This window comes from Crotalus tigris, unplaced genomic scaffold (genome assembly GCF_016545835.1).
Source record: "Crotalus tigris isolate CLP2741 ecotype Arizona unplaced genomic scaffold, ASM1654583v1 scf7180000017871.4482833, whole genome shotgun sequence".
NCBI classification, from domain to species: Eukaryota; Metazoa; Chordata; class Lepidosauria; order Squamata; family Viperidae; genus Crotalus; species Crotalus tigris.
Window position 1 is genome coordinate 211,277 of NW_024096690.1, and position 121,896 is coordinate 333,172.

General features: G+C 39.6%; 1 protein-coding gene across 1 annotated transcript; it reads left to right on the top strand.

The window, feature by feature from the left end:
* Positions 1 to 26,268: 26,268 nt before the first annotated feature.
* On the top strand, positions 26,269 to 117,567 carry UBE2E2 (ubiquitin conjugating enzyme E2 E2). Its single transcript, XM_039343655.1, is given in 8 exon segments — positions 26,269 to 26,586; positions 34,806 to 34,989; positions 42,471 to 42,521; positions 108,568 to 108,700; positions 109,529 to 109,571; positions 109,574 to 109,675; positions 114,577 to 114,609; positions 114,612 to 117,567. Coding segments are annotated over 7 exon segments (597 nt in total). The 5' UTR covers positions 26,269 to 26,586; positions 34,806 to 34,813; the 3' UTR covers positions 114,671 to 117,567.
* The last annotated feature ends 4,329 nt before the right edge of the window (positions 117,568 to 121,896 follow it).

Consider the following 121,896-nt stretch of genomic DNA (forward strand, 5'->3'; position numbering starts at 1 on the left):
GCATGCCTGATCATATTAGCCTTCAAAAAGAACTGGAATTCTGCAGCTATAATTTGAGCCCCATTGTCTGATACTATCATGTCAGGTAACCCGTGTGTGGCAAAGATCCTGCGCAGTTCCTGGATGGTCCTGGCAATAGTCATAGTTGGGATAGTTGTGACCTCTAACCACTTAGATTGACTGTCCATCATGAAGAACAGCTGTCCCTAAAAATGTCCCACAAAATCGATGTGGATTCTTGACCACGGGGCTTGTGTGGTTTCCCATCGATGGATGGGGACTTGTGGCATTTCTGACCAGAATTGCTGGGAAATCTAGCAGCCTCAGTATCTTTATCTAACCCTGGCCACCACAGGTAGCTTCTCACAAGTGCCTTCATCCAGACTATTCCTGGATGTCCCTCATGCAGAGACTCTAGTACCCTGCGCCTTGAGAAGTGCGGGACTATGACCTGACGTACCCACAAAATGCAACCTTTGTGATCTGACAGCTGGTCCTTCCTCCTACTGAAGTTCTGAAAATTAGGCCCCGGACTAATTTCCAGCCATCCTGTGAGCACCCAGTTCAACATTTGACTCAGCGTTTTGTCCAAAACTGCCTCAGCAGCCACATCTCCCAAATTAAGGGGAGACTCCGGCAAATCCTGGCTAGCCAGAATGCGAGCCACTGGAGGGGGGCCTGGCTCTAAGTGTGTCAGGGGCAGCCTGCTAAGGCTGTCTGTGTGGCCCATTTTCCTACCCGGTTTGTGAATCAGCCTGTAATTATAAGCTGACAGAAAGATGGACCACCTCAGCATCCATGGAGAGAGAATCTGAGGTGTTTGTCCATTGTGAAAAAACCCAAGAGTGGCTTGTGGTCCGTGAAGACCATAAGACCCTCAAACTCTTTGAACTGTACTTTGAGTGTACCTTCTCCTTTAACCGCTACTCGTGAGTTTTGGAAATCCGTTAAGAGGAGATTCGACGGCTTGAGTTTAATTCATTTGCCGCTGCAACTGCAAATATGTTTAAAAGTTCCTTGGGAAATTATAGCTAGAGCTGACCCCATGTCTAGTTCCATGTGGCATGGAACTCCTTGAAGTTTGACTTTAAGTCTCAGCTTTTCCCTAATGGGGCGATGAGTACCTATTCTAAGCACGCTCCTTCTGCTGGCACAAAAGCCAACTCTGTGTTGCCCCGGGGCCTCGATACTTTTCTGGGAAATTCTTCCTGTGGAATGTCACTCTGGTGACCTTTACAGATGGCAGCAATGTGGCCTTGTTTGCCACATGCCCAGCACGTTGCTGTGTGGAACCTGCACTCCGAGCATCTATGTCGGCCTCCACAGCCCATACATCGAGTGAAGGGAACTTCCTTGTCAAGTGGCCACTGAACTCTTGCTGATGGCTTCTGCAGCAGATCAATTTCATGGTCCATGTTGGGGACCTTGTCTCTTTCCGCATCCTCGTGGTGGATGGTTTCTGGGCTGGGAGTGTTCTTGGAGGGCTGTAAGGCTTTTATGGCTCCCCCGGCAGCTTCTTCAGCCATAATTTCCTTTAGGGCGTCTTGGAACGACAAGATCTCCTTCACGAACAACTTCTGCTGGAGATCCCTGTTCTTCAACCCACAAAATAAATGGTCTCTCTTCGAAGTTTATGAAATTGCAGAGCCGGGATGCCTTTCATAGGTCAGCTATGAACTTGGCAGCAGACTCGCCTGGTTGTTGCTCCCTTTGTTTGAAGGTGTGTCTCTAGACTATGACAGAGAGCTTTGGCTCAAAATGTTCCTTGAGCATTTTCTTGACCTCGGAGTAGGCGACTGACTCAAGTGTAGCTGGAGCAATTAAGTTTTTGGCTATATCGAACGTCGCCTGGCCACACACGCATAGCAGCGTTGCGGCCTTTAAGTTGTCTTCACTAACTTGGTTCAATGGCAATTATTGTTTTATATTGTTGTCTACCTATAGTTACCATATTCTCACCATAATTATATTCAACTCAAGTGATAAAATAACATTTATGACAGCATATTACAAACCAAATTGAAGTAATTACAAAATAAAAGTTATCATTATTAAAACAAAAATGTAAACATTCAAATCTTTACATCATTAAGATGAAGCATCTCTACATTACAATTAAATATTAAAATATACCAGTGGTGGGATTCAAGTATGCGAACAACCGGTTCTCTGTGTGGATGCCACTTCTGGTAGTCCATTCTAGGCCTGGGCAACAAAAAATTAGCTACCAGTTCTGCCAAAGTGGTGCGAACAGGCTGAATCCCATCACTGAAATATACCATCCAATAATGCAGGAACATATTCCAAATATTATTTATCTATATGTTTTAATCATTTTTAAAATTTGTATTTTCTGAGCATCTTTAAGAATAGCAGCAGTATTCTTTATAAATTTCATCTTTCTAAACTGTAATGAAACAGATAGCTTTAAAACTCAATTAGATAATGCTAGAAGACTGGTGCCTGCTCTTCTAAGTCAGTTCTAGAATATATCATCACTGGCAGTGTCAAATCAGTTTGCCAAGAGTTGTAGTCATCAGTATAAGCAGCCAACATGTTCTTTACCTCTTTCTACCATCTGACAAAGGTGTGTAATCTCTCTTTTATCAAGGGAAGGATTTGTTCAGAAATAATTCATCACAGACTGTTGAACAAGTGGGCATAGTTATAGCTGAACGTGTGCCCAACACTATTTTAACTTGTCCTTTCTTTTTTCACCCCCTCCCCTTTCTAATTTTCTACATTTTGTTTTTTACATGTTTTGTTGTTGTTCTTGTTGTTTTCCAAACAGGAAACAATAGGATGAGGATATATGTCTTTCTCCGGAACAATGAACTGATAAAAGAAAACTTTTAAAGTTTAGAATGAGGGATGTACAAACGCATGCCATTACAATTACATGCTGCCTTAGGAATGCCGATTCCCTACTTCTACATTGTAACAATTAATTTCATTTTTTAATCTGTGTGAATAATTAACTCATCTATGAAACTGGCAATAGATTGGGGATTGTCAAAAGCAAGTAAACTCCAATAGAAAAGAGTTTAAGTTCTATCTAGGTTGGTAAACATATAGGAACTGCAGCAAAACTAATAGGCTAAACTCTTTGAACACATGATATAAAAGCCACGTGCTTTTATAGAATGCCGTCTGTCCTTATTTTATGATGTTACAATGAATCCAAACATAGAAAAAATTTGTTATTTGAAAGTGTTCATTTCAATACACTGCAAAAACCATTAGAAGGGAACTGTGCGAATGAGATTTAGAATTATTTTTCCATATATGCCCAACAGGCACAATTACAGAATGTTTACAGCTGAACCATGATCCCAGTGCGTTAACTTTGTAAATAGTGTTTATCCACATAAACTCTGTCAAGCAGACAATAGTTCATTGCCTAAAGACTTCAGATTATTGTTTTGACAACTATCATTGAATGTTGCTAACATGAGAGCACCAAAAGGCATTACTTTAATTACTCCAAGGGGCAAGAACTAAGACATACAATTGAGGAAGTGAATCAATATACTACATCACAGCTATGTTGTCACAAAACAAAATGCTTTGAAGTTGCTATTTAATTTGCATTATAGCAAGTTCTATGCTATACACAAGATTTTGAAGCCTCTAAATAAGGCATTGGCTACAATGTTTATAGTGAATTACATCTTAATAGAATCTGTTTTTATTAGACTTCTACTTCATCACCCTTTATTAAGCATACATACAAGATTGCAATACATATTGTGAGGTTGAGTTTCCATTTCTCCATCCTTATTTTTATCTTCCAATTAATTATGCTATCCAATCATAATTGGATTGTTTGGTTTTTCCCATAATTTGGGAATGAAGAGATTTTTATAGAAGCCCAATCATGGCTATAATACAATCTGTAATTGTTTCATTATTATCTAATGGACAATCTCCTTTCTATCTTTTGAGAATATTTAAAAATAGTCTTCCAATTTGGGAAATTTGAGAAGAGAGAAAATGGAATAATATGGTGCCTTCCAATAAAACATACAAGGAATAATTTAGAAAACTAGTTTTAGATAAAGTTTAATGGATTGAAAACTACGGATTCCAGTTCAGATGAATGAAAGTCTGCCATGGATAAACTGGAACAAACCTGTTTTTAGCTGTTCCAGAAAGCAGAAATAAAACCATCAGATAAAAATAGCAAGGAAGCAGTTTTTAGAAAAACATTAGGAAAAACCTCTAGAGGACTGGAAAATAATGGTTTTTTTCTGCAGTATTTAAACAAAAAATGTTTCAAGATGCACTGCAGATTCCACAATTCTTTATTAAAGATCCTGCAATGAGAGGCTGCAATGAAGGGTTTTACATTATCTCCATGGCCTGTAAAATGTTTTAATTTTTTACTTTTTATTTTCCTGGTTGCTTTATTCTATTCCACCAGATCATTCCTGGAGGATTCATTGTCCTCCTAGTTCAAACAGAACTGTGGAGAATATAGTAGTTTATAGTTATATAACTGCATGTATCCCTTCCCAGAATGACTTCTAAAAATCCAGATTTGAGATATAGTTGCTCTCCACAAGTCTCAACAGACTTGAACATTGGTCCTATCTAATAAAATGAAATTCAGTGCATAGAAAGGTAAGGTCTTAAACTTAGGCAAAAAAAAAAAAGTACAGATACAGATTGGGTGAAACCTTTCTCAGTATCAGTAACTGTGAGAGAGATCTTGAAGTCTTAGTGGACAATCACTTAAATATGAGCCAGTGGTGTGCAGCAATCCTAGGTTACATTAACAGAGGGATAGAATCAAGATTATATGAAGTACTAATACCAATTTATAAAATCTTAGTAAGACCACACTTAGAATGCTGTATCCGGTTTTGGTCAGCCCATTATAAAATAGATGTTAAGACTTTGGAAAGAGTGCAGAGAAGAACAACAATGATGATTCGGGATCTGGAGGCTAAAACATACCAAAGAATGGTTGTACTAAGTAGGTCTAGCCTAGAAAAAAGGACTAGGGGTAACATGATAGCATTGTTCTAATATCTAAGGGGCTGCCATAAAGAAGAGGGAGTCAATCTATTTTCTGAAGCATCTGAAGATAAGACAAAAAACAATAGATGAAAACTAATCAAGGAGAGATCCAACCTAGAACTAAGGAGAAATTTCCTGACAGTGAGAACAATCAACCAGTGGAATAACTTGTATTCAGAAGTTGGAGGTTTTTAAGAAGAGCTTGACAAATGCTTGTCTGGAATGGTATAGGCCACTGGTGGCGAACCTATGGCACGAATGCCAGAGGTGGCACTCAGAGCGCTCTCTGTGGGCACACACACTGTCTCCCCAGCCCCACCTCCTCCCACGGCCCCCTCACTAGCAACCACCCCAGAGAGAGTCACCCCTGGCATGGCCCATTCGAAGCAGCACAGCCAAGGACATGGTAGCCAGGCAGCGGGAACAAATCCACCCTTGTGCCCCGTTGCACGCAGATGATGCTGCGGGCTGCCTGGGTGATCTGTGGCAGGTCTTGGAGGTGGTGGATCGTCCAGTGGGCAGGGTAGAGTGGGGACAGGGGGAGCAGTTTTTGGGTTCACCATCACTGGTATAGGGTCTCCTGCATGAACAGGAGGTTGGACTAGAAGACCTGCAAGGTCCCTTCCAACTCTGTTATTCTGTTCCATTCTGCTCCTTAATCCATAAGAAATGCTGAAACCACACAATCCATAAGAAATGCTGAAACCACACAACTGCTATACTAGAAGCTTTCCTATTGACTTTTATTACTTGCAACTGTGCCACATGAGTAGCCAACAAGTCTTGGCATATCCAGCTCCCCCTGTCCCCACTCCACCCTGCACACTTTTGTTTCTATTATCCAGTCCCCGCCTTTACCAACAATTAAAAAAAAAAAACTGGTAGAATTGGACCTTGTTTAAGAGTGTAATTTGGTTCCAAAGGAATGTAAACAGGCTGGTCATAAATCATAGAGACACTTACTGATGTAACTGCTTGTCAAGTCATAAATCTCATTCCAGTCTTCCATCTTCATTGCTAAGGGCCAAACAATTGCAAGGTGCTGAGTTAAGCCAAGAGTCAGTGTGCAATTTAAGCAAAATGGTCAGATTCAAGTAGCAAGATGGTAGCTGATTTACAATACAATGAATGTCAAGTACACGTAAACAAGTTTAAGGCACTGACAGAAATTGTTTTTAATATTGAATGCCAAGTATATTTGAAACTGTACAGACCTGATTTACTAGAATCAGACACTGTAACGCCTCCTATTTATAACACATAAAACTAGAAACTAATCAATAAATAGTAACAAAGTATCAATAGCATCAGAATAAACTTGTATATTACTTTTGTTGCAGCTAGAAGCCAAGAAGAACTTACCCAAATGTAACAAATGGATTCTGATCGTTCAGAAGCCTTAGTATAAATCCTGTAATGACTTGCAAAGAGTCATTCCTTTGCTTTCCAGACTTCTGATTCTTCTGATGCTGCCTATATATATATAGCAATTGAAGGGCAAAGGGACCTGATTTCACCTTCAGGTACAAATCATCTATATCAGTGGCAAAGACAGTATTGAATCCACTCTCCACTTTCTCAACTAATATTGGACTTTCATTCCTTGGCTTCTGAAGCTCTTTTAATTCTTCTGTGTGATGACATACATAGTATTGTCTATAAAAAACAGACAGTATTTTCCAATCTTTAATGGGACACATCTGAACAGAAGACTAGTCTTAAAATACTCAGGGCCTAGTACTTGATAAAAAAACATTAAATCTGATCAATCAGATTCATTTAGTGATAGTACTATAAACAATGTTATGTGCACTGGACAACAAACTTATTACTGTACTTTTGCAATTAAAAGCAGCTCCAATCAAGAACAAAGACAATATCACATAGCAAAGATTCAAGTAACTAAGAAACAAGGTATTAATGGAGGAGTAATTCTTTTTAAACTGTATTTTTCCAGCTATAACCACACTGGTTATTACTTTTATGACTAATATTTAAGTTGCTCTGGGAAACATTTTCGCTTTAAGACCAATATTTGATTTCATCAAATGTAGTGACTAATACATATATGGTTATATGAACTACTAAGATGAACAATCCTCCACTCTGTTTGAAGTTTCAACAAATGGGAATTATGTTTCATTTTTAAGGCTTTCTAATATGTTACCATAGGCTGAATTTGAATTCTCCTTAATTGTATGTACTTTCTATCTACATTTTGACATTGTTCAACAACTCTTTTTATAGTAACTTGATCCAGGCAACACTAAGTTTTTAAATTAGAATTGAAGTTAAATATTATACTTGTCTTTATTGCTGAAATGAATAACTTTAGATAGACTGTACTCCTATATTTCAGACAGACTCTTATCACATACTAGATGAATCACTTCTATTGATATTTGGATATCGCTGCTTTATTACAAATACATTTTGCATTTTAAATCCACTCATCCAGAGCATTGCTCCAAAAACACTGAAAGCAGATTGACCAATGGATTTAAAAATAGGAACCAAGTTTAAAAAAGATTGCTTTTGATGAAGCCTTATCTAAAAGCACAGCTTAGTGTATCCCAATCAGAGCTATTCTTTCATATACCAAGCAGAATGGTCAGTCCTCTCACTAACCAATTTAGCTCAGACAGCAGGAAGCATCACTCCATAAAAAACAGGAGTTCCACCTTCGATTTCAAAGCATAATACTATTAACCTCTTCTAATGATTTTAATTATTTCTTTTTGTTTCTTGTGCAAATTTCAGACTTTTAAATCTGAGATCTAAAGTAACTAAAATCAGTATATTTCAATACATATATCCCACTAAGATATAAGTCTCAAAAAACTAAATTAGTTTTCTCAGGGTTTCCTTCCAGTAAATTATTCAGTCTCATGTAAAATTGCTAAACTATCAGCTTGTACAATTTCCCATGTGTTGTATTTTTTTAAAAAATAGAAAACTAATGTTAAAAGGCAAGCTTGGCTGCAGAAAGTGCTAATGAACCAGCATCTGGTTGAAAGAAGCAGAGCAGCAGGAACAGAGGCCAGAGGAGATAACGAAACCCTTAACAAGGGAGGCATCAAGTTGTAACACACACCAATGACTTCTTTGTTAATCTCAGCCAGTCTTTGCTGCAAGCAAAAATGTTATTGAAGAGGTTACTATCAGGTTGTTACAAACTTTAATCATACAACTAATAAACAGCACTGGGAAAATAAAGAAGGAAAATAGAAGCTCGCGCTAGTGTTGCAGATATATATGTAATACTGAAAAAACAAAAGTATTGGACAGTGTCGTTGCTTCACTCATAAATGTTGGGATTTTCATCTGCTATGAATTACAGATTGGCATTTCTATATTTTCAGTCACCATTATTGCTCACAAACTAATGACGTCAGATAAAATGCACCTATATACTTTAAAAAACAAAAAAAATTAAAAAGTGGTTTGTCTATATCTATTATTTCTCTATCATTATGTCTATTATCACTTACATTTAACTAATAAAAAACTTGCCTTTTTAAAAATGATAGCTTGAATAAAATTTGGAAGGATTACTAAGCCCCTATCTCAGTGATGGCGAACCTTTTAGAGACCTAGTGCCCAAACTTCAACCCAAAACCCACTTGTGTATCGTTGGGTGCTGGGTGGGTGTGGCCCTTTGGGTGGGCGTAGCTGCGGTGGTGATAGCAGACTGGGTGGGACTAAAAAGTTCACTCAATCAATTTTAACTTGCAAGATCTTTTTTTTCCCCACTAGAAGTTGAAATTGACTGATTGATTGAACCTTTTTTTTTGTACATGGTGGCAGAGGCCTAAAGTGAAAAGGTTTTATAAAACCCAGTGATGGTGCGCGTGCCCACAGAGAGGGCTCTGAGTGTCGCCTTTGGAACCCGTGCCATAGGTTCGCCACCACTGCCCTATCTAGTCCATATGGAAATATGTTTTAATAGTTATTACTTTTTCGAAGAAGGAATATTGTTAACTTTGTTCTGAATTGAGTTTTAGCTGAGCTAGACATCAGACAAAACACCTTTTTCTAGTGCTTGCTATTAAAAAAGACACTGAAATCAGACAACACTTGTGTTATCCTATCGCTTTCACAGTAATGCATGGTTTAATCTATGGTGCATCCTAAATTTTCCTGCATGTTCAACCATATATTGTTTTCATTATCTTTAACAAATAAACTTCCTGATATATTCAAAGTAACTTTTAACAGAATAACAGTGTTGGAAGTGACTTTGGAAATCTTTTAGTCCAAACTCCTGCTCTAGCAGGAGACCCTATATCCGTGGTGGCGAACCTATGGTACATGTGCCACAGGCAGATCCCTCTCTGTGGGCACATGCGCCATCACCCCATTTCTAGGCCCTCAGTCCCAACCATGAGGACCTGAATCAAAATCTCCCCAGGCAAGTGGCTTTTTAAAAAAATCTTTTAAAATCTTCTTTAAAATCTTTTAAAATCTTTCCGCTTTAGGCCACTGCCTCCATGTGCAAAAAAATTTCAATCAATCAATCAACTACAACTTCTCATGGGAAAAAGAAAGATCTCGCAAAGTTGGAATTGATTGATTGAACTTTATTTTTAGTTCCACACAGCGGAAGAGGAAGTGACATGTTAGAGCTGGAAAGATGCCGCGTGGGAGTGAGGGGGAAGAGCAGGGATGACAGTAGCAGAGTGCTCCATGTGGCAGGGGACGGTAGCAGGGCGCTCCATGCAGAGTGGTGGAGCTGAGCAGTGGGAACAAGGTGCTCCCTGCGAGGGGTGGGGCGGGGCCTGTGCATGGGGTAGAGAAGCAACATGGTGGCGCTAGCATGGTGGTAGATCAGTTGCTTCCCTCCTCCTGCCAGACACCTGCCAAAGCTGCGCAGGGTAAAGTTGCCATCCCACCCCCACCCAGATGCCCTCGCCTCCCCCAAGCAGTTTTTACTAACCTGCGTTTCAGCTGCATTCCGTTTCTCTGTTCGCTTCTTTTTTTAAAAACAAGTTTTATTAATTTTCCAATTTTACAAAAGTCCAAGTATTAAGGAAGCAACATGGTGATTTAATAATCCATAATCCAATAACAAGCTCTTTCATACATATGTCAGGTTACATCATCAAAAATTTCCTCTCTATTTCGATTATTATATTACATTCAAATTAATACATTGCTAGTTATAACTCAATCGGTTAAGACATTTATCAATATATTTTAACTTATACAGATCCATGTCCTGTTTTTAAATTTTACCTAATTCCAATTACAGTAATCCAGTTAGTTTAATATCCATAGTATATAGATTTCGGGTATCCCAAAGTTCCCTTAGTTAATTACAAAATAGTTGTCATATCTAAAATACAGTTATTATTTACTTGAATAAATTCTTACCTTATTTCATAAACATATTCTATTTCTCATCCTAGTACTTTATCACTTACTAATAAAATAACCTTTATTGTCTCAATCCAACTTCCATATTATAATTCAAAACTATTATTCTAGTGACTATTTTTTATTTCCCTTATAAGTCTAACTCCTAAATATTAAATCATAGTACTTTTTAAAATCTCCTTAGCCCATTAAATGAGATTTTAAGTTTTTCCATTATAGATGACATTAAAAAAATCCCATTTTTTAAGTCTAACTCTAGCTTTCTTTTTGTGCTAAGCAGGCTTCCATAGCAGTGCCTTTAAATCATCAGGTGGATCTCCTTTCATTCCTATATATGTCATTTGAATCAAGGGAGACCATCCAATTATCAATTTTTCAAGGGAACTGGCCCCTTCTTAATCATTGGGTTGTTGGCCTAATAATTCAAATCTCCATATTTGGCTTAGTATATTTGTTGTCAATTCAGTCTGGTTTTCTTCTTCTTCCGGATTTAGATGGTTTAAGTAAAAAGTCATGTTCAATGTTGTAATTGTTGTTTGGTTGTCTGGGTTGTCTAAATTCTCTTCAGTTTTTGTTGCTTTTTGAATTGCAGATTTTTTAGTTAAGATCAAGATTTGGTTATCAGGGTTCTCAGTAGGTTGTAGATGGTATTCTTTAAAGTCCACTTTGATGTTAATTTCTTCCTCTTCTGTTGCATTTTAGATTGTAAGTTCATCAGTTGAAATCTGGGCTGGTTTTTGTAACTTTAAAGTGGCATCTTTATCTTTCAGTCTGGAATTCATTAGCCTGGTAGCCTCAAGGATTTTTTTCAAGTATAAGTTTGTAGTTAAGTTGTGGGTAATATTCCTCCATTTCTATGGTGTTTACAGATAGTCCTTTAGTGGAGGCTATTTTTGATAAAAGTCAGTAAACGTCCACCTCCACTATAAAGAATTGTTTTTACCACCCAGCTGTTTCAAATTCTTATCTTTTTTTACAGTGCCAAGGGCAAATCTTAGTCTGACAGGTCCGTTCGCTTCTCAGCCTTCGCCGTGTGTTTGTGGGGCTATCGGTAAAAAAAACAAAAGTTCCATCAGACTTTCTAATTTCTCACGAGATCTCAAGAAGTTAGAAAGTCTGATGGAACTTTTTTTTTAACCGATAGTCCCACAGACACACGGCAAAGGCTGAGATCATGAAGTTGGAATTGATTGATTCCCTTTGGTGTCATAGCCACCTAGGTCCAGCAGAAATGGGCAGAGTCACGCAATCCTAGCTGGTACTGGGGGGGCATTGTATCAATGGGGATCCACCTTTCCCCACTTTGGGTGGCCTTTGGCTTGCTGGGCATGGCGTGCTCTACCACCTCTACTTGAGCTTGCTAGCCGGCAATTTCGCCTCCTTTGTGCGGGCAGGCTAGGTGCTCCAGGTGGCAGTGGTAGCCTAATGGATCTGCATGAGCTGCTGGCAGCAGCCCAAGTTGGGGCTAAGAGGCATTGGATGTGAGATGGGAACAGGCTCTACATGTGGGCCAAGAGCAAGATCTGCAAGGGGGCCAAGGAGATAACCAGCAGCGACCTGCTCTCCAACCACAAGCAAAAACAGATAGGACAGAGTAAGTCATGTCATGTGCCTCCCCCCTCCCCTACTCTGCCTGCTGCTGGAGGGCTGGCCCGGTATTTCCAGCAGGCTATGGAGCCCTAGAGTGTGCCGTTGAGTGGCCAGAAGACTGTGGCTGCTGATGGACACTGTTGGCCCCCATGCACTCACTGACCTCTGTTTGTGGGGGCCGATGGTGTTAGGCAGTAGCTGCCCTGGCCCCTGTGTCACATTGCCTTGCCCCTCACCCCACAGGACCAGCCTCCTGCCCCATCCACCAGAAACCACTTGGATCTCCCCCAATCCTGCCCAGCCCCAAGTGTTCCTCCCCACGAGCAACATTGAGGTGGCCAGGCCCACCCTGGCCATGCCCACCCAGTCTGCTATAACCACCGCAGCCATGCCCACCCAATGGGACATGCGCACCCAGCACCCAGTGATACATAAGTGGGTTTGGGGTTGCAGTTTTGGCACTCAGTCTCTAACAGGTTTGCCATCACTGCCCTATACCATTTCAGAAAAATGGTTGTCCAGTCTCTTCTTAAAAACTTCCAGTGTTGGAGCATTCACAACTTCTGGAGGCAGATTGTTCCACTGATTAATTGTTCTAACTGTCAGGAAATTTCTCCTTAGTTTTAGGTTGCTTCTCTCTTTGATTAGTTTCCATCCATTGCTTCTTGTCCTGCCTTCAGGTGCTTTGAAAAATAGCTTGACTCCATCTTCTTTGTGGCAATGCCTGAGATATTGGAACATTGCTTTCATGTCACCCCTAGTCCTTCTCTTCATTAAACTAGACATACCCAATTCCAGCAACCATTCTTTATATGTTTTAGCCTCCAGTCTCATAATCATCTTTGTTGTTCTCTGTACTTTTTCTAGAGTCTCAACATTTTTTTTACATCATGGTGATCAAAACTGGATGCAGTATTCCAAGTGTGGCCTTACCAAGGTGTTATAAAGTAGTATTAACACTTCACGTGATTTTGATTCTATCCCTCTGTTAATGCAGTCTAGCACTGTATTGACTTTTTTGGCAGCTGCAGCACACTGCTGGCTCATATTTAAGTGATTGTCCACTAGGACTCTGAGATCTCTCTCACAGTTACTACTACTGAGCCAGGTACCACCTATACTGTATCTGTGCATTTAGTTTTTCTTGCCCAATGTTCAAGTCTGTCAAGATCCTTCTGTATCTTAAGCCTATCCTCTATAGTGTTGGCTATTCCTGCTAGCTTGGTGTTTTCTGTAAATTTGATGAGTTCCCCATCTATCCCCTCATCCAAATCATTGATGAAGATGTTGAAGAGCACTGCGCCTAGAACAGAGCCCTATATATTAAAATATATAGTACAATATATGAAAATGTGAAATATCACTGAATATAATAATGTGTTTCCAGTCTTCCTTTTGCTCTCTAAATTCATCACTCCATTCTTTATAATATATTCACAGTTTTAAAAGCCTAGCCATACTGTGTGATAGAGTAAAAGGCGATATAAAAGATTTGAAATTGTAAGTGCTTTGTTTGTGAAATAATAGAGATAATACAGTTTTAATGTTCTGTCTTGGAGGAATGTTAATGCAACAAGGACAAAATTTTATACTTTAATGTGGTCTCGTGTGATAAATATGTATTAATAGACCCTTTTCACAATTTTGAAGGCGTAATTGATTTAGCATGTTGCATAGTTTTTCATATTGTCTTGGCTCATATAAGCATGGGAATAAAATATTTATGCATATTGAAATCCTCATAACTATGCCTAGAAAATGTAATTATTGTGAAAGTTTTAATTAGATTTTGCTTTAGACAAAATTTGGGGGCAGTATGGATTTTGTTTTGTAAATGGCTGTTATTGAGAGATGCAGCCCACTACTAGGCTATGAGTTGTTAGAAACCAGACTACAGAAGCAACGGGCAGCGGGAAAGTCTGCACATGCATCCCCACTTGTACAAGCATGGGTAAGTGCATGTGAACATGCTCCATTTGCCCACCCCTCAAATGGTGTTATGTATGCCATTTGTGCGGAACCATCCTCTCTCCTCGCCTTTATTGATCCACAAAGCCAGAGTGTGGGGTGCCTGGAGGGAGAGATCTGGGGAAACTTCTTTCAGGAGCTGAAAATCCTTGCTGAAATCCAAATAGGATTTCAGCCCTCATGTAAAGAGACCAGTGTGTGGCCTTTCCTCCTCCTGAGACACTCTGTACTTTTCCATACTGCATTGCTTCCCGTTTTAGGAGCCAAAATCTAAGCAGGAGTTTTCAGCCCTGAGCAAAGAGGCACTTTTGTACAGTCTGCACCAAGTCTCCCAGAGCTTCCCCCACCTTCCTGAGGCACCCCACACTCCTTACCTTATTACATTACCTCTCTGGTCTTTGCTAGGATTTCAGCTCTCTTTCATCTCTGCAGGCTGGTTGTCTCTTCTCAGTTCCATGGGAAATATTGGAAAATTATGAGACTAAGACTGGTTGGAAAAAAGTGAATAATTTTATATAACTAGTGGGACACTCTGTTTTCTTATAGTTATAGGGACTACTTTAAATATGTCTCTTTTAAATTTTAAATACAGGTAGTTCTCGACTTACAACCACAACTGAGCCCAAAATTTCTGTTGCTGAGTGAGACATTTGTTAAGTGAGTTTTGCTCCATTTTACAACATTTCATGCCACAGTTGTTAAGTGAAGCATTGCAAGTTAGTAACATAGTTGTTAAGTGAATCTGACTTCCCCATTGACTTTGCTTTTGCAAAAGGTGATTACATAACCCTGGGACATAAATGTCATAAATGTGGGTCAATTACCAAATTTCTGAATTTGAATCACATGACTATGGAGATGCTGCAACATAAGTGTGAAAAATGGTCATGTCACTTTTTTCAGAGCCATTGTAACTTTGAACGGTTACTAAACAGCCAAACTCATACTGGTAACTGTTAGTAAAAAGAAAAATGATTTTCCACCATACAGTAATTTATCTGAAACCAGAGCAAAGTTGGCTTTATTTTCAAAATACCTTTCAAAAAAGGAGCTTTTTATCTTTGGCAGAATTTCTAGCTTTTCCCTGAATATAGTATCTTTGATTCAAATAATTTTATTTAAGGCAATCATTTATAAAGCTCAAGCAGCCTAGTTGGCTAGCCTCCTGCTTAAGTAAAGGAGGAAACAGAAAACTCTTGTCAATTTCACACCTGCCTCTGTCATGGTAGTCTGGGTCACATATGAAAAAGGTTACAAAGATCTACAGACAAACAAAACATTGTGGATTAATTTGAACTCTATTTAAAGATGATTTCTTACAGTTCACCTGCATTATTTAGGAGTCATTCCAATATGATGCTCACTTCTGGAACAGAGCAACGTAGCCAGGGAACAGAGCAGCTTGCTCACCTTCCCCAACATGAACCCAGAGCTTTCAAGTGAGTGATTGGTGATGAGGAAGGTATATGGGCCCAGCGGGCTGAGATCTAGACCAAAGACCTTCAAGGTCCCTGGAAGGCAGGATGGGAGGGGGAGATGAGAAGGGCGCTGCCCTGTCCCTATGGTTGGCTGTAAAGAAGAAGACTGCATGGGCACTGCAGCAGTTGTAACTTCAAAACCAGATCATAAGTAGCTTTTGAAAGATCTGTTGTAACTTTGAATGATTGCTAAATGATCGGTCATATGTTAAGCATTACTTGTATATCAGCTGTCAGAAACTGGTTTGCCTGCTATCTACTTTTTACATTTTCCTACAGTACATTTAGCCATATAAAATGTTATAGATAGCAATAGCATTTAGATTTATCTACTACTTCATAGAGCTTAGCAGCCCTCTCTAAGTGGTTTACAGAGTTAGCATATTTCCCCCAACAATCTAGGTCCTCATTTTACCAATCTCGGAAGGATGGAAGACTGAGTCAGCCTTGAATGATGATGCTGGTGTTAAATTAAGGTAAAATGAAATGGTGAAACTTGGGCAAAGATCCCATTGGTTAGTGGTGTACTGTCACTGTATAAGATGTCTTTGCTCAGTTTTCAGAGATTTCCATCCTTTTTTTCCTTATCCCTGCCAAACTATTTCTCTGGCATGGGCCTCAGCTTTAAGTAATATTTTGGGACAGTTGGAAGGTTGCCATAGGAAAGAAGAAATGAATCTGAATATATATTATATTTGACTCATTCTATTGGATACCAGCCTATTTCCAAGTGCCTCTGTCTGAATCCAATTCTATATCATCACTAGGGACAATAGCTATTAATTAATCAGTTAAATACTGATTAATAAAGCTCTTAGACAAAATTGTCTGCCAGCTGCAATAGTTCTGTTTGCCTCCAGCAAAGCAATGTGAAAAAAGAGAAGCGAATCAAATCTAATGTATATATATATATATATATATATATATATATATATATATATATATATATATATATATTGTTGGATAGAAAAATATTTTTGTCACTTTAATCCCATGAAAATCTTCAACATTGTTTTTTATTCCATCCAACAGCAATGAAATTAACTATAATATTAAAATTGTAAAGGAATAAAAGATGAGCACTTATGTTTGCCATGGTTGATGCTGACAGTGTCAGCAAATTGTTCCCTTGAGAACAAGGAATAATCATAAGCAACTAACCTTTATTTTACCATTCTTTTGTACGAAATAAGATGATAATAGAATTTAATGTTAACAAAATATTAATGTTTACACACATTTCCCATTTGTCTGTGGTACTAAAAATATATTGGACGTGTGCTAATTTGACTACTCTTCTGAATCTAATTGGCAATTCCCTTTAAAGTTGCTTGCATCATTAAGAAACAGAACATAAGAGGAGGTACTCCTGCTGAGTTTTCAACTCCACTTAACATTTTTAATCTTCAACTAATTACTTTTTAATAAATTTGGAAAAGGAATGCCATAGCACATTCTGAAAGTATACATCTGATGAAAATTTAACTGACATTATATTTTTCACAATACAGAATAAGTAAATTCTCAAACTTCAATTTTAATGCTGGTAATTCTTTAAAATGAACTTTTAAACATTGGATTATTACATGGTTTCTTAAGCAAATAGACCCATACCTTTCTAGAGTCCATAGACATACATTTAGAAAACCTATTGCACTTGTTTTTTTTCTTTATTATTATAAGCAGCTTTTAAACTGACTGTGTCAACTTGCAACTTCTACTCTTTACTCCTAATTATAGCTTAGCTTAATTACAGCTATAATTACATTTGCTGGCACAATGCATAATACTTTCATGTCTTGCTGGTGGCAGATATTGGTAAGAAAAAAACGGTCTCTTGTCTACTGAAAATCCTGAAATTGGTTGATAGTTCCTTGCTTATTTGAGCAGTAAGTTGGTTGCCCTGGTCTGACTAAAATTAGGATAAGGTAAGAAAATGGGACCTAAATAAAATAATAAATACCAATAGTCAGGCTATCCCATAATTTGAACACAGACAAGAAACAGCTTAATGTAGTGCAGACATGTCAAACACAAGACTCGCAGGCTGGATCCGGCTTGGGGAGGGCCCAGATTTGGCCCCAGGCTGTCCCAGAAATGGCATGGGACCGGCCCCAACTGCCCTAGTCCTGGCCCACCCCAACCCAACTGAGTGCCCTGGCGCATGCACAGGAAACGGTGAGCGCTCAGGAGCTGATGGTGTGCAGCAGCAGCTGCAGCTCATCAGCCCACCTCACCCCTCCCAGCTTAACCGCCATGTGCACTTTGCCAGGCTTCTCATGTGGCTCTGCTTTGCCACACTGCGCTACGCCTTTCCTCGCTTGGGCCATGGCGTTCTGCAAGCCTAGCACCCCAGGGCATGCCCAGTCTGTGGGATGAAAGGCACAGAGATGTCAGCACGCAGTGGCAAAAGCGAGCATCAGCTGGCTCCCAGTTGCCCTCTCCACCATGTGGTAGGGCCGGAGAGGGGAACACAGCAGTCGTGCAGAGCTGCAGCCTGGAACTGCCTGTGGCTGGCAACATGAAACTCTATGGTGGCTGGAGAGAAAAGGTGAGAAGAAGGAGAAAGCAGGAAGGGTTCTCTCTCTCTCTCTCTCTGTGTGTGTGTGTGTGTGTGTGTGTGTGTGTGTGTGTGTATGAGAGAGAGAGACAGAGAGACAGAGAGAGCCAGGAGGAGGAGGAAACCAAGGTGTTACAAAAATTCCACCCCTTTTCTTTTCTTTTTTAACCTCCTCCCGCTCTGTTCAGATCAGCTGGAGGAAAAGGACGAGAAAGCAGGAAGGGTTTCTCCCCCCCCCCATGTGTGTGTGTGTGTATGTGTGTGTGTGTGTGTGTGTGTGTGTGTGTGTGTGAGAGAGAGAGAGAGAGAGAGAGAGAGAGAGAGAGAGAGAGAGAGGTTGAGCCAGCAGGGAAGCAAAAGGGTGGAGAACGGGGAGCGTTGCAGAGTAAGCAAACTTACAAAAAAAAGGGGGTTCGCTCTCTGTCTCTCAAACACATAAACACATGTGCTACGTGGGGAAGGTGGTATGCAGACAGGCAAGAGAGCAAACTCACAGATTGGCTTTGTGGTTATTCTTGCCTCCTCCCCTCCCTAAAATCCAGGCAATAATGGAACTTTTTGGATTGAATGAGAAGTCAACTCCCCCCCCCAATTATTTTGTCGGAGACGTGGAAAGTGTTTCTTGCTCCTACTTCCCCTCATCTGCTCTTTTATAATTTAATCCAGCCTTACTCAAACTAATATTTCTTGGGTATCATGGACCACAGTTCCCATCATCCTGTGGCTATGCTGGCTAGAAATGCGATGCCTTATTTTCTCTGTAATATGTGCCTAAGAGGCAGTAGGTCTGTGGGATTTAGATGTATGTATGTAAACATTTGTTTCTTCTGCCTAATTTATTAAATCAACATCTAATTTGAAATTAAAAGTTTCTGAGAAATCCAGGGTGGTTTACAAGAAAACTCTCAAAGACAACTATTGTAAAGCATCACTAGCACTGTTTAAAACAATATTAAAAGTGTGTATTTTAAGAAAGAAAAATATAATTTACTTAGTGCTGTTTGACCATAAATTGTGTTATTATTTTACAAATGCCTGGCTGAACAGTGTGTTTGGAGTTGCCTCTAAAAGGGTGAGGGATGCACTGTTCATATTTTCCTTAGGAGAAAGTTCTATAATTGGGGTACTGTCTCTGAGAAGGCTGCTCGTGGTCACTGTTCTATAAACCAAACCAGGGGGACCATCTGGTCTAAATGGATGGTAAACATAGATGATTAGGGGACAGGACGCTAAAACATATGACAAATGTTTGTGGGTATGTTTAGTTTAGGGAAAAGGACTAGGGGTTGTGTCATGATAGCAGTGTTCTAATATTTGATGGGCTGCCACAGAGAAGAACCTATTTTCCAAAGCATCAGAAGGCAATAGTAGATGGAAACTAATCAAGAAGAAAACTAGCCTAGAACTAAGGACTTGTGAAAACAACTAACCAATGAAAAGGCTTGCCTTCAGAAGTTGTGCATGCACCATCACTGGAGGCTTTTAAGTAGAGATTGGATATTCCATTGTCTGGAAAGGTATATGTCCCCTGCTTGAGGGAAGTCCTGCCTTAGCACTTGGCCACCAGCAGCCCTGTTGCCCTTTCACCATCCCCTGGTGGTCTCCCATCCTATTGCTGAGGATGCTTTAGGTACAAAGCCAGGTGTCTTTGCATGGAGAGGGAGTGGGCCTCCCTTTGACCCATGCACTTTGTCCTCCTGCACCCATCATGAGCAACCTGGCCAAGGAGAGGGAGCACAGCAGCAGCCTTGAGGAGGTAAGCACAGGTGAGCGCCCCCTTGGAGAAGTGCGGCTAGGCTGGGCAGGGCTGTGGGGTCCTGATGCCATGGAAGCTCAAGGGCCGGGCTGGGTGCTTGACCTTCACTGCCCAGGGCTCTGGGCAGTCTGTGCCACCGTCCGGGGCCCCATGCACAGCTGAGGCTCAGTGAGCTCCTCCAGTGGACCATGCCCTGGTGCTCGCCCCGGTCCCACCCCACCTTCCACCGGAGACCCTCGGATCCACCCCAGTCCTGCCCAGGTGTCCCCGACGTGAGTGACGTCTAGCTGGCCAAGCCCCACCTAGTAAGCCATGCCAGCCACGCCACCCAGCCCCCCAATGGCAACCACAATGCTGATGCGGCCCTCAATGAAATTGACTTTGACACCCCTGGTATAGTGGTTAAGTTGCTGGTCTAGTACAGTGCTTTTCAATCTTTTCACAGATTATACCACTTTTAAGATATGGCAATATTCGAGTACCACTAGTCACCTAACAAGGTGTTGAAAACTTGATGACCAAAAAAGAAAAGGAAAAAAGTGATAAAGTACAGGTGGCTTATTGACTGTTTGAAGCTATAATGGAACTGAAAAAAAGTGATTTATGACATTTTTCACACTTATGACCATTGCAGCATTCCCCCGGGCACATGATCTACATTCGGATGCTTGGCAACTAATTCATATTTTTGATAGTTTCAGTGTTTCAGGGTCATGTGATCCCTTTTGCATCCTTCTGACAAGTAAAGTCAATGGAAAAACCAGATTCACTTAACAAGGTTGTTAACTAATTTAATAACTGCAGTGATTCACTTAACAAATGTGGCAAGAAAAGTCATAAAATGGGACAAACTCATTTAACAAATTTCTCACTTACCAACATAAATTTTGGGCTCAATTCTGGTCGTAGGTTGAGGACTATTGTACACCCACATACCACACTTTTAATGGGAAACTTGTGCCTGTTTCTCTGACATTAATCTTTGCATTGTTCTATCCCCTTCTCTCCCTTTGCTTTTCTCAAAGAAGCCTCTCCTCTTCTCCATCTCTCTTTCTCTGTCATCTTTTTTTTCTCCCTTTCCCACCAAAACCTCCTCCTTTTATATCTTCTCCTCTCTTCCCTCCTCATTCTCCTTTTCTCTTTGATGCGGCTCCAGCTGAGTCCTCTTCCCTACGCTGCACTTTGCTCTGTCTTTCTTTCTCCATCCCCTTCTCTTTCACTGTTGTCTTTTTTTCTCTCCCTTTCCCACCAAAACCTCCTCCTTTTATATCCTCTCCTCTCTCCAACCTCCTCCTCCTTTTCTCTTCTGGTGTGCCCGAAGTAACAATCAGCATGTAGCCGCGTATGCCAATCCTGCAGCTTCTGCAGAACCCCGACAGCTGTGCACTGCAGCTGACTTTCCCTCAGACTTGTGCGATACTGCCACTGCTTCAGCTCATTCCCCTCCCCCACTACACTTGTCTCGGATAGTCGCATACCACCTGCCAGGTGCCAAAGTACCATCAGTGGTACTCATACCATTGGTTGAAAAGCCCCAGTCTAGAAACCAGGAGACTGAGTTCTAGTCCTGCCTTAGGCATGAAAGCCAACTGGTTGATCTTGGGCCAGTGATTTTTTGTCAGCCCAAATAACCATGCAGGGTTATTGTGAGCAAAACAGGAAGAGGAAAGACTATTAAGTATGTTCATCACTTTAAAGTATTTTTAAGAACAATAAAGAAAAAACCAGTAAGCAAACATAATTAAATCCCACCATTGTAACCCATTCTAACTTACATCTAAATTTCCTATTTGTAACAGCTGTTCTTTATGTAAAATATAGCTCAGAGTGCAAAGATCTCAGATGCTGGTAGGAGTATCTGAGGAAGGAATTGAAAAAAAGTATTTTAAAACTAGGGGTGACATGATAGCAGTGTTCCAATATTTGAGCAGCTGCCATAAAGAAGAGAGATCAACTTATTTTCCAAAACAACCAAAGACAGGACAAGAAACAATGGATGAAAACTAATCAAAGAGAGAAGCAACCTGGAATTAAAGAGAAATTATCTAACAATGAGAACAATTAACTAATAGAATAGCTTTTGCCTTCAGAAGTTGTTGGTGCTCCATCACTGGAGGTTTTTAAGCAAAGCCTGGGTAGCCGCTTGTCTAAAATGGTATAGTGTGAGCAGAGAGGATTGGAATAGAAGACGTCCAAGATCACTTACAGCTCTATTTTGAGTACATTAAACTATGTATATATTAGAGGTATAATACACTTTTTGAATTTAAAATTGAATATTTTAAGCTTGAAACAGGTGTTTTGCATTCAAAATGATTTTATTTATTTTGGAATTGTTTCAAGTTTAAAACAGGGTGATTCAGAGCTGTTGAAAGCTTGAATGATTTCTGCAGTGATCTAAACAATATGTGTGTCTGTGTCTGTGTCAGAGAGGGGGGGGGAATGCCTCTGCAGCATTGGGGCTCTCTTTGCTGTTGCATGCTGTATTTTTGAAGGTGCACATGCCACTGATTTCTGTGCTGCAGTTCATAGCAAAGTCATCTTGTTCCATTTTTACCCACAATTGCTGTTTCCAGATTTTTTTAAAAAAATCTGAATAAGGTATATTTATTTTTCTATATTCACTAGCTTAATTTTGTGAATTAGACAAAGTAATGGAGCATAAGTCTAATAGTCATATTAGCTCAATGGTTAAGCTAACCTCCATATTCAGTTCTAGCATATCTGAATATTAGCCTGGTGCTATATTTTGCTGGGAAGCTTTACAGAAATATCTTGCAAAATTGCATTGGAGCTAGGAAGCTGAGTTAGACAGCTTAGAATGAGCCACAAGAATTCCTGCCCATATGCTATTAATGAAGGGTATCAAACAGAATCAGAAAATTTATGCAGGCTGAGGCAAGGTTAATTATGCAATTAAACTAAGGCAGAGAAAGCTACTTGATTAATCTAGGCCAGTGATGGTGAACCTTTTAGAGACCGAGTGCCCAAACTGCAACCCAAAACTTACTTATGTATCGTCAGGTGCCGGGTGGGCATGGCCCATTGGGTGGATGTGGCCCATTGGGTGGGTGTGGCCAATTGGATGGGCATGACCCATTGGGTGGGCATGGCTGCGTTGGTAACAGTAGACTGGGTGGGACTAAAAAGTTCAATCAATCAATTCCAACTTTGTGAGACCTTTTTTTTTCCCGCGAGAAGTTGAAATTGATTGATTGAACCTTTTTTTTTCCACACGATGAAGGAGGTCTAAAGTGAAAAGGTTTTATAAAACCCAGCTGAAGGCCTAGGATTGGGGTGACGGCGTGCGTGTCCATAGGTTCGCCACAACAGATCTAGGCAATGGACTCTTTAAATGTCTTGTTCATGTTAGATTCTTTGAGCAACTATTGTGTTTGGCTTTGCAGAAGAGAGTATATGAACAATCAGGATTCTGGCTGGGAAGTAAGAGCTAAAGGAAAACAGTCCTATGTAGGAGAAATTGGATTGCTTTAAAACAGAGGTCCCCAGCCTTTTGGGCACCAGGGACCGGTTCTGTGGAGAGAGATTTTTCTGTGGACCAGAGGGTGCGTGATTTTGTGTGCTGCCTGTATCCTGTGGATGGGGCTTTGCTTGTTTGTGCAGACCAGTTGCTGGCATGCCGCGGCTATGTATTGGTCCACGGACTGGGGATTGGGGACCCCTGCTTTAAAACATCAATAAGTATTAAATGCATCTTGAAAAATTAAAAAATGCTAGTTTTATAGTTGTCTCTTCACTGCTATTCCTGTTTATGAATACAGAAAACACTGCCTCTGAGATAACACTACAATCATTACAGTATAAATAAAATAGTTTTGCTGGTACCTGATAGATCTTTTGGCTTAGAATAATGAAAGTATTTTCCAACACAGCTGTAGGTGATCAATTTTGAGAGCACACTTATGGGTTGATATACAGCTAATTCCCAAGTTACGAACATTCACTTAACGCTCATTCGAAGTTACGTAATCAGCACCCCCTAGTGTTTACGAGCAGGTCTCAAAATTATGAATATTGCAGAACCACGGAAGTCATTCGCTGCAATGGCTCTGCAACGTTCACCATATTCCCCCCAATCCCCACAACTGGGTGGGCGTGGCCCATTGGATGGGCATGGCCCATTGGGTGCGCATGGCTGCAATGGTCATCGCAGATGGTGGGCATGGCCACCTCAATGTTGCTCCTGGGGAGGAACTATTTGCCAGCTTCTCCATAAAGTCATTGGGGAGTGCCCTGCTACCGCTGCTCTCCTCCACCCCCACATGGCACCTTTCCAGCTCCGATGTGTCACTTCCTCTGCCACTGTGTGGGACTAAAAATAAAGTTCAATCAATTAATTCCAATTTTGCGAGATCTTTTTTTTTTCCTGCGAGAAGTTGAAATTGATTGACTGAACTTTTTTTTTCTTTGCACACAGCAGCGGAGGCCTAAAGCAAAAAGGTTTTCTAAAACCCAGCTTAAAAGCCACTTGCCCAGGGAGATTTTGATGCAGGTTGGTCATGGACAGGACTGAAGGACTAGAACTGGGGTGATGGCACGCATGCTCACAGGGAGGGCTCTGTGTGCCACCAGTGGCACATATGCCATAGGTTCGCCACCATGGGTATAGGGATTGCTGCTGCTGATGATGATGATGTTTGAGTAATATATAAATCACTAGTGAGGAATTTCCTGCAGACTATAATAAGAAGTGAGAATCTGCCAGAAACTAGATGACATGGCTGCTTTTAACATGAACAGTAACCTCTGCCTGCATAATTCCCCAACTGATAGTGATGTTAATTAGATCACTATAAATTCGACATAACCCCCTTTTTAGAAATTAAAGCCATTAGTTTTATTACAAAAATAACTACTATAGTTTAATCCGATGATCCCTAAAACTATAATAAAGTATACCAATGCTATCCCAATGATAAACTGCATTCTTCATAAATAAGTCCAGTGAGTAAAGCTATCATTACAGGACAAATTTAAAAAATGATTGGTAAATCTCCTGGCCCCATTTTCTCTTCCAGAAAGCAACCCCTGCCTGCAGGAAAGCAGCCCCAATCATTTACCTTCATAAATGATGCATATACTGGTGCCTCAAAAAGCAGGTTTAGTCCCCTCTGACGTTGCCTAAAAAATTACAGATGATGACCTGCTTTTCACCAATGATTTATAAGCTAGGCTCTTTTCTGAACACAAGTTCAGCACTGTTTTGAAACTGTACTAAATTGACTGGTTGCTGGATCAAATGACAGGTATATGATTAAGTGGGAGGGAGGAGTATTGAGAAAACTTCCACCCATTTTATTCAAACATTTCTTCCACGTTTGCATCCAGCTATGTAGTGGGAAAATTGACAATGAGCAATTGTCAATGAGCAGCTAAGGCCAGAAGTATCCTATTAAAAAGTAAGGGCACATTAGCGAAAACAGTGAAGCATTTGCAATATACTTTTTGGTGATTGTATCAGCAACATCTTATTGGCCAAATCCAATTCTCTCATTTTAAATTAAAAAACAGATCAATGCTTTTCTTTAAAAAAAAAAAAAAAGAATTCTAAAGCTATCTGTAGAGGACCCTGTCAAGACTTGGCAAGCATTTTGGAAAGCTCTGATCAGGCACCGCATGGAAGTCGTCTCTATAGAAGCCAGATGCCGAGTCTCTCTGACAGACCAAATCAAAATGGTTATGAAAGGAAGAGCCCAGTGATTTAAAGAGAGAAGCCTCAAGCTGCTTATAGGCCTTGACAGATCCCCTGTTCATTTCATCAGCCACACCATGGGCGACACCATAGTCCAGAGGAAAACACATTATACGGGAGAAATGGAAAATACTGAACAACTAAATATGACTTCAAGCTTTCTCAGCTGTGAGTTGAGATGAAACAACAGCATATAGTGGAGATAATATCATATAAAAATAGTTCTGGAAACCACGCTTATGCTGTGGATCTGGGAATGATCAAAGTATAATATGCAATTTTTGTAACTTTGGAAGACTCCTCCCCATTTCTCCATTTCTTTTATTGTGTTGAACTCTAGATTTCTGGCTTCACTTTAACGTTCTTAGGGCACGAAAAAATTCGCAGATTAGAGATCAGCCTCATAAGACCCAATTCCATTTCTGCCCTTTTTGCGTGGACTAAGTGATCTTCTCCCTCTCATACTATCGAGAATTAGCCGTACTATTTCTCCGACTCCTAAACTTGGACTCTTCTTCGCCGTTAGCCCAAAGCAGCGTTCAGAGTTTACAGAAATAAGACTCTCCTTCAAAAACCACACAGGCTTCACCCTTCTCTTACCATCTGCTTCCCCTTTCTTTTGACCTCAGTTTCACCCAAACAAGAGAACCCACCTCCCCTTCCCTGCGCTACGCACTTCGCCCTAAACTAAGCCAACCTCCTCTCAACCTCACTTTCCCTTTAAATCGTACTTTTGTCTCCGCCCTCCCGCCGCCTCATCTTCCTCGCGGGCGCGCGGGCGCGAGTACTCGTTCCCAATTCTTCAGCTACTTTTCCTCGCGCCGTCATTCTGCCCAGGCCGCGTGCTCAGGCGCGCCCCCGCCTGGTCCTTCCCTTACCCCCTCTCCACAACCTAACTCTTGGTTTAATTGGGCCTTTCGGGAACGCGCTTCGCGCAGCGGGTTTACTTTTCTTCAGGTGGCGGTGGCGAAAAAGTAGCTAAAGAAGGGTGGATGGGAAGAGTGGTGGGCGCGTTATGTTTCCGTGACTGGCCGTTAAGGTGTCCCTTCCCTTGGATAAGGATTGGCACGCAGAGCATCGAAGCTGGAGAGCGAGAGACTTGCGCCTGCCCCTTCTCCCACAGGTAAAAGCCTCGTTTTCCCCCTTTTCCACTCCTGAAAATGCCCCCTTCCTCAAATACAGTCGCTCTCCCCACTATTAAAACTGCCCTCGCCTACCGGGCAAGCAGTGCTAACCCCCTCTTCTCTATGATGTTGATTATCCACGAGGCGGGACCCCCCACCTCCTTCCCAACTTGGAGATGTTTCCTTCAATCTAAAACGTCCTTCAGTTCCCGGTTAATCTTTTCTACATCCCTCTCTGTAATCGGGGCTCCAATACTAGTCGAAGGCAAAGAGTTCCAGTTCCATTGCGGTACCGCCCGCCTCCATTTCTTCTGCCCAATCTACATCAGCTATTTACCTCCTGCCCCCCACCCCGTCATTCTTTTCTCCCCCATTCTTTCTTACTCCTTCGTCTCTCACACAAGCATCATCAACTGCTCTATACCCTAGTGGCATCCCTTTAATTGCAGGTGATCTGCCAACACTACGCAAGACCATACTACAAATACCCTTTCATTACCCTTCTATACCCACAAAAGAGAAAGTTGGATTTGGTTTTCTCATTCCTTTTATGCACATTGAAGTGGAAATTCTGATTCTTATTATAATATGCTGTTGGGCATCACGGATCATTAAGGTATGTAGAATGTGTAAAGCAAAAAGTAAAAAATAGTGCTTCTTGGATAGATTTGTGCACATCAAATATGCAATCCTTTTCATGATCTTTCTACTCCAATCAAACAATGCTGCTGTGGCCTGCTAACTGCTAAAATACTGATAATGTTACCTAGGGGGTAAGAAAATGTTTACAAGCAAACATCCAAGCTCAAGGAACACCAAAGTCTTCACTCCTAAAACAGTTTTTGCTCCCAAGCAGTAGCTTATCACTTTTTATTTATTTTTTTAAAAAACTATTTTTAAAGTATTTATTCATTTATTATCTCTTAATTCTGTCATATAAAAAATAGATCTTAGCAAATCTTAAAACATCCTCTAAAAATGCAACCTTTTCTAGAGCAACTCTGTCATTGATCCAGTTATTCTAACTGATATTTCTAACACAGAATTCCTTCCTAAACTCAAAGTCAATCCATTGCCTTCTTTATAACATTATCTTCCAAAGGTCATTATATACCATCACAAAGAAATATTCTTATACCAAATCACTCTAATTTCTGATATAGTCACATACAATTTCTTGTGATCTATTGTTTTAGGGTAGCTATCTATCTAGTATTATTATAATAACAGTGCAACCCAAACAGATTTAAAAAGTAAACAACAGGTTCACTTCAAAGTAAGTAATACAGTAATTGAACCAAAGGATTACTTTTCATTTTATTAGTTTTCCATGTGAACTATTTATTTACAAAAAGTACCTGTGTATTGCCCTTTGTAACTGTTTATCCACATGAGAACTTTGTTATGTTATGAAATGATAGACACTCAGGTATTGTTTTCAATTGACATTCTTCTGTGTGCACCTTTTTACACAGAAGTGGTATTGATATAGAAAATTCATTCTGAATAACTAAGGATTCAATTAACACTTCCTGAGACAATCCTTCAGTCTGTATAATCTATTGTCCGTTAATCTGACATCACTGAATTATTCCTGCATTCTTATATTCTCAGTGGATCATATTTCATCAATACCACCACTATTCCAGTAGCTTTTTCATTATATCTTTTTAAGTAATTCAGTCAGGCTAACAATTTTCCATCTTAAGGAGATTTTTTCATTTGAGTTTTTCATTCTTATTTTCTCACTTTAATGTTGACTGCTAATATGAAAACATTTCATGATTCCTCAATATTCTATTACCTTAGCATGTACCTTAGATTGATTTATCTACGAAAATTATTTTTCCCATGGTAACCTATGATTGCTATCATCCTGTTTAGTGTTTAACCTTTATTATCTTACTACTTGTTAAATATCAAGTAGTACCTTTTATCTTCATATGTACAAAATAAATCTTTTCTTCATTTCTAATTAAATGAAACAAGTATTTTAGAAAGAAATAGTGTGTGAAACAGGCTTTCTGTGATAGATATTTCAGTTCTCAAACAGAAGAAAAGGTTAAGCAACTTTCCCTTCTCCCTTTTAAAAGAGGGAAATGTGACAGCAAATAGTTTTCTATAATAGCATTTTGTGATGGGAATTTTCTAAGATTGCCTCCTACCACCACTTTACTTATGTCATTTCTTGAATGTCCATAAATGTATTTCAGGTAGACTACAGCCTCTTAATCTCATTACCTGCCATCCTCCATTTCTACATATTTCTTTATCCCTTGTTAGTAGTTTTAATACAAATTTCGTTTTACCTCATTGTTTTTTTGTGCCTTTCTAAAAGAAGTCTTGAAAATGGAAAACATCACATTTAAAGTTTGCATTTAAATCCCATTGCCATTGTCAGTACTACATAATTATGTCTGACATGTGGTTCCTCATCCCCTTTAGGAAAACAGAAAAATAGGGCGGCTTGTACAAATCTATTCCCAGTGTCTGCTTATTAGTATAAGTGTCTCTGCTTTACTCTTTTCTCTTCCACTTCCAGAATCTCAAAACTTAGCTTATTTTAGCATAAACTAAGGTCCCCTGTTCTTCCCCATCCTAAATGCCAGTGTTTCTACATTCTTATCTTTTAGGCTGGCTCCTAATAAAGGAGTGGATGGGACTGGCTGCTAATCTATAAGAACCTGGAATATTTTTTCTTTCTAGCTTTTTTCTGCAAGTGCAGAGTCTATGTAGGTTGAGAGAAAGTGCCTGGTCCAAAGTCATCCAGCCAGCTTTCATGCCTAAGGCAAGATTAGAACTCATATTATCTTGATTTCTAACCTAATGTCTTAACCACTAGAGCAGATATGAATTTGCAGTAAATGTTCAATTCATTTTTGCTTCCTTGAAATTAAAGATGCTTTAGGACAGTGGTTCTCAACCTTTTTAATGCCGCGACTCCCCAACCGGTCGTAAGTCGAGGACTGCTCAACCAGTCGTAAGTCAAGGACTACTCAACTGGTGCAGCACCGTTTGCAGAATGGGACTTTTGGCGGGCTCAGCAGGGCAGAGATAGCCTGGACAATTCCTATTGGCTTTTGAAAGCCAATAGAATTAGACTCTATTCAAGAGAGTCTATTCTATTGCTTTCAAAAGCCAATAGAATAAAAGGGAGTAGCACAGCTAAGGAAAAGGGGGAAAAAATGGCGGACTGCATTGTTTGGCGACCCCCGTGAAATGGTCGTTCGACCCCAAATGGGGTCCCGACCCACAGGTTGAGAACCACTGCTTTAGAAAGACATTACTATCGTCTATTGTCATTAAATCACAGTTGCATGTTTCTCAAATTCTGTTCATTCTTTTCTGGATAGTGTTAAAAGGACAGGCTGGGGAAGGGGGAAAGGAAGGATGAGGTCTCCAATTATTTATTAAATTTTATACAAACCCCAGATTCTGTAATCCCCAAGTTTGATTCATTTTCTTGTTTTCTTAACTTTCTAATCATGTTACATCTCTGCCTAAGCCCTTTCCTTGCATGTAGAGCAATTTAATAAAAGGAATTTAAACTTGGTCTTTGCCTTGTGACTTAATCTTGAAGTTACTTGTTTGTAAAAATGCTAATAGTAGCAATAAAATGTTTTCCGAATGCATCATTCTCCTTGGTTGACTGTTTTTTGTTTTTTTTTCAACACATGTAAAAGATTGAACTTCACATGTTTTTATATTGAAAATATTTGTTTCAACATTTTTATTTAATTACAAACGTCTTAAAATGTAGCTTGATGTTCATTTCAGATGGCTACAAGAAGTTTGTGTTACTGGCTTCCCAACTCCAGTGAGCAGTGTACAAAAAATAAAAAAAAATAGCTTGATATGTTAAATCACATAGCACAGACTAAAATGATCTAATAAACAACAAAATAAACAAAATAAAACAAGTCTTAGACAAATAATAAACATTGCCCCAGACCTGGTACCAAAGCCAAATTTGAGGGGAAAAAATATTGCAAGCATGATTGAATAGTGGCATTGAAGTAAATTAATTTTTAATGATTTAAACATTGTTTTACTATCTTTGTAATTTTCTTTGGAAAATGAATTGATTTTGCATCTGGAAACTCATTTACCAAATTATGATTTAATTCTAATTCAATAGTTTTTTTACCTGAAAAAGTCTAATACTTTTTATATTGCTTTTTATTAAATATTGCTTTTTATTAAATAGCTAAAAATAGCTAAAAATTGAGTTATCTCTACCTTTTCATCAGTTTTATTCTATTATCCTAAACCTCTAAACCAGTTTTAATTATAATAGGGGCTAACCAGAAGGAAAGATAAGAAGGGATCTCTTTACTCACTTTAGGAAAAAAAGAAGGGAGGGAAGCCTGTGGGTGCTACTCTTAGATTATTTTCATCTTACTGGCCACAGCTTAGAGGTAATTACTGAGACAGCTCAGTAGTAATTACCTCCAGATTTCTGTTTGTATTTTGCATCATGTTTGCCTTGAGAATAGAATACAAGGCCATAGGACTGAGAAGTACTTGCTACAGCAATAGAATCAAAGGGGGCTATTCTATGAGATCTTTTGTTTTTGAAGCAATGGGCTTTGTAAGAAGCAAGATTTCATTTCTCATTTCATAAGAATTTTAATAGACCTGTTTCTAGCATTACTGCGAATGATGTTATATATACCCCTTTGATAACATTGCTCATTTTATATTGTTACTATCTAATTTATTTAAAATTCCTATATCGACCTACAACTGAAACATATAAGAACTTACATTGTGCAGGACCTTGAAGACTTGGCTCATTGCCCAAGCTTTTGGCCAGGATGGTTGAAACCTTCAAGTAATATGTGTGTGTTTTAATAAATTTATTTATTTATAGTCTTAAGCTTCTACAAATATTGATCAGTGTTAAGTACTGGCTTAATTGATGAGAATTGCTTGGTTTTGTTTCAGATTTTTTCCATCCTCTAATCCAGTGGTTCTCAACCTGTGGGTCGGGACCCCATTTGGGGTCGAACGACCATTTCATGGGGGTCGCCAAACAAGGCTGTCTGTCATTTTTTTCCCCTTTTCTTTCGCCACGCCCCTGGCACCCGGTGATGTATAAGTGGTTGGGGGTCACCACAACATGGGGAACTGTATTATGGGGTCGTGGCATTAGAAAGGTTGAGAACCACTGCTCTAATCAGTTTTATCAAAAATTCTCAAATTTTCCTCAGTTAAAGCAACATGTTAAAATATCATAAAATAAGTATCAGTGATCAAAAATAATGACTTTCAAGAGTCACATTGCTTTGTTAATTCTAGTATTTTTAACATGATATTTTGATCAGGAATAAATCATTTTGGATTGCTTGTAAATTTTGGGAATTGAAGCTACTGTACTGAAGTCATTGTGATCCAAACCCCAATCAGTATGGGAAACTTGGTTCCCTCCATATATTTTCAATTACAGTTCCTACAATCTTTTGCTATAGACTGTGATGATTCAGTTTCACTTAGAGACAAACATGAGTTTATTTAAAATAGATGTTGATTCATATTTTGAAATAGATTAGAAAAACACAACATTTGGTTTAATGTGTTTTGTATTGATTAGCACTATAATTTTTTTTCAAATGTATTGTTTTACAAAATAGTATTATATTTTCAGACATAGTAGTCCTGAATGATTGAAATATGCATATTTGCATAAAAATATATGCCATATTTTTGCAACTCTTTTTAGCTCTTTTTTGGGTAATGTTAAATTGTATTTGTAGATATGGTTGTCTATAATTGGGTATAAAAACTACTCAGTTCCAGACATTACATTGACATGTTTGTGGAAGGGAAGGCGGTACTATTAGAACTGTTCAATCAAGAAGAGTTTCCAAAAACTTTCTAGTTCATGTTTTTGACTGAATTTCAGCTGTTAAAGGAAATATTCTTGCTTGAGCACAATTTGTTTCCTAGTTTGACTTTTGTATTATTCACATGTTTTCTTATACTTCACCTTAGCCACAAGGTGCAGAAATAATTGTAAAATCCTCTATTTTAACTTCCAAAAGGGAAGAAAAATCAATAAGCATTATAGCATGTACAGTTTTGTTTGCTTGTCTTATATGTAACTTTTACTGCTAAATTTTGTATTGATTATTAGATTTATATGTCATCTTTATTTTATAGAATTTAAAGTGGTATACAACATTTTCCGCACTCTTGTGTTTTCTGCTGCAACAATCCTTTGAGGTGTTTTGGAAAGAGTTTGGCTGCCCAAAGTTAGCCAGTTAGCTTTCATGACATGGCTTTCAACAAGGAGTAAAATTCACCAGTTTCTAGTGCAACGCTTTAGCCACTATACCAGACAGGCTGTCACTTAAAACATAGAGACATAAGTGAGATACGTGGCATACAATTATGAAGAATGAAGGCTAAAAAGCTAAATAATTCAAAATACCAGTTTCCTATTTTTCATTCACTTTTTCATCATATTTGCTTCACTATAATTTTCAGTAACTATACCAACATAAAAATGGGACAGTAATGGAGAAAATAAGTACATTTACAAGTTGGAAGAGAATCTCTACATCAGTGGTTCTCAACCTGTGGTCGGGACCCCATTTGGGGTCGAACGACCATTTCACGGGGGTCGCCAAACAATGCAGTCCGCCATTTTTTTCCCCTTTTCCTTAGCTGTGCTACTCCCTTTTATTCTATTGGCTTTTGAAAGCCAATAGAATAGACTCTCTTGAATAGAGTCTAATTCTATTGGCTTTCAAAAGCCAATAGGAATTGTCCAGGCTGTCTCTGCCCTGCTGAGCCTGCCAAAAGTCCCATTCTGCAAACGGTGCTGCACCAATTGAGTAGTCCTCGACTTACAACCGGTTGAGTAGTCCTTGACTTACGACCGGTTGGGGATTGTGGCATTAAAAAGGTTGAGAACCACTGCTCTACATGGTACAGATTTTATAGAATCTGCCTTGCCACTTTTTAAAATTTTCTCATCGGAAGCTTCCCACTTTAGTAAGCTTTGCATAGCATTTCTATTGTTTTGGCCCTCACTGTTCTTTGTCACAATTTTAAGACAGTTGACTTCATCTATAGTCTTTTGTTACAAGAACTTTGAAAATGCTATACTTGTTCATTTTTTCTTACAGTCTTCTAAAACTGTCTTCTTGTTGATATTTGTTTTATCAGATTTTCTCACAATAATTTCAGATAGGTTTCTTACTGCCGTTCCAGTTATCATTTTCCAGGTTTATAACTTTTCTATCCAGCTATTGGAGTCTACTGACTCAGGCTCGCTCTTATTATTCACATCCATTGTTAAGCATGTTTTTCTAAGATTCTCTAAAATCTCCACTCATTTCCTGTTCACTGACTGATCAATGCTTTTGGTTATAGCTAAACCAAATTTGTGCTAAAAATCAATTTACACAATATAGAACAAAGGAATTTATCAGCTGGATCTAGAAGCAGATATGTTTTTTTTTTATGAAAAGGAATCTCTTGGGTGTCCTTATGGAGCAGTTACTAAGCAAAAAGATAGCCTGTTGATATTTAATACTATTGTTATTACCTTTGGGAAATATTGGATAGAATCCTGTAGTTAGAAATAAAAAGAATGGAGTTTCATATGTTGAAGGCATAATTATAAGCATTCCAATGAGCAAGAAAAGTAGAAACCTCTCAACTTATAGAGGAATTTAGAGAAAGATTATGGAGTATAAAACATACATTTCAGTTCAATATGATATTCTACTTTTGCTTAAAATAGAAGAAAGAATGCACAAAGTAAAATGTTTATGAGCATTATTGAAAAATGTTTATTGGAACCAGGCACTGAGGCAATATTTCTACAATTCACTTATGATTAGTTCTTCTATATTCTGAAAAAAATAATATAAGATTCTTATAATTTTCTCATGAGATTGTTGTGTGAATTAATGTTCTCTTTGTAATAGTTCACCAAGACAGGAACAGAATTTTATATTTTAATTTAACTCTTACTATTTTGGAACTGAGTCTCATTGGGTGAGAAAGATGAGAAAGTATGAGAAAGATTGCATTCTAGTAGTTGGATTCTTTGAGTCAAATAGTCTAAACCCTCAAATATATTTAGAAATAATATGTGAAAATATTCAAATACATATGATTTAATTGGGTATATGTTATTTAGTATCTTCAAAGCACTCAGCAGTATTCATTCTTCTATTTTTAATTTTTATTACTTTTCATTTAGAATATAAGATGTCGACTGAAGGGCAGAGAGTTGATGGTAGTCCAAGTACCAGTGGAGGCAGCTCTGATGGAGATCAGCGAGAAAGTATTCAACAGGATCAAGAAAGAGAACAAATTCAACCCAAGAAAAAAGAGGGCAAAATCTCTAGCAAAACAGCAGCTAAACTTTCAACCAGTGCTAAAAGGTATGTGCTCCTTGGGTTAATTTTCAGTCTCTTTTCTTTTAATAATTATAATTGATAGTCTTATCATATTTATATGCTAATGGACTGATTGACAATTCTGCAGAATGTGCAATAACAGTTGCTTGTTTAATAACTATACTCATCTCATTGTTATTAAAATTGGACCATTTTATAAGTCATGTATGTATGTGTACATGAGTAAGAAACAAATTAATATTCATATTTGTCAATGAATCTTATAGTTAATTAGTCTTAAACATTTCAGATAGAATAACACAGTAATTCTTACTGCTGTAAAATTCACATTTCTCCTCCCCCCCCCCCCAATTGGGTAGATAGCATAATGCTTTACAGCCTTCTCTGAGAGGTTTACAGAGGTAGCATATTGGCCCCAATAGTCTGGGTCTTTTTACCTTTATATTACCCTCAAAAGGATGGAAGACTGAGTCAACCTTAAGCTGGTCAGGATCAAACTCCTGGCTGTGAGCAGAGTTAGCAATACTGCATTCTAACAACTGCACCATAAATATATACAATAAAATATATAAGTGTCACTTTTAATTTTTTAATAAAAGTTTCACAAAAAACAAAACTAGCACAAATTAATAAATAATAAAAGAAGAAAAGAAAGAAGAAAAGTACAGAAAAAATATGAGAAATAGAAAGAACCTTTCAATTTTAGCAAATATAATTACAAAATTATCCTTTAGTCTATGATTTAAAAAATCATTTTTTCTCTATCCAATTTTTTTTCTAATCAAAACTGAAAATCATGTGCATTTTTCTCCTTTCGAGCAAGAGTCTATAAGGGATTTGAAGTCGACCTAAAATGTAAATATTTTTTTTCTCAGACTAAAGAAGTTAATTTAGCTATCTCTGCAAATTTCATTATCTGTGCTCACTGTTCTTCCATTGTGGGTAATGTTGAACCAGTGTGACTTTTAATTTTATAACGCTGAATGATAGAATATCTTAGTATTTTGGCTTTCTTTCTTACCTAAGTGGTAAGCAAAATCTAGAGAACACTCAAAGATTTTTAAAGTCATGATTATTGTATTTAGTTTTGGTATAGATAGAGCTTGGATTAATAGGTTTTTCCAAAGCACATGACTTTAAAAATCTAAACATTTCTTGCTTTTCCAGTATTATTGAATTGTACACATTCTGACAACACCATTTTGACATACTGCAATTCCATTCTTCTCTGTTCCGTTTAGGTAGTTCACTGACTTTGCAAATTTATTATTTGTAGGTACTGTTAATTTGTTAATGATTTTGAGATGATCTGCGTATCCAAATATTTGAACATTTCATAATCTAAAAGAGAGCTTCTGAATTCAAAGTAAAAAATGCAGTCCAGGTTGTAATTTCAGAGGTTTATCATCAATAGCTTCATCACGATTATCAAGAAATTATCATTAAGAAAATAGAGTTAACTTTTTAAAAGGAGAATATAGCTTTAATTAACTTTTAAAGAGAAAAAAACTTTTCTGGTGTACTCCTGTTATTAACTTACAGTTTACCTTATACAGTATATTAAACTAGAAGTTTCATTCCATGAACTAAGGACAAGTCCATTTTTTGAAAGATTGTATAGGTAGATCTGGGTATAAGCCCCAGAGAAATAATATTAATACACAGTTAGCATTACATGAGATTACAGGTAGTCCTCAACTTACAACTAGACATTTAAAAACTGTTCATAGTCACAATGGCCCTGGAATGGGTGGTTTATGATCCATACATGTTTCACCAGCCTATCCTGCTCACATGACTGTATTTCGGGCACTTGACAACCTGTTTATATTTAAGACAAGTTGCCAACTGCCTTGCAATCATGGGAACTCTATTTGCAATCTTTTCTGCCAGCTTCCTCAGAAAATCAATGGGAAAGACATCAGGAAAAATTTCAGGTGGAGGGGACATTAGCACTTCATACAGTGAGAGTAAATCCTCTCATTTCTTTGAGGAATGAACCTCCAAACTGGCAAAAATAATAGAAACGTAAATATTTTGAGCCTTTTAGAACATTAGCACTGTAGGGAAGAATACTAGTGAATGCCAGCATCACTATCCCTTTGAAAGAGAAAATACTAACAAATGCCAGCCTTTTGAGCTTTTAGAACTCTGGTATTGATTACTGTTCTCCAGCATAATGAGTGTAGCATCCACCGCTGGGTAATATCAGCCTTCCTGCTCAGTTGAGACTAAGTCAGAACTTTAGCCACGCTTCCCTTAGGCGGTTCCCTCCCAGTTTTTGACTTAGTCTCAGCTCAGTAGGATGCAATTTATTTGGCTTCTCAGTTAGGCTAGATAAATTAGATATAATTCAGGTTTATTGCAAGTAAATTGGATTTAGGATTTAGGCTTTGACTTCTGTAGATTGCTAAAATTCAGTTAGGTTTAATTTAGGGGATCCAAGAACAACTTGGGTGTCCTCTGAGTCCCAAGGGCCTTACAGGCCTTTTGCGGAATGAATTTCAAGCCGCGCCGGATCGCCGAGGGATTTAGCCACGAATCAGCTGTTTAGCACTGTAATCGGAGGCTTGTTCATCGGAGGTTCCCGGGAGCGCGGCTCGATCAGGCGACCTCAATTTTCCAACCTCGTGGCCGTTGTACACAGTGATCCAGATCGCAGTGGAGGCTGCGCAACCTAAACACGAGTTGTCTGGCCTTATAGCAAAAAAGGGAGGAAAAGCATTAGTGAACTAATTCCCTCTCACCTTTCTCAGTCCAAACGGTCTGTGCAGATTGGGATTTCTCCCTGGAGCGTCACCATTTTGGGAGATGAGGAGGTTCATGGCCGCCATTTTGAGTTGCAAAACAGGCGTGGTCACCATTTTGAGGGCCCTTGTGTGCTATAGTAGTACCATCGGGCCTGATCCCAGCTAAATTTGGCCTGCTGTGCCAGACTTTCAAGGGGGATTTCCAGCACTCCGTTGCTCATTTCTTTCCTATTCAAGGAAATTACAGAAAAAAATTACAGAAAAAAATCCGCCATTTTGGATTTCACTAGTGATCACACTTATACATCACAAATACTGTTCTTTCTGTATTACCCTCTGAGAGGGAATTGATTTAGAATCCACCTGTTCTTATTAGTTCGCGTCACTGTGCCAGCAGGGCCTAGACAGGCAGTTCTAGTGAACTGTCTGGCTGTTTGCCATCGCGGTTCATCAGAGCGCGAGAACCTCCCTCTCTGATAACCAGATCTGCGTGTTGTTTTCCCCCATTCCTGGACATCTCCTACTCGAATATCCAGTGTGCGATGGCAGGCAATGCAACGCCTCAGGCATTGCAGGGCACTGACGTTCCCCCCGCACAAAAAAAGTGCAGATCTACTGATTTGGAAGCGGGGGGAAAGAAAAAGGCCAAGACAAAACACATAGAGCCCTCCAAAGCAGCTGAGCAAGAGGCCTCGAGGAGACATCAGGCACTGGAGAAGGAGTTCTCCAGAGCTCAAAGGCTCAGGTCCAGTGAAGCTGAAGTGGTTCCTCCCGTTTCACTGGACCCATCCCCATTCGGGCCTCAATTCGCGCCTTCTCACGATGCTCCTAGGGCATGGTCTCCTCAGGGGGAAACTGAACAGGTTGGTCCCTCCTGCTCCTTTTTCCATCACACAACAAGCTCCTGAAACCGCATACACTCCCACTGCAGCGGGAATTCGTTATACAGACCAACAGGAGGCATGGTCAGAGCATTTCCAGGCATTCATGCATCATGCCTTTGGGCAATTTATGGCCTCATCCATGGGTCAAAAGTCTCCACAGGTACCACCACCTCCGCCCATACCTTTACCTCAAATGGGGCGTGCCCTGTTAACCGGCTCTGGTGATTCTGAGACATCTTCTCAGGGGAAGAGGAGTCCGTGGACCTGGAGACGGCAGAAATGCCTATGTCAGAGGATGAGGAGGCAACGCCGGATCCGACCCCGACATCGGGTCTTTTCGATCCTTACCTGTTCAGGTCATTGCTTATGAAGGCCTGTACCGTGGCCAAATTGGCTGCTGAACAGGAACCTAAACCATCTACCTCCACTGAACAAGAGTCTAATCCTTTGTTTGCAGAGAAAGTAGTGGAAGAGAAACAAATTCCTTGCCCAAGTGTTTTCTGCGCCACTGTGGAGAAACAGTGGGCCTCATTGGCTACTCTGCCTTCTCCCGATAGTACGGAAAAGAAACTCTTTAATGTTTCCTCTTCATTTGCTTCTTTTATAGAGGTGCCTACTGTAGATTCTCCTCTCACTTCATTGTTCTCCACATCCACTATTCCAAGAGATATGGCTGAAGCCCTGAAGGGGGAGGACAAGAGTTTGAGTTTTCTCTCCTCAGAGCTCACCAGGCCTCAGCATGGGCGGTCAAGACGGCAAAAGGAGACCATTCCCTTTTTCTCCAGGGCATCCATTATGTGGCTTCATGAACTGCAGGCCCTGATTTCTCCTGACCAGGTGCATGCACACCAGACGTTGGGAAAATTACTTGCCGCATTGGAATATATGGCAGACACATCTCTCCACTCTGCCAGGTACTCTGCCAGATCTATTGAGGCCACTGTCTCATCCTGCAGGCTGCTGTGGTTGAAACAGTGGAGGGCAGATTTAAAATCCAAGTGGCGCCTATCAACAGACACGTACAGCGGTACAAAGTTATTCGGCCCTGTTCTTGAACTATACCTTATAGAGGGGAAGGACAAGCGCAAGGTTCTTGCACACCCCTCTAAGAGGCCGGATAGAAGGCCCAGCAGGAATTCCTCAGGCAGTCCTTTCATGCAGGAGGTTCCTGGGAGTGGAGGCAGCCCTTTCGGACTGGGCAGTCCTGGGAATGGTACAGAGGTTCTCAATCCTTTTCCCCCCAGATAGGACAGCAGGACCGCCAAAATCCTGGAACCAAGAGCCAATTCCAGTCCAAGTGACCCTTTTGAGGGTCCGGGAGCTGCCCTTACAGGTGGTCCAAGTGACGCGAAGATGGACCCTCCCATAGGCGATCGCTTAGCGCTGTTTGCCAATATTTGGGAGGTCACCACAAGCGACTCTTGCGTAAGGGAGACCATAAGATACGGTATCGCCCTGGAATTTATATCCATTCCTCCAGACCGCTTCATTTAGGGTCCCACCTCAAGGAACACAAACAAGGTCGAGTTAATTGTTCTGTCAGGAAATTTCTCCTTAGTTCTAGGTTGCTTCTCTCCTTGATTAGTTTCAATCCATTGCTTCTTGTCCTGCCTTCAGGCACTTTGGAAAATAGCTTGACTCCCTCTTCTTTGTAGCAACCCTGAGATATTGGAATACTGCTATCATGTCATCCCTAGTCCTTCTTTTCATTAAACTAGACATACCCAATTCCAGCAACCATTCCTTATATGTTTTAGCCTCTGGTCCCCTAATCATCTTTGTTGCTCTTCTCTGTACTCTTTCTAGAGTCTCAACATCTTTTTTACATCGTGGTGACTAAAACTGGATATACTATTCCAAATGTAGCCTTACCAAGGCATTGTAAATTGATACTAATACTTTACATGATCTTGATCTTGATGCAGCCTAGCACTGTGTTGGCTTTTTTGGCAGCTGTAGCACACTGCTAGCTCATATTTAAGTGATTGTCCACTAGGACTCCAAGATTCCTCTCACAGTTACTATTGAGCAAAGTACCACCTATACTATACCTGTGCATTTGGTTTTCTTCCCTAAATGTAGAACCTTGCTTTTTTCACCACTGAACTTCATTTTGTTAGATAGTGCCCAGTGTTCAAATCTGTCTAGATCCTCTTGTGTCTTAAGCCTATGTTCTGGAGTATTGGCTATTCCTGCCAGCTTAATGTCTTCTGTAAATTTGATGAGTTCCTCATCTATCCTCTCATCCAAATCTTTGATGAAGATGTTGAAGAGCATTGGGCCTAGAACAGAGCCCTGGGGCACCTTACTACACACTTGCCTCCTTGTCGATGCAGTTCCATTGAGGATTACATGCTGAGTACAGCCAGTCAGCCAACTATGAATCCATCTGGTGGTGATGCTGTCTAACCCACATTTTGCTATCTTATCAAGTAGTAGGTTGTGATCTACAGCATATCTCAGTGGTTCTGAGATCACATCTGCCAGTTCCTTGAGAACCTTGGGTATAATCCATCTGGTCCCAGCCACCTCTGGAAACCTCAACCAGACAAGCCCAGCAGTGCAGCCAAAGCCTCAGCACTGCCCTCTAAGAACCCTGACATCCTACACACAGGCAATCTTCTACTGCCACAGTTTTCATCATCTTGCTCAGAGGGCATACTTGCAATGGCCTTTCATGAGATACCATGTTTCCCCGAAAGTAAGACCCAGCCAAAAAGTAAGCCCTAGCTTGATTTTTGGGAGTGGGCCTATTCCCAAAATAAGCCTTAGTTTTGGCGCAAAAATCAAGCTGGGAGGAATGGGGGGGGTTGAAGCTGCCTCACACGCCCTGTACCTGCTTACCTTGCCAATAGGACTGCCGCAGTCAGGCCTCCCATGCCACACTTGTCAATCCGCATTGCTCGTCACCAGTGCTCCCACTCCCAGCAGAAGGTTGCACAGAGCTTCGGGCCATTGCTGCTACTCGCAGCAAGACACTGCATGGTGCTTTGTGCCATTTCTACTGCTTGTGGCAAGAAGCCACACGGTGTTTCGGGCTGTTTCCTCTGATTAAAGCAGCATACCACATGGTACTTTGCGCTGTTTTCACTCCTCCCAGCAGGACGCTGCATGGTGCTTTGGACTGTTTCTGCTGCTTGCAGCAAGAAGCCGTGTGGCGCTTTGGGCCGTTTCTGCCAGCAGAAACGGCCCGAAGAACCATGCAATGTCCTGCCATGAGCAGCAGAAACGGCCTGTAGCACTGTGTGGCTTTTTACCACAAGCAGCAGAAATGGCCCGAAGAGTTATGTGGAGTCCTGCGAGCAGCAGAAATGGCCCAAAGTACCATGCAGCGTCCTGCTGCGAGCAGCAGAAACAGCCCAAAAAGCCATGTGGCGTCCTGCCAGGAGGAGCAGAAACGGTGCAATGCACCACATGGCGTCTGGCTACAAGTGGGGGTAAGCAGCCACAGAAGAAGTCAAACAGTGGCGCAACAGGTGTTGGGGTGTGGGAGGCCTGGCTGTAGTGGTCCTAAGGTAAGACATTCTCTGAAATTAAGACCTTGTGCCTCTTTTGGAGGCAAAAAAAATATAAGACCGGGTCTTAATTTCAGGGAAACATAGTAGTTGCTGGCCACACAAGGCCTACCTTCCCATAGTAGTTGCTGGCCACACAAGGCCTACCTTCCCAAATTACTGCACATGATCTCGGGAAGAAAAACTCAGATGGCTAGCAGCTGTCTCATGAAAGGCCAGGCCAGACTAAATTGATCAGCATTGTCTTTTAATTTGTAATTAAAATCCTAGTTTTATTCCTGGTGATTAACCACCTTCAATAAAACTGTTTTTTAAAATACTTCTACTATTTTAATTTGTATTTCTTTTCTTTTGAGGATTCAGAAGGAGCTTGCAGAAATTACATTAGACCCTCCTCCAAACTGTAGGTGAGTTTTGAAGTTTATTTATCTGTAATACCATGTGATATTTCATCTAGCATAAACGTTTGCATAAACGTTTCTTCAGTTTCATTAGACATACGATGAAAAGGTCTGGAAATATTTGAAATATTTACAGGAAAGGCTATAGTGTCACATGTTTTCCAGGGAACTTACTTCAAAATATGTTTGTGTGAATCTGCCTCTTGCTGATACAACTCTGGTTGAGAAATTATTTGGAGATGTAGGATCATTTGAATCCTTCTAATATCTCTTCACATCCTACTCTGCATTTTAAGATGCTTTGGTTAAAAAAAGGTATACTATAAATCAGAGAATATTAAAAGGGGTTATTTAACTTTTATTTAAAGGGGTGCCTGTCACTGTTTCTGGGGCTGTCCTGTGGATCTAAGGCTGAGCACGTTCTGGCTTTGATGGTTGGCACCAGGTTATAGATCAGTGTCCGGTTGGCCTGGGCTGGGCTGAGGTGCAATGGGCTGGTCCTTTGCTATTTCCAAAGCAGGTCCCTGGGCCAGCAGAACCGCCCCACAGGCCTTGTGTTTGACATGTCTGATTTAAACAGTCTAATGTTATTATTGATTATATTTCATCAAGGAGCTGTAAACTTCTAACAACCAGACAGATTTTTAAAAACAATCCAAATATTACAGAAAGATCTTTAAATTTCCCCCCAATCCTATGTGGTTTAATAACTGTTAGATTCTTTATTGGAAAATATTACCCAACATTAGTCTCAATTCAGATCATTTACGTAATATAATTGTAGCAGCACTGGATAGTGGATATATGGGGAATTATATGGGAAACATTAACATAAAAGAGGAAAGAAGAGAAAAGCTTGTATTGTTCTTCTTCTCCACATTATTTCTATTCCAAGTTCAATATACTCTCAAGCTGAAGGAAAAGATACAGCAAAAGCAAAAAAAAAAAAAAAAAGATTATTGTGTACTGAGATTATAGTTCAGCCCAACTATGCTATGAACAACGTTAATATAACAAGAAAAACTAGATGTGTACAATCCATGAAATCGGGGAGTCAGTTTTTCACTGTCACTTTATACAGCATTATCTTAATCTTTTATCTGCATAAGAAACATTTTGGCCTTTTTTGTTTCCATATATTATGCACTAATTCATCATGCTCATAACTTGAGGGAAAGAAGGAGGGAGTATTTCAGATTCTCACCTTATTTCCTTACCGCTGTTGTTGCATAAATAATTCCAAAGAACATGAATGTGTGTAATAATTATTATACTGTATATACTTCATGTAATAGATGCTGATGTAGACAGTAAATTTCAAATGAATGACAGTTTTTGGAATGTTTCCAGATTATAATTTATACAATGATATATTATTTTACATACTTATTTTTTGCATAAACAAAGTTTATTTTACAGAAACACTGTGCAGAACAATTTGTAAGACTAATCTATAAACTGGGTGTATTAAAATTGACTTTTTCCTTGCATGTTAATTGCTCTCATGGTTATTTTTTATAAACTTAAACTTAAAATTCTTAAAATGTTCTTACATGCATTAACTAAGAAATATACATAGGAAGGCTGTATCATTATTTACTGTTCCTTTAAGCAAAGAACTGCAGTTTTCTAAATTATGCAGAAAATTATGTGCTTGTGTCATACAGGGCTGTACTAAAAGCATCAGTCTTATTTAATCAGTCAAGTTTAATGATGACTTTAGGCACAAATCAGTATTTATTCATACTTTACTGAGAGGTGTGATTGTGTACTATTTCAGTAGATATTGTATTAAGTCTAAATTTTATAATTGTATTAAGTCTAGATTTTATATCTGTATTGCAATTATCCATTAATGAATGGCTGTAATAAATTATTATTGAAAGAAACTTAACTGAAGACTTATTTTTCCTTAGGGAATTAAAATATTTTGCCTTTTGAAACTGAATCTCATCCACATTCAATAAACATAGCATGTAAAAAGAAAGTTAACAATCAATTCAATTTCCATGAGATACCATGCACATAACATTTGCCATGTTACTAAGTAAATCTCCTTTGCGTCTTATCAATACCCTTCAAGTATTGAAACATAGTTTAATTCTCTAGCAAAAGAAGCAATAGATGATATGTTTGGGCAAAATAAAATGATAGTAAAAACTCCTAATTTGTCGTTAATTGGATGTAGACAATAGAAGTCAAGCACCTGGAGAACTGTTTCTGCCTGAATGTGGACAATAGAAGTCAAGCACCTGGGGAACTTTTTCTGCCCAGGTGTATAGAAGAAATAGTAAAACAAACACATATTAAAAGAAAGTGAAGCAAGTAATTAGAAGACTTAGTGCAATGGGAATTTATAGTATCTGCCATTAGTCTTTAAGTTAGCAAATTTGAGGGCTAGGAAAGCATATTACGTTGTATTGATTGTTCTCTTGGTTCAAGGAATAATACTATTAAAGGAAATTTAAAAACTACTATGGCTCACTGGCCAGTTATAAAATTATAGAAATATAAAACAAAATGCCAGTCTCTTCTTGGTATGCCAGATAATTCAGTGTAGACAAATCCAGCAATGGGAAGAAAAGTTGTTAGAGATGACTGGGAAGACAAGTTTAAAAAGGGTAACATCTAAAATTCAACCTTACTGACGACCTCTGATGGGATGGACTTATTTCGTTATTGTTGCTATTGTTTTAATCTAGTTTGGGCAGACTGGTAGAGCCTTTTTCAGTATTTTAAGAGTGAAATTGCAGCAGACAGCATGCCACTTCAATGCCCTGTAGAGACCAAATAGTATGCTCCAAATAGCAATGTTAAAGTGCAGTTCTTGCTACCGTGTTTCCTCAAAAATAAGACTGGGTCTTATTATTACTATTTTTGCCTCCAAAAGAGGCACCGGGTCTTATTTTCAGGGTAGGCCTTACCTTACCTCCGGCACTGACAGCCCCAACCAGTTGGTCCACTTCTTCTGGGGCTGAAGTTCTGCAGCTGCATTTGAGCTTGCCTTTTGCAGTCAGGCCTTTCCAGAAGGCCTAAGCAGCCGAGTATCAAGTTATGGATCCAATCCATAGTTTGGTGCTCAACTGTTGAGTTCTTGCAGAACCGAGCTATGAATCCATAGCTCAGTTCTTGGCTGTACAGACCTTCTGGAAAGCCCTGTGACTGAGAAATGCAGGCCTGGCTGCAGAAGAGGCCTCAGAAGAAAAAGTGAGCCGACAAGGAAAGGTCTGGCTGCAAGATAAGTGGGTGCAGGGTGAATGGGGCAGCTCCACACCCCCACCCCCTCCCTAGCTTGATTTTTAGGTGTGTGCCTCGCCCTAAAACTAGGGCTTATTTTTGGGATAGGCCTTATATTAGGCCCAGCCCCTCCCCAAAATCAAGCTAGGGCTTATTGTTGGTATAGACCTTATTTTCTGGGAAATACGGTATATTATAATAGTGTAGAATCTTTGGGTAGTTGAAGTCCACAAATAGGCCTGAATACTTTCAGGCCGCAGAATTCTTACTTATGTGAAATGACCACTGATTAGCAATTATCATGTTTTCTAATACATAATCTGTCATCAAGGATCTACTGTCCCTCAATGAAATCGTTTATAGTAAAGCTTTGTGACTTTGAGAGCAACCCAAAGCTTGTGTTCTAGGAATTCCTGATAAAACTACCAGTATACTTCTTCAAAACTAATTTTGAATAATTTCAAAATTTTCATTATGCCAAGGCACAATGGAAGCACTGCATCTAGCAACTCCATCTTTTTATTCCCATTAAAGAATGAGGATTCTAAACTTGAATGGCAAGATAATCAACTTATAGACAGATATATATATCCTTAGTGGTTGTAAAAATACGAATCCCGGGCATATTTGTTCAATGATGCAATCTTCGATCTCTGGGAAGAGTATACTCCAGTTATTTATAGTTAAAACAACATTTAAAAACAATAAAAACAGTTATATACAAGGTTAAAACAACTTAGCTTTTGCTGGTCCTCTGCCAGCATCCTCAGAGTGGGGCTTAGGGGGTGGGAAAGTTCTTTTTATCCCCTTGCAGTTGGATCAGCTGCAAGGGGATAAATACTTGTAACCAGTGCTTTTTTTGTTAAAAAAAAAAAAGGGGTGCTGGAACTCACACACGTCATACAACCTGCCTTGCCTACTCTATAAGGTTCCATCCAAAAAAGATGCTGGAACTTCGTTCTGGGCGTTCTATGACAAAAAAAGCCCTGCTTGTAACAATATGCAGTTCTGCTTTGTGGAAAAACATTATGAACTGTGTGTAAGATTTCCTTTCTATATATACTTTATATATGAAAAGTGGATCCTAGATAATGTATGTTTATTGTGAAAACTTTGCATTTTACAGAGCTTTACATTTTCAGATCTTTTTTCTTCATCTGTTACAGCTTAAGGGTTTTTCTCCTATGGTATTACATTTTCATGAGTATGTATTTCTATGAATGATTTCTTTTTCACTGATTTTGGTTGTAATTCATCTTGAATGTTTCATCAAGGTTGAGATATGTTGATAGCGTAAGAATAAATTCTTTTTATTTCTGCTTTCTCATGATAAAACCTCTTCTATATAAGGTGACATCATTTCTGACTTTTTTTATAATTCATTCATATTAAAGAAACATAAAGAATTATCTAAGCAAACATAAACTGTGCTAATATGCATACAATGAATAAACAGTAACATTGCCCCACCATTATCTTCTAAATACAGTAGTGATATTTATTTGAATTGAAAATATTTTAGATTTTCTAAATACTACATACTAAATTAAATTTAGTATTTTAGAAAATACTATGCAAACAGTGGGTAGGGTATTAAGTACTTTGAAGTAGTCCGCATATTTCTTAGAATAGTAATGTTGAGATCATGTTCAATATCGAAAGCCTCCACTATGACAATTTCAAACTTCTCTCTCTCTTCTTGATAATTCCAGATGCATTGTATCCACAATATTCTATCTTGGCATTTGGGACAGGTGAATGAACTATTCAGATTATATATAAGTATAGTATGTGCCATTTTCCCAAGGATTTTAATGCTTAAATTAATCTCAGTCATCATAAATTTATTTCATGAGCAGCAAAACGGGACTTCAGAGCGGAAGTTATTAAAAATTTATTAAATTAAGAAGTTATAAATGGTTATGATGCCAGTTTACATCTAACGCCTACCTACAGGGTTTAAGAAAACAAGCTTTCTTTAAAGATTTTCGGTGGTACTGCTAAATATTCAGGATATGTGTTCTTAAACTAGATTATATGCTAATTGCTAATTAATAATTATTAATTTGAGTAGTGAATACCCATAAGGTTTTTAAATTCATTGAAAATTGAATCAAGCTCTTCATTACTTTGACATCTTTATATACTCAGTACAGTTTGTCTTTGTTTTAATTAACTACGGCTATTATTTAGCCATCTAATTACTACAACTTTGAAATATATCAAAACATTTGCCAAATGTTTATTAATTATAATTATCTCTATGAAATTATATTTGTTCCCAATTTTTCAGTTTTCAGATTATTTTTTATTGTTTTATTTCCTGCAGAAATTTTCTAGAGTCTTGATTTTATTTTTCTTATAGAGAATTGGATTAGGCAAGTTTTAAAAATACTTCCAAACTACTTGGCAGGAAGCCAATTACTGTCATTTTAACTAAAACCATGCATCATACAGCATAATAGCTAGTTTTATACCATTAAAATACAGTAATGAAAACATTCACTTGATTTAAGATTAATAAAAATGTTTGGATGAAATATGTTGCAGGTTCATTTGCACAAAATGAAAAGCTATTAGTATGCAATTTAAACTCTGTTCTGCATACAATTACCATTTAAATGACCTCATGAATATAAAGATAACTATTGTGATAGCAGAGATCACCAAAATCTGAAGAGTACATAATACTCACTTATCTTATGATCATTTATCCTGCCATTTCCTCTAAACAAAAAATAGCAGTGGGTTTATCTTTGTGAATTTAAAAAGTTCTATGAAAATTAAAATACTGATTTGAAGTGGGCAAAGTATTTTTTTGTTGGCACAGAAATAAATGTTCTGTCACTGTATATGTAAAGGAAAAAGGAAAAACACAACTGCATAATTTGTGTTTTGTAATAGAAAAATATAAGAGAGCAAAGAAATTTTGAATTGTAAAGATGCTGAATCTCTAAAATCTAAATTTTAAAAAAAGATAGGAAACACAATCTTAAATGTTAAGAGACACATCTGTGTTAACTGCTTATTATATTATTGAGTTGATAATGTATAAGAATATTTATATCTCCTTGACTATTAATGTGATAATTAAGTTTGCCTCAGTTAAATGTATCATAATATTTTCATACTTCTATGATATCAAGTAGTGTAAGCACAAGATTATACAATATCCTGGTAAAATCAAAGATTAAAAGATTTTTAAAAATGAAACCAGAAACATGATGGGGGAGTTGAGGAACAGTCTTCTTTCTCAGATTACGTGTTTTTCTGTTTCACTTTGAATCTCTGAACTACAGTAAACTAAGCTAAACTATATTGCATATCAAAACTGCCTAGAGTGAATTCTCATTAAAAATGATTTGAACTATTTGATGTAACTCTTAAATTGATAATTATCTTCATTATTAACTCCTCAAGATGACTGCTAAAGTGTAGGAACTTTTCTTTTTCCTGCCTACAATCTGCCGATTTTGCTGCCACTTATTCTAGTCCATGCATTTTGCCAATCCTGTCATTTTAAGGTTTCAGTTATTGCTTTCCAATACTGAATGAAAATGGAAACTTAAATAATATAAATACATTAAAATTTAAGATTCAACTCCAATATTGGCCAGTACGTTATATTAAATTTTAAATCAGACCCTATTAATCAGAAACTGGGACACTCTGCTTCACAGTAAATTCACCAGGAGCTATTACTGGTTTTACCAGTGGATGAAAGCTAGCCAACCAGGGCCCAGCTCCTACTTCCATTGAGGTCCATTCTCAGTCTTGTACTGAAGGATCTCCAACAAGATGGCAGAGGACAAAGAACCACAGATTACACTAACTACTATCAGCTCTCCAAGCAAAAAGAAGCACAAATCCTCCAAATGGAGGTGGCGGGAAAGCTGAAAGCAAAGACTAAAGCTATTTCTAGCAAGGTTCCATCCAAAGCAGCCAAAAAGGTGGCCACCAGGAGACATCTGGCCTTGGAGAAACAATTTTTCAAGGCCCAAAGGGAAACTCCAAGGGAGATTCCTCTCGCTTCTGCGGTTCCATCCAAGGACTCCCTCTTCAGTCCTCAACTTGCAACTTCATCTCAGGCCCAAAGATCATGGTCCCCAGACACGGAGGCCAGGAAAGGGGACAACATATCCATTGCCCCAGGTCCAAATCTCAGTTGGGTAGCTCCTTCACCCAGTAATCAGCTGGGGCCTTCAGCCACGTTCACACCCATGGCTGCCGGTATCCGTCCCAATATCCCTCAAGTAGCATGGCCAGAACAGCTACAAACCCTGATTGCTCAGGCATTTGCACAGAGTATTGCATCCTCATTGCAGAGGCCCAGACCTGCATCTCCAGTTCATTTCCCATCTGAACCCCCGGAATATGCTTGCTCCATTGCTTCTGATCGCTCATCTCAGGACAGGGGATCATATTCAGATGCAGATGAGCCATGGGACCCACCATTGTTGGAGGATGAGGAGGCATCTCCGAACCCCTTCCCTTTTGTGGGGTTGTTTGACCCCATATTATTCAGATCTCTTCTGTCCAAGGCAACTATAGCAGCCAAGATTGAACCTGAACCCAGCCCTTCCATCAGTCAAACTCCAGACCCTCTGTTTTCTGAACCGACCATAACCCAAAAACACATTCTGTGTCCTCCCTTTTTCCTCAATACCATAAAAAAACAATGGGATATTCTTAGCGCCCTCCCTGCGCCAGGGGTCACCAATAGAAAAGTTTTTAATGTGGTCCCATCACTGATGGAGCTGCTAGAGGTCCTGATAGTAGATACGTCTCTAATGCCTATCTTTTCCTCCTCCACCGTACCAGGGGACATGGCGGAAGCCTTGAGACCAGAGGAAAGAAAGTCATAATTTTCTTTGCACAGGTCCCATCAGGCGTCCGCATGGACAGTGAAGGCATCCACTTCCGCCGCCTTCTTTTCCAGAACATCCATCATATGGCTTCAAGAACTTCAGGCCATGATTCCCCAGGAGCAGGTACGGGCCCACCAAAATCTGGATAAGTTGCTCGTGACTTCCGAGTACATGGCAGATGCTAACTTCATGCAGCCAGATTTTCGGCCCGGGCAATGGCCACTAATGTGTCAACTCGCCAACTACTCTGACTGAAACAATAGCGAGCGGACATAAAGTCCAATTGGTGTCTGGCCACTGCCCCTTACACTGGCGGTCACCTGTTTGATGAAGCTCTCGATCCTTATTTAGTGGAGGGCCGAGACAAGAAGAAGGTGTTGGCTCACCAAGCCAGGTGGGTGGATAGGAGGCCTAGACCTTAATATCGTAGACAGTTGTTTTGCACCAGTTCAGGTGTGGAGTGTTCCAACCACCCTGCTCTTTCCCTCCTAGGACCAACCGCCAACCGGACCAATCTGGACCCAAGCCCAGACAGCAATTCCAATCAAAATGGCGTGGGGGGGCGTCCTTTAGAAGGAATAAGTGACTATAGGAAGGGACCCCCCCATTGGGACCTCCCCATTGATGGCAGACTTTCTCTCTTTATTCACAACTGGGAGGCCACCACCACAGATACTTGGGTCCTATCTACTATCAGGAGCGGCTGTTTCTAGAATTCCTATCCAGACCCCCGGATTGTTTCATACCTTGGCCAACCCTGCTAAACCCAACTATGAACGAGGCCATACATCACCTTTTGGAGATAAGGGCCGTGGAACCAGTACCGGCCAGACAGATGGGGAGGGGCTTCTACTCCATCCTCTTTGTGGTGCCGAAGGCCTCTGGAGGATGGAGAGCCATTCTTGGTCTGAAAAGGCTAAATTCCTATCTGACATACAAGAAATTCAGGATGCAATCTCCAATCTATTCTGGCCAGCATCAGAAGGGACGACTTCCTGACATCTATTGACCTCACGGAAGCGTATCTACATGTCCCAATCCTTCCTGAACATCGCAGATTCCTCAGATTCTATTACAAATCCCGTCATTATCAATACAGAGCCTTGCCGTTCAGCCTGTCATCCACTTCGAGGGTGTTTTGAAAGATCTTGATGGTTCTAGCTGCTCACCTGAGACTGATTCCAATACAGATCCAGTGATATCTGGCCGACATTCTCATACAGTCTATGTCCGTTCAGACAGCGGGGTCGGACCTGGACCTCTCCATCGAGGTCCTTCAGAACCATGGGTTCTCTGTAAACTTCCTAAAGAGCCAGATAGTTCCTTCCACTCGACTTCTTCATTTGGGAGCAGTCATAGACATGGGACAGTGCATGTATCCAGTATCCAGACCCTGGTCCGTCAGATCCATCGGGACAGGTGGTTTCTCTAGCCACCCTTTCCCAACTCTTAGGGAAGATGATCTCGTGCATTTCTATAGTGCCATGGGCCAGATTGCACTCCAGAGACCTGCAGTGGTTCCTGCTTCCCTTTCAGAAGCAGAGAATCAGTTCCTCCAACAGAAAAGTAAGGTTGGAGCTCAGAGCCATACACCTAGCCTTACGTCATTTCAAACACGAGGTGAGGGGACAGCATGTTCTAGTCCTTATGGACAATGTAGCGGCCAAAGCCTACATAAACTGACCGAGGCCCAGATGATGTGCTCCTGGGCAGAGGCCAACCTCTCCTCCCTCAGAGCGGAACACATTTCAGGAGAGACAAACAAGCAGGCAGATGCCTTGAGCAGGGCAACAGTGGACCACTCCGAGTGGCACCTGCATCCCAAACTATTCACAGAGATAGCGGAGAGGTTTGGTCACCCGATATTGGACTGTTCACATCTCCGGCGAATTTCCATCTCCCGAGATTCTTCTCCCATTTTCTGTCTCCGGGAGTGGAGAGAGTGGACACCCTACACAGTCCATGGCCCACTATATGCTTTTCCCCCTCTTCCTCTAATGCCGGCGGTCATTCGCAAACTATTATAGGAAAGGGCAGAGGTCATACTAGTTGCTCCACAGTGGCCGAGACATCCGTGATTTGCCGACCTTGTGAGCCTTTCCATCTCTTCCCCGTGGATCGCATTTCCCTCAGCCAGGGAGCCCTCTCCCTCCAGATCGCATTGCCCTCAGCCAGGGAGCCCTTCAGCCTCCAAATCTCCAGTGGCTCCAGTTAACCACCTGGAACTTGAGCAGCGATGTCTGAATCAAGAATCCTATTCAAGTCACTTCCGGTGGATCAAGCAGCTACGATGGCTGCTTTTCATAAAGCAGCCCATTCCTGGGTTGTGTAAAAGCCGTGGGACTTTGACAATCAGCTGTCCCACGGCTTGAATCTCTTCCCTGGGAGAAAGGGAAGAGAAGAGCGGCTCAGGTAGAGGTAAGAGCTCCCCTGGATTCCCATAAGTTTGGGGATCAGAGGGTAGAGCTTCCTCGGAGCCTGAGCCAACTCCACACTCCAGGACGTCTTTGTCCCGAAGTTCTGGGATAAAGCAACGCGCCACTCCCACATCTGCTTTTTTTTGGAGGCTTGTGAGTATTCAAATGCAGACAGAGCAGACCAGGAAAAAGTGGATTTAAGATTGATTGTGACTTTAACTCCTGCAAGCATCTTCCCCCCCCTTTTTTTGTTTACTTTCCCTTTTGAAGAAAGGGAAAGTGAAAGGCAAAATGGCGACTGTCTTTCTTGTTTGACTTTGCAACAAAGTTAAAAGTTCATGTTTTGAATATAGAGGCAAGAATTTTGTTCCTCTTTCTCTTTTTTTTCTTCTTTCTTTTTATTATTATTTAAAGAGCTGTGATATTATAGAGGCAAGAATTTTGCTCCTTTGAACTTAACAGAATGGCTTCAAAACGTTTGGTCTTTGTCCCTAAAGCTTCCATCTCCTCCCCAATGACTCAGCCTGCTTCTCAGTCTAAACCAAAATCACCCCCACCTTCTCCTCCTCCTGCAATCTCTCTTAAAGACTTACAAGAGGCTTTAAAAATGACTGCTTTGGATATTAAAGAGGAGGTAAAAGATCTTATAATTTCAGAGAGGGCTATTACAGAAGAATTATTGGAGAAAAAGAACAAGCAAGTCAGAGAAGACATACTATTTGCGTTTTCAGGTCTTGCCCTGCATATTGAAAGGATTGACAATAAAATGGAAGAGATTACTGAAAATGCAGAAAAACTGGAATTTAGAATGGAGGAAGTAGAGAATAAGATAGAAGTTACACAGGATGAACAAACTATTTCACAATACAGAGAAATGGAGTTTGCATTGCGTATCCGAGGATTGAAAGAAAATTCCCAGGAAGATTTGAAGATGCTTATTGTTAGAGATATTGCTTTTAATCTTGGATGGAGACCAGAAGAAGTTGGGAATGAGATAGAAAAAATCTTCAGAGTCAACTCACGGGTTGCCAGACAGAGAAATTTACCAAGAGATGTGGTTATTTACTTTTCCAGAAGATCTATTCATAATGAAATTATACAGGTTTTTTATAAAAAGAGGTTTCAAATTGCAGCTCAAGATGTGATAATTTTAAAAGAAATACCTCCAAAAATTTTAAGAGGTAGAAAAGATTTTATTTTTCTGTCTGATGAGTTAAAACGTCGTCAAATCCAGTTCAGATGGGAGATTCCAAGAGGAATAGTAGTGAATTATGATGGAATATGTTACAGATTAACTACAGTTTTAAAGGCAAGAGATTTCTATCACTCTATTCTAAAGGCAAGACTGTCTTCACCTCCACAAACAAGGATAATTGAAGAGCCCGTTATGGCAGGAGCTTCCTCATTGATGGTCATGGAACAAGCAGTGTTGCCTGTACAAAATCTTGAGATAAAAGATCAAAGGATGACACGAGCTGCCCATAAACGCAAAGAAAAAGAGCAGCAGCAGAAGAGTGGCAATAAAGTAGAAGGAATGGTTACTACAGAGCCTGTGAGAGGGGCAGGACCTAAAAGATCTTCGACAGTTGATCTTCAGGCTATGCTTCAAAGGCTTCAGGCTGGTGTAGATGGCCAAGTTCCTGACCTGGAATGTTAATGGCTTAAATTTACCTCAGAAACAGAGAAAGGTCTTCTATTATTTGAAACAACATAATAATGACTTGATATGTTTGCAAGAGACTCATATAACTTCAAAGGACTCAAAATAGCTGACAAATTCTCATTTGGGATCACATTTTATAGCTCCAGCTCCAGAGAAAAAAGGGGGTGTTGTAATTTATGTGAAGAAAAATTTATCGGCTAAATTAATTGAGCTTGATGTTGAAGGAAGATATGTCTTTGTGGAACTACTGTTACAAGGCAAGAAAGTTCTTATTGTTGGATTATATGCCCCTAATCAACAATAGAAGCAATTTTATAAGCTTTTGCATGGGAAGATATCCCAGTTGGATTATAAATCTGTAATTTTGATGGGTGACTGGAATGGAGTTTTGGATATAACTATAGATAAAAAGAGCTCTTCAAAAAATTTCATTCAAACTAAATTACCCAAAACTTTTTTTGATTTGAAAGAAGAGTTGGAACTTATTGACATTTGGCGAGAAAGGAACACAAGTGATAGAGATTTTACCTTCTATTTGGATAGACACCAGTCATTTTCAAGGATTGACTTCTTTTTGATTACTAGTGATTTTCTTTCTAGGGTGAGAAAGGTAAAAATCTTTCCCAGGACCCTTTCAGACCATAGTCCTGTGTGGATGGAGCTATACTTAGAAGATGGGAACAGAAGGCCTTGGAGACTAAATGAGAATTTGTTTACCCGGGGAAAGTTTGTACAAAAATGTAAAGAGTATTTAAAGGAGTTTTTTGCTTTAAATATGAATAAGGGTACATCGATGCCCATGGTCTGGGACGCCAGTAAGGCGTATATGAGGGGAATTTTAATTCATTTAAATAAAGTTTCTAGGGATAAAAGGATACAAAGACGTAGAGAAATAGAAGATGAGATTAAAATAAAAGAAAAAGTGCTTGCTCTTAATCCAACTGATAATAACTTAAAGGTTTCTATAAAGATGCTTAGGGAACAATTTAATATGTTGATGGCTATCAATTTGCGTTATATGAGACATAATACTTTTTGTAATGCGAATAAGCCTGGGAGGTGGTTGCTTATCAGTTACGAAAGAAACAGAAGGCTAGGATTATAGAGAAAGTAAAATATAAAGGTACTGAGGTTTTTCAGCAAAATTTGATTAAAAAGAGTTTTTTAGATTTTTACACAAAATTATACTCAAGTGATAATATAAAGGGAATGGATATAGATATTTACAATCAGTACATTTTCCTAAACTTTCTGAGGAACAGCAAAATGGGATGAATTGTTTAATTACTGTGGAGGAAATTGGCTTAGCTATCAAGCAGTTAAAGGTGGGAAAGTCTCCAGGAACAGATGGATTGACGTCGATGTATTATAAAAATTTATATGAAGAAATGTTGGAGCCATTAAAGGAGCTTTTTAATAGTATCTTGTTGAGAGCACAAGTTCCTCCTTCTTGGAAAAGAGCGTTTATATCATTGATTCCGAAGGAGGATCAAGATCTTACAGAGCCTAAGAATTATAGGCCGATATCATTATTAAATGTAGATTACAAGATTTTTACAAAAACTTTGGCAATTTAAATGACAAAGAAACTACTTTAATGTTGAATTTATTAACTGCAGTGTTATTAGTAGGCTCGTATTGGAAGAAGGACTCGTTGCCTACTTTAGAAGAATGGATATTTAAAGTTTCTAACTTTGCAGAAATGGCAAAAATTTCTGCTTATTTGAAGGATCATACACAAGAAAGATATATTATTGTATGGAGAAGATGGATAGATTATATTCAGAAAAAATATGGGACTATAAAGTTTCATTTATTTTATGAGTAAATTTTATAGTAACTGTTGTAGAGATTTGTTTATATGACTTAATTTAAGGGGAGTTAAAGGTTAAGTATGATGGTTTTTTTTCCTTTTTTTTCTTTTTTCTTTCTTTCTTTTTATTATTGTTAACTTTCTTATTAATAACCCTGTACTCTGCTCTGAGAAGTGAGAGGGGGAAGGTTGAGGGTGGGTGGGTGGGTAATGATAATATAGTCATGGTAAATGCTTAGGCATTTCCCCTATGCTGCGTTCATGTGTGTGAGAGGGATAAGAGGAGAGGAAGGAGTAGGGAGGAAGTAGGATGGTTAGAGGAGAAGGAGAGGGGAAGAGAGTAGGAGGGGAGGAGAGAAAGAGGAGGGAAGTAGGGAAGGTTTAGAGAGGGTGGACACAACCTGGGGGGAATGGGCAGGCGGTACCAATGGTTAGGAATTTATTTTAATTGAATTGTATTTTGTATGAATAAATGGAAAATAAAAACTTTTTAATAAAAAGAATCCTATTCAACGAGACTGGTCAACATGATCCAGGCATCCAGACGTCCTTCTACAAACAGAATATATGACTCCACTTGGAAGAACTTCTCTGCCTGGTGTACCAGAAATCAAATTGATATTTCATCCATCACTATCCCTAGAATCTTAGAGTATTTGCTGGAGGGACTCGACAAAGGCTTATCGCCAAATACCATCAAAAGGCAAGTAAAATAACTAAAATAAAATAAGTAAAATCAAATAAGTAAAATAGCCCTGCCTATTTTACTTATATGCAAAGCACATTATGAGAAAGGCAAGGCTAAATGAATCAAAAGTTGGAATTAAGATTGCTGGGAGAAATATCAACAACCTAAGATATGCAGATGATACCACTCTAATGGCAGAAAGTGAAGAGAAACTAAAGAGCCTCTTGATGCGGATGAAGAAGTAGAGTGCAAAAGTTGGCTTGAAACTCAACATTAAGAAAACCAAGATCATGGCATCCAGCCCTCTCAGTTCCTGGCAAATAGATGGGGAAGAAATGGAGGTAGTGACAGATTTTATCTTCCTGGGCTCCAAGATCACTATAGATGGGGATTGCAGCCAGGAAATTAAAAGACGCTTGCTCCTGGGGAGAAAAGCTATGGCAAATCTAGACAGCATACTAAAAAGCAGAGACATCACCCTGCCAATAAAAGTTCGTATAGTCAAGGCCAGTTGCAATGTATGGCTGTGAAAGTTAGACCATAAGAAAGGCTGAGCGCAAAAGAATTGAGGATTTTGAACTATGGCGCTGGAGAAGACTCTTGCGAGTTTCCCGGACTGCAAGGCAATCAAACCAGTCAGTCTAGAGGAGATCAATCCCAACTGCTCTTTAGAAGGCCAGATCCTGAAATTGAAACTCAAATACTTTGGCCACCTAATGAGAAGGAAGGACTCACTGGAGAAGAGCCTAATGCTGGGAAAGATTGAGGGCAATAGAAGAAGTGGACGACAGAGAATGAGGTGGCTGGATGGAGTCACTGAAGCAGTAGGTGTGAGCTTAAATGGACTCCAGAAAATGGTAGAGGGCAGGAAGGCTTGGAGGAATGTCCATGGGGTCGCGATGGGTCGTAAACGACTTTGCAACTAACAACAACAATTCTTTGTGATATGCTATCAATTAAACTATGAAGTTAATCACATACTTATAGAATTTAACTTACTTTCAAGAAAACTGTGTAATGCCATATTCCTAATTTGTTAGATGATGTTGGTATAATTGTGCAGTTGAGCAGCATTAATAAACTTTGTAATTTTAAAAAGGGGTAAGATATGCTTTTGGACATATACCTATCTATGTGTCAAGATAGATAAATCAATAGATTTTTTTTAAAAAAGACTTCTAAAATGGTGTTATATTTTAGAATATTTTAAGGGTCTGCAATATTGCATCCTAGACAACATTTATACACACATACACACTAAATAAAAATGCAATTAAAATAACATTAAAAACTTGCCCAAATAGCATAATAGGAACACATTTCACAAGGTTGTTATATTGCATGAGAAATTGCAAGTTTTCTGGTGATAGAGCTCACCAGATAATGAGTACAATTGTAGAATGTTGTTAGATTTTATGACAATGTAATATTTTGATTTCCTTTATTTTAAAATGAGGTGGAACATCCAGTTACTGAAAAATATTACTGACCAATAGATAACCTTAATTGGAAAACAGAATATTGTGTTATTTTCACAATTCACAATCCATACCTTCAAATTAGTCTACTTTTATTAAAATATTTGACAAAAAGTATTGAAAAAAGATTCAAATAATATTTTACTTGCCCAAATTTAGCTGAAATAAAGGTTGCATATACTTTAATTATATTCTTTTTTTATCCATGTTTCTACTTAATTTTATTATAATAGCTTGTGTAAGAACAAGAGATATGTGATATAGCAATTCTACATAGTAATTGTAGTAATTATTAGTATTTGGTTATTACTTAAAATAATAGTGTTGTTACAAGCTTGATCAAAAAAAAAGTTTTTTTCTATGAAGATAGTAATGCAGAGAAGAGATGTGCAGAAAGCCTGTTTTTCATGTTTGCTCACATGCTTCCCTTGCCTGATTAGACATGTCACTAAACTGTTTGTCAGAGGCAACTGTAATCTGCATGAAGATGATAAATCTGGAGAAATGTTGTAAAATATTGTTTTATAGCAGTGGTAGCGGAATCTACTGTTAAAGCAGGGCTTTTCAACCAGTGGTACGGGTACCACCTGTGGTACATTGGCACCTGGCAGGTGGTACGCAACCATCCTAGAAAAGTAGCGGGGGAGGGGAATGAGCTGAACCAGTGGCAGCACCGCACAAGCCTGAGCGATAGATGGCTGGAGCTGCAGGGCTGTCAGGGCTCAGCGGAAACACCAGGATCAGTACCTCTTTCCAAATGATTGGCGCTTCTTTGGGGCTGTCAGGGCTCAGTGGAAACACCAGGATCAGCGCCAGGCTGCAGCTGGAGCTCGGCACTGATCCTGGTGCTTCTGCTGAGCTCAGAAGAACACCAATCAGGTGGAATGTTGCAGCATCTCCAGGTCTTGTGATTTACATTCAGATGCTTGGCAACTGATTGATATTTATGACGGTCACAGTGTCCCAGGGTCATGTGAAGTGACCAAAACCTGCTGCAACCACCCAGCAGATGGAGGGAATAAAAACCAAACACCCACCCCACCCCTGCTGCCAATCCTCAACAGAAATGCTCACAACAATGAAAACCTCAGACAGGAGGAAGAGCGCTGCTGGATGGGCAGGCAGGTGTCTTGCTCGGCTATGGCTTGGGGGGCACTTTTTTCAGTGCCATTGTAACTTCAAAGAATCACTAAGCGAACTGTTGTAAGTCAAGGATTACCTGTACTTTATCACTTTCCTTTTGGGGGGGTCATCAAGTTTTTGACACCTTGCTAGGTGACTGGTGGTACTGGGATGTTGCCATATCCTAAAAGTGGTACAATGGGTGAAAAGGTTGAAGAGCCCTGTGTTAAAGGATTAAAGGAGAATACAGAAAAAACTTTGATTTTCAAAAATGTAGTATTGTAGTAAGTAAGAAGTCATTCTCATATGTACTCACATTTTTGTACAACCAGGGCAGTGGAAGATAAAGAGATCTCTTTTCCAGAGAAAAGAGGATAGCAACATAATTTAACTGCTTAACTGACATAACATCTAAGTGTTGGTCAAAAGTTTTCTTCTAACCATTTGAAATAAAATTTAATCTAGGATAAAACAATCTAACAGCATCTAATAATATCAAGAAAAAGATTTTTTTTAAGTAAAATTATTCCTTTAGCCAATTATTTTGTACATTGAGAGCTAATTGTCATTGTGGAATACTACCAAATTCAAGAGAATCAGTATTCGTTCAAAACATGGGTAATCATTCTTATAAAAGGATTATGCTGAGAATGTAGCCATATCTGTTCCAAGTCTTAAAACCCATTAATATGGGGACTGTGAAGAAAGAATTATATCCAGATCATAATCTGAGAATCGATATATTTAATACAGATAGAGATCAGGACACAAGTTCAAACCAGGTGGATCAAAAATTGTTTTTTAACAATTCATTATATATGTGAAACCAGCTTCTTATTTATACCTCCTAAGAGTCTGGCTTTGCCTGAAGGCATATGGACTTAATTGTCTTCTTCTATAGCTTGTTTGACTATCAAATAAATTGAACTTTCAATTTCTGCAGTCTCTTGCATTTTCAGTCATTCTTGAGGTAGGCCTTATAGCTTGTTTTTACAGAAGTATTTGTTTGAGATTTATGCTGGTCTGAGCATAATAAAGATTTTATTTCATGGTTGACATTTTTGTATGGCTTCTTAAGGAATTTGTTTTTCAGGCTCCATGCTTTTGTCTCAGAATCAAGCACAGTATCTTCTAAAATACTGTTTTGTGTTTCTTCTTTTCCTACCAGCAATTGACTATGACATGCTCAAATTTTGATGTGCTTGATGATATATTATAAGGCCATCTCTTTTTTTTCAAGTAGTTCTTCAGCTCCATTATTCAAATATTTAGAATTCTTTTTTCCTTTTTTTTCGTCCACTTAATAATTCTGTTCATTTCTAGGAATGGTTTTATTTTAAAAATTATTCAATTTATTTTTATTTTTCCATCTTTTATTTTAGATTAAGGTTTTACATTGGAAAATACAGTAATAAGATTTGTATGTTGGCCACTAGTTAAGGACCATATACAAATTCCAAGCATACATTGGGAAAAATTATGTAGTATTTCAACCAAAATCATCAATATCATTGTTCAGAACTGATTCACTGTTTAGAAAAAACTTCAGTATTTGCCCAGTATGGTCTCCCTCAGGAAACATAATGTAGTAGCTAAATATGTTACATTAAACAGCGGCCAATGTAATAAGTTAATAGTTTTCAATCAGCTTCTTTTAATTCAGTGGTTCTCAACCTGTGGGTTGCAACCCCTTTGAGGGTCGAACAACCTTTTCATAGGGGTCGCCTAAGACCACCGGAAAACATATTTCCGATGGTCTTAGGAACTGAGAATCCACGCTCTTCTACGAGGCCATAGCTCCCCCCGGCAACCGGCAGCCTCCCCTGACCACTGGCAACACAGGAGGGGCAGCTGCGACAAGAGACGACCCCCCCAACATCCAGCCAGTCGTCTCTGCCGCCCAGCTGGCTTCCGGGGATTCCCCCGGTGCCCGGCAAGAGGGAGAGGCGGCCGCAGTCAGAGGCAGTTCCTCCAGCATCTGGCTGACTTGCGCCGATAGCCAGCTGAATTTCAGGACTCCCCCTGCGTCCAGTGAGAACGAGGGGTAGCTGAAGCAAGAGGCGGTCCCTCTGGCATCCAGCTGGCATGCCTCTGACACCCAATCGGCGGTAGGGACTTCCCCGGCATCCAAGTCAATGGAGGGAGGCAACTGCGGTGCATGGCGGCCTCTCCGACTCCCAGCTTGTCTTCGGGAGTTGGGCGGTGCATGGCGACCTCGCCGACTCCCAGCTGGTCCGCGGAAGTTGGGCAGCACCCCGGGATGACATACGGACATCGGCTGGCTGCTGGCTGCTCCTTCCCTGTCCCCCACCGGTTCATGTCAAGCCCAGGGGCTTGACACACCGCTTATAAAGTTTTCAGTGAGCCGTTTCCAAAGCTAGGGACAAAGCTAGAATTCAGAAATAATCGCCCATTCAAAGCCACGCAAAAAATGGGTGTGGGGGAGAAAAAGAAGAAAGAACGCGTGGAATTAAAAGTGTTTCTCCTCCTCTCTCCCACCGAGGGTACTTTTTCCTGCATCCTACATGCATTTTGTAATGGAGTGGGGCGTCGGCGCCAGACACGTTCAACTCCGCGCGGTCCCCCAGGCAAGTGATAGGCAGTGTGAGAGACAATGTAACACTCTGAACATTCTGAGCCATTGTGACATTTCAAATCCCGCAAGTGTGAAAGTACCAACCCACAAAGTTGCAAGCGCCACAGCAGGGATGGAAAGGGGAACCACTCGCTCTTCCAACTCTCACGCTGCTTAAGGCTTCGTGTACGGCGAGCCACCGAGGCCAATTTCCTCCATGAGAAGAGAACGCTTTCCCTCTGCTCCCCCCACCCGAACTCTCCTCAAAAGGGGCGGGGCTGAGAGACAGGAGCTCCTCGAGTGCCACGGCAGATGGTTCTTAGGGAAATTACCTTCCCTCTGACCGTTTGAAATAAAATAATAAAATATACCAAGGGCAATTTTGGATTCATTTCACTCCAAATGCAAAGCTGGGAGATGTAGAGAATGATCGGAAAGTTGTCATTTCTATAACTGAATCTTTTTCGAATAACCAGGAAGAAGACGATCCTAAATTGTCTAACTAGAATAGAATAGAATAGAATAGAATAGAATAGAATAGAATAGAATAGAATAGAATAGAATAGAATAGAATAGAATAGAATATAGACCAGAGCAGAGCAGAGCAGAGTAGAGTAGAATAGAATAGACAATATGGAAGAGAATAGAGTAGAATAGAATAGAATAATAGAATAGAATAGAATTTAATTATGTTCAATTTGTAACAATGAAAATACATCCTGCATATCAGATATTTACATTACGATTCATAACAGTAGCAAAATTACAGTTATGAAGTAGTAATAAAAATAGTTTTATGGTTGGAGGTCACCACAACATGAGGAACTATATTAAAGGGTCGCGACATTAGGAAGGTTGAGAACCACTGTTTTAATTGATCCTATTAGTATAACTGAAAACAGTTCTGTTTCATTCCCCTCCCCCAGAAAATATTATATTCTCATTTGTTTTTAAATCTCAATAGCTCTGGGCTTCTTATGCTTAAAGATTGCTAATATTATCATACCTTTACTTGAAATGCTAATAAAAGTAAGATTTTTAAGAGCCTAACTCATGCATTTTGGGGGGTTTTCACAAGAAACCATTCCTTTGAGTTTTCAGAAAAAAACTGCTTAAATTCCATTTCATATTTTAAAGATTTTCAGTTTCTTCCATTCAGCTGTTCAAATCATTTAAAAATGTTTGAGTCTTTAAACAGTTCAGATAAAACAATTAAAAACAAAACTTACACTTTCAAGCTAAATTTTGCAAAAAAAAAAAAAAACCTTTAAAAAGCTAAAGCAGTGATTCTCAACCTTTCTAATGCCGTGACCCCATAATACAGTTCCCTATGTTGTGGTGACCCCAAGTGGGTGTGGCCACCAATAAGAGGGAGTAGGACAGCTAGGGAAAAGGGAAAAAATGGCGGACAGCATGGTTTGGTGACCCCCGTGAAATGGTCATTCGACCCCAAATGGGGTCCCGACCCACAGGTTGAGAACCACTGAGCTAAAGTATATAAAAGAAGAAAACAATCTGAAAATACAATTTACTATTCATTACAGTGCTACAATTTCAAAATAGTAATACTACGTTTAAACAAATTGTTCAAGTTTAAAGCACAAATTAAACCTAAGGTATATCGGATCACGTTGTCTTCTTTTGCCTTCTGTTGCAAATCCAAAAATTAAGATTTCTTTGGATCTGTCATTATTCTAGATTTCTTGTGAATTGTCCTATCCTATTTATTTTATTTTATTTAAATTGTTGGCATTATTAAATGGTTGGTTGAATCTTTATAAAAGTCCTCTCCAAATGTGCTTAAAGTTACCAACAGTTCAGAGTTTTTTTGACATAGTGTCTACCCAATGAACATAACAAATATTTAATTATATCTATTGCCATTTTGTTTTTTTTAGTATATTCCAGGACAGTATCCTTGATTAATTCACCTCTCTAGACAGCCTCAGTAGCTTATCCACTTTGGAATAACCTATCTGAACAAGACCATATGGGGTTTCCCTCCTACCCCCCTGACCTGACTTACAGCAGAGGAGAAGGAGCTTTTCCAGACTTCAGTGCTTTTCTGGAGTCTCAGATCAGCCAGGGCTCTTGGGATGATTTAGTAGGGCTTGGGGAAGATTCTAAGACAGGGATAGCCCCAGGGTCACAGCATCCTCCCTCCAGGGACACAATATGTGTGGGGCTGGGGTTGGGGCTTCCATGAAAAGAAGGAGCAAATGCTCCAAGCCTCTTTTCCATGCAAAAAAATCTAGCAAGGCTTGCCAGGTAGAAGCAAAGCATAAAGTCATCTGTGTGGAATTGTCCCATAGCAACTTTCCCATGGCAAGTTGCTATGAGGTGAGTTGTCCCATTCTTGCTGCAGTACTGCCAACAGACAATGAGCATTCAAACTCCAGAGTCATCAGATGAAATGCCATTTGAGCAGTCAGATGAGGTGGGACTGGCCAGTAACTAGCAGACACATATGCCATTGCTTCCTGAAGATGAAGGCATGGAGTGCCTTCACTATCAGGCACAAAGAAACAAGAGCAATATGTTCTTCATCATTGTTTGCCTATAAAACAGAATCTTGCTAGACAAAAGCATCTAGCTGCATTACTACTAGATATACTCTGTGAATTACAGGGTGCAGCACATTCACCTTCTACCTGTCTACCAGACATTCCAAGTTTCACTGTTTCTTTGCCATCTGGGAAAGAACCCCTTCCTTCTGTAACTCCGGAATACATTGGCAGACTTCGCAGGCTACAAAGAGACTAGCAAAGCATTCTGCAAGACTGCTCAAGAGGAAGAATCTCATACCACAATGTTACATGGTGGCCATTTTTATTAACATGGAGCAGCAAGTTCAAATTCTTTGTTGGTAACATCTGCCCATTAACTTGCGCTCCATGCAACATAAACTTTGGACCTCACAACCCTGACTTTGAACCTGGACAGGCTGACAATTCTGATATAAGGTCTGATTTTTGGACTTCACTTAGCTACTTTCCTGCTTGCTGCTTTCAGTTGGACCTCTCATAAGCCAAATTTGCTGAACTTCGGGGGACGTTTTTCAAACATTTAATGTACACAATATAAAAGATGTTTTATGCATCTTTTTAATACCAACTTGGATGTTTCATTTTTGACAAAATATAATACTAATATAAACTTGATCTTTGGAAGATTATCTGGAATGTAAGACCTTCACTCAACGGAACTGTTGTTCTGAGACATTATTTCTGGTATTTCATGTCTCTGGATTCAAGAAGCTTTGAACATTGGCATTACTCATTGAACATTATGGTTATTGTACTATATACTAAAGCTATAACTTTATTTCTGTTTCCCTTTTGGGGATGGCGAATATTAACCTTTCTCAAAGTAAGATTTGGATTTTCATTATAAATAATTTTCATTATAAATAATTTTAATCTTACTAAACTTTTAGAGATCGAGTGCCCAAAAACCGGCCCACTCCTGCCCTGCTCCACCCCCACCCTGCCCACCCTCAGGGCCATCCACAGCATGCCGCAGATCGCCCAGGCGGCCCTGCAGCGCCATGGTGGCCATGCTCTCCACCTGTACCCCGCAACATCATCTGCTGCCCAGCTGTCATGTGCTTGGCTGTGAAGCTCCCAGGGGTGATTCTCCTCCGGGGGGGCTACTGGTGAGGGAGCTATGGGGGGAGGCAGGGCTGAGGTGACAGCATGTGTGCTTACAGAGAGGGCTCCGAGTGCCGCCTCTGGCACTAGTGCCATAGGTTCGCCACCACTGATATATATGGTTAATACAACTTGCTATCACCATTGTAGCAAAATAATTTGATAGTCCTATTAACTAACTTGCTCAAAGCTCACAGCTGCAAATAAATGCCATCTCAGTAAGAACTTTTTGTAAATGGTGCATATCACTTCATAAACAAATATAATAAGCAAGCAGTTCCTTGATATATGTTTGTGGGGAGATAGAGTTGGAAAGATAATGAAAAATTATTCTTATTCTTTGGGGGGGAAAGAGTGAAAGATTTAAATGACCTCAAAGAAAACCAGAGTTAGTGCCGCATACATTGCCTATGATTTAGTGCTCACAAGAAAAGAGTTAAGCAAAGATGTAGCCTTGCTTTATTTTTATTTAATTTCTATATTAATTTAATAGTGGTATATCTAGTGAAAAATATTTATTTATGAAATTTCTATGCTGCCCATCTCTCCTACAAAGTGACTCTGGGCAGTTATTCAAATATTCTCTCTAAGCTGGCTTTAGATCAATAATGTCCCTCAAATGAAGGGAAATTATTTCTTCTCTAGCACAGGAGATGGAGAATCCACCAATGGTTAACTCTGTCTTCCTGCCCATTTGACCAAGTCAGCCAAACTTGTTATGCCTATCCTGGGCTAGGCCACATCCAGTCTTGACTTGGTCTCAGCCCTACAGGACGTGACAAACTTGACTCCCGGCAGGTTGTATTGATTTTTGCATTGTTTATCCCATTGGTGAATTCTCCTGAAATTCACAGCTATTTCTACAGTGGTGGGATCAGCGCTGTTACAAATAACTGTGGAAACCTAGGCCTTTTTCCCTTCCTTTCCTCAGGGTTCTTTGTAGGAAAGGAGGCTTCTGACCCTCCCGGAACCCTGCCTCACAGTCTGCAGTGCTGGGATTAGCGCTGCAGCTGATTTTGATCCAACCTCCGGAGGGGTGATTTGCCCTCAGCCACGAAGGCCTCAATTGTCTTCCCCCTCTTTTTTTAAAAAAAAGTCTGAGACAGGATTGAGGAGGCTTGCTTGGTTAGCAGCCGCTGCGGATTGCGGAGGCTTGGCACAGCCCCCTCTCCAAGTCGCCATCTTTTCATGCCGCTCTCAAACTGCATGCCGAATTCCTCACCCCCAACACCGGGGAATCTCACTTTGGCAGCAGCTGCTGCAAAATCGCGGAGGCCACAAACAGCCTCTTCTTCTTTCCACCAGTGCAGTGGCTGCCACCCTTTCGCCCCAAATCGCTGCCACGGGATTGCGGGGGCTCCAGACGGTTCCCTCTCCACTGGCTGGAGAGATTTTCAAATTTTAGGACCAATTCCTCCTTTGTGTTGGATTGCCGCCGCAGGATCATGGAGGCCCCAGGTGGCTTCCTTTCCCTTCAAGTCGAGTGGCTGCCATCTTTATTCAAATTTTAGTTTTCACGCCAAATTGCTCTGGCCACCATTATTGGCTGCCGGGCCGAGCGAGGCGACAGAATAAACCTCCGATCACTGAGGCTGTTCCCCCCTCCCATCGGACCGCAGCCCTCTCTTACAGCCGGGATCGCTTCTGGACTAATCTTCACGTGATTTTGATTCTATTCCCATTCTGTCTCACACTTACCAGACCTGGTCTACCTCCACACAGCGCCCTGTGCTCCATCTTTTGGCACGTGGTGTGCCATATGTGCCCACAGCTAATCTAACACCCATAGGTGCATTTTACTACCTGGCCACCTTTAGCGAGCATGATAACACCTCGTCCTTACAAGAAGCTCTACGTGCAAGCAGGTTTGCCACGGCTGTAGACACGACCGGACCCCCAAAAAGAGGAACAAGCAGTCTGCTTCTTTTACTGGTCAAGCAGGGCAAAACAAACTATTGCTTTGGCAACCCCCTCCTCCACCTGCTCAGCCTAACCTGCCTACTGATCCCGTCAGAGCTCCCTTCCAGTATCACTGAGATAGCTCACACCAGGATGGAGGAGTCCATGGTGTGTCAACCTAAGAACACCGCCTCCCCACCCACTAGCCATAAGAGGCAGAAATCCTCGAAGCAGGAGGTGGCAGGCAGGATCAAAGCCAAGGCCAAGACCATTTCCGGAAGGAAGCCTTCCAAATTGGCGGAGAAACAGGCTAGCAGAAGGCACCAAGACTTGGAGAAGGAATTCTCCAAAACACAGAAACAGGCCAGGGCAAAAGTGGAGCAGGTAGAGGAGGCGTCCTTTAATCTTCCCTTGGGGCCCTCGACCTCTGCCCAAGGGGTCTGGTTCCCGAAGGCAGCCCTGCCGCAAACCTTCTTTCTTCCGAGGTGGATCAAGTCCAAATGATCCAACAACCATCATTGTCACAAGCACTTCCAGTGGCCATCTTCACCTCTACAGCGGCAGGACTCAGAGCAGTTGAGCCTGAGGGCTCTACTTCTGAGGATCAGCTTCAAATCCTGATTTCTCAGACAGTTGACCAGGCGCTTGCTGCCAAGTCGTACCACGTACCTAGACCGGAGTCTGTGACCGCCATACCATCCTTCTTTCAGTCAGGTGCACCCAAGTATCAGGGTCCCTCCTCACCGTCCAGATCATCCCATAGCTGGGCCTTATCTCCTCCGGAGGAGGGCCAACCTGACATGTCATGGTGGGAGGAGGAAGACCCTCCCCCAGACCCTTCACTATTCAGAAGTCTATTCAACCGTACCTTCTTCTTGCCACTGCTCCGCAGGGCCAGCGCAACAGCCAACATTGGATCTGATTAAATTCCCCAGCCAGACCCTCCGCCCAGCTCAGAAGCGAATCCGGTGTTCTTCGAGCCTGTCGTAGCTCAGCATCATGTCCCTTACCCGGCACTCTTTCAGAACGCAGTCCAGAAACAATGGGTGTTATCTGGTACCTTCCCCCCTGGGGAAACAGACAGGAAACTGTTCAATGCAGTGCCAGACCTGGCAGAGGACCTTGAGGTCCCAAAGATAGATGAACCCTTTGGCCCCCTTTTGTCCTCATCTGCAGTGTCGGGGGTCATGGCAGAAGTGCTAAAGGCCGAGGACAGGAGGTGGGAACTGACCTTCCTCAGAACCCATCAGGCAGAGCATGGTTGGTAAGAGCGGCCACTTGCACATTCTTCTTTGCCAGGACCTCTCTACTCTGGCTCTGTTAACTACAAGCCAGGATTCCCCCAGAGGAGGTATGTACACAATAAGACTTGAGCAAGCTTGTTGCAGCATCGGAGCTTATCTCAGATGCAACACTTCATGCAGCCAGGTTCTCATCCAGAACCATAGAATCCAAAGTCTCAGCACGAAGGGTGCTATGGCTCAAACATTGGCAAGCTGACCCAAACGCCAAGTGGCGCCTAGCCACGGCTCCTTATCACGGTGGCCAACTGTTTGGAGAGGCCCTGGCCAGACGGGCCGACAGGCGCACTAACTCGTACGCCCACAGGCAGTCCTTCTCCAGCATGATGAATGTAGAATCCACCGGATGGTAATTTCAGCCTTCCTGCTCAGAGGACAGTAGGTCAGAACTTTGGTCACGCCTCCCTCTGGGTGTGTCTTCCCAGTTTTGACTTAGTCTCAGGCTCAGTAGGGTGTAGATTTTTCAGCTCCTTAGCTAGGCTAGGTTAATTGCTTTCTAATTGAATCTAATTGGATCTAATTGACTTTAATCTTATTTGGCTGTATTTAAATTGTGTTGTTTTTCATTTGAGAATCAATTGGCAAAATTGAACTCTGAAATTTGACTTAGGCCTTCTGGCCTCGAGCCTAGCAGGCTCCTGTGGAGAAGGCTGCAGGCCGTTTTCAGGTGGGGGCTTTCAGCTCCCAATTAGCAGATCAGTGTGGGAGCGGACCAGCTGACCAGCTGGCTTTCGGCGATCGGAGTCTTCAGAGACTCAAGCAATTCAGAGGTTTTCCTCTCGGCTTCGACGATATTGTAATTATGCCAATAGGAATTGTCCAGGCTGTCTCTGCCCTGCTGAGCCTGCCAAAAGTCCCATTATGCAAATGGTGCTGCACCAGTTGAGTAGTCCTCGACTTACGACCGGTTGAGTAGTCCTCGACTTATGACCGGTTGGGGGATTGCGGCATTAAAAAGGTTGAGAACCACTGCTGTAGAGTGTCTCCAAAGATGATGAAGAGCTGTTATTAATCTGCAGGGAAGACCTGGTAGAACTTCCCAGGCAAGAAGAAACAAATAAATTCTAAGACTAATTGATGATCTAGTTCTTTCTGTCTGAAGAAACGTGTCTATAGAGCAAGAGACTAAGTCTAAAACTGGGGTGCAAATGGCACAGCAGAGGCGTATCTACACTTCAGACTAGTCTTATTGGAGCAGGAAGATTAAGACAACCCATTTGTGGATTCTCCATCCAATCATGCTGGAGAATAGCAGAATAGTAGCTACTGAGGAAAGACAAAAATGGAGTGCCTTTCTTTGTTTTTCCTGCAGAAAGCTGGTATATGTCATCAGCTGGTATATGCCAGAGAGTCAACCTGCCAGCTAAACCACAAGAAAGCATCACCCTTCATACCAGGAGTCAATCCAGAGAAATGATAACAGCTTCTCAAGAGCTTGGGGGGGGGGGAGGATAAAGTTTTTAAAGAGTGCTCAAACTCATAAAAGTTTCAATTACATTGTCTTTTGGCCCCCACAAAAGGACATGCAGGAAGCTTTAATTGATTCTGGAGCTATAACTAATTTTATAGACTTGACAAAAGTAGAGGCATTATAAATACGTACAAAAGATAGAGATGATAGGCAATCAGCCTTTAAGAGTAGATCCAATAATGCAGGTTACAGTGCTGTTATTGATAGTTAGAGAACACATTGAGCTTTTGCCTCTCTAAATGTCACAGCACCTTCAAACCTCAATCATCTTGAGGTCTGAATGGCTGAAGCTTCATAACCTTGCAATGGACTGGCATAAAGGGAGTCTGACTTTCCTCACTCTAACTTGCCAGCACCACTACGTGAAAACAGTAGGTAGTCAAAAGTCCTCAACAGCGGGTGCAGTTGTCAGCCAAAAATGCAGACCTTGTAAAAGTTTTTTGGGAAAAGGAGATATCAGCCCTTCCCCTACATAGAGACTGTGGCTGCAGTTGAATTGATCCCACGGGCTAAAATTCCAGCTAAGAGGCAATATCCTATGTCAACAAAGGAATTACCAATTTTGAAGCAAAATTTGAGTTTCAATTTAAAGAAAGGATTTATCAGCCCTTCAAAGTCACCAGCTTCTGCATCTATTTTTTTGTTCCTAAGAAGCAAGTTTTTGGGACCATTAAAGTTAGATCCCAATGTGCACAGTTCATGAATTACAAAAACTTTAGAATTTTTTGTAAGGGACAATTATCGACTGCCCCTTATATCACAATTGCTGGATATATTACACAAGATGCGCATATTTACCAAGCTGGACGTTAGAAATGCATATAATATCATTAGAATTAAAGAAGGATATGAATTTTTAACAGTGTTTGATATCAGGTATGGAAATTTTGAGTATATAGTAGTGATCAATTACAGAATATATATTCTAGATTTATGAACCAGATATTTTTCCATCTTAAATTGAAATACTTGTGATTTCTCTAAATAATATCTTGATTTACTCAGAGAACGAAGAGGTTCATGAACATCACCATGTTTAAAAAATCTTGAGCAGACTATGGAGACTTATGCTTGCAGCATCTATTATGCCCCCGTTGATTGTTCAAAGTGAGGGCAGTTTGAAATCGAAATAACATTAGATTCAAGAAGATGGGGCAAAGGCATACATTACTTGATTCACTGGAAGGCTATCCCGAAATGTTCTTGGGGAAAGGTACATTCATGTTTCTGAATTGGTGCAGCAGTTCTACCAGCTATTGGGGAGGGGAAAGGAATTTTCTAATATTAGATGTTTTGTAGGGGGGATTCTTCAGACGTAGGGACATAGGATTCCTTTGAACTGGCCTTGCTCCCACCCCTCTCAAGTTCCTGTGAGAACTGCACAAAAGGCTCATGTTTTAATCCATTTTAAGTTGCCTTTGCTGGTTTGTCATACTAGATGAGCCTCCATCAGTGGATATTTAGTGTTCAAAGGAATGTTTGTGTACTAGGATTCATTTTACATGGCTATACATTGATCTATTTGACATTTTAATAGTCATTTCCTAAGTTTGATGAGTTTCTTTGCAAAATCTATTTGAAAACTTGTAAATTAACTATAATTTGACTAGACCCTGTCCAGCCTGTTAACTTTTGTCTCAAGCAAATTTATCTATGCAAATGTAAATATTAGCTCAGATAATTTTCCTATAATTCCAATCTAGTGGGAGAAAAGGCATAACCTAGCTATGGCTATAACTTCAGTAAAGTGATCAACCGTCCTCCTTTAGGGAGGACAGTCCTCCTTTTGTGAGTTCTGTCCTCCCTCGAAAAGTGTCCTCCTACATGTCCTCCTTTTCGATATTTGAAGAGTAATCTGCAGGGTTTTTTTCTCATAGAACACTCAGAACGGCATTCCGGCACCCTTTTTTGATGTTTTTTTTCAACTGTTGCATGAGGTGTGCTACTCCCCCTATTGGCTTTTGAAAGCCATTAGGAATTGCTGCTGAGAGCACCAAAACACCCAGCCGGCAAACTTTGCACATGTAAGTTGTCTGCAGTGAAAGCAAATTGGCAGGAACTTTGCACCCTTCCCTGCTACCCAACTACACCATCTCCTAGTTAGTCCGGAAGATACCTGGAGGAAATTGGAGCAGCAACACCATGGTAACTTTCTCTTGATCTTCGGCCCTGCTAGGGCAATAATGGCTGCAGGCGCAAGAGGCAGGGGCGACGGGGCTGCTGCGGGCGAGGGTGTGAGGAGCAACGGTGGCCAGCTGCCCCCCATGCTATGGGAGCTGCAGGGCCTGCTCTACACAGGGCTGTGCAGGGTGGGCAGTGGTGCTGCTGGGGAGGCTGCAGGCGGGGTGTGTTGATGGCGGGCTGCCCCCCAGGGCCGGAGCCGGCGCAGCTGGTGCTTTGGGAGCTGCAGGGCCCGCTCTACACAGCGGGGCAACAGTGCTGGCGGGGTGGCTGCATTATGCAGCATGTAAGCATAATTACAATATAAAATGTTATTGTTACAAATGTTTTTTATTATGCATTTATCATATTATAGTGTATTCTGTATTATTGTTGCAATGAATAAAATGTTTCTTTTATTTACAATATTTTTTTCCTCAATTTATTTGTGTCGTCCTTTTCATTGTAAAAAAGTTGGTCACCTTAACTTCAGGCAAGGTTGTAAGTCACTTCACTGAACAAATGGTTAAGTGAGGACTGGATGTGCCTGGTAAGCCAAAAGAAATTATGATCTGTAGTAGCAGAATGAATTGTCCTGATTAAGGTAACTTGTGGGATTTATTTATTTATTTATTTATTTTCCCCTCTTTGCCAGTTCCATTCAAAAAGTTGTATAGATACCTAGAAACTTATTAAGAATCTGATTAAGGCAACTATGAGCAGGCAAGTATGCCTAGTCAAAATATATAATATATTAGGCAAAGCAAATGTGATTTGTGCTGTATAACTGAGGAGCAAGCTGCAAAAAACAGCCCCAGTATTAGAAAGAGGATCCTCAGAAGAAAACAAAAAGTGTGGCTGAGGACTCAACAAGGCCTGTGGAACCAATATCTGGTTTGGCCATTCAAATTAAGCAGGAGCAAATGAGATACGTCCCAATTTACAATGCTTATTTATGTTCTCTGTTATTTGTATTTAGTAAAAAAGGACTCATACAAATACAACGGCTATGTATTTTTTATCAGTCAAACAAAGGACACTAGGCTAGGAAGGGTTTTTTCCCCCTGCCACTGGCATTATTAAAACTTCTATAAGAACTCACTCCAGAGAATTTGTAAGAATTAGTTTATGGTAATTAATAATAATACAAGTACATAAGCATGTTTTATTAATGATACTTGTAATCCAACATGCTTATATTTACAAATTTAGGCACTCCAGTGGCTTTCATGTGAAAATGGGATAATATATGTGATACTCAATAGTAGAAGTAGTGTATACCTTTTTTTAATGAAAATTATCAGCACTTTTGATCAGTGACATCATCAAAGTAAACAAGCCCACGTGCTGATTACATCAGCAAGGCATGGCCCTAAAAGGAAGTGACGTGCTCAGCCCCCACCCTCCAGATGTGACGTTTTGGCCTAATCCCATCAAGATTGGCAGTCAAACCTCTGGGTACATGATTAGGTTAATCCTAGACTAATTCTATGGACATTCAAAACCAAAAAAGAGCTAAGTAAAGTGAATAATTAGCAGAGGCCTGTGTTTTTGGGAAACAAGCCCTACTTTGGGGAGCTGTGAAATAAAAAATAAAAAAGGCTTTTTATTTCTAATCATTCTAGCCTAACGATGCTTTTAATTTTTGTGGAGTTTTAAAAATCAGTGGCTCAAAAGCTGGGAAAAAGAAACCCCTGAAAGGCAGCCAGAGCCTGCATTTAACCCCTTTTTCTAAAAGATATTTTTTTCTAAAAGTGTTTGCTGGTATTTATTTCTAGGTTGCTCTAAAAGCATTTCCTCGAACGCAGGGGAAAAAACAAACAAACCACAGCCCCTTTTAAAACCCACAGCTGGTTTTTACCTTTGTAAAAAATCTAAAGACACATATTTTGCCATTTGCACCCTGAATAAAATTTATTCTGCCCCCCCCCCAACTGTTGAACTTCTCTGGCCATCTAGTCCATTTGACTAGAAATTCTCTGTGTCTCCCCCGCCCTCTTTTTTGGATAATTTTCTCTGTTCTGTATATGCGCTGTTGGTCAGCAGGAACCTTTTGGAGCTCCTCAAAGTAAAAAGTCCCCTTTACAGAGTTACCAGTGTAATCATTTAATCTATACACCACTCTTTCCCCCCTTGTCTGCAGTTCTTTGATGATGAATATGTCATCCATATAGGTTTGCTGATAGCCCTTTTCAAACTTACCTTTCAGTCTGGATACCCTGACATGATCTTCCATCTTAAGACATTTTTCCTTTCTTTTCCTTTTTAAAGTTGCCCCATAAAGTCTCATCCACACATCCCTTTCGTTAGACAAATTTACGGTATTAGGAGCAGTCCCGATGCTACGATGGTAAGCGTTATTGTACCCCTGAATAGTATCTGCTAAAATGTCCACATACCGGTGGGTATTTCTAGCTGTGAAATATCTCCAGAGTTTGTTTTTTAGGGTTCTATTAAACCTCTCTATAACGGCTGCTTTAGTTTCGCTATGAGTGACAAAATGATGAATGCCATAACGTGCTAAAAGTTTCTTCAGTGGAATATTCAAGAACTCTTTACCTGCATCTGTCTGTAATTTTCGGGGTGCACATCCTGTTTGAAAGATATTCTGGAAGGCGGATGTAACTTCCCTCCCTGATTTATCAGATAAAGGGGAGGCGCAGGCATATTTAGATAACACATCAATAACTGCTAAGATGTACTTTTTTCCATGATTCTCCTTAGAAAATTTGGAGACATCTATGAGGTCAGCCTGCCATTGATGATCTAAGCCAGACACTACTGTTTTATTTCTAGGAAAATTAATTCTTGCAGGCTTATGAAGCGTATAAGCGTCTTCCCCTGACAGCCACGTCTTGACTTGCTTCATGGTCAGGTTTTTATCATGTTTTCTAGCTTCCTGAAAAAGGGCATTCACACCTCCATAACTCCCTACACATCCCGGTGTATAATAAATACGACTTAAAAGCTTTTCATGCATCGTTATACTGAAAGACCACTGACAAATGTTCAAGTGTTGACATTAACACAGTCTTTTATTGGTTATGCAGAATTCAGAGGGTGCACGGCTCCGCCATCAGAAAAATATCCCTCATCACCACTATCAGAATCAGAAGGTAAAGGACTATAACATGCTATTTTATAATGCTCTGACCCGCCTGTGCCTCACAAATCACGTCCGCAGTCACAAGCAAACCGGTCTTTACACAAATTGCAGCTCTTTAACTCACAAGGTAGATAGGGGGGTCTCTGGGATAGCTCATAACCCCTGTTATAGTCTAGATCAGAAAAATCTGCAGAAGCTTTCTGACCACGGCGATTACCACAGGAATCTAAAAACGGGGTGTCTTGAAGTGTTTGCTGTCTAGGTATTACTAATTCAGAGTCTGCAAAATATAAAGCACAGCCTGTTAGCGGTGTATCCCCTCCAGCATCATTTACATTATCATAAATAAAAACATATTTACTTACCATTGCTGGGAGATAATGTAGTATCTTTCACCATTTCACAGGCTGTCCGGTAAGTACTCTGCATCTCATCGTTAAAGTTACAACACACCATGCTACAGCCATGCAACACAGGTCTGAATAAAAAATTTTCTTTATCATAACCCATGCAACAGATTTTGTTGCATTCTGTTGGCTGGGGCCTTGTATCAGAGTGTCCGACGCTATCTTTCTCCAGCAGGATGGCTGTAGAGTCCAATGGATGAATGGATAGGGTTCTATGACAGCCTTCCTGCCCGGCAGACTGGGTAAAAAACTTTGGCCACACCCTTCCCTTGGGCGTGACCCCAGTTTTGACTCAGTCTCGAAGCCCGTTAGCAGCTAGATTCTTAGCTCCTGACAAAGAAAGATTTCCCTTAGGCCTAAAACCTCTTCTCTCTCTGAAAAATGATTACTATCTAGTTAGAAAACTCACAGGGAGTCGCTTTCCTCCCAGCTTAGGCTCGGGGCTCTCAGCAGCCGTCAGATCGCCGTTTCTGAAGGCATCGCGCCAAGGAGTGGTGAGAGTATCAAAAAAAAAAAAGCCTGAGTTGCGAGAAGCAGCGGAAGCCTTTGGGAGCACTCGCTGTCCTTCTCTTTCCCGATCAGCTGGGGCGCGCGAAGCTCCGAGCCCCCAGGGGCGATTAGAGCCGGCGCCACTGACGGTTATACAGGGAGGTAAAAAAAACCGCCAGTTGACGAGACTCGTTCTCCGCTTTTCTAAGGCTTTCCCTTTCAGCCCCAGGCACGCCAGGATCACTAATAAAAGCCGCGGAGTTTTTTCCTGAAAGGCACAGCGCGAAGATCCGTGCCTCTCAGGGAGCTCCAATTTACCTCAGCCGGCAGAGTGACCATTGGTGAAAATCACCATTTTGAACCGCGCGGTTCTTCTCTGACAGTTTAGTGGGAAGGCGTGGCCTTCAATCTAAACTCCATTTTGGGTGTACTACTTGTAGCCGCCATTTTAGGTGTGGCACTCACTCGGAGCTATTATACTACAGACCACCCAACCAAACAGAGGAAATAGATGAACTTTTTGCTAGTCAGCTTACTAAGGTATGTAGGAAGCACACCACAATAGTTATGGGGGACTTTAACTACCCTGACATCAACTGGGAGACAAACTCCGCACCAAGTGGAAGATCAAACAGGTTCCTGGCAAACCTAGCAGACAACTTTGTCTCCCAAAAAGTAGAGAAGGGAACTAGGGGATTAGCCATTTTGGATCTAATTCTCACTAACAGAGATGAAATGATAGAAGGTATTAAGCCATAGGAACCCTGGGAGGAAGTGATCATGCAATATAAGAATTCAACATTATAGAAGCACAACCAATAGAACACAGTCAAACTAGAGTCTTGAACTTCAAGGGAGCTAATTTCAATAAACTTAGAGAGGGCTTGGGAAGGATTCCATGGATGAGAATCCTCAAGGGGAAAACAACTCAAGAAGCTTGGGAAATTTTGAAAAATGAGATAATAAAAGCACAGTCTAGCACAATACCAACAAAGAGGAAAAATAACAGCTCTCAAAAGAAACCAGCATGGCTGCATAAAGAACTCTCTGACAAATTGAAAGATAAAAAGGACAAGTATAGAAAGTGGAAAGAGGGGAACATAACTAAGTCAGAATATCAGCAAATAGCCCGAGCCTGCAAAGATGAAGTGAAGAAAGCCAAGGCTCAAAATGAACTAAGGCTTGCGACCAAAGTCAAAAATAACAAAAAAAGCTTCTTTCAACATGTAAAAAACAAGAAAAAAGTGAAGGAAATGATTGGTCCATTAGTGGGTGGAAGTGGCAAGAAGGTGACAAGCAACAGGGAGAAAGCAGAACTATTTAACTCATTTTTTGCATCTGTCTTTACACAAAGGGAAAAAACAGACCAACCTATCAAAAATAGTGCCATAAAAAACAAAACAGAAACACAAGTTAAGATAGGCAAGAAAATGATTAGGGAGCACCTGTCCAGCCTAGATGAGTTCAAATCGCCAGGACCAGATGGATTACACCCCAGAGTTCTCAAGGAACTGGCAGATGTGATATCGGAGCCACTGAACTATATTTTTCAAAGATCCTGGAACACAGGGGAACTACCAGAGGACTGGAAAAGAGCTGATGTAGTTCCCATCCTCAAAAAAGGAAAAAAAATGGATCCAGGAAATTACAGACCTATCAGCCTGACCTCAATACCTGGGAAGATCCTGGAAAAGATAATCAAACAACGAATCAACGAACACCTAGAGGCAAACAAAGTCATTACTAAAAGCCAACATGGGTTTGTCAAAAATAGATCATGCCAGACAAATCTTATTGCATTCTTTGACCAAGTGACAAAATTAGTGGATCAGAGGAATGCTGTGGACATAATTTACTTGGACTTCAGTAAGGCATTTGATAAAGTAGATCACAACCTACTACTTGACAAGATAGAAAAATGTGGGGTAGACAGAACCACCACCAGATGGATCCGTAGCTGGCTGACCGGCCGTACTCAGCGAGTGGTCCTCAATGGAACTGCATCTATATGGAGGGAAGTGTGTAGTGGGGTGCCCCAGGGCTCTGTTCTGGGCCCAGTACTCTTCAACATCTTCATCAACGATTTGGATGAAGGGATAGATGGGGAACTCATCAAATTTGCAGATGACACCAAGCTGGCAGGAATAGCCAACACTCCAGAAGACAGGCTTCAGGTACAGAAGGATCTGGACAGACTTGAACACTGGGCACTAACTAACAAAATGAAATTCAATGGTGAAAAAAGCAAGGTTCTACATTTAGGCAAGAAAAACCAAATGCACAAGTACAGCATAGGTGGCACCATGCTCAATAGTAGTAACTGTGAGAGGGACCTCGGAGTCCTAGTAGACAATCACTTAAATATGAGCCAGCAGTGTGCTGCAGCTGCCAAAAAGGCCAACACAGTGCTAGGCTGCATTAACAGAGGGATAGAATCAAGATCACGTGAAGTATTAATACCACTCTTCAATGCCTTGGTAAGGCCACACTTGGAATACTGCATCCAGTTTTGGTCACCACGATGTAAAAAAGATGTTGAGACTCTAGAAAGAGTACAGAGAAGAGCAACAAAGATGATTAGGGGACTGGAGGCTAAAACATATAAGGAACGGTTGCGAGAATTGGGTATGTCTAGTTTAACGAAGAGAAGGACAAGGGGGGACATGATAGCAGTATTCCAATATCTCAGGGGCTGCCATAAAGAAGAGGGAATTAAGCTATTTTCCAAAGCACCTGAAGGCAGGACAAGAAGCAACGGGTGGAAACTAATCAAGGAGAGAAGCAACCTAGAACTAAGGAGAAACTTCCTGACAGTGAGAACAATTAATCAGTGGAACAGCTTGCCTCCAGAAGCAGTAAATGCTCCAACACTGGAAGTTTTTAAGAAGAGACTGGACAGCCATTTGTCCGAAAGGTGTAGGGTTTCCTGCCCAAGCAGGGGGTTGGAATAGATGACCTCCAAGGTCCCTTCCAACTTTACTACTATTATTATTATCAACAGCTTATACAGCTTATAAAAAAAGAATAATACAAGATAGAGAGAGAAGGGGGTAATAAGGAAGAGTGAAAGTTAGCTTATGATTACACCCGGTGGTCTGTTTTAACAGCCACATATTGGGGAATAAATAATCACTACACCAACAACCAATACTTCTAACAATCACCCTTGGTGAAGGAGAGGGAGGAGATAAATTGATTTGGTCCACTGTTCCTCAGGGTGACCTTTAGTCACTGCTCCACAGGATCCTCTTTGCAGGGACCTGTCTGTCCGGCCATTGTTCGTTTCCTGGGTGCAGAATAAGCCGTTAGGCTTTAACTCCTGCAACTGATCTGCGTAGAATTGTTTCCCCACCCCAGGTATTGCCTACTCAGGATACCTGGTCACAATGGCAGACAATACCTCGCATTCAGCTATGCAGGGTCCCCACAACAACAAAAACGCAGATCCTCAGAACTTGAGGTGGGGGGGAAGAAGAAGGCAAAGACAAAGCACCTGGTTCAAAGGGGCCCATCCAAAACAGCTGAGCGAGAGGCCTCGAGGAGACATTTGGCTCTAGAAAGACAATTTGCCAGGGCCCAGAAATCCAATACCAATGGGACAAGTATGGTTTCCCCTGTCCCATTGGTGGGGCCCAATACAGAACCTACTTCCCAAGAAGTTCTCAGGACTTGGTCTCCTCTGGGGGAAACCGAACAGTTGGACTCCTCCCACTCCTCTTCACCCGACTCTTCACCAGACCATACTCCCACTGTGGCTGCGTCCACGGACAGAGCTCAGGAGGACATATGGTCTGCCCAATTTCAGGCATTCATGCAGGATGCCTTTTCCCAGTTTATGGCTTCTAAGGGCCAATTAGCCTTTCAACCATCCCTCAGGGGACGAAGCAAGGCTCCGGCTACAAACATTTCTGAAATTTCTTCACAAATAGGAGAGGGAGAATTACTAGACCTAGACATGTCTGATATGCCCCTCTCGGAGGATGAGGGAACCGCTCCTGAGCAGGCGATAAGCTCTGGCCTCTTTGATCCAGCTCTTCTAAAGTCACTTTTAATAAAGGCAGTCTCTACGGTCAATTTGACCTCAGTCCAGGAGGAAAGTCCTTCTACCAGCAAGGAGGCAAATCCTCTCTTTGCCAAGAAAGTTCCGCAGGACAAGTATATCCCTTGTCCGGAGGTTTTCCGCACCACGGTAGAGGAGCAGTGGGTTTCCCTAGCAACACCACCAGCACCTAACAGCGTGGAAAGGAAACTATTCAATGTTTCCCCTTCCTTTTCGGGTATGCTAGATGTTCCCGCAATAGATAGCCCCTTGATCTCATTATTCTCTACTTCTGCGATTCCAGGGGACATGGCAGAGGCCTTGAAACCAGAGGAAAAGAAATTTGAGCACTCCCTCCATCGTTCCCACATGGCCGCAGCCTGGGCAGCCAAGGCGGCAACATCATCATCATTCTTCGCCAGGGTGTGTATCATGTGGCTGCGCGAGCTACAAACCACTGTACCTCCAGATCAGGTCAGAGCTCACCAAACTTTGGCCAAGATACTGGCTGCCTCACAATTTATGGCGGACGCCTCACTTCACGCAACTAAGTATGCGGCACGATCGATTGCGGCCACAGTGGCCTCTCGCAGATTACTGTGGCTAAAAAATTGGAAGACAGATCTGAAGGCCAAGTGGCGTCTATCGACGTCCAAGTACAGTGGGTCATATCTGTTTGGATCCATTCTGGATCTACATATGAGCGAGAGTAGGGACAAGAGAAAGATTCTAGTCCACCCATCAAAGAAACTAGACAGGAGGGGCAGTCAGGAATTCCGGAGGCAAAGTTTCCGCCCAGGCAACTCCTGGGACTGGAGACAACTCTTTCGATCAGGGCAATCCTGGGACTGGTCTAGAGGCTCACGATCCTTCTATTCAAGACAGGATCGTTCCCAGGATCGCCCAAACATGGGAGCCAGAGGCCAATTCCAGTCCAGACGTCCCTTCAGAGGATCGGGAGGCCGACCCTTTAAACGCACCAAGTGACGCCAGGCAGGACACTCCCATAGGAGGTCGGTTAGGGAATTTCATCGAGGTCTGGGAGCAGACCACTACTGACGCCTGGGTCTTGGAGACAATCAGGCATGGCCTGACCTTAGACTTTTATTCTCCCCCACCAAACTGATTCATCAGATGTCCCATCTCCAAAAAGGCACACAAGGCAAGGCTGATAACCTTGGCCATTGCACACCTCTTGACAATTCAGGCCATAGAAAGAGTACCAAGGGAGGAGGAAGGAAGAGGATTTTATTCCATCCTCTTTGTGATACCAAAGCCATCAGGAGGGTGGAGAGCAATATTGGACCTAAAGGGCCTGAATTATTACATAAATTACAGGAGGTTCAAAATGCAGTCCCTGAAATCTATCCTAACCAGCGTCAGGAAGGACGACCTCCTGTCCTCAATAGATCTCACGGAGGCGTACCTGCACATTCCCATCCATCCCAAATACCGGAAATTCCTCAGATTTACCTATGCACATCGGCATTACCAATACAGGGCACTGCCCTTTGGTCTATCCTCAGCCCCAAGGGTATTTACCAAAATTCTAGCAGTAATAGCAGCCCACCTCAGGCTGATGCCGGTGCGTGTACAGTTTTATCTGGACGACATATTGATTCAATCCAGCTCACAGGAGCAAGCAAGATTGGACCTCCAGACCACAATCCAAGTCCTACAAGAGCACGGATTCTCAGTCAATGTAGAAAAGAGTCATCTCACTCCCTCAAGGAGGCTACAGCATCTGGGGGCGGTGATAGACTCGGCCCAGTGCAGGGTATATCTTTCCCAGGAACGTCGAAGCAGCATCTTCAAGCTGGCTCATCAAATTCAGAAAGACAAGAGAGTACCTCTGATACAACTCTCGAAGCTCCTGGGAAAGATGATATCTTGCATGGGCATTGTCCCATGGGCGAGACTCCACTCAAGGGAGTTGCAGTGGTTCCTCCTCCCATTTCAGAGGAGGAGCCTCAGTACCTCCAGCAGGAAGGTCTTGGTACCAAAAGATGTACTGAAATCATTGAATTGGTGGATATCCCCCATGATGCTCAAGGGGAGTATATTCAGGGAGCCGAACCGGATCACGCTCATGACAGACACGAGCCTATTCGGATGGGGAGCACATCTGGGAACTCAGATAGCGCAGGGCCAGTGGGATCAGAAGGACCTATCTCCCAACATCAATTGGCTGGAGCTTCGAGCCATTCACCTGGCTCTACGTCAATTCTCCCACATAGTAACGAGAAGACATGTTCTCGTTCTAACAGACAATGTAGCAACAAAGGCCCATGTCAACAAGGAGGGAGGAACACGATCCTCGGAACTAATGCAGGAGGCATCAGCTCTGGCTCTGTGGGCAGAGGCAAATGTGAGCTCCATCAGAGCGGAGCACATCTCAAGGGAGACAAATACCCAGGCAGATTCCCTGAGCAGAGCCAAGGTGGATCAGTCGGAATGGCGTCTGGATCCGGCCCTGTTCGAGGAGATCTCCCGGAGGTTCGGACAATCGCATCTGGACCTATTTGCCACTCCCAAGAACACTCAACTTCCCAGGTTCTTCTCCAGATTCCCGACTCCGGGATCGGAGGGAACGGATGCTCTCAGGTGTCGGTGGCCGGGGCAACTCCTGTACGCCTTTCCACCGCTACCATTGATACCGGCAACCATACGCAAGTTGATCCTGGAAGGTGCAGAGGTAATCTTGATTGCTCCACATTGGCCACGGCGCCCGTGATTTGCCGATCTTGTGGACCTTTCAATATCACACCCATGGAGGATTCCCCCGGACCGAGTAATACTCAGTCAGGGCAAACTTTTTCATCCAGATCCTCAGTGGCTACAACTAGCCGCTTGGCATTTGAGCGGCAAAGTTTAGCCAAACAATCCTATTCCTCAGGGGTGATATCGATCATACAAGCGTCAAGAAGACCTTCGACAAACAGGATCTACGATGCTACATGGAAAGGTTTTTGCAGGTGGTGCGTTCCACTTCACCTAGATCCAACCTCAGCATCCATTCCCAATATTCTAGATTACCTATTGGAAGGACTGAATAAGGGCCTAGCAGTCAACACTATTCGTAGACAGGTATCAGCCCTCTCATCTGTACTTTCCTGTGACAACCTACCATCTCTGGCACAACATCCAGCGATTAGCGCCTTTTTGAAGGGTGCGGCCAATATTAAACCTCCTGTTATACACAGGTACCCGTCATGGAACTTGCCCAAAGTTCTTCAGTCATTGACATTAGCATCCTTTGAGCCTCTTGACTCATGTTCTCTTCATCATTTATCGCTGAAGGTAGCCTTTCTTGTGGCGATTACTTCAGCAAGGAGAATTTCAGAACTAGCGGCACTGTCAGTGAGGAAGGATCTTTGTACCTTCTTCAAGGATAAGGTCGTTCTTAGACCAGATCCGGCTTTCATTCCGAAGGTAAACAGCATCTTCCACAGATCTCAGGAACTGATTCTTCCTGATTTCTGCCCAAAACCCAGACATAGGCTAGAGCATAGATGGCACAAACTGGACGTACGTAGAGCGCTGTGTTTCTACGTGAAACGCACTTCGTCCTTCCGTAAGACGTAAGCATTATTTGTTTCCTTTCAACCATCAACTATGGGAAAGAAGGTGTCATCTTCTACCATAGGAAGGTGGATCAGAGCCTGTATAGCCCAAGCCTACGTCTCGCAGGCACTTCCAGTGCCCACACACGTGACTGCCCATTCAACACGGAGCGCAGCTACATCGGCTGCGTGGTTGACACAAGCGTTGGTGGAAGAGATTTGCAAGGCCGCAACTTGGTCTTCGCCTTCTGTTTTCATTCGGCATTACGGTTTAGACTCCTTTGCCGCAGCAGATGCTGCCTTTGGTAGAAGAGTGCTACAGCAGGTCGTATCTGCTCAGGATTCAGTGGCCTAGACGCTCCCTCCCAGGGGGACATGAGGGGTTTGGTATGTCCCATCCATTGGACTCTACAGCCATCCTGCTGGAGAAGGGGCGTTGTCTTACCTGAACGCCTTTTCTCAGCAGGATGATGTAGAGTCCAAGCCCACCCAGTTATTAGGTCTAGGCAGGTATAGGACAAGGAGCTACCATATCAATTACAACAAACTTTCTCGCCTCAGTCAAAACTGGGGTCACGCCCAAGGGAAGGGTGTGGCCAAATTTTTTACCCAGTCTGCCGGGCAGGAAGGCTGTCATAGAACCCTATCCATTCATCCATTGGACTCTACATCATCCTGCTGAGAAAAGGTGTTCAGGTAAGACAACGCCCCTTTGCTGTTGGTGTAAAAACAGCTTTGGAATCAGAGGCTGCCATCTTCAAAAGACTGCTGGGTTTAAATCGCTAGCTGTTCAGGCTTGCCCACACAAACTCCCCTGCCCCTTGCAATGACACGCCCTTGAGCATTGTGTATGCCCAGATCACGGGGAGCATGACATGCCCAAGCACGTCCCAAACAAGGCTTAACCCCCCTTTTTTTACTAGCAGACAGACAGAAACACGCATGGCTGCTTGCTGCTTGCCTCTTGTGAGCCTGGTTGGCTGCTTGCCTCTTGTGAGCATTTTAATTCCTGTTAATATTCCTTGTCTTTTGCTATAGTGGGGAGGGGGGCAGAATAAATTTTATTCAGGATGCAAATGGCAAAATATGTGTCTTTAGATTTTTTACAAAGGTAAAAACCAGCTGTGGATTTTAAAAGGGGCTGTAGTTTGTTTGTTTTTTCCCCTGCGTTCGAGGAAATGCTTTTAAAGCAACCTAGAAATAAATACCAGCAAACACTTTTAGAAAAAAATATCTTTTAGAAAAAGGGGTTAAATGCAGGCTCTGGCTGCCTTTCAGGGGTTTCTTTTTCCCAGCTTTTGAGCCACTGATTTTTAAAACTCCACAAAAATTAAAAGCATCGTTAGGCTAGAATGATTAGAAATAAAAAGCCTTTTTTTATTTTTTATTTCACAGCTCCCCAAAGTAGGGCTTGTTTCCCAAAAATACAGGCCTCTGCTAATTATTCACTTTACTTAGCTCTTTTTTGGTTTTGAATGTCCATAGAACTAGTCTAGGGTTAACCTAATCATGTACCCAGAGGATTGACTGCCAATCTTGATGGGATTAGGCCAAAACGTCACATCCGGAGGGTGGGGGCTGAGCACGTCACTTCCTTTTAGGGCCATGCCCTGCTGACGTAATCAGCACGTGGGCTTGTTTACTTTGATGACATCACTGATCAAAAGTGCTGATAATTTTCATTAAAAAAAGGTATACACTACTTCTACTCTCAATATATTCAGTGGTGCTGAAAATGGGAAAAAAACATTAGCTGGATGTCTCTCTTGGGGATAGGTGCTATTGTTGGCAAATATAGTTGAATTTCCAACAAGATCAAGCATAACTTCTTTCTGTGCCTCTATTCTCTTAGCTCGTTATTTCCATATAATACAACCACTGAAAACAATGCTGATGAAAATCCATACAAAAATTGATGTATGTGTCAACCATTCCAAGTTGCTGTGTAGACTTAAGATAATGTTGGATCTCTCCTAGTTTCTCTGTGATCATTTTAGCAACGATGGAAGGATCTCAATCTCTAAGAGAAAATATGTGAACGGAATCTCTATCTAATTAGGATTTTTCAGATTGTTTATTATTCAGAGGTAAAAGCAGTATGTGTATGTATGTGTATACACACACACACACACACACACACACACACACACAGTACTGTATTCAAGCTGCTACTGCAAGCAGAATATCTTTTTTTGTGAACTAAATGATTAGGAATGAGGTATACAAATACCAATTGAAGCATTTAATTACACTAGCCAAACTCAGCTCTTCCTGTCCATTGTGCATTACTTTTCTCTACAGCAGTGAATAAGCCTGATGTCCAAGCTATTAGATGCACCTTGCTGTTTTTCATGATTCTAACATAATTACACTATGCCATATTGTGAAGCATAGCAAAATAATTTCACTTCATAAGACCAGAGTCCACCAATCTATGCAACACTATCTTTGCAAATGCACCTTATCACTTTCTTCATTGACAGTGATGTCATTTAAATAGTACTGAATGCCTTGACAATTCTGTTGCTTAGTCTCTGGCTGACTGCCAAAGTTCTGATATCCAAAAATAATGTCAGTTATTACAACAAAATTCTTTGTGTGTACTTACACTGAGAAATGTTTTTAGAATTCCTCTCTATTTTCATCTATAAATAATTATCCACTAAATCTATTTTGTTAAAATGTCCCTAGCGAGGTTAGCAAAATTGTTCTCAATTTCAAGTAAGAAATGTTACACAGATCTGTTGCACTCCTTTTTTAATTAGTGACTTGGCTGTTTGTCTTTAATAAACCATTTTTGTTTCTCTAAGGAACAGCTCTGAATATGCCACATCTTGTTGCATTTTCTTTTTAAGTCTCGATTGAGCAAGTATGCACAAGCCTCTGCCACAACAGTAGCAGAATTCATTTCAACCTGTTATGCTGTATGCTGTTACAAGCATGCAGTATTCTATTTGTTTTTACTCCTGACTGTAGTTCTATAATGTCTTTAAAGCAGTTTCCATGGAGACAGCCTTTTCAAATATTCTCTTAAACGCTAAACCTGCCTCTTAAAAAATGTTGAGTGTTTTCTTTGAAAAGTCCACTGAACAGCTGAACTTTCAGCCTAGTGTTTAGCCCTTCACAAATTTGCAATGTTCACATAGCTTTTAGAGTTCAGCTGCATATAGTGCAGTTGATTCTATTCCTATTCTATTCTAAACCTATTTTAAAAACTGGTGTGCTCTGCAAATCAACAGTGGATCTAACATCAAACTTTCATTATTTTAATTCATTCTGCAGACTTGTGAGGGGCTTTGTGGAGTAAATTTATTATCAATAAAGGAGAATATTTGTAGCTCAGGGTTGGAATGAGGGGTCCTTGGTGTTCTCTGAGCTTGGTTGTTTTGTTGCAGACATTTACCCAAACTAGGTAACGTGATCAGTGCTAGGAGGGAGTGGGGTTTGCTCTCACTTTATCTTCTAGTGGCTTGCCTGTCAGTGTTGGTGGGAGTTACCTTGGAGATTTTGGTTAGGCTGTTTACTGTTAGCTTGTTCGGCAATTTCTTGATCGGAGTATTAATTAGTTCTTGATTACTGATCTGATGTTAATCTTGGTGTTAATCTATGCTCTTCTGGTGGGACATTTGGGTCTCTTTGTTCCCTTTTGGGCTTGTTGTCTCTTTTGAATGGTCTGTCTGTCTGTCTGTCTGACTGACTGACTGTGTATCTTTTGATGACCAATTGTCAAAGTACCAGGCTCCAGGAATTTTCTATGTTTTTGGATTTGGCTTGGCTAGGATAGTCACATTTCCCTATTGAAACTATAGTTAAGTCTGCCCACGTGTTGTGGAATTAAAAAGTTTTTATCTTGTCTTCTGACTGCTAGTTAGCACTCATGGATGCGTTCTGCTAGTCTTCTGCCTATTTGTCCTATAAAGTGCTTGTTACAGATTGTATGTTGTAGATGACTCCTGGTTTTTTTTTCTTTTGAAGCTGCTGGGTCTTTTGGTTTACTTAGGATGTTTTGGAGAGCTTTAATTGGTTTGTGTGCTCCACTAAGTCCCACTAAGCAGTATACAGTTTGCTAGCTATAACATTCAGTTAAATAGATATCCTTTTTCAGGAAGCATGTTGTTTGATTAAAAAAATGTTGTTCATGTCTGTCTTTACTATTTGCCTAATAAAGTTATACTATTTCCCCATGCCATGCCAGTTCAATCTGAAAAATTGTTTTCCCATGGTTTCATCCATGTCACTCTTTTGTATATTTCTACAGAAAAGGAGTAGGTTTTTCTGCTGTTTGCTTTACTAAAACTTCTGTAGGAACTAATTCCAATAAGTTTGCAATAATTGCAGTATTTATGACCAATCTAATGTAATCAAATAACTTCACAAGATCTCAGGGATTCCTACTTCATGGTATTAACTCAGTATACTAGATCAACCATCACTTTATTTTTAATACATATTATAAAGTGTGGTAGATTTTTAGTGTAATAGCATAGATCACCTTTTATTATAAGGAAAATTTCGTTGTTCAAAATGCTTAAATATATGTTTTACTTAAGAAAGTGGTAATTTTTGACTCTTACAACTATATATGTAGTATTAACCTCGGTGTCTAAGTGTCATATTTTCAGGCTTTTTATCCCGTTTTCTTATAGATTGGGAACTTTATACACCTGTATAAAGTAAAAGGCTTGGTTAACTTTGCCCTTGGCTGTTTTTTCAGTTTTTTTCTCAGGCCACTAGCTACCCCCTGAACTTTGCCCTATTGTTTTTTCCTCTTTCCCCTGCAGTCCTCCCACCTACTGTCCTACATGACACCAATCTCCTCCCACCAATGTTCATAACCACGCTTAGGTTCTAACGCTGTCCTCCTTTTATAGTTGGTACATAGATATTCATATTCCCATAAAATCCTGGAGGGGGAGAAAAGAAAAAAAGGAAGGTAGAGGTCATCTTGCATATATTCTGAGTGAAATAATTTGCTGTAATTGGAATACCTACTGTTAATACTGTAAGTATATTTGAAAGATCCTAGAATCGATTATGAACTAATACAAGAGAGTCCAAAGATTTTCCAGCAACTAGCCATATTTTTAAATATGTGCAATTATTTTAAAAAATTCTCCAAAATTAAAGCATTTGCAGGCATTAATGTCCACTAGTTAAGTAAACAGATAGATGATGAAACATCCTGTTATTGATCTAAATCATTATTACTATGAAAATGGCTCATAATTCTTTTATTTTGTTTAACAGCCTGATAACATGTTTGGAACAGTATTAAGTATAGCAAATAGTTCTGCAAATTCACAAAACAAAGGATGAAAGCAGGTTTATAGTCCTTCAATAAACTTAAACAAAAAATAAATTATGTTATCACTGTGAATAAAGCTAATTTTGGTTCCTTTAATATTAACCTACACCAAAGTATAAATGACATCTTATCATCTATCCATACCAATAATAATTATTTCAACCACTCTAACCATTCAACAAGAAATTAAAATGCAGTGTTAATGTTACACAGGATAATTCAGTGAGTTTTATCTTTAGTGAGTTTTATTTTGAATACAAATTTGAAGTGTTCTGTTACTGTATTTCCTCTTGAAATTAATATATTATCTATTGAATTTTTATCTTTGAGCCAATACAGCAGGAAAAACCATTAAATGTTGCTATTATCTTAAATGGGAGGGATGATGATAAAGAATCTTGTGCTAGAGTTTGGAAGAGAAATGGCGATGTTTTAAGAAATGCATGACACAGTGACAGGACTATTTGTTCTATTATTAATTATGCTTGATTGTTTAGATGGTAAGCCATCCTTGGTTTTTATATAGATATAAAGATTAGATTGCTATTCCTTCATCTATGTAAGTTGGGGGAGGAAGTTTCAAAAGAAAAGCAAGTAGAATACAAATAGTGGTAGAAAAAGTATTAGTTTGATTGTCCTGATGAATTTAAGTGGGCAGATTTGAGAGTCAGTTTTATAAATACAGTGAATGTTCAACTTCATAGGCGCTCTGAAACTGCAAAATCACCATAATAAAATAGCACGCATAGATCCCATGCACAGTAAGCTTATTTAATATTTCAGCACAGAATCTATTTTTGCTCTCAGATGTTTGCTTTATTAGGGTCACTGTTTGAATATTAGTTCTTTTTTATTTTGAGCACCTATGAAAAAGTAAAAAAGAATAATTCTGCTTGGCTGCTGACTTTTTTAGGTTCAGCATTTACTTTGTGCATTGTCTTGCTGCCTTTTATTTTTGGAGACTTCAGAGCATATTAAAAAAAGACAAAGTGTATCTAGCAGAATAACCCATTAAGTTTAGAAGCCCACATGCATTCCATTCTGACTGTGTGAATTTTTCTTTACATCCATGTTATATTTGGCTAGAAATGCATGCTTGAATTGATGTGTTCATTCGTTCTAACTTTAGTGCCTGTGGTATTGCCCACAATAAATCATATATCCATTCAAGAAATGTAGACACTTATGATAACATCTGTGTTGACTATGATAGTATAATGTTAAAAAACAATTCAGTATTTTTAATTACAAAATTACTATAGTAATTGTGATGTTCAAGGAATCCTATAGCCCATAAAGATGCTACTTGTGCACCAAATTTATTTTTCAGATTTAATCTTTATCCTGTAATTTGAGATAAATCATTGCCAAGTCAGATAACAGTCTGAAAGCAATAGCTGAAATATATCCTAACCATTAATAAAAAGGGATTTCGACTCCTGCTGAAGCTGCTGGGATGTGCTATATTGCATCAGCTGCTGCTAGAGCTGTAAGTTTTGGGAGAATCCACCAGAAAAGTAGGTAGGCCCTGATTGGATCTCCATTATATTTATAGTGTATTATACTGTATTTAAACTCCATTTCGACTCCTGCCGGACCTGCTGGGACGTGCTATATTGCATCAGTTGCTGCTAGAGCTGTAAGTTTTGGGAGAATCCACCAGAAAAGTAGCTAGGCCCTGATTGGATCTCCATTATATTTATAGTGTATTATACTGTATTTAAACTCCATTTCGACTCCTGCCGGAGCTGCTGGGACATGCTATATTGCATCAGTTGCTGCTAGAGCTGTAAGCTTTGGGAGAATCTACCAGAAAAGTAGCTAGGCCCTGATTGGATCTCCATTATATTTATAGTGTATTATACTGTATTTAAACTCCATTTCGACTCCTGCCGGAGCTGCTGGGACGTGCTATATTGCATCAGCTGCTGCTAGAGCTGTACGTTTTGGGAGAATCCACCAGAAAAGTAGCTAGGCCCTGATTGGATCTCCATTATATTTATAGTGTATTATACTGTATTTAAACTCCATTTCGACTCCTGCCGGAGCTGCTGGGACATGCTATATTGCATCAGCTGCTGCTAGAGCTGTACGTTTTGGGAGAATCCACCAGAAAAGTAGCTAGGCCCTGATTGGATCTCCATTATATTTATAGTGTATTATACTGTATTTAAACTCCATTTCGACTCCTGCCGGAGCTGCTGGAACGTGCTATATTGCATCAGCTGCTGATAGAGCTGTACGTTTTGGGAGAATCCACCAGAAATTTCTTCGGGCAGAAATTAGGCGTCCAGTTCGGCCCCTCTACTATAGTAAGCCTCCGTGCTATCAGCCCCCTTTACCACCAAGATCCTGCAGGAGAAGGGCAGTGTGGACAACCGTGGGTTCTGGCAGGGTGAGAGCTGTGAACCTTAAACACCAAGCTTTCGCTATGTCCCTGCACAACAGTTACTGTGCCCTTGCTGACCTTAATAGGGACATTAAGGAGACAGGTAAAGGTATTTGTGAAGATAACTCAAATAAGCAGGGGATTGTGGTCTGAGATGAAGAACTAGATTTCAACAGGGAGAAGTGTGAATCAGGTATTACACATCAGTCATGCAAGAACAAAAAGGCACCCAAAAAGAGAAGCTACCTTCTGGTAGGTGATTCAATTATAAGGGATGTAAATTTAGGAAAGGACATAGAGGCTTCGAAAGAGGTCAGGTGTCTTCCAGGTGCTACTGCCAGTAGGGACAAGAAGCGTATTTCTAAAATAATCAAGAATGGCAGCAAGGACTGTGATGTGGAGGCTATTGTACATCTTGGCACTAATGATCTGTCCCAAAAAGATGTACTCTCTGTGCAGAATGATTTCCAGAGCTTGGGGAAGGAACTTAGCAGAATAGGCTGTAGGCTTACTTTCTCAGAGGTTTTACCAGTGTATAAGGAGCAAAACGGAAAAGGCCAGCGCATAGCACAATTCAATATGTGGCTAAAGGAATGGTGTAAAGGGGAAGGCTTTGGATATATTAGTCACGATGTCAGTAGCTGGTCCAATCAAAAGATGTACAAAAGAGATGGTTTGCATCCATCAAAAAAAGGGACTGAGTTACTCGGCTATAAATTCACAGATTTTCTGGAGGGAAATTTAAACTAAACAGCGGGGACAGGAAGTTAATTGATACGGAACAACCCTGTCCCCGGCAATCTAAAAATTATAGGGCTATCAGTGCATGTAGCATAGATATGTGTGTGGACAAGAATACCAACCTTGCTATCAAGCAAAATGAAGCCTCTAATAGCGAGTGCCACACAAAGTGCACTAACCAAATAGGTGGTAAGACAATAGGGGAACTCAGGCACCACACAGGTTATGTAGAAAGGAAACACAGGGCCACTCACAAAGGACTCAAATGTTTATACACCAATGCACAGAGTATGAACAGCAAACAGGGTGAACTAGAAATTCAGGTTAATGAGGGAAGATACGATATTGTTGCCATTACAGAAACATGGTGGGATGAAACCCACACATGGAACACACAGCTAGAGGGATTTAAATTATTTAAAAGAAACAGACCAAATAAAAGAGGAGGTGGAGTTGCTCTCTATATAAGAAATAACTACATCTCTACAGAAATAGAGCACAACAATGATAAAAACTGTCTTGAATGCATTTGGGTCAATATAAAAGGGGGGGGGGAAATGACATTGCCATAGGTGTATACTACAGACCACCCAACCAAACAGAGGAAATAGATGAACTTTTTGCTAGTCAGCTAACTAAGGTATGTAGGAAGCACATCACAATAGTAATGGGGGACTTTAACTACCCTGACATCAACTGGGAGACAAACTCCGCACCAAGTGGAAGATCAAACAGGTTCCTGGCAAACCTAGCAGACAACATTGTCTCCCAAAAAGTAGAAAAGGGAACTAGGGGATTAGCCATTTTGGATCTAATTCTTACTAACAGAGATAAAATGATAGAAGGTGTTGAAGCCATAGGAACCCTGGGAGGAAGTGATCATGCAATATTGGAATTCAACATTATGGAAGCACAAGCAATAGAACACAGTCAAACTAGAGTCTTGGACTTCAAGAGAGTTAATTTCAATAAACTTAGAGAGGCTTGGGAAGGATTCCATGGATGAGAATCCTCAAGGGGAAAACAACTCAAGAAGCTTGGGAAATTTTGAAAAATGAGATAATAAAAGCAGTCTAGCACAATACCAACAAAGAGGAAAAACAACAGCTCTCAAAAGAAACCAGCATGGCTGCATAAAGAACTCTCTGACAAATTGAAAGATAAAAAGGACAAGTATAGAAAGTGGAAAGAGGGGAACATAACTAAGTCAGAATATCAGCAAATAGCCCGAGCCTGCAAAGATGAAGTGAAGAAAGCCAAGGCTCAAAATGAACTAAGGCTTGCGACCAAAGTCAAAAATAACAAAAAAAGCTTCTTTCAACATGTAAAAAACAAGAAAAAAGTGAAGGAAATGATTGGTCCATTAGTGGGTGGAAGTGGCAAGAAGGTGACAAGCAACAGGGAGAAAGCAGAACTATTTAATTCGTTTTTTGCATCTGTCTTTACACAAAGGGAAAAAACAGACCAACCTATCAAAAATAGTGCCATAAAAAACAAAATAGAAACACAAGTTAAGATAGGCAAGAAAATGGTAAGTGAGCACCTGTCCAGCCTAGATGAGTTCAAATCGCCAGGACCAGATGGATTACACCCCAAGGTTCTCAAGGAACTGGCAGATGTGATATCGGAACCACTGAACTATATTTTTCAAAGATCCTGGAACACAGGGGAACTACCAGAGGACTGGAAAAGAGCTGATGTAGTTCCCATCCTCAAAAAAGGAAAAAAAATGGATCCAGGAAATTACAGACCTATCAGCCTGACCTCAATACCTGGGAAGATCCTGGAAAAGATAATCAAACAACGAATCAACGAACACTTAGAGGCAAACAAAGTCATTACTAAAAGCCAACATGGGTTTGTCAAAAATAGATCATGCCAGACAAATCTTATTGCATTCTTTGACCAAGTGACAAAATTAGTGGATCAGAGGAATGCTGTGGACATAATTTACTTGGACTTCAGTAAGGCATTTGATAAAGTAGATCACAACCTACTACTTGATAAGATAGAAAAATGTGGGGTAGACAGAATCACCACCAGATGGATCCGTAGCTGGCTGACCGGCCGTACTCAGCGAGTGGTCCTCAATGGAACTGCATCTATATGGAGGGAAGTGTGTAGTGGGGTGCCCCAGGGCTCTGTTCTGGGCCCAGTGCTCTTCAACATCTTCATCAACAATTTGGACGAAGGGATAGATGAGGAACTCATCAAATTTGCAGACGACACCAAGCTGGCAGGAATAGCCAACACTCCAGAAGACAGGCTTAAGATACAGAAGGATCTGGACAGACTTGAACACTGGGCACTAACTAACAAAATGAAATTCAATGGTGAAAAAAGCAAGGTTCTACATTTAGGCAAGAAAAACCAAATGCACAAGTACAGCATAGGTGGCACCATGCTCAATAGTAGTAACTGTGAGAGGGACCTCGGAGTCCTAGTAGACAATCACCTAAATATGAGCCAGCAGTGTGCTGCAGCTGCCAAAAAGGCCAACACAGTGCTAGGCTGCATTAACAGAGGGATAGAATCAAGATCACGTGAAGTATTAATACCACTCTTCAATGCCTTGGTAAGGCCACACTTGGAATACTGCATCCAGTTTTGGTCACCACGATGTAAAAAAGATGTTGAGACTCTAGAAAGAGTACAGAGAAGAGCAACAAAGATGATTAGGGGACTGGAGGCTAAAACATATAAGGAACGGTTGCTAGAATTGGGTATGTCTAGTTTAACGAAGAGAAGGATAAGGGGGGACATGATAGCAGTATTCCAATATCTCAGGGGCTGCCATAAAGAAGAGGGAATGGGGCATTGACTTACCTGAACGCCTTTTCTCAGCACAGAAAGGGATAATCCACTCAGTGGGTTGAGACTGTATTCCTTGCCCAATCAGATCAGTCAGCCAAAGTTGCCACGCCTGTCCCGGACCACGACTTCCCAGTCTTGACACGAGCGCAGCCATTGACTGACAGTAAGACGTTTTGGCTCAACTAAATATACCCTATTATCCTAGTCTATAAGGGTGGGTGTGGATTATCCATCTCCGTGCTGAGAAAAGGCGTTCAGGTAAGTCAACGCCCCTTCTCCAGCACTGGAGATGGATAATCCACTCAGTGGGACATACCAAAGCCTATTGTCCCTTGGGTTGGGGAATAGACTGGTCCTGTGTGTAACTTTGGTCTAGAACCTGCTGGAGAACCCTCCTACCGAAGGAGGCCTCTGCAGAGGAGTACTTGTCGATTTTGTAATGGCAAATGAATGGAGAGGGCGAGGCCCAAGTGGCTGCCCTGCATACTTCTTCAATAGAAGCCTGCAGGGCCCATGCTGCTGAGGTGGCAGCGCTCCTTGTGGAGTGGGCCGTGATATGCTTGGGGACTTGCAAGGACTCCGCCTGGTATGCCCCAGTGATGCATGCCCTAATCCACCTATCAATGGTAGAGGACGAGACCTTCCGACCTTTCTAAAAAATGGCAAGTGCAATGATGTGAGAGATTTCACTGTTCCTTGCCAAAGGACTATGTAAAGAGACTTCACAGTTCTTCAGTGATACCACACTGGAAAAAAATTGTCACAGAACCTTCGTCTTTATATTTTCGTTGTTTATGCTGAGAGAAAGTGGTGGTGGTTGTTTTTAACTAAATACTATACCAGTTGTTTTATAATTTGGTCTGTAGCTCTCCAATATTGTGGTAATAGGAAAACTTGCAATAGTGATGAAAGAGAGAAGTGTCACACTTTAATTTTGCTCAAGGATCAGCATAATACAAAACAAAGACATGCAAAAACAAAGACAGGCAGAAACAGAATAGGGCAAGAATTTAAAAAAATACAAATAAAAAGAATAAAATAAAAGAATACCAGATCCATGTGATCTCTTAAATCATCTTTGGACATAAATATAGTATGGAAAAATGATTTATTATGAAGCATATGATTTAATAAAAGGACTAAAACTAATAGTAGTAATAATGATATTGAATAAAGGGTAGGAAAATTTTCAATATGTTTTTCCATGTTCCAGCTGACTGATTGTAATTTTAATTGCTGCTCAAGAATTTAGCCATGTTGTATGTGATGAATGATTTCCTGTCAGACAAAAAAAAATCCACAACCAGTCTGCATGACCTATATGACATGGTAGCTTGGGGAAAAATGAGAGTTTGGCAGCATCTTGATAACAGGGCAGTATAGCAGGACATCTGCAGTAAGGACAAATTCTTTGACACTTGGGGATTTTAGCAAATCTCCAATTAAGTGTAGAAGATGGGAGCATGTCATGCCTACTCTGAAAAAGGCTCTTCATTGAGCAAGAGAAATTAGAATCATTAGCTATCTGCCCAATTCTCATTTCTAGTACTTTATAAAATTTATGACGTGCTGAAATGCAGCCAAGCTAATTCATTATTCAGCATTTATAATCATTTTACTAATGGTTCTTTTAACTTGTATATAATCCAAGATTTGATTAAATTACAGCTAGGAAGTTTAAATAAAGATTGACTAAAGTAAAACCCAAGATAACAACCCTGGTTAACTCCCTTTTATTTATCTTAATATCAATCTAAAGTTGATATGAGGTTGATAAAAACAACATATGATGCTTATCTGTTATTAAAGCTGTATTGTTCAATAAAATGATGTAAGATCAAAACATGTATGAGTTAGGTGAAATCCACCTTACTCTTCACCAGGGATTGACTGTCCACTTTTGTAATATCCAATTCCAGTTTCCAATTCAAATGACTGTTTGTTAATGATACTTTGCTAGTTATACATAGTAGGCTTATGAGATAATTGTTGCATCACTTCTATCCCCCTTTTTAAAAAAAAAAATGGTTGCTCTCAAACCCTGGTAAAGGAGATATGATTTGTATCATCTATATAAGAAAGGGACATATCAAAAAGGGATATTCACTAGCTCAAATTAAACCCTACCAGGGTAGAATTCCTAATCAGTAAATGATTGGTATTCTGATAATTACTCTGATAGGGATTAAGTCCCCCAGAAGCAGGTGATTTCTGAGTTGGAAGCTTCCTAGAATTAATGATGATAAACTACCAAATTCAGAGGTTTTTTCTGTTCACAGAAATTCCATCTTGTCTGGTTTCAGCTGAAGCCTTACAGCCTTCAGACACTGAGAAAGGGAAGTCGAAGCATCTCTTGGATCACCAAGATGAAAATGGTGATCTCACCCAGTGGTTTCATGTAGATTTTTTTTTTAAGTGGAAAACCTACTGACCCTGTGGCATCTCACAAGGAGTAACCAAGGGCTGGACTTAAGCTCCCTATTAACGCCTGTTGGGACCGGCCTTGGAAAAATACTGTGCCCCATAGCTGGCCCAAAAGAATACCATGTCAATGGATATTAAAAACCACAAGGAGAGCAAAGATAGATGCACTACCATCCCATTCTGCTCTCAACAAAGATCATCCACAAGTGTGATCAATGTCACTTCCCTCCCATAACCCAACATGAAACCCAACTGAAAGTGGTCCAGAAAATTTGTTTTATTCAGGACCCTTTGGAGCTGCAAGACAATCACTTTTGCTATCACATTCCCTGGGAATAGGAAGTGGGACACTGGATATTAGGTTCAGTGATGGTTTCTTGAGAAGGAGGCATACCAGGCTCTCCTTGGACAGTGCTGGAAATACCCCCTCCTACAGGAATGCATTAATCACTGCTTGGACCCACCTGCAGGTCACTATCCTGGAGGCTTTCACAAACCAGGAGGGATAGGGATTTAATAACCATGTAGTTGCCTTAATATCCCTAAGGATCCTATCCACTTCCTCAGGTTCAACAGTGTCAAACAGTTTCCAGATAATATGCCAAGTCCATTCTCCATGTGTCTCCAATGGACCTGCTCCACACCTGGACTCAAAATAAAAGCAGATTAAAGTAGTTTCATCCATCAGATGTTCAACAAAATCCTCTGCATGGCCCTGCATAATATAATCTTATATTACAGAAAATTAGTCTTAAACCTGATAATTATTTGGGAAAACAATGTCTTCACAAATAAGTTAATAGAAATCTATGGATAATTCTGTCTAAAATTGTTCTCACAATTTTTACTAGATAAGAAACTTCTAATACAATTTATCATACATTATTGAAGGACTACTTGTTTTTTAAAGATTTCAGACAAGATAGAGATCAGGTCTGCAAGCTTAAATTAGCTAAATTCTTTAAAGAAAGACACGGAATGTCATATTATTTACAGTCACTTGCATCCCATTACCTGAGACAGTCTTTTACAGAATTTTGCTTTCAAACAAGCCTACAGTTATTTGGATGTAACATATAGAGGTTTACCTACTGCGCTACATTCATGAATGTATAATAACTTAAAGGTGGAATATCTAACCTTTTACTTACCATGTTGCAAAATTTATCAGAAACCTAGAACTAGATTTATTATGCCTTTGTTAATCCAAGTAAATCCATTTAGTCTAGAATAAAAAATATTTTTGTTGTTGTCTGATGAAGACAGGCATGTATTGAAACAAGTTGGATTGTTTTGTCATAGTAGCAAAGAAGATATGAAAGCACATCCTGATAAATAGTACTGTTAATATTAGAGATGTATGGATCTCATAGGAATGCCACTTTCTGTATTTATATTTTGCTAAAATATATTATTGCAAATAAACATTTTATTTAAAAGGACTAAGAAATAGTATGCGAAAGGTATAAAATTGTTTAGAAAGAGACAATCCAAATAAAATATAGAATAGGGGGAAAAATCAATACAATTTCAGGGCTAAATTTTACCAAACATTACTTTGTTAGGAAAGACAGTAGGAAGCAACCACTCAGAAGTATAACCTAGCAAATAGAATAATTAAAAAAAAAAATCTTGTACACTTAAATCATCTATTCTCAGACACCACTTAAAGTTAGTCATATTTTCTTAAGTGCTGATCCATTAGGACACTTAGACTCCTCTCAAAATTACTATTGTTTAGCCAGATACCATTTTTTCTATATCTGCACAAAGGAAGGAAAGGAGGAAAGAGTAAGAAATAGAATATCAAAGATATAAAAGGCATAATATAAAGAAAAACAAAATGTAGCTAAAAGTGATTTAAGCCAACACTTTCATTCAAACTATCTTTGCTTCCATCAAATCCATACTCAGTTTTATTTCATTTTATTATTTCAACTTTCCATTTTTTTCAGGATATTATCAACTTCATGTTTGGTTACCTTCTCAACCCATTTATTCTCTGCTTTGTGATGCAGTCCTCATTATGTTTTCTCTGTATGTTTTCTACTTTCATACTGCTCACGTGCATTTATATTTACTCTATGGCAGGTTCAGGGTTGGTTAGTATTTGGGATGGAGACTTCCAAGGAATATCAGGGTTGTATGCTAAACTGGGAGTTGAAAGCAATTGTAAGTTGTATACTATAGGAAAAAAAAACTGCACAATGTGTCCATGAAGTCATTAAAAATTACCTTCTACTCAATGGAGACTATGCTATTAAAAATTTATATCCTTTAAAAATATATAAATGACTACAGTAATTGTACTCCTTGTCCATTATTGAAGTGTGATAAATGCAAAATTTCTTAGTTTAATAAAAAATAATAATTAATTTTGTGCTTAATTTAGTGCCTGTTGAGCTTTCTCAGACAAGTTGGAATTTATAATCATTTTATTTATTTACTATTATAAATTTTTGTTTTATGCTACTCTTTAGTTGTATTCCTCAGAGTAACATTTTTAATTGTTAGATACTTTGATATTTTTGAATCAATGAAGGAGGAGGGGGAAGCGCAATGGAGATCAATCTGTTCCAATCACATTAAAAGAGAACACAGGAATCTAAGAGGAGCATATTAGTAAGAGGAACTGAATTGTTCTATCTCCTGTAAGTTACCTATTCCTATTTCATCTAGTTTCAAATCCAATGGTGTAGAAGAAAGTTTACTCAACAGGAAGAAGAAATGTTTGATCATAATAAGCAACCTGTTGAAGCCAATGCTACTTCAGCCCAAGGTACGGAAAGGAAAGTTAATGAAGGTTCTTTATGGCAGGACACCAGTAATAGTTTAAATAAACAAGGATTAGAGCTGCCAAAGACTGACTACCTGTTATACAGAACAGACAAGATTATTACATCTCTTGTCATGCATCCTAAATAATCTTGAACAGCATGTATATACTTTGTCAATTACTGTAGGGATTCGTAAAGCTTGATGCACTGTTTCCTACAAGATTTGCTGCAATATCATCCCTATACAGTAGATACCAGGACAACAAACCACTTAGGATGACATGCCCACTCCTAGCTTCTTGAAACATATGGGCTACTGTTTCAGTGGAAATCAAAGAGAAAAAGAAAAAGGAATAGAATGGAAAATGCAAACATTGAGAGTGCCTTATTTCCTGGAGCCATGAAAACCAGAAGGCAAAGTTTCCAGCCTCTAGGAAGGGGATAACAACCAGAACTAGGAGTTTCACAACAAAGCATGGATAACAAACAATAATAGAAACAATAAGATTTGGTATAACAAGCTTTTTGACAGAAAATAATAGTCAGAAAGTTGCATTTACCACTAAGAATATTTTATTCCATCCATTACCTATTAGCCTTAGTTTCAGATGACATATGTGAACAGGCTACCAGGAATATAAGCAACCAAGAGGTATTTTTGAATTTAAAAAAAGTCTTGTTTGAAGACAGTCCCTATCAAAAACTGTTTCACGTTCTCATGAGAATTCTGCCTATAATAAAGACAACTCTTTAATCTCAGATTAACCTGTGGGCACCAGCAATTCCCTGTCTTTTCAAGTAGCTTCCCAATTATCAAGACAAAAAGAACATTTGTGCAGAAGTGCTGAAAGTTCTATAAATGAAATAATTGATCAGCTACAAGATCAGATAGCAAACCTCCTTTGGTCTGAGAATATGCAGACATCTACCATGAAAGCTGGACTATGTGTTCTTAAGCTTCCCAAGTTTTATACAAAAATTATGAGCCCTTTACATCCACAGAGATGAAGCAATTTAGGAACAAGGCTGAAGAGGTTTCCAAAATTAAAATCACAATTCCACAGATAGTAAAGATTCTGGAAGGTACCAATACAAACAAACTTCTATTAAGTTGATGACCAGGAATTAGGGAACAGTATTAATTGTGAATACATATAGATGGCTTCTCTCTCTTTGGTCACTTGTAATCCTGGATGCATGGTCAGGAAAGGACAGCAAGGACAACACCCAGTGTCCTAACCCACCCAAGAACATACGATATCTTTAGGGAACACTCAAATGGGAACATGTTTTAGTTACTTCTGCTTTCTCCCTTCTTATCTATAGTGTGCCAGACTTACTGGATGCAATCTTTATCTTATGTGTGTCAACTTTGCTGGATGGGTTACTTATGTAATTATACAGAATAAATAAGAGGATTTTTTTGTCATTTATGGCTTCTCTCATTTTAGAGGGGTCCGTCTCTATTCAGCTGAATAAAAATGTAGAACTTAAAGGCACTTTCTGGTTTCCTGTATTTCTTTAACCAGCAAAACCTCAAAACCTGCGTATCAAAGTATTATGATCCTCTCACAAATCAGATTTTAAAAACACTTCCCATATGCATAGCTGCGGGGGAAATGAAGCCTCACATGCTCCACAGCTATCCAAGAACCCCTGCTCTGATGGAAACAGGAAGAAAACAAGCTGAAATCCAGTATATGTCAAAGCCCTTCAATTCACCAGACAACCATAGTTCAGCAGTATCTCTCTTGCTTGACCCTGTTAAAGAGAATGATGCAAATTCAAATCACCATAAGACAGATGAACCTTCTATTTCAACAGAAAGATTAGAATGTTTGGTATATAATTATTCAGAGAAATGCTGTAAATTCTTTATTTCATTATTGAAGTCACATCAATCACAGGAGTTAAGTGACTTTCAATTCAACCCATTTAAGAGGAAAAGAATCAAATATTTGGAGTCCCATACTGCTAATTGTTTAGAAAGAGACAATCCAAAGAAAATACAGAGAAGGAAAAAGAATCAATAGTATAGGATCAGAGTTCCCCCCCCCCAAAAAAAATATTAATGCTAAATTTTACCAAACATGACCTTTTTAAGAAAGACAATAAGAAACAACCACCCAGAAGTACAATTCAGCAAATAGAAATATTTTTAAAATATATATATACTCTTAAATAATCTATTCTTAGGCACACTCAAAGCTACCATAAGAAATCATCTTCAGAAAGAAAAAGCTGATATTGGACTTCCGGGTTTTGCGCCGTAGCACATAGCCACGGGTTTGCGAAACTTCATGTCCCACAGCTGTTTTCGTCCTGCCAGGAGACCCTAAATGAGTCTGAAATTGCCCCAGAGAGGCAGCAAAGGAAGAGGGGCACCCCGCTGATCATGGAATGGCAGCGGTCATTACATTTTGATCCAAGGGAAGCCCTCTGATTCCTCAGGATAAAGGCTAGCTGCAGCCTAGCGTCTAGCCCAAGCTACCTGCAGCCGAAATCCAAGAGCACTAGCCAGAACAACAGTGAACAGCGGACTTGGAATTGCTTTTGCAACTAAGTCCCTGGGGGAGATCCACAAAGCAAGAAAACCTCCAAAAGTGAAGGGAGAGGACCACATTTCCATTCCCCCATAGACAGAAGTGGCAAATTAACCTTTAAGGAGGAAAGAAACATATTGAAATTAAATTCAAAATATTACAAATTGCTAAGATTATATTCTAAAGGAATTTGATGAAATTATATAAAAAAAGAAAAATAATAAGAATAATTTCTTGTCTGAAAGAGCTGGAAAACAAGTATTTGCTGACATCTAGTGGACAATTAGAACATAGCACATTAAAGACAACGCCCAGAAACAAAGAAAAATCTGTTCCCATGAACTCTAATAACCTTTAAGAAGATAGTTGCCAGGGTATAAAGAAGAGATTTATGAATTGTTTGCAGAAAAAGAAAAACTTTTATCTATGACTAATCTTTGAGACAGGAAGTTACGGGAAGGATTTAAGATGGCTAACCATATTGAATTGCAATTCTGACTGGTTGACAATTGACTCTTGAAAGAAAGAACTGTTATAAAACATTGATTTTACTGAAACCTTGACAATTGAAAATACAGTGGATTATAAAAATTATATATAAAGAAATGAATTATACAAAATTGGACTGTTTGGATTTTGAGTTTTGGCTGGCTTGACAAGGCTAACTACAGAGACTATGACGGATTACTCAAAAGTGGGTGATAACATGGATATGACATATTTATCAAACAATGATAGAAAACCACACTTAATATCTGCTTCTGAAGGACTCAGCCTGAAAGATCAAAGACCTCTAGAAGCAACATTCCAAGATAAGACAAATACTTTCCAAGAGGAAATTTATGCAATGCTACAACAGATACAAATCACAATAGCTTTAAACCATGAGAAGATTAAACACAACTTTGATAACATAAATGAATATACTTCTAGCTTCAATAAACAATAAAAAAAACACCCAAAGAATGATGGTAAAGAATGAACAAACAAATCAGATAATAGAATGCAAACTAGAAAAAAATGACTTAATTGGCGGAGCCACAAATGAAGGGAATTATAACTTAATACAAACAAGAAAAAAACTTACAAGATTTGGATACAACAATAAATATGGAAAACATACCTTATGCATTAGAACATCAAAATAAACCTGAGAAGAAAGAAGACTTAACAAAATGGACATTGCTAGGAGAATCATTGTTTGGGAGACAAAAAAGCATATATCTTACGTACTATGTGTCCTCTACTTCTAACAACAACTTCAAAAATACAAGAACTGTTTGACAAGTTGAAAATACTAATTTGGAAAACTATTTGGCAAAGGAAGAAGGCCAGAGACGCGCCTAACAGACTTGATCTGCCCTACCAGATGGAATATTATACGAGCAAATACTTGTTTGAATATAGCTAAATAAATAAATAACTTTGGCTATAAAGGGGCTTTAGAATAAGTGGGATAAGAGATATAAATAATATAGTATTTTTGATAAGATACAAAATATAAAATTATTGGGATGATGTAAGTGAAGAAAAATTTTGAATTTTAAAGATAAATTAAGTTTGAAAAGATTTAGGATTAAGAAATGATTGAAATATTGAGGGGAAATTAGGCTTAATAAGAACTTTGAAAAAAGATATATAGTGATTTAACAAATCAACTTTTACAAATAGAAGTAAAATATAAATTGATTAGAAAAGATGTTATAAGTAGTATAGTATGTCTATAATATATGAAATATGAAAATAATGGGATAATATATTTAAATGGAAAATTTGGCTATTTAGATGTTAATTACGAAGAAAATTATGATTGATAAAAATTGTTTGAATATTAAGGAGAAATTGAGCTTAAATAAGATTTACGAAAGTAAGATACATGGTGAATCAATAAGATGACTTTTACTAAAATAATATAAGTTGATAAGAAAAAAATACTATATATAGATGCTGTTGTTGGTATAAATATAGAACAAAATGTTTATTTTAATCATTTATATATGGAAATATAAAATATAAAAAATTATATTTGTTTAATGTTGAAGAAGGAGAATACTACTGGGAGAAGAGAAAATCAAAGAAAATGACTAATTAAGGAAATACAAAAATTAATTATTATTGATTGTTAATTAACTATTATTGATTATATATTTTTCCTAAAAAATTATGAACCAGGACAACACGCTGTACCCCAGGGACTAAGGTTGTTATTGTAAAAATCAATAAAACTTACAAAAAAAGAAAGAAAGAAAAGGCTGATATTAAAAAACTGTCAAGAAAATCAAAAAGAAATTTTTGAACACTGCAGCTGGAAGAGAAATACTGCAGAATATTGCAGCTGTTCCAGAGAAAAGGCAGAGAGCCACTGTAAGGACTTCTTCCAAAGTAAAGGCATGGGAAGTGACCAGAAACAATCTTTTTTGCACTGTGAAATAATATTGCTCAGATCATATATACTTGCTTTCCGGTTGTCTTTAAGAGGGCTAAAAAGGGAGAAAAATGGGAGTGGCTTTTCAAGTTAATATATCCAGTTGGAAATGGTATGGTTATACATCAGTAAGCTAATATGTCAAGTACTTCATATTGCTATTTTGTAAGTGTTCTGCACATTTACATGTTGAGTTAAAACTATGTTTTTAAGCAGTAAAAGCCCCAATTTTGCAGCGGGATTTTTAATTGTTAATTTTCTAATTTCTTCTGTAAATAATACAATGCAGCTGTGGCTGCTACAAAGGTAAATGAAAACTGGATAAATTAAATAAATTTTCAGTTAGTGACGATGTCAGCATTGAGAGTTGAAATTGAGCAATAATTCTTTCACTGCTTCCGTTTTCTAATACACCGGCTTTTCTACTTCCAAATAAAAAAGTCATATTTTCTTAAGTTCTCATCCACTAGGACATCTAGACCCATCTCAAAGTTATAACTGTTTGATAGGTATCATCTATTCTATAGATGAGGGTGAAAGAATAGCATCTGCTTTAGAAGCTCACTCTAAGCCAGTGTTTCTCAACCTTGACAATTTTAAGGCATGTGGACTTCAACTCCCAGAATTCCACAGCCAGCAATGCTGGCTGTAGAATTCTGGGAGTTGAAGTCCACATGCCTTAAAATTGTCAAGGTTGAGAAACACTGCCCTAAGCCTTTCTTAATTCAGTTTTTAATAAGCTTTTCTGCTTTTTTATTTCATCCCATTTTGTTGTATTCTACTTTCATATTTCACTTCCCTACTAGAGACCTGCAATTTTATTATTTTTACTAAAGACTGGTATTTTTTGTCATCTCTGCCATGGCGAAAAGGAAGAAGAGGCAGAGTCCACATTCTGCCTCTCAGGCTTCACTTAAACCTACCAAACAGCTCAACATTGATGGAATCCTAAAAAAACAAACAGCCACTTGCATTAAGTAACCAAACTTCTCTTTCTTGTTAGCTTCTCAATTAGATGCAACCCCTGGAATGGGATTTACAAGCAGAAATAGAAAATTCCCATCTCTTACATTTTTCTATCCCAGAAGAAGCTTCCTCTTCTCAAATTGCAGCCATTTGTCCAAGGCTTATATAACAAGGTGATGAGGACTTAAAAAAACAAAAACATTAATGATTTTATAACTAGACAATGTATATTGATGGCACAAATGGTATTGTCAAGTTGCAAACGCTTGACTACTATTAACAACAAAGTTAACTCTAAAAGAGTCTTTCATTATGACTAAACACAGATATCCAAACCTTGCTACTGAGCCAACTAAAATAAATTCATGCAGAGGCAACTGTAAGCAATGATGGTGAAAAGGTAGATTCTAATTTGGAACCTAAAAGGAACAAGGCTAAGAGATCAAAATAACCTAGAGAGGAGCATGCAAAGCAAGTCTCTCCCTAGGCTGTACTGGATCAAAGGTTTGCAAATCATAATAGTTACTTAAATCAAATCACTCTACAAATCCAAAACAATAAATAGAGGAAAATGGGAATCCAGAAATGCAGCCATATTCTCTCTCAGGCAGCTTTTACACCATGAAAAGTAATTGTTGATATGAAAAAGATTGAATGATTCCCATCCAGGAGAAACTTTAAACATATCCTTCTTTCTTTCAAACATCCTATTATTGCCGGCAGGCTGTTCAAAATGAATCCTTTGTCTCGTAAGCTTCCCATTACTCTGTGTTTCATACAGAGGGAGTCAGTTCATTAATAACTTGGGGGGGGGGGAAGAAGTGCTTCTACCTTAAAGTTAATAATATAGATAATAATAAATAATAAAATAAAAACTTAATTAAAAAGTAACCTTAAGGATGTTCTACTTCTATTGTCCTTGGGAAGTGTCAGCCTGAATAAAACCTTCCACAAGTCAATCTCTGAAGAAATGTTGAAGATAAACTTGATTAACTCATTCAGTACTCTGTCAGATGGGTATTATAAAAAGGCAAGCAACTTGAGGGATCCAGGTGTCCCTCAAGTTACCTGCCTACAAAGCCATCTAATAACTAAAAAGTTTTCATATACTGGCAGAAGAACCATTCAATGGACCTTGATAAGACTTCCCAAAATATTCCTAACAGAATAGATAAGTATGCCCCAATCCAACTCCTGGGTCAACTAACTTTCTAAAGTTATTTCAAAAGATGGGTTTTCTCCAAGCATCTCCTTTCAATGACCTCCGAGACAAGGGAATTTTTAAACAGAGTCCTAGTTATTAGTAATACCTAAACTGTATTAGATCCCTAAATTGGTTGGCTAAGAATAAAACTATTTTTCAACTCTAAAAAATATCTGGCACTGAATACAATATGAAATTGTGATAACAAAGATGCCCTGCGTATACTATTATGGAATAATAGTAAAGCCTTTATCTGTACTGTTCATGTGCTTCTTCTGCAATGTTATATTGTAGGAAACATAAAAATAGTCTGGAAAAATACTGTGTTGTATTTTTAAAATCCAATATCATTCTGAGAACTTGTATCTTGAAAGTTACTTTGAGCTAAGAAACAACAAATGAATTCAGATACATGGTAAATTAGAAATAAATTTAAGAAAGTCTTTTTTTCCGTTCTAATGAAAATCATCTTTTTCTAAGGAATTATTTGTATAAATAATAGTAAGTTTGTATTATAGTGCTGGACCCAAGGGACAAAATATTTACGAATGGAGATCAACTATACTTGGACCTCTAGGTTCTGTGTATGAAGGAGAAGTTTTTTTCCTTGACATCACCTTCTCTCCAGACTATCCATTTAAACCACCAAAGGTAAGAAGGGAAAGTAAAATTAACATGGTTGTCTAATCTGGTCACATCTAATTCCATAGAAATTATTGGATTTAAGTTAATTATAAATAACTTGCTTCATAAATTTCAATTAAACTAAAGCATTAGTAATTTAGCATGGTCTCATACTTTTAATCAATACTTCTGACTGAAGTTACAAACTATACTAATGTAGTTTAGGGAAAATAACTAACCTCAAGTTCCTTTTTTTTAAGAAACTAGATGATTCTCTCATTACAATTTCTAAAAACAAAAACATTTTTCACAATTTTGAGTCAGGAAGTATTATGATAAACATGATGTTAATTTAAAATTTTTAACATCATTATTTAGGAATAAATAAAATTGCTTCATGCTTCCTTTTTTGGCATTTTATAAACCATAATGGAAGTTTTATACTTGACTTTTTGTCCCAGATAAGGAACCATTTATCACACATAATATCTCCAAATTTTAGTTACTATTACAATCATTGATGGACTGCAATAGATACTAATTCCTTTCAGATTTTATATAATTATGCTTAAATTCATCATCTGTCCCCCATATGGATTTGTTAGTTATCTCTCTCTCTCTCCCCCCCCCCTCCGTGTGTGTGTGTGTGTGTGTGTGTGTGTGTGTGTGCATATGCGCAAATTCAGCAAAACTTTCAGTTCCTTTTTTTCCACCACATTGCTTTTTGTTCATTTTTTTCATATATATTTGTTCATATATTTTCAATAATAAAAACTGGATAAATTTTTATTTTCCAAAGCTATCATAGCCTACACACTGAAACTATGTAATATATAAAATATAACTCTTTTCCAGGTTACATTTCGGACAAGAATTTATCATTGTAATATTAACAGTCAAGAGTGATTTGCTTGAACATTTTAAAAGATAACTGGAGCCCAGCATTAACAATATCCAAAGTCCTTCTTTCTATTTGTTCACTTCTTACAGACTGCAATCCTGGTAAGACAAAAAGAATTTATAAAATATGTTGTAATTTAGCTTTATGCTGGCTGTATATTATTTTTGTTTCTATCTTTAAAAAGTGAAAGTAAACATCTCTCTACCCTAATTGACTAAGAAATGCCATATTAAAATAACTCATGCTATTTAATTATATGAGTTAACAGAATGTTGTATTCCACTATTTAATATCCAAGAATATATTTTCATAAGTTGCTAGTAGAAATAGCTAATCAAAAATAAATGCATAAGGTATTTGAGAAGTAGTTACTATGGCATCAAAGGTGGAGAGGATATGGCATTGCAATGAAAGTTCTATTTTGTATATAGATGTACATACAAAGTAGATATGTTTGCATCAATGATACTGTATTTCCCATCTTGCCTGGTCTGAGTACATATCTGACTACTACACAAAGGTTAGATTATAACCTGGTTAAGATAACTGCTGAATTTAGTAGTAGCAGACTACCAACAGCAGTCTGACCTATGGTGGTCGGATCTATGAGAACCAAGACCTAAATGACTAGGCTGACAGAGAAAGTCAGAACAAATGGTTGGCAATCAGGCACTCTGTGACAGCGGTGGCAGAGACAAAGACCTGGCAGACCAGGAATATGCAGAATTTGGTGGCTCCCAGGACTCTTCTAAAATTTCCCCAGGTAAAGAGAAGACCTTGGGTGCACTGTGGCCACCCAAAGGCAGTGGACAAGATGATGGCTATGCCAGACAAAGAGTAAGGGCCTTGAATTTGTTGAAAGGGGGTTCTTATGGTGAAAGCCTAGGAATGGCTAGCTTGTCTGTGGTTGATGTTAGGGGCCCTCCATGCAAAATAAGAGTCAGGTAGACCTTGGGAGAGTTTGCCATCCTTCCAGCTGACCATTAAGAGGGACTAGCTTAAGAGGAAGGATGCTGTGTGGGGAATGTGGAGAGGTGAAGCTTTGTTGGCATCAAGAGCCTGAGTTATAGTGGGGCCTCCCTTCTCATCTATCTCCTGAGGGAGTGTCTGAGAGAGTGATTGTGAGTGGCTTAAGGGTATGGCAAAGTCCATGGCTTAAAAGCAGTGGGGTAAAGGTGGGAGTGGGAAAATCATCTTGGGAGCTCTTGGGCAGGGCAATATATAAAGGTGGCAATAGGCACGGATTGTTAAGGGAGACAAAGAACAGGCCAATGCTTAGAACCAGTGGCATGTTCCAGCCCCCTGACCTCACTTCCAGACTCTGAACAGCATACCCTTGAAAATCCTGTGGTCCAAATGTGATGGGTTGATGAGATTGACCAAAATTAATTTGGTAGGTAACCTATGCTATGTATGGTCACTTCTCAGAGATGTTCCTGATTGGTTTAGGTTTAACATCAGCCGAAACCCCAGTGCAGGGGAGGTGGGTGATAGTAGTCATGTGAGTATCTCTTTTGGCCTTCGGGACTTTGTTCCCCAAATTCCCAACTGCAAGACCCTTCTGACCTTGAGTTCATGCCATCAGTTGGGAATGTTCCTACTGTAGCAGCCTCTCTGCTGTTTAGCAACCTCCTTACTTGAGTTGTTGGAGGCCATTTCAGGGCTGATTGTGGAGTTCCCTACTCTTAAAGTCCTGGGAGACTCAAATTCCTGGGTTGGCCTCAAAGTGACTGAAGAATTTTGTGCTGTCCCACTCATGTGCACATGCACACACACACAGAGAAAGAGAGAGGGGGGGGGAGAGAGAGAGAGAGAGATACCACAGGTGTATGGAGTTAAGGCTTCCAAGAGCCTGAATTGGTGTTCCCCAGCAATTCCTTGTGCCAGCACCAAATCAACCCCAATGAATTCCACACGCTACTCTAGTCTTCAAAGCAAAAGCAAGTCCATTCCACTAAGCCAAAGCAAGTTCCCAAGACAAAGGCAAATTCACAGGCAAGGCAGGGCAAGGCAAAGACACAATCTGAAGTTCAAGGCAAGAACACACAGCAAGGAAACGAACACGTTATTCCCAGAATTGTCTCCATCTGTCCGCTGTGCTAAATAGTCAGCTTGTGGTGCAGCCCATCAAGAGGGCAACACAGCCTCCTCACAAGTCATCTGGCTGACCTTCACTGCTCCTATCTTTTCTCTGTCCTACATGTTCTTGGATCAGGTGCAGAAGCAGTTCCTCTTTCTCATTGCTGACTGGTTGTGGCTGCATGCTTTTCCCACCTGAAGCCTCAGGGCTGTCCTGCTGCAGCTGTGCTTCAATTCAAATCACTCTCAGACAGCTACTTGGAGCTATTTACAACTCCCCTCCTGAGGTGCCTGGAACTGATTCATCCTCCTCCAGGCTAACGTCTGGAGAGGTATCTGGTCTTTTCTGGTCATATGGGAACAATTTAATTCTGTTGGACCTGATGAAATGGACAAGGTCCTCAATGCAATCAGTGCAACCATCTGTCAATTAAATACCTCTCCTGATTGGTAAAAGCCTCCAGGATCCTGACTACCAAGTGGGTTCAGGCAGTGATAAATTCTTTACTGCAGGAAAATGTTCCCAGGCTGCATACTTTTCCCACCTGAAGCCTCAGGGCTGTCATGCTGCAGCTGTGCTTCAATTCAAGTCACTCTCAGATGGCTACTTGGAGCCATTGACAACTCCCCTCCTGAGGTGCCTGGAACTGATTCATCCTCCTCCAATCTAACATCTGGAGAGGTACCTGGGGGAGTCGTCACAAGTTCATGGCTCCCATAGCAGCCTTGAGCCTATCCCAGATCATCTTGTGTCCAGCTCAGGACAGTGATCACATGCCATTTATGATCTTGTTAGAGCATTGGCAATATGACCTGGTGACAGATATCCTGGGGGCTTTGTTGCAGAATCCTGCCAAAGTTCTGGTGAGATCCTGGAACAAAATGGTAGCTTGGGATAGAATCATGCCTATGCCGCTTCTCTTGACCCATTGTTCTCCCTGTGGTTCACAGAGGACCTGCAGGTTCTGAAAAGGGATACAGATGCCTAAATCAATGCTGGAGGAAAACAGGGATAGCTCCAACCAGACACAATTTAAAGCTGCTATTAAGGCCTACCTCATGGTGGTAAGAATGGTGAAACACCATTACTTGGCCACTCTTATTGTTTTTGCAGAGTGTTTCCTGGAGCTCCTGTTCAGGATTACCTGGTCTCTCCCACCTTCCTCAGGTGACCATTTTCAGGGCTGCATAGACTAGGAATTTGTTTAATATTTGATGGACAAATTTGCTTGGATTCATTTCCAGTTGGTGCAGATCTATGTGAGATGCCTGGGGAAAGGTCTTTTCTGGTCATATGGGAACAATTCAATCCTGTTGGACCTGATATAATGGACAAGGTCCTCAGTGCAAGCATCGGTCAATTAAATACCTCTCCTGATTGGTAAAAGCCTCCAGGATCCTGACTACCAAGTGGGTTCAGGCAGTGATAATTTTTTTATTGCAGGAAGATGTTCCCAGGCTGCATGCTTTTCCCACCTGAAGCCTCAGGGCTGTCCTGCTGCAGCTGTGCTTCAATTCAAATCACTCTCAGACGGGTACTTGGAGCCACTGACGACTCCCCTCCTGAGGTGCCTGGAACTGGTTCATCCTCCTCCAATCTAACATCTGGAGAGGTATCTGGGGGAGTATCTGGGGGAGTCATCACAAGTTCATTGCTCCCATAGCTGCCTTGAGCCTATCCCATATCATCTTGTGTCCAGCTAAGGACAGTGATCACATGCCATTTATGATCTGGTTAGAGCAATGGCAATATGACCTGGTGACAGATATCGTGGAGGCTTTGTTGCAGAGTCCTGCCAAAGTTCTGGTGAGATCCTGGAATAAAATGGTATCTTGGAATAGAATCATGCCTATGCAGCTTCTCTTGACCGATTGTTCTGGTTCTTCCTGTGGTTCACAGAAGAGCTGCAGGTTCTGAAAGGGATAGGGATGCCTAAATCAATGCTGGAGGAAAACCGGGATAGCTCCTACCAGACACAATTTAAAGCTGCTATTAAGGTCTACCTCATGGTGGTAAGACTGGTGAAATACCATTACTTGGCCACTCTTATTGTTTTTGCAGAGTGTTACCTAGAGCTCCTGTTCAGGATTATCTGGTCCCTTCCATCCTCCTCAGGTAACCATTTTCAGGGCTGCATAGACTAGGAATTTGTTTAATATTTGATGGACAAATTTGCTTGGATTCATCCCAGTTGGTGCAGATCTATGTGAGATGCCTCGGAAAAGGTCTTTTCTGGTTATGGGAACATTCAATTCTGTTCGACCTGATGAAATGGACAAGGTCCTCAATGGAGTCAGTGCAACCATCTGTCAATTAAATACCTCTCCTGATTGGTAAAAGCCCCCAGAATCCTGACTACCAAGTGGGTTCATGCAGTGATAAACTCTTTCCTGCAGGAAGATGTTCCCAGGCCTTTAAAGGAGGGGCTGGTTTGCTTCTTCCTCAAAAAACACACTTGACCCTATCTTGACAATTTTTATCCAGTTTCCCACCTTCCCCTTTTTTCAGAATCCAGCAGGGAAGTCATGTTACGAGTTCTGTCATCTAGTCAGCCACGTTTGGTAGGCTGTTGGTAGTGAGCCTTTTCTGCTATGCTGCCGGCACTGTGAAATCTTTCCCCCTAAGGTGAGCTTGACTTTATCACTGCTCATCTTTCAGAGGGACAGGTGAACAGCTCTGCTATTTTTATTATTTTAATAATTTTATTATTGTTGTTTTAGTTTGTTTTTTAGTATTTTTAATTTATTTATTAACTGTTTTAGTTCTAATGTATACTGCTCAGGGCCACTGTTTGTGAGATAGAGGAGGTATATAAATTGGTTTAATTAATTAATCAATCTTAAACTGAATTTGAATCTAGAATCACAATTAGCAATTCACTTGAAACTTGGAAAGTAGTTGACTGTGTTATTTTCTTTGCAGCTGATCCCCTGGTTGGAACTATTGCTACCCAATATATGACAGAGTGGAGCATGACAGAACGGCCAGACAGTCGACCAAGAGATATGGAACATAGGAAGCTGCTGAAGAACATGCTGGACCTGTATGAGAACATTCATTAAGTGCATCAGTAACCCTCCTGTTTAATTTTTATTAAATTTTGAAATATACTTCCCCTTTCTCTTTTATTACTTTATTTTATTTTTCTGCTGAACTTGAAAAGTATATCTTTTTAATACAAATTTGGAATTTGGGTTTAAATGCAAGGAATGTTGAATCTGTATTAATCTAGAAAGCGGCTCAGAGAGGGGATAATTTCACACACATGTGCACTGTTTGCATAAATGCAGCTTCACATGCTCATGCACTTGCTTGCCGCTTATGTGGCCTGGTTCCCAACAGGCCACGGCCTAGCACCAGGCTAGGGGTCGGGGACCCTGGAGTACAGCTTGGTCACAAAACTTTATATTAATGTACTTTTTCTTTTGTGTGTTTGAAAAAGCAAGCGCACTCAGAACTATATTATTTCTATTTAAATATAGTGTTTAGAAGATTTTTTTATGGAAGTCTTTAAGGATGGGTGCATGTTACTGGGAACAGGTTTTTTTATCAAAAGCATAAAATCAAGAATCACTGCATTATTAAGGCTATATTTTAACACAAAGCTACTAGATTGAACCACAGATATGTATGTTGATTTATGTATATAAAAGTGCTTATAAATTTCTTAGTGATCTGCCACATTTGATTACAGATTAGTTGATACACACACTTGTATTATTAAACCACTCAAATAAAAACATTGTGACTAATAATATGCAGTTCTTGTACGAAAATACTACTACTTCTTGTAGAGTAGCATAAATTGGTCTTGGATTTAACTAAAGGATTTTTCATTTGTTCTTTCTTCTAAGCTACTCATTTTTGAAAAAGAAAACTCCAGTGTTGTCATTTGTAAACTCATTGTAGAAAATTCTATCTCATAAATTCTTAAATGTGTACTTTAGGATTGCTGATCATCTTTTCTTACAGTGTTGCTTAAAAATCTGCAAATCCCTTAGAATTTAATATTTCTGCATAAATAGATTCTTCTTTCCTATAAAAGTCTAGATGAAAACTAGATAAACTAGAGTTCGCCTATCAATTAAACAAATGAGTCAAAAACATTATATTTGAGGAAAATAATCCAAAACTACATATTTGTGTGTAGAAAATGTATGTGAACCTCTTGGGTTATCAGTTCATTTGAAATGGAAATTAGAGTCAATGGGATGATAATCAGGCACGAATGCAGGACATTCTACTTTATTTAAAGAATAGAAATTTGAGTATTCACTGTCAAAGCCTGATCTCATTGGAAGATGTAGGAGTATATGTGGCTCAAACAGGGGTGATTTGTGAGGATTAAAAATAATGGTGGATATTGTCCAGGTGGGAAAAAGTTAAAAAATATTCCAAAGAATTTGAACTGTGCCAGTCCACTATCAGATAGATCATGTACAAATGGAGGCCATTCAACACCATTATTACCCTGCCCAGGAATGGTCAACCAACCAAGATTACAACAAGAGCAATACATGTAATGATCAGGGGATCTCAAACAAATTCAGGAGAAGAAAATAAGAGGCTCTCTTGCATTGTCAAATGTCAATACCATCTGTAGAATACCAAAGTATAATATATTGTGTGATTTCAGGGTTGCAAGGAGAAAGATACTATCCTACAAAAAAGAACATTACTGCTTGTCTACAGTTTACAAAAAAACATGTGGATAAGGCTATTAGACAAATATTCTGTGGATGATGAAACTAAAATAGAATATGAATGAAAAGCTTGTTTCATGAAAGCCAATCTGTAAGAGGAGAAAAGGCAAAACCTGAGGTTGCGTGAAGAGAGGACTTAATCTAGAATTGTTACATCTCCACAAAAGCTCCAAGTCTTATTTTGACTAGACTTGACTAGATTCTTGTGTATACCCTTCTATTCTTCGCACCCAATACAAACAGTTCATTCCTGTATAAGAGCTTTATGTCATATATGAAAAGAAGATGGTGTTTGTATCAAGGTTTGAGCTTAACTCTGGACTAGGATGGCTTGCCATCATTAATGGTTCTATGAATTCTTAATTGTACATAAATTGTACAGAAAGATGCCACATAAAGGAAAGTAACCAGAAAGATAAATGTACTCACGATTTTGTCCATACACCTATGCATTCATTGAGCAATCAAGGAAAGATACGCATCTCCAAGAATTCACCTACTCCAAGTAGATGAAATCGCACCTAAGTCATTCAATGACTTCTTCAGTGCAGACTGTTATATTATATCCTACAAGTCACATATATGCTAAATTGTGGGTTAATTCAATAGTCATAAATCAATTATCCCAAATAGTGGGGTATGATTATTGTAATATAATAAATGGTGATGAAATTCTTCAATTACATCCTCCACCCTACTACCAGGATAGTAACTGCTGAATAACATTCAAATAGAAGAATGATATAATCTTTAAATATTTTGCTTACATGTAGTAAACTACTGTATATTTAGGTTTTCCCTTTACCTTATGTTTTTAAAGCAACACTTTCCTTTATATGACCAGGTTATGCTATGCAATTGTATAAAATAAATATGACCTAAACCTTACCACCATGTATTGTATAAATATATATCTGCTCAGAACTGACCATCAAGCTACTTTTAGATGTGCTGAACTAGAAGAAGATATTTTGCTCTTCCAAGACAGAATATGTATTATGATCTGAATCTGATCTGCTAATATCCAAACTGACATTGTTTTCTGCAACTTGCCTCACCCAAGAACTGCAATTGTGTAAATACTTATTTGGTAGCATACTTCATTGAACTCAGGAATTTCAATTTTCCCAAGTCAAAATGTATTACACAAACAGCAGAATTTCATGTTAAGTAAGATTTTAGAAATTGTAAGAAGCATATGTGTTTGCTTATTTAAAAAAACAAACGTGATTATTTAAATATATATTGTATGTTTAAATCCTTTCTATAAAACTTGATTTCAAAGAAATAAAATATTTTATTTGCAATTTTACATGCAATATGTTAGTTCTAAAATGCAAAGTATATTATTTAAGAGTATCTGTGCATATGAAATTTTGAATGATTTAATTTTTGTTTACTTTCTGATTTAAAATAGATCTGGATTCATTGTCATTTCACTATTGTAAATTATGCACTTTGGAATAGCATTAGGAAAGAATGCACTTTTAAATAATTCAGCTGGATTAGCTCTCAGTATTTATACTTGCTTTTTTAAAAAGCTATTCTTTATTTCTTGTATTATTACAAACAACACATTTACAAATCAGGTTTTCACAATTCATCCCTGCACTTCCATTATTTGATGTGAAGATCAAAGTGGATTGTGTCAGTATTTAAAATAGCATCAAGGCAATATGTTCAAGCTAGCACCAGGAGGCAGAGTTGTAAAAGAAACAATTATGGAAGCAATGTGTTGCACCATTGCTATCTATTTCACCTTTGCAATAGCTGATCATAGTTCCTGTTGTCCCATTACTAGTCTCTGGGAAATATGAAACTCACAGTCATGAAAACCATTGTAAGTGTAACATTCATATACTGTACCACTGAAATTCAGCCAGTCATTTCATACTAACAATTTTTATCCGAATCCAGGTAAACTGAGTCTTTTTATCAATTTTTCTGTGTCAGTCCATCAGACTAATATTTTAGGATTTTCAAGCTTGAAATTCTGATTTCTAAGTGACATTCCAAGAGCGAAACAAGTCCATTTCTTTAAATCATATTGTGGTTGTAGTCCTCACATATTATCCCACGAGGCAAGTGGACTTTCTTGTTTTTTCTTGTCCAGTTGCCTCATGAAAAAGCATCTTTGGGATAACTATGATCTGGATGAGAATCTCCATAGACATTCCCCACATACTAATTCTAGATATTTATGAGCTGAAGTTTGAAGCTAAGTAAAAGTTGCATGGATTCACTGTTATTATGACTTAATGTAAGTAATGATTTACAAAAAGTGCAGGTAGTCTTTTTCTGCTGTTCCATTATATGAAATTCTATGGCCCCTTAGTTGCTGAAAGGGGCCAACTTCAGTATAAACATTAAGGATTTTTCAACACGTGCTTTTTGCTATGCTTTTTCTATTTAAACATTCACAAAATGGCAGACAGGCTTTTGTACACGGATAAAAAATGTTTTTTTAAAGGTCTCATTACCTTTGGTTTTGCTACCAATAGCCTGAAGAGGGAATTGGAGTTTCTTCATATAAGAAACACCACCTATACTTTTTGGTTAAATCTACTAACTTTATACAAGCAGAACCAATTCTATTATAATCTGTTGAAACCTATATGAGTCATTCAGCAGGAATGCATTCTAAACAAATAATTACATTTATTGAATAAATGTAAAAAATAACTACTTGATACATACTCATTTTAAAGTGATTAAATACTGCATTAAGCCAATATTTTTACCTTTTATTAATCTTTTCTATTCTATAGACTATAATTCTATAGTCCAGAACACTGTATTAACAATATTGAATAATATACTAAAGTAGTAACTCTTAAAAGTTACTCATTTAAAGGTATTTATTATTTATGTGATTTGTAGACTGCTCTAATTGCTTGCATTGTATTTCAACTCTTGTAAAAGGTCTAGTCTGAGTTGAAGGACATCCTGCACTGACGCCTTCATGGCAAATTCCTTTCCTTTGATGTTACTGCCAACTATTTGCAAACTTAAGAGGTGACAGGAAAGAGCATAGCCTGTATACAAATGCAGTTCTACAATTTCTTTAACCATTCCCAAATTCATTATTTAAGAGAGAGAGAGATTAACATTTTCAGAGAGCATTTCTACTTATGGGTTTGGGGGGAGTTTGTCACCTATTTAAATTATTATATTAAGGGAGAGTATGAAGTGATAGTGTTGGGGCCAATTCTCCCAAATAAATATGTATGTGAGAATTGCTTGAAAGAACATAATAATGGAATTCAACCCATGTCATTCTTTCAACCTGATGCCTTCTGTGGCTCTTTCTCACTGAGCATTTAAATTATCTTTGAGCCTATTGTGTGAATGTTGTTAATATAGAATAGGGAATAGGCTATTTTTAAATCAAAAGTAGATTTGATCTAAGAATATGAAGCCCACGTGTGCTTGTGAAAATATTTAAAATATAGTAAGGTTGAGGGGGAAAACGTGGCAGTTTCTTAACTGCTGCATGTTATTTCCACCTGTGAAATATCTGCAGTACGTTTTCAGCATTCACTGAACATTAAATTTCCTTTGTAAATATTTTTGTATTCTTTACTAGTTTAGGAAACCTCTTGTTTATCTCACCATGTTTGCAGAACCAACATAGAACAGAGTAATATATACATTAACAAAGTGAGTTTAAATTGGATATTTAATTTATATATTTAAACTACTATCTGCCTCTCTATAGAAGCCTTATTTCAGTGTGTATAAAAATGTTTTTGCAATTTTGTCAAAGATATATATTGTGGTATATAACCAAGGCTAATTAAATGACAAGATTCCACTCATAATTATGGACCTATACAAGTTATGCACATATACCCAAGATCAAACTACGTGTTATTTTTTCAAAAGTGGGCTTGAACTTGAAATCTTATTTTGAAGAAAAAATTATGGAGTTCCAATTAAAAACATTCTTGTCCTACAGACTAAAGTAGTTTTCCAAAAAACTAATTCATTCTCAGATTTAGTTTGTTTTGTTTGTTTGTTTACATGGAAATAATCCACTATTATCCTTAGAAGGCTATAAGCTCTCAAAATCTTTCCTACCTCCACTCTCTACATGTTGTAAAAACTTTAGAATTGAATATCCCTTTCTGGTGATTGTGTCTCTTTAAGCAGGTCTATCAGCCACTAAAGCCTTCTCTCCTTGCCTTTCATTCTTTTCCAGTTCTAGCCTATCTTTCCTCTCTGTCTGTCTCCAAAGTTGCTCTTCTTCCTCTTTTAATTAATCAAAGCCTTTCTTCTCTTGCTGTTGCTTTAACATTTCTGTAATTATATTGGCACACGTTTATGGGCCTAGCAACATTTCTTGCTGGTCTACCTACTGCTTTAGTTTAACTACAGGCCTAGGGTGGATATCTGCTTCTGTCAAAGTAATAGTCCCCTTAATGGAAGCCTGTCCCTTCTACCTTTTCCATGTCTGTTTTTATGGAGTAGGTCTGATAAAAGAAGGATGTTGTCCAATTCCTACAAAGTTTGAGCTCTGTGAGAGTCAAACCCCCTTTTGCAGCCTCAGTATATTTAAGTCAGTGAGCTCTAAAACAAAATAGCCAACATAACACCATTCTCTAGGAAACATACACACAAGCATTCACCCGGTGCTACTATACCTCCTACTATTGTTCCATGAACTACTATTCCCTGTGAGTTCAACTACTGTAGAAAAGTATATCTTTCTAGCTGCTTTAGGCTTCTTTATTGCCACACATGAACAAACCCACACCTCCTTCCCTCCTTCTCCCTTGCACCAACATTACACCCAGCTGTCTTTCAGGCAGTTTTTATAGTTAATGTTTCTAAGATGGCTGGGAAGAAGGCTTAAAGAGGCAGGAAAACAGCAGCACAGATGCTGGCCATTTTATAGATAACCAGACATCTTATACGGTTCTTCTTTACTTGACTAAACTGCAGAAAGATACCATCCAGGAAATATATTCTAGATTGGAACACTTTGGAATAAATACAGTTTGTAGGTATGGGAATAATGTAACTTAAATTTCTGAAGAAATCTGAAAAAGCCAGAGATAAACATTTTATAATTTTTTTTTCAGAAAAGTTCCATGATTGTAACTATTTTTGCATGCAGCTTTTTTCATTAATTTTATGTCATATGGCTTTGACAAAGATAAAATCTAGGAAAAAAAACTATCTCATAAATATGGATAAAGATCACAAGGTGTTTTCTTTATCATTTTATTTTTTTCTTTTCCTGTCCTCAGGTATTAGAAATGGGAAGTTTATGTTATTTTTCAAGTTTCTTTTTCTTATTTACAGTTGAGCTGCTATAATCTGATAACAACTGGATAAAACAACTTTCAACTTCCAAAACCTTTATGAAAGGTTTTTCATGAAAGAAGCTGTATTTGTTTTGGTTTTTAAATAAAAGCTTTGAATTACCACCAGCAAACTGTAGTAAAAAGTATTCCATTGTTTTATTATATAATCTTATCAGTGTATTTATTATACGTACATTACCATATTTACATTGATATTCTCCTCTCTCTCT